The sequence below is a fragment of the Mchenga conophoros genome, linkage group LG6, assembly GCF_057382185.1.
Source record: "Mchenga conophoros isolate Kocher_MC1m ecotype Shallow Benthic linkage group LG6, M_conophoros_male_GT1.1, whole genome shotgun sequence".
Classification (NCBI taxonomy): Eukaryota; Metazoa; Chordata; class Actinopteri; order Cichliformes; family Cichlidae; genus Mchenga; species Mchenga conophoros.
Genome location: NC_140531.1, coordinates 13,383,802 through 13,502,960, shown reverse-complemented (window position 1 = coordinate 13,502,960; position 119,159 = coordinate 13,383,802). Strand labels below are relative to the sequence as shown.

Genomic DNA, 119,159 nt, shown 5'->3' with positions numbered 1-119,159 from the left:
GTCTCTTGTGCTCGACACACTCCTCACCTGCTGCACCGCCAGTGAAGCTGCCCAGGTGAAGCTGATACCCAACAGTCTCAGACTCAATTGAGAAAGAGGAGTACTGTGCGGACCTCCTTTCTCCGTTCCAGTCCTCCATGTCGACCCGCAGCTCGTTCTCCTTCCTCATAGTCAGCAGGAAGATGTTTTCCAGACCTGGAAAGACACACACACACAGCTCTGTTTCACTTTGCATCGTGCACCAGCATCCTATTTCTGACACTGTTTCTTTCCCAGGCTCCATCATTTCATCTCGCCACACCAAGTTTAGATTAAAAGCAGCACAAGCGCCTTGTATTTAATGCACTTCTCCTTCCTGCACTCACCCAGCCAATATTCTCCAGCCACATTCCCAAACCCTGTCTTATAGTGCCTCCAGGGCCTGAAGAAGCTTTCTGTCCCATCGATCCTCCTCTGAAATACCTGAGAGGGAGAATACGAAACAAACTGAGACCTTTAATGTTTACTAACATTAAATGCTATATATTTATCTAACATTATTAGTTGGTCACATCTGCATTCTCCACTGATGCCAAAAACATATATCATAATTAAAGATGTAATTTTTCATTTTTGCCCAGGTGCCACCACTCCAGAGGGTTTCGTGAAATTCAGCTTGGTATTTTTGTGCTGACAAACAGACATGTTTGTCAGCACAAAAATACATGTTTTATTCTGCAGCACGGTGACACCCCCCCACCCCCCAAAAAACTTTGACATTTATTTGAAAATATGATGATAGGATTTGATACTGACAGTCCATCTCCCTCCATCAGTGTCCATGTCGCAGTAGACATGCAGGGGAGTAGTGGGACCTCCTGGGTAGATTTTGTAGACTCCACTGGAGCTTGTGTTGTCATTGCGATATATGTCATCACAGTCAATGGGAAGGTAAAACTGGGAGCTGGAGTGGACTGAGGCCACAAGAACGAGCAGAGCTACGAGGAATGTCTCCTAGAGGAGAGGAAAGAGATTATAGCACCTCCAGTATCTACACTGGTTTCCTGTACCCTAGAAAAATGTTTGTCTTATTTATCACGGAAAATCATGCAGATATTTTGTTCTTTTGATCGCCTCTTAAAAATACTTATATTTCAGAGTCTGTACTTTTTCACTTGTACCTGAGAAAAGAAGATCCTTCAGTACTTACCAGCTTTTACTGGTATATTTTTTAACACATGTTCCTGTACTTCTACTTCAGTAAGCAATGTGTGTAATTTTGCCACCTCTGCTATGATACCACCAGTATCCAGCAGTGATGACATTTGGGGTTTCCCTGCAGGATGACTCTGATGTTTGCCATAAAGTTTTGCAATTATTTGTGTAACTTCTCTGGAGAACAGGGTGTTACACGGGCTCAGTGAAGCAAAATCTGTTTTATTCCCCCACATTTGTTCTGTGCATGCGTCACAGAGAGTGAGGTCACAGGTCAGGCGTCTGTAAACTGATGACACGTTGTCAGCGGAACTGGGAGTGCCTGCTAATGGTTAACTAAAAATATCAGGTAACAGGATAAAGTCAACAGTAGAAAGAGATTACAGGCAGCACACGTAGGTTGTCTGTTAGGACGAGGTAGTCTGGCATTTTTGTTGATGTCTGCAGCCTTCAACCCCAATATTGAAGTATATATGGTATATTCTGTCAGATGCAGAATATACCATACCCTATCATCATATCATTTTAAATTTAACTTTTTTTTTTTGGGGGGGGGGGGGGGGGGTGGTGTCGTTAATGTGTAGCTTGCATTATTCTTACCTGCATCATCGTAATGTGGAGGTGGGTCTCCTGTTCAGGTCAGTCTATGGTAAAGGATCTCAGAGGAGGGACAGTTTTAAATAGTCCAAGCAGGGTCTGTCTGTGGAGTCATGTGACATGGGCGTTTGTCTGTAGACACCCACAGTCTGATAAAATATACTGGTCAATTTTTGTTACATACATATCTAACTCTGATTTATTTTTTTAATGAGACAAACCAAAACATTCTGGGTAGCACTTTTTTTTCAGCACAGCACAATTGTTAAAAAGTGGTAATAGCACGGTAACAAGTTAGAATCAAGAAGGAAATAATGTGGAAATTTCTAAATTATTAATTAATTATCAGTAATAACATGGTAGGAACAGTGATTACAGTTGACTCCACTGAAATGTGGCCAGAAACTGGGGGTGATAATGTCAAAATAAAGATTTGGTAACAAGGCAAAACCAGTTAGTAATAGTAGCAACAATGCTGATGTTTTAGCATACTTGGATAGTATTACTATACTATAGTGCTTAAATTATACCTTTGGCTCCCAGCATTCTGCTTTAGTTTAAAGAAAATATGTAAATATTATGTTTAATACTCTGAATTATTAAACAGATATTTGACATTATCAAATCAATATTCTGAAATGTGTCCCTTATACTATGAAGACGTTACTAAGACCATTTGAAAATGTAGGAAGAAAAAGATCCAAGGATTTTTACTGAATTTTGACTCTTTGCCCTGAAGATGCCCAGAGAGCTTTCTCTTTTACTCGCTGAAGGAAAAAACTCTTTTTATAGTGTAATTTGAAAAACTCGACTCAAACAGGCATCCAATCAGCCTTGTGTGAAGTCTTTTAGCCATCAAAGCTAGAAAGGAAGAAGGTTATTTGTAAGTGAAAAATGACAAACCTTCACTGTGCAGGCAAACAAAGGCAGAGGAATACGTTACAATCCTAGTTTTTCTACAGGCTATACTGCTGACTATAGAAGCTTGCTTCTGCCACTGGAAAAAAATGCTGCCCTTGAAAAATTAGATTTTGCAATTTTCAGTTGCTTTTTCAGAACTGAGAGCTTGTAAGTAAAAGTTTGGGGAAACCTAACTCAAACTTTTAAGACACTAACATGAGCTTTCTTAATTGACTTCTGAATGCAAAGCAAATTTTCACCTCTGTGAAATTAAAAGTTAAGTTTTTACCAAGTGTTAATGTGAAAGTAACTAAGATTAGTGAGAAACAAAAAACAAAGTCACATTAGCTTTGTAGGAAACAGTTCCATCACTTTGGGAAAGTGCCCTGAACCGCTTTTCATTAAATTTCGAAACGGTCTGGCTCCTGCCTACCTGGCACATCTTCTGCACATATCTCTCGGATCCTCTGTCCGGTCATTTCTTGTTGTGAAGACTGAAGCACCCACGGGACGAGCGTTTCCTGTTGTGGTTACAAATAATGGAATGAACTGCCTCTCTATATTAAGCTGGCTCCTACACTTGACATTTTAAAATCCCTTTTGAAAACAAACATGTTCTCCACGGGATTAGAGTTAGCTTCTACTCAGTTATTTGACACTTAATAATCTTTTTTTCAGACTTTTTTAGTTTTATTTATTCTAAATTGCTCTAAAAATGAACTTGAATTGGACTGGATGGTCTGGCTCTTCTGTTGGACTCGTATTTTCTCGGCTGTGATCTGTGCACAGCTTGACATTTGAGTCCATCATTCTCATGTTGATGTTTAGCGATGTTGTTGGATCTTGGGTATTTCATAAACAGTAGAGTGTGTCACATGTGGCTCAGCAGAGCATTGCTCATTAGTTTTATGTTTTAATTGACTAAAGGAAAAGGATCACAGACACAGGGACCTAATTTATTTTCCTTTGCAGAATTTCACGAGTAATTAAACCAATCTCAAACTGTTGAAACTTTTTCCTTCAGTTGTAAATCTGCTCCCTCGGCTTCTGTTCTCTTCGCTGGCAAGGCGTTTCACTTCTGCCAAGCTCATCAGCAGGCTTCCAGGAGGATTGGGATCTACCTGAAGGACCTGGCAGCCGTTGATTTCCTCTGCGTCTGTCTCCTTATGTATAATACCAATTTTGCCAACAGCTCTGTTGCTATCCCCATATTCGACCGTAGCTTTGGTGCCTCGGCCTTCCTCCTCATCACGCTAGCATGGTGTTCCCGGTCTGCATCCTTGCTTACAGGTAGGCAGCAGTGTCACACTGTGTAAGTGTAAATGGTTTGTACTGGTCTGGGATTTTCCCCTAATATAAATAAAAAATAAAAATTAATTAATAAATAAAATCCACATGATGAAAATGATAAAAATAAACACACTTGATCAAATTCCATGTTATTATTAAGGTTTCTCAAGATTGTCAGCCTTTTTGGAATTCACATCCTGCAGACAGTGCAGGGCGCGCACATCATCTGTACAGTAAACTTGTTTTTTCTTTCCTGCTCCAAAGAGGCAAACCTGGCAACCTTTGATCCCCAACGTCATGATCTGAAGTCAGCTCACCCAGTTCTGCAAAATCTTAACATATTACCTTCCAGCATATCCCAGTCTCCCTGATCTGCTCCCTGAAGCAGTGACTGGTCACACAGAAACACCTGGTGCTTTATATGCAAAATATCTACAGAACATCTGTCTCATCTACTTCACTGTCTGCAAGGTTTTCAGGACCCAGTTCAACCTGAGAATAATTTGTGCAAATATATCTTCCAATCATACAATTCAAAATATATAAATCATCCATTCGTTTTCTTCTGCTCGTCTAATTCAAGTTTGCAATGGGGCTGGAGCCTATTCCAGCTGTCATAGGGAGAAAGGCTAGTTACACCATGGTTTTAACAGCTGTTCAGTCTAATGCAAGGCTAACACACAGAGAGAAAGACAATCATTCACTCTCACATTCATACCAGTTAGCTACAAATGCATGTCTGTGGGAATATGGTAAAGAAATGTAATTTTTAAATGTATTATCAAACTTATCAACGTCATACCATACATAAACATTTATACATTATTCTTTCATTTACAATATTGTGGTTTCAAATACAGATAATGTAGTAATGCTAATAAATATCTATTTATTTATAATAGTAAAGTAAAACAAATTAACTGCTTATAAAACAAAACAGCTTAACATTACATTAACAAACATTTCTAAAATATTTGCAGGAAACAGGATGTTAAAATTTCATGTAATATATTTCATGGAATGTACAGTAGTAAATGTGAATATTATTATTCCTCACATAGTCTTGTTATAGTGACAAAAATGTAACTGTAACTGATTATATGTAAAAAATGTTGGGCATGTAATGTACCAGTGTGTCATGTTGTCACGTTTACTGACTGATTTTACAGTCCTGTTTCCCTGGCAACATTCCTAATTTTCTGACCAAAATCAACTGCAGTGGAACTGAAACTGTTACATCACTCGTAGGACGTACAGCAGCAGGTGTGGTGAATAAAGGGATCGATATTGTCTTATACTGTACAAATGCCAGTGCTTTCTGGATGTGGCTCCTTTTTATTTGATTTCCTGCACAGTTCAAACACTGGAGTTGTGATCCAGCTTTTGTGGTGCTTGGGTTACTAGACAGCTAGCTGCTCTCTCTTTTTTCCTTCCTATCTGCCTACCAGAGGAAGTCAGGTCAGCGGTGGCTTGACATTAATGACACAGTTATTGATGGCTAATCTCAAACACAGAGATGCAATCAAACCCAGGGCCTTGTGAATGATGTTCCAAGAAAAGGTCAATGAAAAAGTGGATTCTTTCTGCTGTTCTCACATGTCTCTCTGTCTTTCTTTCATTTTATCTCAGTCTTGCTGCGGGGCTTCTGGTGGTGTATTGGCTCAGAGAAAAGGGGTGGGGATGAGGGGTCGGTAGAGAGGCTGCTATTTTCCTGCCAGGTTTTGTTCGTTTCGACAAATAATCCATGTTAATAAATGGCCCTTGAGGATGTCAAATGTGGCTGGAGGAAAAGGGGAGATAGAAAGGAAGGAAGAAAAGGAGTGTTTGTGTTAAATTAAGAGTGTTCACATATTGTCCAAAATGTTGTATCCAGCTAGAGATATTGGTTGAAAGTGCACCTAAAAGAGCCTTTAAGTTTGAGCTCCACAAGATTTTGAGGGATTCCCATTACCTGGTTGCTCTTTGAGTAACTGTTGTAGTTTATACAGAGGCATGTTTCAGATGGAGCACATACAGTATTTCCTTGTTGCTGTTTAGTAAGCAACTTAAGTAAGCTACTGTGTCAGGGCTCTGTGTGCGGGCAGACGGAAAGGAGGATCCAAACGCAGGACTCAGACACTAACTTGAAACTCAAAAACCTCGGCTTTATTGCTGGTACGAAAACAAAACATGAAGTGAACACGGACTATGGAGAACAGAAACACACAGGCATAATCTGATGGTACGACGCGACACCGAGCATGGGAAAACACAGGGCTTAAATACACAGGGTAGTAATGAGGGAATGGGCAACAGAAGGGAGACACAGTTGGGGGAGATCAGGGCTAACGAGACGGGGGAGCTAAGCTGCACACACTAACATAAGACAAAGACTTTCACAATAAGACAGGAAACAAGAATTACTAAACCAGATGCAGACATGACACTGAGAGACAGACTAGACACTGAACAGAAACTGCAACACACATGAGAACTCAAAACCCAAGAACTGATCCCTCACCAAGAATAACAGAAACAGATCCATAATGATAATAATAAACAAAGCACCAGAACATCAGAAAACAATCCATAATGCAAAAATAAACCAAAACATAATAAACTCAAAATACTGGGTCCAACGGACCCAGAACCGTGACATACTGTGAGCAAACAAGTTCTTTATTTCCATTCTTAGTTGATAACGCAACACTTTTCCAGGTTTAACCCAGTGAGATCCGAGTCATCACCTCTGATGACCCCAACCTGTACTTTCAGAATACATAGAGTGCTTAAAAGAAATTTATCACACCACCACCTAAAGTAAGGTTTAAGCCAGCATTGGTAATTCAGTTTAATTTATGTTTATATAATGGTTAATCATCTAGTTTGTTCAAGCTATTAAATCTAATTGCTAAAACTGTTGTTGTCCAAAAGCAGAAAAAATAGTAAAGTAAATTATTATTATTTTGATTGAGATGAAAAATTATAGTTATTTACTTACTGGAGAGGAAAAATCATTTCAGTGATTGGATGTTATGCTTGATTAGTTTCTGTTAGTCCAGTGTGGCGGCTCAGATTTGAGCATAAAAATGTGAGTTCTGTGAATATTTCATAATTTTTAGTTTTAAACAAGTTTTTGACAGATTTCTAAAATATTTGTGTTTTTCGGTTTTTCAAAGTCTTGAGAGTTACCGGAACATGACCATAGTTCTCAGTTAAACACTTCAGAAAGTTATATCCATAGACAGTATTAGCCAACGCTCAGAAGTTTTGTGATGTATCTGTCCAAAATTACAGATCGTAAATCATTGTGATGGCACAAAAGACCAGTGAAAATATCAGCTTTCATCTTTAATAGTTGTTGACATATTCATGTTCAAACGTTGCCACAGATTTCAAAGTGTAAAAAATAATTTGCAAGTGGGTCAAAGGATCATTTTTCAGAAATATATATTTTGAAAACTATTTGATATATGAAGCTAAAATCTCACAGGACTCTTTGTATATGTTCAGACCTTATACCATATTGCAAATTGAAGATATTTGAGCTGAAAATGTCCTAAAAATTGGCTGCATAACATGGAATTACCCACATATCGAAAACCCTTTAAAAAACTCATCTCAAAATAGTCCAGCTTGTCCAAAAAAACTCAACAAAACAAACAAAAAACACACATGTAAGGGTTGTTATCACTCAGGATGACTTAGCTCTGTGATAAAAAGGTAAAAGGTAGTGCAAATATGGTAAGCAACCTGCCTTTTGTCACTGTTAATGTTTTAAATGTTCTATATCAATGTTAGTTATGTTTTATGTCCTATGATGATTTATGTTGATTTTGCAGACAGTATAATAAAAAAATCCTTATGTTGATCCCTTTTTCTATAACTGGGCCTCTTTTTTAGCATCAGAAAACACACTTGAGGCAGCTGCAATAGTAAAGTGTGGTTGGGGTTAATCAACAGCACACTTCCAGGTATTTCCAGGAGTTCCAGGTACCTCCAGGAAGTACCTGGACCCTGCATGTAGTCTCACCTCCTAAGCAATGCTGATATTCAGGTCTAGGAATTCATTCTCAGAGCGAATGATCTGATGATGGCTGCACTTTACATTTTAACTTTAGTGGCCAAAACCCATTACCTTATAAAACTGTCATGGTGGAATGTCGAGCAAGCAGCTGCTTAATTATGCATTCAGTAGATGTGGAGCAGCATTACAATTCATCTGGAGTTTCAAGCCTGCAGATCAATACAAATTCTCTTTTTACTTCTGTTTTTAAACTCTGTCAACTTTTAATGGTAATATCTGAATATAGACCGACTTAATGCTCCAATAGGTTCACCAGCTAGTCTTTGACTGTGTTAGCTGGGCAGGTAACATACATGTAGCTTACAACTGAAGATGCAAATGAGTGAAACTGGAGGCAGCAATGTGACTGAAATATACCATTCACACAGATAGCTCCACTCTAAGTAAACATATGCAGCACTAAGTGTTGTGTTAACAAATGTGACAAAAATGAGCAAAATTCAAAGTGAAGACACATTTCCTGTATGCTTTTTGAGTTATTTTGACACACAGTGTTGTTTCAGATATATTTTTGTGCAAGTTTTTGTGCCAGCAAACTAAATAGTTTTTTCCACAGTTAATTTCAGAAGTTATTTTAGTGTTATTTAACTGCAGTGACCTTGGTGCTTTTCCAAGTGTACACCACTGTATTGTATTATACAGTACTTTTTTATTCTTTCTAAGTCACACTCGAGTCCTCTTTTGCTTGAGTCCACCCATAACTCATCTGTGTGAAATCACGTTATATCAAGTTCCTTGACCTTGATATAACGTGTGTGATCTTTAAAAAGCTGTAAAATGACAAAGTGAACTGCAGAGGCTGTCCCTCAGGTCTGCAGTGGCAAAAGTAGTGACTGATGCCAGTGTAAATGCTCGGGCTCTAAAGTACTGTATTTGTTATGGGTGCGTAATGTGGTCTCTAATGTTTGTGTGGCAGAGAGTGTGTGGGGACGTGTGTGGATGTGGGGACATCAACACTCTGGCTGAATAACTACATGTAGTCAGCCAGTCAGCGTTCTTTTGCAGAGCGGTCACTTGAACACTAACTAAGCTGCACCCCTGTGGGAAATGTAAACGCACAGGATTTGCCACGGAAGCTGTGATTTTGTCTTCGCTCAAGAAAAAAAATAAGTTAAATAATGTGCAGAAAACCAAGGAAACAAACAAGTGAGAAAGTGCATGAAAACAGTTTAAACACATTAAAACACCTGCGATATATGACAGTATTTTACTGTGTTTAATGGGACAAATTGTGTATCTCAACGTGTATTTGTGTCTACATAATGCCACATATGTCGCCCTACATTTAAAGCATGTTGAACTCTTGTAGCTCCTTCTGTGCTGAGGGGAAAGGAGGTGATATGTTCGAGTGTTCGATCACGGCATTACGAATAGGCACCTCTCAATGTTGACGAAACATTACCACGAGCACTATCACGTGTATGATAATGACATAATAAGAAACCCTGAGTGCAGGGTTTCTCTGAACCACTGGATGGCACTGCTCCTCCTCCCACAGTTTCATTTCACCCACCACTCCCTCCCACCATGTAGTCTGTTTCTCTCTCTCTCCCTCTCTCTCTTGCCCTTTCCTTACGTCTCCTTATCTTGTGTAGGAGGAAGATTAGAATCGCCAGAGAGCACAACGAGGATTACCAGATCAATATCGGGGACAATCTTTCTCTCCCATCTCTTTTACGTGGTCTATCCCTCCGTTTCCTTCTCCTCTCAGGCTCTGTCACTCACTCGCTCTCTGTGGTTAATTCCTATTTTCACCATGCCCTTCAAGTCACTCATTGCTTCTGGGTGAGAGAGAGAGGCAGAGAGAAATAGAAGGAGAGAGGGATAGCAGGGGGTTGGGGGTGAGGATGGGGGGAGCACCGATAATAAAGGAGACAGATAGAGCTGAGTGAGATGGGGACAGAGATGAGAGATTTAGTTTCCTTTCACTCCACGGATGCTATTGATCCACTCTAACCTGCTTGCACACACACTCATAATGGGCAGCACTCTTAATTCATTACACAATGCTAAACAGGCTGAGCTGAGGCTCGGTGAGGCAGCATATAACCCATTTTATACACAGATAGGTGAGTGGCGCTGATGAAAAACACCTAAAGGTATTTTTCTGTCCTCTCAGACCGACTTCGGGCCTGAAGGAGGGGAGAGGAAAACGGAGAGGAGAGACGGAAAAGTCGGAAATAAACGCACAGGTGCACAGATCCATACAGGTTTAAAATAACAAGTGGAACGGAGGAACCTTGTTTGTCCACTTCCAGGGTACACGGAGAGGTGGTAAATGAAATCCCACGAAAAGGAGATTAGTCAATAGACTCAGGTAAACACTTATAGATATAGTGCAGCGCGTGTATGTGTGTATGTCGTGGGGAGGGCGGTGGGGTTGGGGGACTCATCTTTTATGTATGAGTGTTTGTTTAGCTGCACTTGCAGCTGTGCCTGGGTTGCTTCCCATTCTCGGTCAGACACGACTTTCTCTTGCCATAATTAAACACAGTGCTCCATTTAAAACTGTCTGACTGTCAACACGCAATGTTTACATTATAAAATGTTCCAACAACACATTCACAAACAGAGGAACATGACATTTGGTGAAATGACAGTAAAAAAAACCAACAAACAGGAAATTATCTCATTACTTTTGCTGGGGCTCAGAGTTAATCGCATGAATGGACTTGCACACTTGTCTGTTTGCTTGCGTGTTTGCACATGGGTTTGCATGTGTGAACACCATGTGTGTGTGTGTGTGTGTGTGTGTGTGTGTGTGTGTGTGTGTGTGTGTGTGTGTGAGACCAGCTTGCATCTCAGTTGGGCACAGGAAATGGGTGTTTGTTTGGGAACAGTTGATGGTGAACCACTCTGTCCCAGGCAGAACTATATACCAGGAGGTGACCAGCGAGCACACACACACACACACACACACACACACACACACACACACACACACACACACACACACACACACACACACACACACACACTTCCTTTCCTACTTGCATAATGAACCAAAGAAAGGTCTGTCTAAACTAATGGCCATATCAGCAAGTTCAAATAGTCAAAAAGACTGATGTGAGTCACACTCGCAGATCCACACACACAGACACAAATGAAATGTGGCTTTGCAGATGTGCATGTGTCTCTACGTGTGTGAGAAACTCATTGATATGTGTGAGCAAAGGCATGTTATTGGTTCCTACGGGCTCGTTTGGGGCTAATTAGAGAGAGTAATGAGATAAGAGGAGTGGGAGAGGGAGGCGATGCTCTGATGGATGTGGGGAAGGGGACGGCATCTCAATGAAGAGAGACTCTGTGGGAGGGAGAGAGATCAAATTAGAGGATGAAAGGGGAACAAGAGGCAAGGTAGCGAGGATGGAATAATGCAGGGAATCAATAATGTGGGCTGAGCGGGAACCTCGCCTGTAGTGGTTCAGTGAAGGGGAGGTCCCGGACAAAGGACACAGTATATTCCAGGAGCTCAGGGTTAAAGTCCAGTACCAGGTAATAAGTCAGAAAAGCAAACATTTCCTGCATCTGGTGATATACACACTGAAGTACCTCTCTGAAGACCGAGAACTGTGAAAAAATAAAAAATAAAAAAAAAACAAAACAAATACAGCCAAGCGTTGAGTAGCTTATAGAACAGCTTTTAGCGGCAATAATTTAAGTAATTGCTTTCTGTTATCTCTTTATCAGTTTCTGTGGAGGAATTCTGGCCCATCTTCTTTACATAAAGAAAATAAAAGAGACTGCGGTCATTTGTTTATGCACAGCTCTCTTCACATCACAGGGTTTCAGGTTGACGTCTGGACTTTGCCTGGGTCATTGCAACACCTTGATTCTTTTCTTTTTCAGCCATGCTGTTGTAGATTTGCTGCTGTATCTGGGATCGTAAACCTGCTGCATGACCCAGTTATACCCACATCTTACCTATCAGACGGATTTCATGGTCGACTCATTGACTGAAGCTTGTGCCCACGCTACAAAACAAATCACACCTCCACCACCGTGCTCTGCAGTTAGTATGAGGTGTTTGTGTTTATGAGCTGTGTTCGGTTTTCTTCTGTTACTTTCCATCCAAGTATGAACAAAGTGGATAAAATCATCTCTGCTGCAGAAATACTTTGCTTCTTCATTTTAAGTGGCTTAATATGAGGTGAGTCACTAATATGAGTACTGTGAAAAAATAAAAATAAAGAGCTTGAAGACAGCAGAGTTTGTTTATAACAGACCTTCCCAAAGTTTGGGGCCCAGGGCAGGGGGGGCGTGGCATGAAAAGGGGGGAAAAAAAACAAAACACTTGGACACTGCTAGCACGGGCGCCTACAGAAACGCAAAGCAGGAGATGAGGCATCACTGAATATGTTTCCAAACCAACTTCATTCTAAGCCAAAGACTATAAAATATGGTGAAGCATATCTGCCCTTTGGTTTCACCTGCACAAGTGCCGAGGTAGGTCTCCCTGCAGAATTGGTTTTCCCTTCATCAGGAGCAGCGCTGGGCTGTTTAAATCACGGACAAACAGTATCCCACATTCGTGATTTTTAGTTCACAAACACTTCTTGTAATGACTACTCCTGACATTTTGGAGATATACATACTATACTATACTTTGTACAGTAAAGTTACAGCGGGATACAAATGATATCAGGCTGATCCTGCCACGATTTGTTCCCCTGGTTCAAATCACGGACAAACAGTATCCCACAGCTGTTTATGTTTTTAAACCCATTTTGCACAGAGAGGCATTTTTTGAAAAATGTATTGCTAGCAATGTTGAATTTTATTACACAGGGAAAAAAAACTACACGTAAAATAATCACACCGTGACGCCTCTGCCTTTGTAAATAGAGGGACAGTAAATGCGTGTAAAAACTGCAGATAGTCAGATTAACAGTATTTTGTCTCTATCTGCCATTCTGCAATTCATCTCATGTAAACAATAACGTGGCGCACAGCGTGACATGAAAAAAGGCACATACCTTTGACGTTGTGTGACGAACTCTGTATTCCTCGTCCACATGTAAACGCAAAACAGGAGTTTTTAAAAAATCTCAGTTTTGCTGATTCCAAACGCTGTTTACATGTAGACAAAACAGCTGCGTTTTCAAAGATACCCGTGTAGGTGCTGACGTAGCGTAAAAGAGTTAGTAGTTTATTTTATTATTACCTGTAATTTATTGCAGATTACTTGTATTTGCTTAATTGTTTACTAAATGTTTGAGGTGTGAAATAAACTGCAATGAAGCAAAATATGGGGGTGTGTGGTTGGAGGATGTGTGAACCACTGAAGTTTATGATAAGAAAAACTATATTCCTCTCCTTAGACGAGGCTGAAGAGTCAGGAGAATAGAAGAGTGCAGAGGTCCTTCCTTGTTACACTGTGAGGCAGAGCCATAGGTGTGAGGTCAGTGAGACTCTGTAGCTGAGAGACAGAAGTGACAGAGTGACTCATGCATCCAAGCACTGTTTTCCAACTACCCTGATGCATGTAGTAGGCCTGTGTATTATTCCAATAGTACACTTGTTTGGCACAGATAACCTACACCTTCCATGTAGTTCCTTTTTTCCCTTCTGGTATTGTAATACATGTGACCAGTGCTAGCTAGCTAGCTATCTATCTATCTATCTATCTATCTATCTATCTATCTATCTATCTATCTATCTATCTATCTATCTATCTATCTATCTATCTATCTATCTATCGAGATGAGAAAAATTCCATCCATGTTAAACATGGAGCTGGTAGATATTTTTAACCTATACTGCAACCAGCCACCAGGGGACGACTGAACAGGACGTGGTCATGTTATCCATCTTTATATACAGTCTATGGTTTCAGCTTTCAAATTCACTTGAATGAAGCGAGGCGATATTTCGAGCTTAAGAGCTGGGTTCTTGCCAAGACAACAACAGCGATGAACTGTCCTGCTTTATGTGAGCTGATATTTTTAGACTTTTAATGTTACACAGCAAGTGGAACTGTATTACATGCAAATTGGTGGACTCTCTTCGCAGTTCGTGCAGAATACGCATATTGTTACGCAGGACACAATCAAGCTTGAAAACTCTGTCATCATAACTCATACGAAAGGCGACTGCTGCTGTCAGCACGAGGTTTATGTTTCCCCAGTGATTCTACAGTGTTGTCTGTGTGGACTTTATTTCTTGCATGCCTGTCATTTATATTGTCATTCAAGTACAAATAAATTTAAATATAGAGGCTTTGGTGTTCAGTGTAATTTAATTTAACCCTGAACTATTCAAAACCATTAGATTAAATTACACCTAGACCTATTTAATTGTATTTTAAAAAGTTTTCTTTTCTCAGATGTCTGACTTGAATTAAACAAAAAGTTCTCGGGAGCAGGTCCAGATATGTCTGACAACTACAGAGGCGTGACAAACATGAATAACTTGAATAAATGATTTGTGAAGCATAACAAATGCTTCCCTAAAGGGCAAAGAAGCTCACTGAATGGTTTGATGAGTATGAAAGTGATGTGAGTCATGCCTTCGCTGTATATACATTGGTTAGTTCAGACCGAATTATAGGCAGCAAGTGTTCACTTTTCATCTCAGCCTCGAGTCTGTGGAACAAATGAGATGTGCTGGATTCCTGACTACGGTATGAGAGATGATGTCTCCAACTTGGCATGTCAACAAGCTGCATGAAGCACAGCTGCAAAGATCAGAAACGCATAAACCCTACAGTCATTGACCCTTCATCTCAGTAAAGATACAGTATGTGATACCAAAACAAACCAACGCAGTTAAATCATCCAAAGTCAGTTTAACAGAATTAAACAGATCTGCAGCTCTAAAAGGGGACTTTTGCATCCAAATTAGGCTTTTGGATAACTGAGTCAGAAAATTTATAATTAAACTTTTCCAACTTGTCACAAACTAAATGTTTTGCTACTTTCAACTGAAAAGAAAAGCAACATAAAATCATTTGCATTATACAGTGTTCACTTGTATCTAATGCTGTACGGTGTCAAACATAAGGCCTGGTGGCCGTAATCGGCCTGGCAAAGACTCCAAACTGGCCCACTGGATGTCTTTGGAAAATGGTTGGGCCCATGGTAAAGAAACAAAAAAAGAAAGAAAGAAAAAGAAAACTAATGTTCGTTACTGTTGATTAACAGAAACTATCTGTTACAGCACAGTCTGACAGCACTGCAGTTCTACTCATTTATTTCTTACAGCATAAGCCAAAAGAGTCATGCTGACACATTTCTTTCATTTAGTGCGGCAGAATTTCTTTATCATGTAGAGAAACTAAGAAATACAGCTGAAATAACATCTCCGCTAAATGTGCCGTTAAACTTCTTTTCACTGACAGAAAGGACAGTTTCGCTGGTGTGGCCTACTTAAGATCAAAATGAACTGCATGTGGCCCACGATGTAAAATGAGTTTATAGAGAATATGATCAAAGATCACTGGCATATTCTTGAAGTGGACCATTATCTGTAGATAAAACACGGGCATACCTCTGGAGCACAAAACTGAAGCCAACAGCTGAATATATTTAGTAATGGCAGCAGGGGGCGACCTCTGTGGGTGAAAAATAGTCACAAGTTGATCTATAACAATGGAATATGCCCTTTAAATTTCCTGATCAATAATTGTGCTTAATCACTGGCTTCACATCTTGTTGAAGACAACATGATGCTAATTTTGTAAATTGTATCGCTCATAACTGTTTTGAAGAAGGATAAAGAAACATTTGTTTTACCCCATATGGTGAAACTATATTCCTGGTTTCTTTGCTGAATTTTCTTAATACTTCCAAAAGCAAATGAAACATTTACATGAACAAAGATTTATGTAATGTAAAATTATTATAAAATCAGTTTTTCTTCAGGCTTTGTTGATATATTTCAGCAGAGCATCATTGCTGTTGCCTTATTTATGCAGTTTGGTGTAAACGATCATCCTGTAACCTCAACATCATATAATATTCAGTCATTCCTACAACTCTAATATTAACTATGAATTCAAACCTGGGATTGTGGGATTCTTCTGATTTCTCAAAAACAAAGTAGGTAAATTCTCATGTTGTTGCGGCCTATAACAAGGTGGTGGCTTACATCCTGATCCCGAGGAGCTGAACCTTGGCTGCACCTTGCTTCTTATACTTTTGATATATAATATGCAAAGCTGGAGCGTCTCTGCCTGGATCAATGAAGATATATTTCATGCCCATCTTAGTTGCAGTAGTAGTAGCATTTATTATTTAGCAGCATTTCTTATAGTGACACAAGTGACTGCAGACAACACGCCTCCATGTGTCACAATTTGGCAGCTTCTTAGGTTGCAGTTTTGTGAATGAAACTTCCCCCCACTTTTCCTGGAGAGCAAACACACACCTCCTTATGAACGAATTGTTGTAAACAGACCGAAACAATTCGGAAAGCAACGTCCTTGTGTGCGAACCAAGGACATGATTGTGTGATTGGCAGACAGCCTTGTCTGCCTATCAAAAATAATTGCCTTTTTTCATTAGGCTCTCCTCATTGAAAACCTATACGGTTTGAAGTGTAATCTCCAAACACCATTCAGCATCTAGTGTTTACTGGCTAACGGATATAAATAAAGACATTTTTAGACTAATTGAAAATGAGATGTTGCATTTCAAGGGGATGATCTAGATAAAATAAATTTCCTAGTCTATTGCCTCTGTATAGTAATTATGCTTACACAAAACAAATTCATAGCTTGTGTATCAATTGCTGCAACTCCTAATTTAGATCACCATTACTTTCAAAATTCCCCAAAACCAGCACAGCATCACATAATCAGACCTGTGAATTTCAACCATTTCTTGTGATGTTCCTTCTCACAACACAACCAACCAAACATCGGTGAGGGGACATCATTAGTGTTCTTGGTGGAAAGCTTCCCACGGAGGTCCCTGAAGAGAAGATCCAGGTGACAATAAGTGACAAAGACAACGCAGCTGACATCTCTATGAATGTTCGAGAGAGAGACTGAGTAAGGGGTTTACCGCTGGTACTGGAGCTTGATTCTAATTGGCTGGATTTCCCTCCCCAATGTGCAAGGGCTTCTATTAATAGAACAGCAGACGAGCCCGGGTGGAACCTTATGCCTCTCTTTTCTCTCTCAGACCCCAGCATCCTCTTCATTGCTCATTTACACCCAAGCAGGAAAACTTCCCTGACCTCTTCCTCCCACCAGCCCATGCTTTCCTCTCAGGCTAGTCTTTCAGCCTGTGTCCTTGTTAAATAGGCTGATCTCTCCATTATTAATTAAACATGATCATGTCTCTCTGTGTGCTTTGCTTTGCATCGGTGTGCCCCACTATCTCCCAAATCGGGATTGCGTTTCTCTTCCAAAGGTCTCTCTTTTTGTCTTTCCTTCCTCACTTTAACTCTCCTTATTCTGTTTCCTTCTCTCCCCCTTCTGTTCCCCTCAGGTGGTCTCTTTTTAACAGCACTAAATTATTCAACAGGCTGATTTCCGCCCAGGAGACAAAAAGCCAGGGGATACTTGGACAGATAGAGATGAATAAATAAAAAGATAAAAATGATATATCCACCTGTCTATTCCTTGCGGAGCAGCATTTTGTCCAAGTCGTGATTGTGTGTCTAAATGAACAGTGTGTGTGTGTGTGTGTGGGCGTGTGAGACTGCATCGCTGTGTGGAATTCGGGCAGGTCTTCCGGAGAGGTGCTTCCACTATGCAGAAAATCTGAGCCAATGATGGTGATAGATGGGGAGAAGGGAACCTTGCAGCAGGGACCATGCCAGACTGACTGGGGCCCTGCCAAAGACAGCAGGGAGGTGGCCAAACAAAGGAGCAAGAGATAGATGGTAAAAGTGAGACATAAAGGTGGAGGTGCACAAAGCAACTGGAGTAAATTTTCCAGGAGTCTGTCTGCCTGCAGTCTATCACTGAGATGTGCATTCAACAATATGTTCACTTGTCTCAGAAAGCGGAATAAAAATGTGTGCCAAGCTGTTATGTAACGTGTCTGCAAGGATAACATCACAACCTGCAATACCAGACAACGACCGTGGTTTACTGCATGCAATAGGCAGCAGTGACACAATACTGACACAAGAATCCACACATATATATGTGTGTCTGTGTGTGTGTGTGTGTGTGTGTGTGTGTGTGTGTTTGAAAAACCTCCTGCTACCTGTGTTTTTAAAAAGTGCAACCATTATTGGATGTGAAGATGACACTAAATTATGGGTTGGTAATTTCCTGTGTGGCTGCCAGGAAAGAGCTGCGCAATTTGGTACTAATTATAGGGGAAATAAAAGCAGTGTCCATTAGGTACAGTTACTTGCTAATCTAATTTTACTGGATAGATAAAAGCCTGATATTTCCCTGTTATTAGTGCCAAATTAGTTTTACATGGAAATTCTTGAAAATTAGAACCTTAACCAGCTTTTCTTTGGAGGGTAACATAGGAGCACACAAACATTTTCTGTTAAACTATTTGAGATAATAGCGTCTGCAAAGAAGATGACTCACACCTCACTTATGCTGTTCCCTCTTATTTTCTTAGAAACTTGAATGTAAATGATAAATATAAGAAGGATTCTGACCTTCAGGTCTGAGAAAGGTCTGAAGCCTGGTTGTACATAAATCTGTGGAAAAATAACTATAGGACTCACTTTTTGTAAATAGAAACCTTTTTTCGTGAGTTTAGTGTAATATTCACTAAATGCAACTTAATGTTTGCTTTGTTGGTTAAATTTAAGATCAAATAAATGTTTTAGAGTATACTTAATTTGTGCTTGACAAACATCTGAGAGTCCAGTGTTCTTGGTTCCTCACTCAGATTCATCTCTCACTTGCTATGTCCAGTTTCAAAAAACAAGATAGTAATGGGCAAAAAGGTCAACTCAAGATTTCAGAACTGGTTTGAGGCTATTTTTGCACAAATCATGGTGGTGGCATTCATCTTTAGAAAAAAAGGCTAATTTTAATTCAAATATTCTAATTCTCAGTTTAAAATGCGGCGTTCCTCAAGACTCTATCCTTGGCCCACTCTTGTTTTTTAATATATATGTTTCCTGATCAGATCAGTCATAATCATGACATTGCCGTTACAGCTATGCAGATGACACATGTCCCTCTCCAATCCCAGTAGCCTTGACAGTTTATTTACCTGCACTTTTCCCTGACAGTAAATCCAATGTATTAGTTACCTTTCTAAAAGTTCTACTGCCTGAGCCTACAGGAAAATTAACTCACTGACCAAAATGTCAAGCCTTGCACTCATGACAGGGGAGTGATTTTTGATACTGCGCTCACTTTCGATGCACATGTAAAAAAAAAGAAAAAGTTGTCCAGTCATGCAGCTGTTGGCTTAACCAAATTTCCAAAATTAGATCATTCTTGTCTGTCACAATTTCCAAACCTTATGCATGCTGTTATATATTTTTTCCTTTTATTGACTTGGATATTGCAATGCTCGACAAACAGTGTCAGTCAGACGCCATGTGTAGAAATGTGCTATATACATTTATTACAACTATTATTGTTATTGTTGTTGTTCTATGTGAAAACATAAGATTTAATGCTGCATCAACAGACTGAATGATTGTTCTTCTGATTGCTTATATGATAAATCCACACATCAACCTACAGCTTTATACCGGCTTCCAGGATTGTTTGTGTGTGTGCGTGTGTGTGTGTGTGTGTGTGCGTGTGTGTGATTTTGTTTTTTGTTCTTTTTTAGCCACAAATGACCCTTTGGTTCGCTTATTTCAGAGCCAGCTTTTAAAAAGCAAAAACACTCTAAACTACATGCCCATATCCAAGCACCAGACAAAGCTAATTGGCATTCACATCATGACTCAGTAAAAGCAAACAGGACTTAGTTTGGATATGATGGGAATTTGAAAATCCCCCCCCCCCCCCTCAAACAAAAAAAAGAAAAAAAGAAAAAACAGGACTGGAAAGGCTACCACATTGAATATACATCATTCAAAACAATTAAAAGAACCCTGCCTCTTTTGCTTATCCACATCGTTTGATGGAAATGGAAATGATCGGTGTACAGAGGATTGAATTTAAAGACAACCTGGAAAGTCAAATTAAAAAAATGATGATCCAGGCTAGTTTATTTCATTTCAGTCAGCTAAGTCAAAACAGTACTCTATTCCTTAAGTGACCAGATCAGTATTACAAAGTGTAATTGACTTGATACTGTACTCTGTTTGAAAAGTAGGGAGTAAAACTGCTGAATGGCTCAGTATGGAGTGGGAAGCAGGTGAGCAGGCAGGTGTGGAAGGTCAGGTGACTGAGCTAGAAAGCATAAAGCCTACCGCTGCATAGCAGGTTATCTGTACAGACCTTTTTTATTTATTTATTTTTTCAAAACTGGCCAACAGTAAAATAACAGCATGGTGTGAAGACTGCATACAAAGTATGCAGGTTTATTAAGCACAATCTTCACCAGCACACCACCTGCCTTGTTTTCCAGATGGATGGCGTGCCACACACCTACAAATAGAAGTTCCCTATAGTTATTTCAGAGGCAGTTCCTTACTAATAAATAACATGAAATGACTTTGTTGGAAATATAAAAAAAAGGATATTGGCAGTGCTTCGTGTTTGAAGGCAGAATCTGTGGAATAATACATCCATCTGATAGCAGTATAAATCACCACAGATGCTCGAAGCTTCTGTTTCCATCTGAAAAAGGTGAAGGTTTCTTACAGCCTGCCAGTGGCTCATTTCCAATCTCCACCCTAAGGGCCCAATCAGTAAACCCTCACAGACTTAACTGAAGTCACCTGATAAATGATTGAGTGCCACAGGCTGCACGAGCTTGAGAAAGTGTAAACAGAGATCAGGCAGTATTTGTTGACATGTACAGTTTTAAGAAAAATCCCGTTGGCTCATATCTGATTAAACAATATATGACTTTCATCATCTTGCCATCACAAGAAAAGCAACTGCACACAATTAAAGCTATAACATTGCTTCATAGTTCCATCTTCCTTTTCCTTGTAATGCAGTGGAGTGGCTGATTATGCCCTTGTTTGTTTACTGTTTAATTCTCCCAGGCTTTCCCTGGTAAACGTTTAAAGTCACAGCGCTATGAACTGTGGGTAATTCCCTCAGGCAAAGTCTGTAGAAACGCAGACTTGTTGAACAGGAAAGTGTGCATAAAGGGCTTAAAACGTCTGCAATAGAGAGTGCTCATGCATTGCCGATTTAACAGTGGGATAGCCCTGAGCTCTCAAGGACTGAAGGGGAACGTGTCTCAAAGTCTGTGAGTGTGGGCATTGAGATTGAGCCAGCATGCTTGCTCCAAAAGACTTAATTAAGAGACACTTTGCATTTGCAAGTGGAAAGTGAATTGGAATTGAGTCACTATATTAAGTCATAAGAGAAAAAGTGCAGCAGTAAAATCATATTCTCAGACAACAGGACTTGTCTGCACGTGGCCGGAATTATCGTGATGCTGAATATTTCTGATAGTGTCAATAAAAATGAATTTAACTAAGAAATCACAACTGTTAAATGTGATCAAATATATCATGGTCACATTCCCATGTGTAATGTAAGTAAATCTGTTAATGCAGTTAAACCTCTGTGCGCCATCCTGTCCCTAGAGTAGTTCTAGGAGAACTCCTGTTAGAGTTAAATTGTTAAATGTTTGTCATTTTTATGTTTACCATTTGTACAGTGTTTTAACTCTGATGAAAGGAATTCCACTGTCCTTCCCCCCAGATTCTCGAGGTTCTGGTGGGGGGCTGTAATGTCTTATTGCAGATACATCCTATCTGGAAGATCTGCTTCTTTTGATGTAAGCTTCCTGCGTTTACGACCCTTTGGACAGCAGGAGGTCTGACACACACACACACACACACACACACACACACACACACACACACACACACACATTCTCACAGAAGTTCACAAATGTACATAAAATGCTTTGTCTTAGAACCAAGGGGGCGTGGCTTTGTTCTGACGTGTTTTGTGTGAACTGTGTCTCAATAAAAAGGGCAGCAAGGGAGGTCGTCGTCGAGGTCATTTTCGTGGTGGACACAGGCCTCCCTTGCGCAAGTGTTTGATCGATCGACTGTCTTGTTTTCTTCATGATGAATAAGTCTCTAGAATTAGCGGGGCTTGTGGAAACACAGACCCAACAACTCCCACTTAGAGAAAGTCAAACCCCAAACTGCCATGATCCACCAGTGGATGTCCTGGGGTGTGGTGCCTGTTTACCAGTGGTCACCTGATCTTCACACCCACGCACACGCACCTGTGGCTCCTCACGGCTGACAAACACCAACCAAACTTAAGGCCTGGCTGGCGTTCCTCACTGAAGTGTTGTACTTACTAGTGTTAGTGTAGCCCGGTTTAGTCTCTTGTTGTTCTCCCTGTGCTCCTGAGTGTTTCTCTGACGTCTGTCTCCATCTCCCTTGTGTAGACTTTCTGGGATCTGAACCTGTCTTTTCTGGACCCTTCCCAGTTGACCGTGAGTGAGAGTCCACTGTCTGGATTTGGACTGTACATAGTGGAGTGTGAGCGTGTGTTCCCCTTTTCCCAGGTCTGGACCTGCACTTGGAATCCTCTTTTCCCCGCCTCACTTTATATATGTTCAAACCCACTTATTTGATTGCATAGTTCAGAGTTCTGCCTTTTGAGTTCAGCGCCGGAAAACGTGACAAAAACTACAAAGCTTACAATCTGATTGGTCTCCTTTGGGTTTCCTGTATTAGCTGAAAAGAAACCATGATGTCAGAACATCTGGTGAAGCTGATTCATAAAATGTACGCTGCCAACCGTTAACATTTTGGCTGTTTTGCATCTTGGGATTTTTTTCTTATAGTGCAAACATTTGGTATGAAGGGAGAAATTAACAGTTTTTTTTCCAGGCTGTGAACCCCTCTTTTTACCCTCTAAAGAGGAGAATGTTAACATGCGAGTCTGCAAGAATTGACTCACTTCGGTAGCCAGCCTCAAGTGGCCAGCCGAGGAACTGCAGTTTTTCAGCACTCACAGCAGCTTGTTTCTTTTAGTCCTGCTGTTTGCAAATCGAAAGATGGAGCAGTTTTGCTCAACCAAAGACTAATATGATCACATTTTGTTACACATGCTTGTTCAGTTGTTTCAGTTTTGTCACTTGAATTATGCTTCTTGCCATTACAACCTGAATGTAAAAACCTCATTTAGCCCTGTGTATAATTGTTGTAATTAAAAAGCATTGCCTTGGTGATTATAATCAGCTAATTATTGCTGTTGGAAAGGCAGTGAAGGGAGGTGGTAGGATCACACCTGTTCTCTCCAGAGAATGGAAAAAAGCTCAGCCTGTGTAAAAGAAGCCAGTGATGCAGACTCAGTAATGCTGAGTGTTGTCAGCACGGTCTGTAGAATGAATCCACAAATTTTAGATTAGTGTCCATACACAAGAAATTTCATTTGCTTTAATGTCTCTTCATTTTTGTGCTAAAATAAGTGGATGTTTCTGAGCAGTGACCTGAACTCAAAGCAGTTAGACACAATATAATCACAGTCACCATGGCAACAGAATGGCCATTTGTGATGTTTCCACTGTCTTTATTATCCTCCATCGCTTTCTATCAATCCAATATTTTGTTCATCTTGTTATCCATGAGCACGCCACCGCCTGTGACTCCTGCCTCGTCTGTACATCTGCTGTGTTACAGTATGCATTTCGTGTACGTGAGCTCATCTGTGCGAATGCGAGTGTGTGTTTCTGTGAGACTGCCGGTTTTAAGAAGCAGCACTGACTAATTTCTGGCTGTGTAATCTCTTCATTTTCAGCCCATAATAGCCACTTAAATTATAATGAGCAGGTTAACCTTTGCAGCTGTGCTTGTCCCAAGCTCATTCAACTCAAATCCCGTGTAACACAGCTGGGCTCTTTTTGATTTCAAGCTGAGGTCCAACATCGGAAAACAAGTTATCATCAAATCTTTTTTAATTTTTTTTTTTTTATTTGGGGGGGGGGGGGGGGGGGTGCTTTATACAGCACACAGTGCTATTATTTTCTTCAATCTTTGACTCTACTTTGTATTGTGAAGTTTTCTATTATTATTATTATTTTTTTTTTTTTTTAACTGAGCCATCCTGTCATTTCAGATCCTGACATCCTGCCCTTGTGTGTTTTCCTTCTCTGTGATTACCTGCGATACACTAATTTGTATCACATGGATCTTAGTTACAGGTGTACCATCCTATTCCGAGTTGTCCCAGCTGCCTGATTTTTTTTTTGGGATAATAAAAAGCGTGATATTTTTTTGTGTGTTTTTGAGTCGTATTTGAATCTGCCTTCCGCATTAACTTGTTATACTCCCTAAAATAATTTTAAAACTAAGAACATTTGCTAAAAATTAGTAAAATGTGCATCAAGTTTTATCTTATCGTACAGCACCAATGTATCATCTGGGAGACCTCATGATGACAGAAACATTAGTATTTAAAGAGACATCCACATACAGTAAGAAGGAAACTGACGCTTGGTAGCTACCAGCTGAAATTTCAAGGCCCAGCTCCTTACAGTACTGTGAAAAAAGTTTTCTCATGACTCTTTGCAGCAATAATTGAAGTAGTCATTTTCTCTATGACTTTATCAGTACCTTGTGTTGTCATGGAAGAAATTTGACCAACTCTTTTGTATATCATTGCCTTCTTTTATTGAGGTTAGCAGGGATTTGTTTATACACATCCACAGTATTTCGATCAGGTTGAGGTCTGAACTTTCACTAGGCAACTGAAACTCTCTGATTCTTTCCTTTTTCAGCCATTCTGTTCGAGATTGTTGATATGTTTGGGATCGATGTTGAGGCGTTCGCAACTGGCTCAGCAGCTACAAAACAAGCCCAAATCATCACCCCTCCACCTCCATGCTTGACAGTTAGTTGGGGTCTTTGTGCCAATATGCTGTGCTTGTTTATTCCTAAACGTGGCGTTACGGCAGACTACACTTACATTCTTTTCAGAATTTGCTAGCTAGTTATCCTTTTAAATTTCAATGCACAGCATAAGAGTAAACGTGTAGTTTGACCCATCAAATGAAAAAATAAACTGATTTTTATCACCATCATGAGAGAAATAAAGTGCAGACAAACTGTCCCCTGATATGCTCACCTGGTTACTTACAAAGCTAAACCTCAAAATCAGATGTATAATTGCTGTGAGAGAAGATTACCATCAGCTCGATATTCAAATTTGCCCAAATTAAGAAATATGTGTGTCCAACACATAATCACTCTAGTAAGTGTAGAAACTGAGAAGGAAAAATGGAGACACAGTTTACACTAACCACAATTTACCAAGTTTCCTTTGGTACATGGTGGAAATCATTACTAACATGTCGATCACATAATTTTCCCTTAGAAATGCTCATTTGGGGCTTTTTCTTGCAGAAAAATTCAATTTTTTGACCCTCATTGGGAATGCTAGCACATAAACATAAGAGGCATTTTCCATATATTGTTATTAAGATTGGAGGAACCAGTTGTTTATATGTGGAGTTATGGCTTTTTCAGGTGTTTTTGTAAGCAGCATTTGTATTTTCTGTCACAGCAACATGTGGGAGATGGTCTACTGACTCATGGAAGCCAGCTGCCCAACCACACTGCTGCATGCCTGAGGATAGAGCTGGGCGATATGAGATTTTTTCATATCACGATATGTTTTTTTCATTTCAGGCGATAACGATATCTATCACGATATAAGCCAAATAACTATATTTGTAAGATTTAAATGTGCCGTTGCTCACAAGTAAAATGTGAAATAATCAGCAGCTTGTTTTTATTTAAATATTTATTTCCCATAATAAGTTCAACAGGGTAGATGTACTTAAGGAACATGAGACTTTTTCAGATAAATAAAGGCAAATATTGCAAACTACACAAAAGGCAGCCGCTAAAGCGTTTAAGTTTCAAAATAGAACAAATGAAACAGACTAAATTGTCAATTCCACTTAGAAACAAAATATTAATTCTAAAAATAAATCTTAGTTTGTTTTACAGAAGAACAGACAAAACTGACTAACTTTTGTCAATATCAAAGAAACTGAGAACTAAAAGGAAATTCTCAATCTCTCCTTGTTGTATAGCTGAGCTTTTCAAACAGTTTTAACAGTTACTTTAGTCTGACAAAAGCCAAATGACGAATTAGCGCTTCCAGTCAGAGACTGAGGCTACATCCACATGTACACGGGTATTTTTGAAAACGGAGATTTTCCGTTTTCGTTTTAAAAAAATAATCCCGTCCACACATAAAGGCAGAAATGAAGGAAAACGCTGCTATGAACATGCCAAAGCAGCAGGTGGCGCTAGATTCCTAACCGTGCAGAAATGTTGGCCAATCAGAAGTCTAGAAGCCTCGGTGGGAAAAAGTAAACAAAGCTGGGGCATAGAAGCAGAACAGAGTCGTGTGTGTGGAGGGACAGTAACTGTGTGTATATGTAAGCATTTAAACACTGCAGAGAGTAGAATTAACAGTATTGTAGAAATTCATTTCACCGAAACAATAACGTGGCGCACAGTGTGACGCATGCACCAGTTTATTGTATTTCCAGACTTGCTTTCGGCACAATTTACAGTGCACGCTACTCTGTTTTTTTGTCAGACTTGAAATAGCCGAAATACCTTCACACTACGGAACTTCTATGGCTCTTCCGTTCGACAATCTCTCCGGCATTGGAACATCATCTGTTTTCTCTTCGGTCACGCTCGGTTGATTTTTCTAGTCGGCACACTCATTTCCTCCATTACCCGCTGGCTGCTTCCCAAACAAACACACGTGCGGCTTGGCACTTGTGCTGTACGTAACAAGTCACGCGACGTGACGCTGCGGCTGTGATTGGTTCGGCTCTGCGCTACTTAATTTGGATTGGCTGACCTTTTTTTTTTTTTTTTTTTTTTAAGAGGACAAGAGCGGCGAGGTCTATCGCGATAGCTTAATTTCTCTATTGAGTAAAAGTTATATCGCGATACATATCGTTATCGTTCTATCGCCCAGCTCTACTTGAGGAGCTAATTGCAATCAGTGCACTGGTTATAGGAATGGCATTCCAGACACTGTGCGATCGTCACTGCCCTTTAGTATCCATTACACTCTTTATTTTTCACTCTGTATTGAGCTCTTCCAAAGCCATGTTAAAAAGTACCTCACACAACATAGCAAGCAGATCCTGAAAAGCTAACGTTAAGAAGGAAAAATTTAGCAGACTGTCACATGATTGGATGCTGCTTTGTTCTGGAAGATGTGCACTGAAGAGCATCTGTGGCTATTTGAATATACTGCTTACACCTGCCATCCCATGAGGACATCTTTGGTTCCCTGTTTGTGTTTTTTAATCCTCTAAATTCATGAGGCTCCATCCAACCAGATACCCAAGTGGAGAAAGGTAGAAGGAGAGAAAGCACAAAGCCTTTTTTGTTTTGGTGTATTTGTGTATACTATGTTGTGTAGAGATCAGGACAAAGAAGTCTTGGCAAAGTTTGACAGTAAACTTTATTGAATGAACAACCATGCTGACTGAACACGTCCACGATCACATCACAAACCCGGAATATCTCAGTCAGGGCCATCGTCATAGCTCGAGGTTTGAAGCGAGGTGAAATTCAGTTCATGAGCTGTGTGTATATATATATAATTTTTTTTTTCCAACAATGCGACCTCTACTTCCAAAGTCACTTCTTGATATACGAGTGGAATGAAACGTAACAGAATATGGATGAGCTCAAAATGTCTGACTTCCTTCTTTTCTATCAGCGTCCCTGCTGCAGAGGCAGTTAAGCCCATCGTCGCGGTGATGAACACTCTTGTCTGTGACCTTTAGACTGGTGTTTGACAACCATGTACTGTGTCTAGTTATTAGCTCAGCGAGCTCACATCATCTAGAAGTCATTCAAATTCAAACACAGACAGTACTTATTACCTTGTTGAGATGTCAGTCGCTGTTGTGTGCGTGTGTGTGTGCATGCGTGTGTATTTTTGCAAGTTTTGAAGTGTCCTTTAAAAACCTTTCTCCTTCATCTCTACTTTGTTTTTTTCATTTTCATTTTTATTTATATCTTTTAGGTGTAAATCTATCCATCGCTCCTGATAACGTGAAACAGTGTGACATTATAGAGGACCTGGTGACCGTTGTTCCAGGTGTACAGTGCTCTCTCTCTGGGGTTGTAGTCCATCATGCTGATGTGGGAGTACTGGTTGTGGAAGGGGATGTCGGTGTATTCGTACGTGGAGGTGTTGGTGTGGTAGGCAAAGTGGACCTTTGCTCCGGCCAGATGGGAGTTGGTGACGTACAGGGTGCCGCAAATCATGAAAGCCTCCCCAGCACTCCGCTTAGGAAACCCCGTGTCCCAGCTGTGGAGGACTTCAAGCGAATGAGGGTCGAGGCGACTCACCTGGAGGCAGAGAGGACAGGGTTGGCAATGATGCCGTCTCACACGGTTGTGAATAAGCTGAGGTAAATCTGTAGCTGCAGAAATGGTGAAATTTGTTGAAAGCAGCGTGTTTGTCGTAGATTGTACATGAGAGAGGACTTTTATTTTTTGTTTTCTAAAGGGCCTCACAGTATCACAGACCGTCTGCATAAAAGATGGATGCAAACTGTGGGCTTGAAAAGAGAAGCCAAGGAGCCATAAATCGGTCTTCTATCTGATGGAGGTGGATGAGAGAATGACCCTACATTTCAACTGATTCAGAAAACACTCAATCACTAGTTTCTGTCTTCACTGAAAACAGCACAATGTTCATTGGTGCATTATAAAGTAGATGATGGTGAGGATATGATTTAGGGCACAGCTAATTACTAACTGTCTCCCCAAAACACAACTGTTGTGTCTTGTGAAGGGTGTTTTTTGTGAGCGTGTGGCTTTTTTGTCGATCTCTGTCATTTGTTTTCATTGTATTTGCGTTTCATTGTATTTGTATTTGCTTTATTCAAATTCCACTGCATATCGTGTGCTTTTGCTGGATGTTTCTATTTGCTGGTGTTTTCTTAAGATCCAGTACCATACATAAGATCCTGGCTGTCACATGAATTTGATGTACAGCACAGCAGCTTCTTCTCTCTGTTTCAGTGTGCTAGTCATAACACTTAAATCAGTCAAAATTTGCTGTGTGGCAATGTGTCTCATGTGTCTCTGTGAAGGAAAGTTAGAGAAAACGGAGACAGACCATAATGTTTCCAGCGTTTGGGATGGAGGTGTAGACAGCCCAGAGTCCTGTCTCATCTGCCATGAGGTCGATGTCAGAGGATCCTCCCCAGCTGTAGGGGAAGGTGTTGTTGTATCCTGCACCGCTTAGGCTACGCTGGAGTAACACACTGCGAGAGCGGAAATGGTACTGAACCTAGAAAGACACACACACACGCATATGCACGTACATACACGTACAGCATCTCATTTTACTCGACCGTCAATCATCAGCATCAGCTGTTACTGATCGTGACCCAGTCTCGTACCAGGATGTTGCTCTGGTGCTTGTTGTAATAGAGAGACCCGTTGTAGACCACGTGGCCGGTTCCCGCCCAGGGGTGGGGTAAGAGATGCTGCACGAAGTTTTGGCCTTTTGTGAAGTCCCCCATGGTCCTGTACTCTAGCACACGTCTGCCCTTATAGTAGCCATCCATCGACCACACCTGTTGGAGAGAAGGGAAAGGAGCGCAGATGGCTCATCTATAGCCAGCTCGTAAAATGAACTCCTGCTGAGCAATAAATTCTGTTACGCTTTGAGAGTGATCCATCATGCCCCCCCCCTCCTGCTGTCCAAAAAACTGATTAGATCACGACATAATGTACTCAGACTGTCGCAGTTGGATGATGCAAACCTCGAGTCGGTCAAATAAAATAAAAGCAAAGGCAACAGTTTGGTATCACCCAGACCTTCAGGTGGGGAAGATAACAAACGCAGGTTCAGCAGGCCTGCCAAAGCTCTGGATTTGTCAGCATGCTGAAGTTGTGCGCATGAGGCCGCAGCAAGAGAGATGCTCAATATACAAAAGGTTATAGGGCTTTTCTTCAGCTGCTTTTCCTGCATCACAAATAGCAAAAAGTGTATGCAAGTCGGTGTTCGGCGAAGGTTGCTCACCAGAAATAACAAAACTGCTTTTTGTCTGCCTCCATCTAGGGAACGCCTGCTCCCCCCTATCATATTCCTATTTCAGGACTAGACAGTGGAAGCAGTTTTGGCTATGCATTTCCACAGTTTATAACATTCCCGGAGATAATTAGCAGCAATAAATTCTGATCTATCCCAGGTATGGATGTTTGATGTCCACCTTTTTCCCACCTCCTCAATCAAGCTGACCTGAATTTAAATCACCGCCCGATGAGAAGTAAAAACCCAATAATCTTAGTGTAATGAGAAGAGCTGTAAATATAGGACAGTGGAAGAAGTTGTGGGGAGGGAGCAGAAGATGAAAAAGATCAGTGGTGAAACAAACGACCAGAGAAGAAATGGGATGGGTGGAAAATTGCGCGTCGGCAGCGTGGAGGATTAATTACCCGGGGAGGGGACGAGAGGTGAAGCAGATGAAAGAAAAGAGCAGAGAGCACTGGGAAGAGAGAGCATTGTTGGTGAAAAAGATGCTCGTTATCCCCCCCCCCCCCCGCAAAGACTGAAAAGTACTGAGGCCAGATAAAAAAAAGGGGGGTGGGGAGGGGGCAGATGAAAAGGAACCTTTTTGTTAAGGGGAAAAAACCCTCTCCTGCAGTAGAACAGCAATTTTTTAAATTACAGTTCATTTGTAGCAGCAATATTTAAAATTCACATTGAATTAGAGACTTTCAGACAAAGGTAACTGATTGCGGTTATTTTGAGGGCCTTCAATAACAGAGTTTAATTGAGACTCGGCTAGTGGTTTGAAAAGACAATGAAGCAGACTGATTGGCCTTTCCCGCTCCTTCCAGTGCGCTCTCTTCTCTCCTCCAAACACTGATGAAGCTTTCTCAGTTTTAATTCGCTTTTAAATAGGTTTCAAAGGAAGACGAGTCCCTTTGTTTATTGGCAGCTGTAATCTTCTCGTGTCTGAATGCACCATTTACTTTAAATAAACAAGCTCCAGATACTGATTATATAGCAAACGGTGCGCACGGAAAGTGACTTGGGATTTTGTTTTCTTCTTCTGCTTCTAGAGCTTACGTCTAAGTTTTACAAATTAGTGAGCTATTTTCTTTCTGCTCCCCTCCCGGCTGGCCTACTCACATACGCCCTTAAAGGATCAGTTGTATCCTATTACAGTATCCACATGCTATGAAGTGATCCCTCCCCATTGTGACTACACTAAGGGGAAAGAATATCCACAGGTCCTGCAAATATTCATTCGGGAGCACGTCTGACATTTCAAGTGGGTCTCTTCATACTGGCAGTCACATGTTGGTTTACATTAGTGGGTTGGACTGCATTTACAGGGCATTTTTAGCATGTAACTGATGTACTGATACACTATTGCCAGTAAAGGCACCGATCTCAGCATCAGGTGCAATTTAGGGATCAGCATCTCTCACAAGGATACTCAAACATGAGGAGCCAGAGGCCGAATAAACACTGCTGTGATCAGTGGACTGATCCTACTCTGAAACTACTGCCAGTTAGCTTAGCTTAGCGGTTTGTAGCTTCATATAGAGTAGGCTCTTGTATTTATATTTTCTTAAGAGGGAAACATACAGTACTGTGCAAAAGTCACTCTCTTTTTAAAAATATTTTTCTAGAGAAATGGGAAATAGATACAGGGATTTATTGAATCACCTGAAAATATACATGGAAATATATATTTTCCATGTAAATTTGCTAGAGCCACTGCCTGAACTTTCATAGACAAAGTCTCTTCTTTAAGTAGTCTTAAAATATTTCTCCAGGCTTGTTAAAGGACATTCAAAGCTCTTTGGTTTTTTGCTGCCTTTTGTTTTGTTCTGTATCAAGATGATCCCACACTGCTTCAATAATGTTGAGGTCTGAGCTCTGGGGAGGCCAATCCATGACTGATAGTGTTATTGCATGATTTGGCATACCTCAACCTTTTCTCCTGTTCCTTTCTTTAAAAACGGCTTCTTGATACTAAACCTTTCACTGAGACCATTTCTGATGAGGCTTCAGTGAACAGTAGATGGATCAACTGAAGCCCCAGATGCATCTCTCAGGTCCTGTGTCAGGTCACTGCTGGATTATTTCCTGTTTCTTAAGGATGTGAGTTCATCTCAATGGTTTTTAAGCCTGCTGATTATTCATTTGTTGCCTGTTATGTTTGGACAGAACTTCACCCCTTGGGTGAAAAAGCATCCAGTGTCCAAAGGCAACCTTTGAAAGACCTTCAGAAAACCTGGAGAACTATTGCTCAAGACCACTTTAAAAAATTACAAGAATGTTTGGCTCCTTGGAGGGAAAATACAAGGAAACGAGGGGTGGCTTGAGACTTTAGCACAGTACTGGAAATACCAATACATTAGTTACACTACTAATACTGATGCATTACTTAAAGTACTTACGCTATTTAAGTGAAAGGTCATTGATGCATTGTATTTATAGGACAACTAGACACAGGTAATTTGCAGAACTTGCCCATTGTTAGGCTCTTTACATCTTACCCTAACAACAATGAGCATATTTGCCAAAATGTCAGACTACTGCTTCACATTCAGCCCTAACTGTCTGACAAAAACGCAGCTCCTATTTAACCTGATCAACCCTGACAAATCAAAGGCCTGCAAGCAGAGGGCTACAGTAAATACCAGAGGGCTGTGAACCTGGCTCATCTTTAACCATATCTCAGTGTAATGTCATGTTAAGCACGCTTGAGCTTTGATGCAAACATAGTATTATATTCTAACCCTGTAATTTAATTCTGGCTTTAACAGGGAGGCAATGAAGAGAAGATAATCCAGGAGAAATGTGATCTCCTACTCTTGTTCCCTGTTAGCTCTCCTGCCGCTGCATTTTCGATCACCAGGAGGCTTTTCGGGGAGCTTTAAAGATAACTGTATAGCATAGAAATACAAAAACGAAGCCTAGAAGTAACAAATGCATTGAATTTCACCATCGCTTACAGAGCATCTTCCTAAAAACCCTCACCAAAAGAGGATCTACTGCAGCATTCACAGTGTAGTTTTCAGCAGGGTGAACCAGATCAACAACTACAATTCGAAGCTAATCGAAGAATTAACCCTGATTTAACCCACTGCAACTGGGGAATTATGCACTAAAATGCTTGACCTTTTCTTTTTCGCTTCTTCTTCTTCTGCTTTCTTTGGTTTCACATTTTTCACCTTCACCATCAGACGGCTCCCCTATTAGTCTCCCTCTACAGTTGCTCTTTTGATCAGCCTTCACTGCCTCTTCTTCTTCTTCTCTTTGTCTCGTCCCCTCCTTCTGTTCGCCCCTTGTTTCACTTCTTCTTTCCCTGCCTAACACCTCTTCAGCAACCGTCCTCATGCCCCCCTCCCACCCCCAGCCCCCTCCATTTGCTATGTCTCTCTCGCCCTTTCGCTCGTTCTCACACTATCAGCTGAGGCATCTTGACAGATCAGGGGATATCCACACCTCAGCAGCTGTTCTCAAATACAGCGACAGGTGTGTCCATGCGTGCGTGCGCGCACGTGTGAGTGTGTGCCGCGTGCATATGCACACACACATACACATGCACATTTGTGCACTGATGAGCTAATGAAGAATTCATAAATGCCAAAGTGGCACCCTGTAGTCATGGATACCAAAGGATGTATGAGAATGACTTTACTCATTTTGACTCACAGTGTGTGTGTGTGTCTTTTTGTTAAAGAGAACAAACTTTTACAAACAAACTAATTTGGTCTGTGATGTTTGTGATGATTCAATATGTGCACTACTACAAACAAAGCCTGAGAAAATATTATCAACATCATTGTTTGGAATTTTTTGTCTGTTTTTGATGAGATGAGAATAAAAAGACGCCGTTTTGGGGGGAAATCGATTCAATAAGATGATTGTCCGTTAGTTGGCTGGTCTAATCATGAAGAATAACAGCTTTAACAACAAGAACACAATGGCTGTCAAAGTCACATCATCTTCTCCGCTACACCCACACCACTCTTTTGTGCCTCGCTTAGGTTTGATTCTTTTTCTCAGAACACAGCAGATGAAATTAATGCCAAAACTGCTGTGTGCTTGGAAAAACGTTTGGAAGGAAAGTAAAGAAAACAGAATTTGCATCATTAGGGTGTTGAATTTGCATTTAAGAATATTAATAAATCACAAATTTGTCAGAGCGTGATTTTTCCTCCTCTGGAGCTTTGTGTTTCACACCTTGTTTTCACTCCCTGATTAGTTTCATTTTCACTCCTTCATAATTTTGCAGTTAGTTTTAGAAGCCAAAAACTACAGAATCTGGTCACATTTACTAAAATTAAGTGGATAAAATTGTTTCTTAAAGAGTAACCAGACAACTTAACAACACACAATATCTTGTTTCTAACTTTTGTTTAACCGAAGGTCTTTTTTATTACTACTTTAAAATCCAGGTTATTGCACAGAGCTTTTTTTTTTCCTTTTTATAAATAGCTACAAAGTTAACTTTTAACTCTGAGGGGGCCTCACCCACCGCTGTCTATCCAGGGCCTTGAAGTGGAGAGGGTGAGCAGCTGTAGGTACCTGGGCGTCTACATCTCTGAGGACCTCACCTGGTTACTGAACACCACACAGCTGGTCAAGAAGGCTCAGCAGCGGCTGTATTTCCTGAGGAGGCTGAGGAAATTTGGTATGCCGGCCAAGATCCTCAGCAGGTTCTACAGCTGCATTGTGGAGAGCACCCTGACCAGCCGCATCACTGCATGGTACGGCAGCACTACTGCTATGGACCGCAAACCCCTGCAGAGAGTGATAACAACCGCGGAGAAGATCACTAGGACCCCGCTGCCCTCTCTGCAGAGCATCTACCATCACAGAGTCCAGAGGAGAGCTGCCTCCATCCTCAAAGACCCCTCACACCCCAACACGGACTGTTCACACTTCTGCCCTCGAGATGAAGGTTTAGAAGTGTGAAATCCAGAACATCCAGACTCACTAACTCCTTCTTCCTCACTGCCATCAGACTCACTGACACATTTTGAACAGTAATAATATTTTTTTGACCGTCTGGTCATCTTACATATTAAGCTATTGCTCTTTTGCACACATCTGTTTCAAATCTCCATATTTTGTCTCCTTTTCTGTCTTCAGCTATTTATTTATATATTAATCTGTGGGTGGTCAGCAAAGAAAAAATTCCATTGCACAAAGAAATGCCTTTTCTCTTGTGACACATGACAATAAACACTTTGAATCTTGAATTTTGAATCTTTTAACTTTCAATTACCGCAACACAAAAAGAGAGAAGATTAGATCGAGTGGCAGACGAATGGAAACAAGGAAATGGCAGCTGTTCTACTGGCAGATTAATGGCTTCCTTATAAATTACAGTCAGTTATTATGCTAATGTTATTTATCATTACAAGTAAACTAGATTCAGTCACAGCCCATTACGTATTATTATTCTGTTTCATGTGAGAAATGTTTGCCCAAATCAGTATGCTATGTTTACATATTAACCCACTTCCCACTTTATTTGGCACTGCTGTTCAGCTCTTCAGCTTGTTAATTAATCAGCCAATCACATGGCATTCCTTAAGGAATGTCAAAATGGTCAAGACGACCTGCTGAAGTTCAAAGCGAGCTTTAAAATGGACAACAAAGGTGATTTAAGTGGACTGAATGTGGCAAGGCTGGTTTGAATATTTCAAAAGCCGATGAATCGGCTGGGATTTTCACATGTTGGAGGTAGAGTCAGAATTTGTAGTAAACAGCATGAAAGCAGAGAAGGCATGCTTCTAAAGCTGCTTAACATGCACCCATATGTAAAAAGCATCAGTTGGCGTGTCATATAATCAAACTCAGAGGACACTCTGAGGTGCCAGAGACTTCTACAGTACATCAGTATTTGCTGTAGTGGAAATGAGAACAGGCTGAACTTACTCAACAGTTTGAAAGCTCCACTTTTTTGTTCACAACATGGGAGCAAATACTGAAGCTTTTTTGTGCCTGTGAACCAAGTGTGCAATTTTAATCCAAGTGAGTCATCTTGACTCTGGTTTTTAGTTCTCTTTAATGCATCCAAAGAGTGCATATGCAGCGTCACTCAGTAAAATGTATTCACCGTTTTATAGCTGCGCCCTTTCCAGCTGTGTACGGAGCAACTGTTTTGTTTTGTTGTGCCAGTGCAGGAGTGGTTGTAAAATTTTAAATGCATTTTTTAGAGCCTGGCAAACACATGCAGAAATAATTACTTCTGTAAAAGGAAACAGCCCTGCAATAGTCTTGTGAGGGAGGAAATGTAAAGGACTTAATGATAAACATTACTGTCTTTGTTCTACAGGGCTCCATAAGGCTGAGAGGGGGGAATAAGATAAAAGTGATTGAAGCACTTTACAGCATATAATAGCTTTGCTGGCTTATTTAAAAACAATACAAATACAGAAAAAAACCCCAGTGCATTTATAAAAGTGCACTTCTTGTGCTTTCTCCACGCTCCGATTCAGGAACATCACCTACTGTGCAGCATGAAAAGACCAGAAAAAGCTTCCAATTGTTGGGACAAAGGTGCAAATAGACAGAGAGACTGAGAAAGAGCCGCCACCCATAACTACACCAGTCACACCTGGAACTGGAAAACAGAAAGCAATAAATGGGATACTGCTGCTGTGTATAGCGCCTTCTCATCACCAGGGAGACATTCTAATAGAGAACAGGCAAGGGTCACCATGGCGATATAAATCACACCTGGCAACTGGGAGACAGTCGCCTTGACAACTAGCTTAATATGCACTCCCTGAACAGAATGTGTGTGTGTGTGTGTGTGTGTGTGTGTGTGTGTGTGTGTGTGTGTGTGTGTGGAGACAGAGTGCACACAGGAGTCATGTTAGAAATGAGGCTGAAAGAAACTGAAAAATACATCAGCGAAAATATAGAAGCGGGCAACTTTATGACCACTTTCACCTGCCGTACTTGTCATGTGCCCACAAGAGCACACAGTCTTATTTTGATGATTACATCAGTTCCCTTTACTCCATCTAAATCCAAACTTACAGTACATCTAAGCTCACACATGACTTCACACTAAAAATTAATTTCTTATGGGTGCATGTGTATTGAAACTTTAATATGACATTCATGTATCCCCTCACAACACGAATACTAACAAGTACATACACATATATTTGCATGGCTATCTTTGTGGGGACCCTTATGAATGGAACACCTAGCAGAGAAAATTTTTGATTTAAAAAAAAAAAACTGACCTGCTAAGAACTTAACCTAACATGATTTAACATCTAAATATATCTCCAGAACATTAGCGGGTGACCCGATGCCGCTGCGACAACTGCATCGAGCGGATCATGTGTGAGTTGGAGCAAATAAACACCAAAATGCAGGTGGTGTGAAAATGTCTCCTTTTTTGAGGTGCAGTAATTTAAGTTAAATCAATGAAGCTCGTAAATTGTTCAGCGGGGCAGTGAAAAGAAGAAACTGCAAATAGTTACATTTGGGAAATACTGGCCACTATGCTTGCATTGGCAATATGAAGGAGGCGAGATAGAGCCAGAGACTATTACATAAATAAACAAGAAGCACTCCAAGAGCACAAACCTCCATCAAGGCAGCTCGTTCTCTGGGCTGTATTTGCTCTTAAAGAAGTGGTATTTTATTTTGTATATATTCATTATAAAAACAAAATGTGTGGGAGTAGGCGATGGATAACGAGTGTTGATTTGTCAATAACTTGAGCCTATTATATAATATGATACTACACCATATTTCTAACTAGCAGCTTGTCTCTTTCACTTGATAATACTTTTGTTAGAGATATAACACATCTCAGATCTACCAACTGGCATGATATTTGGATGCAAACTATATGACAGAAGAAACCCCAAATAGCCGTATCATTTCCTAACTGTTGCCAATACAAACAAAAGCAAAAGCATTTTACACACAATTTAAAAATAAAAAAAACAATTTTGTGAAAGTTTGACCGTTTGACCTTAAAAAAGAGGTCAGAGGTCCAAAGTAACATGATATCTAGAATCCAGATATATCATTCCCTATATGTCTATATGCTGTCAATACAAACAACAGCAGTAAGGAATATAGTTTTAATAAACACAGCTCTATATAGCATTATTATCACTTTGACCTTCAGATCAATCTTTTGACCTTGAAGAAGAGGTCAGAGGTCAAATTTGAGATGATATTTTATAATGTATATGTTGACAATACATGCTACACTTTGTTTCTAAGTTTCTAAGAATCATAGTTTCTACAGTATTGAGCTTTTTGTCAGTTTTTGACCAATAAATCATTAAGTTGACCTTGCCGACCTTGGTGGATGTAAGTATGTGTGACCTCACTCTGCATTCCTGCAAAGTTTTATGAGAATTCATTCAAAACTTTTCGAGCTATCATGTTTACAGAAAGAACGGCTCCCACACGCACACGCACAGGAGAAGGTAACCAGTCACCAGCCTGAACCTCAGCCAGGAAATTGATTGGTGCATTTCCAACTAAAGAAGAAAGCAGAGGAAGTTTGTACTACCAGAAAAGGTGCTTATATAAACCAGGAAACTATTAGCCAGTCATGTTGCCCACATGTGACAGCAGAGTTTCACTGGTCTTAGTTTGTTCAGCTGCTCTGGTGGGCCGTCAAAGACATCACTCTGGATTGAGTAATAATGACTCTGTAACATCATGAAATTTGCAGAGATTTAAATACCCAGCAGCAAACAAACAAACATTCCTCCAGCTACAACCATAAATAAATAAATGTAATTAATTAAATAATCTCAGAAATAGTGATAAACACTCAATAAAAACAGGATACAACAAGATAAATGACAGAAAGAAGTGAAATGCATGAGATAGAGATGATAATTTAAGGGTTGAGGGCAGTCTGCATGGTGGTCAGAGCAAAACCAAGTTATCAGACTTTTTAAAGCTGCACTTTTTATGTTTCAGTGAAATTAAAGCAACATCTCTGTCCACTTACATGTAAGTACGGGGTTCTGTAAGAGTTACAAATAATTACAAATATATGGCTACTGAGTGGCGAGACTTGCTTCTAGAAGGACTTTCCCCGAGCCAGACCACCAAATGCCTCAATCCCAACCTAAACCTTGTTCTAACCCCGACTGTAAACCTTTTTTTTTTAAATATATAAATGGAACAAACTGAAGAAGAAGAAAAAACAGAAAAAAGACAAATCACACTGTACACCTACCCTGCTGTCAGAGCTGGGAATCATGGCATCAGTCATCCAAGAGCCAAAGCGGGATCCCGAGGCCCTCACAGTGATGGGGTTGCTAACGGCAGTCAGACGACCACATCCTGTTAACAAATGATAAACGGACCATGTAAACGCTGAGGCGGAGATCCTCCGTCCTAGATCTGTTGTTTATGCATAGAGCAGCCACATGGAGAAGATAATGCAGATGGAGCACCAGTTTGTGCTCATGTTATCCGGATTGGTCTGAGTAATGCTCGTCGTCAAGGTGACTTGGCCAGCTGGTTTATGAGCAGCCATCACCTGCCACCAGTCTTAACTCACTTCAGCAATGCTTCATAAAAACTGGAAAATGTGTTGACGCCACAGGCGTGAGCTGTGAAAAAGCAGCTTCTATTTCTCGAAAAGATAACACAGAGGAATACATTTGGGTGTTTTAGTCATTTAAGACATTTTGTTTTTCAGGTAAATGAAACTGCCCACTCACAGTGATACCGCATTTACATTATTCCAACTATAAAACACTGTTTTTAGGTTTGAAAAGTGTAGTTGGTTATTTCACTGAGAGTTTTAATAGAGCCTTTTCAGCCACCTGAATTAACATCAGTTATAATGGCTCTCAACAGAGACAGCTATTTAGATCAAACCCAATGTCAAAATGCATTTCTACATCAACATCCACTTGTATGCTTTCCACAAACAGGCTTATTGTGTCCCGGCTTTTCAATTTTCCTCAAAATGGGCCTAAATAGGTGCACTTCTGTTTCTGTCCTCATGTTAGACTTTGTTGTTAGAGCACTCTCTGCTGCTCTTAAAGCAATACTTTGACATTTTGTGGAAAATATTTATTCACTGCCCGTTGGAGTGTTAGATGAGAAAATCAATACCACTCTTATGTCTGTCCAGTAAAAATGAAGCGACTGCCAGCAGCCTAGCTTAGCACAAAGAGGAAACCGGGAATGTCCATCTGTTTCCCCATAGCTGTCTCCGCATGTTACTACCCGATGGCTATCCGTCTTTTTTTCTTTTTACTGAAGAAACACCCTCAACTCTTACCAAGTAAATAAAATAAGAATCCTTCCTAAAAATCTCTTTAATCCTAAACCATAGTCTTACTTCACTACAGCTATTCCATGTGCTCCTCTGCAAAAGCTGCACATATTCCAACCCGATATCATGACAAAGCTTGCAACAGACACATCGAGCTTTGCCTCTCTAAAACGTGAATTGTACATGCATGCAGAAGTTGCAGTAACAGCAGAGGAAAATATTTTATTTCAAGCCAACATAAAAATTATCACGGGAAAGTGCTTAAACAGACTTTATTAACACCTTTGCATGTATATACACATTAGCCGCCTAGCTTAATCTGTTCTGCCAATTAAGGACCCTGGAATGTACTTAATACATTTGTTGCTCACTACTGACTTCGTGGCTTAAATATTATCTCCCCCTGCTGGTAATGCAACTTCTGCACGCAGTGAAGTCGATTTCATGTTTTGGAGAGACAAATTGTGGAATGGACACAGTGGACCGGCATGTCTATTATACGTTTTGCCACGATACTGGGTTGTATGTCCACTTTGTACTCCTCTGCTTCCCTTTGTTCCTTTGCCAGTTGGTCCTGTTTGCTTCTAAGTCAGCTAGGCCAACTTCTTAATTTGTATTCCCAATGTCATCTTTTTCAAGCTCAGATTTTCCTTATGTATGTATGCATCTTTCCCTAAATATCCTGTTTAGTGAAGTCTTGACCCACTATTGAGCATCATCGCATGAGCCAAGGTGTTAAAAATGACATCACCAGGGGCTTTGGGTGAAACCACTGTGAGACCTTGACCCACCCTATCATGTGAACTACTGAGGTCACCGGATGCAAAGAAACCCTGCTAGAAGTTAAATTCCTCAGAGTCGCTTCATTTTGGTTTTAGAACTGAGGAAGTCTCTTGGATGAGAGGTGAAACATTTTCAACAAATATAAAGAAGTCCAGTCGCTTTCACAGTCGACTGAGAACCTACACAGATTCATTTAGTGTAAGTGAACTAGTTGGGTATATCCTAGTTTGGTAGGCCTGACTTTGCAAATTGTGTACCAACTTGATGAAACTTGGTCCTATTTTCTGTTACACTCCTTCCTCACTCCCTGTGGTAAATTTGCATGTTTTTAAACTTCACTCCCCTCCTTTATTCTTCCTGAACGTTCTTCTTCTCAGTTTGTTATAGAACAATTTTTGCAGACTGATGAATCGTTGTATAAATAAATCTTTGAGTGTGTAAACCTGCGGAGTGCTCCTTTGCGTGCTTCCACCCCCCGCGCGCTCACGTTCTTCGCTTTCATGTTCAAATTGCAAACGCGTGAGTTACTTTCAAAAGCAGCACAAGTCATATTTTGTTATTGCTTTCTTTCCAGCACGTACCCAGTTTATTCATGCAGCTGTGCAGCCTGGTCTCCAGCAACAGGACCCTCTGCTGAAGCTCCTCGTAGTCGTATGCTCCAATCTCTTCCTGGATGGCTGTCAGGACGATCGACAGGTTAAGCAGCTCCATCCGCAAGGTGGCCAGCGTCTGTAGATCCAGTCTGTACTGCTCCACCACTGACAACAGGGGCCGTAGCTGAGACATCTGACCCTTTAACTCCTGCGAATGAGTTAAAGAAAGTGAGAGAGGCCATTTGCAGTCATTATTTTTCTCTTTCAGTTGCTGTAGTTCGGCGTAGTGCCACCCTTTGAGGCACACTTGAGGCAGTTTATGTGTCCGGACTGGTCAGGGTGCCCCGTAAGGGTGACCTCATCCCAGCATGTGTAACAGGGTTGGTGGTTTGTTTCTCATTCGGCTGATTACTCTCCTTGTCATCCTTAATCTCCCGTTGTGCTGCCTTCCACCTGTGAATGTTTCAAATGAATCTGTTCACCTGTCCCTTTTGTTCACTCGTCGATGCTAAAAACTGAGCACATGTTTGAGACAATCCTTGTGTCACAAGGCAGCCCCCCGGTCTACCTGTTGCTGATAAACTTGTTGGTAGGAGACAAATGAAATGAACTGAGACACATAAAGCTCTCATTTCCTTTGGGTTTGGTTCAGAAGAATATTTACTTTGCGTCCTTAATTCTTTCTGTGCATTTGGCAGCTGAGATGCTGCACATCATATTTCATTTCTGCCTCTGTCGCCGCATCTCTTTGCTCTCCCCGAGGAACAGACGTGAGCGAGGGAAGCGGAGAATCACGTTAACCGAATGGAAAGCGCCCCCAGAACATGCTAGAGGGACTGCGCAATCCATCTGGCCTGAGAACGCTTCACAGTCCCACAGGAGGTGATGGAAGATGTGCTGGAAGAGAGTACGTCTGGGCAAGTCTTTTCTGGCAACGTGACCCAAATAAGCAGCATAAAATGGATGGAGGAAAACTCTCATTTTAAAAAAATGCACTCTGGATCATATCGGGCCAGAAAGGCCCCCTTTCCCCCCTCTAATCAGCTTAAATGGAGATCAATAAAAATATGGATAGCATATGAAACAATTGTGCTTGCAGCAAGAGGGACAATAAATTTTTATTTGCTACTTTTATATCTCTACTTTTAGCCTTGATACTTAGATGTATCTTCTCTTTCAGCTTGCTGAACAAAGAGCTGGATTTGATATGGAAAAGAGAGAAGGATAAAGAGAAGTGTCAAAAGCGAAGACAAAAATGTTATCATCTTCTTATAACATCTCTGCACCCCCGCACACAAACACAACAACATATCCAGGAAACAGTCAGCAGTTGGCAGTCAGTCAAACACTTTATGTATCTAATCCCTCCCCTGCTGTCTTGAAATCACGACCTGAATACTTTTCCAACATCGCTACGACGCATTTTTCCAATTTCTACATGTCACAAGAGCACAGCGTGAAAACTCTGTAATTCCAAGCAGCTTCAGCTCACTACATCATCACCGCTCATTGATATTGGCAGTGTTCTTTGCATATAATTGCAAGTTGATTAAATATTCATTAAAACCCCAATTTTGACAAAATGCCAAAGGTGCCACGGTTTGTTAGATAGCGAACCACTTTACCTGGCTAATCCCTCCCCTGCCACGTCTCCGCCTTCATCTCGATTTCTCTAATCTCTCCCTTCCTGATTCACACTTTTATCTCTCCTCCAGTCTCTGCTTAACCTTTACTTTCCCTCTTACTTCTCCTTGCACAGTCCTCTCATGTCCTCCCTCCCACCAAGAAATATTTAGGTGCAATAAGGCTTACTTTCCTGTCTCTTTCCTCCTCTTTCCTCCACCATCTCTCTCTGTTTATGACTCCCATTTGACATCCCATTCTCCACTCCCGCCCTCCACCCTTGTTTCCTTCCTCCATGGGTTAAAAATACTGTTTAGTTATTGATAAACTTACTGAAGTTCCACATAAATATTCAGGAGTCTTTCCTCTCAGTGCAAAGGCAAAAGCTTATGACTGTGAAAACCCCCAGGAGCAACAATCATATGCACACACACACACACACACACACACACACACACACACACACACACACACACACACACACGCGTATGCATAAACCAACTATATAAAAACTTAAAAACAGACCCCCCCCAGCTGTTAAGATATGCTCGGCAAGAGATGAAAGGCAGAATGGATTTATGGGGAGGCGGTAATATGCCCTATTGGGGTAAGTAAGGGTTAGTGTGTGTGTGTGTGTGTACTTCTACTGCTTTTTATGAGCAGGCAAAAAAAAATCTGTGTGTACAGTCACAGTGTGGAGCTTGCGTCCCTTTTGTAGACAAAGTCCGCATGAATTAAATATTTTTAATTCTTAATTATTAATGAATTCTAATATGAAGACTTGGTTTGGGGTTATGGTGAGGATTACAGTCGGACAAGATGGTTTGTGGAGGGTTATTTCTTGTACACACTAAAAACAAAACTATTCGTCCTGGGACCACAGAATATTAAATGTATATTTCATAAATCCATGATAAGACAAACTAACCAATGAAGGACTGTGAAGTACTGGATCTTTTGTCCTATTTCCTCCAATCACCCCCAACCAGTCACGACAGACGGATCCCAAAGCCTATTAAAAGGGAGTTTTTCCTTCCCCCTGTCGCCAAGCACTTGTTCATTGAGGGTCGCCTTAATGTTGAGGTTTGTCTGTACTTTACAATATTAAATGCTTTGAGGCAACTGTTGTTGTGATTTGGCATTATAAAAATAAAATTGAACTGAATTTATTGAAAAGATTCACCTGTAAATTTGGAATTACTGACATTGACAAGATGAGCAAGCAAATATTTCACAAATATAACCCGAGATATCAAGCTTCTGAATGAACTGGGATGGCAGTCTTTCGATCAGCTATCACCTACTGAATTTAGGTTATACTTCCAGAGGCTACACATACACACATGTGTGTGAATATTTGTCTAAGTTCACCTCTCAGTTGGAGAGCACGGTGGAAAAGCAATTACCTTTCCAATAGTAGATTATCAGTTTTAATCCGAATTAGCACAGGCCTTACCTCATTAGCCATTCAAACAGGACAATAGAAGTGTTTTCATTTGAATTAGTCACTGAACACACAATTAGATCAGTGATCCTAAACTTGACTGAATCAAGTTGATACAACAGTTCACCGCTTAGTTGAGTCAAAAAGGCTTCCTTCAAATTTACACAGCTTTTCTTTCCTTTTCCAGTGTAAATATGCTGTATTAAAAAAGTTTTCTTTAAATAAACACGAATAAAAATGGATAATAACGTTAAATTCTGCAAACTTAAGCTGAGTGCACATAAATGCCCTTGCAGCTGCTTGCCTCATTGTTCGTTGTTCTTTATTTACATTTTGTTATAAAATCTAAATTTAATAAAATCCAAAAGGTCTCCAAGATTAGAATGTAGGTTAATGCCATTCCCTGTGTTTATTCTGCATTTATTCATCTATTAAGTATACCTTTAAGGTACTATGACTGTGAAAGGCTGTATTTCAGTAGAGTAAAAGTAGATGGTCTAAAGATGGCAACAACTGAGGCCACGAGGTGTGCTCAGTTTTCTGGAACTCCGTCCATAACAAAACAAAAAAACCTGATTTATATTTGGCTGCTATCCTCCATCGGGTTGTCTTTTTTTGTCAACAGCTGTGAGCCTCAGAGCGCTCCCGGGAAGTCCTGCTCTGACTATTTGCGATGGATTCTTTGTCTCCCCCACTGTGTCAAAAAGGTGACATTTTGTTTCATTTTCAGGAAGAGGATGCAGAAGCAAGCCGAATTTGTGCTGCGTGCCAAAGTCAAGGTGTTTGCACGAATGTTGTTTTGCAGACGTTACAGCAGAGCTTGACAGTTTGGCCCCGTGATCTAATTTACTGTGCATAATGTGTGCTGTGTGTGACCCCTCAAAATGGCTGTCGAATTACAATGTTTACTTTGGATCTGTATCGTTTTTAACTGAGGTTTAAACATTTTCTATTTGACATTTATGTCACCTTTCTTTTAAGCATTTTTTTCCTCCCATGTTGCCTTTTCAAAGCTGGAAGTGAGGTAATTTGATAGAAAGAGCAAATAATTCAAATGTTTGGCTGTAAAAATACTCATTATTTTTAAGTAGAAATCTACTTCTGTGAATAGTAGCACTGACCAACAATTTTTAAGATTGATTGCTATTATATCAGTTTATTACATTTATATACATGGTCCAATTAACTGAAATAGTAATAACTTCCTGTTGAACTTGTTCTCATTGTGTTTTAAGATAAACCTTTAATGTTATTAACTTATGTACATTTGTTAGTTATTGTTGTTTTCATGCTTGTTGTATTAGTTTATCTCTGCTCACTGTAATATAGGGCTGTTATTTGTGTGTGTGAATATGGGGTTGTGCAGTTTTATGACAGCTTTTTCATTATTTTACACTGCATTTGAGAACTGTGTGAATTGAAATTAGCACTGGATCATGTCAGAGCATGGCCGTGTTTGCAAAGCTGCATCTAGACAAGACTTATGGAACAATGTCTATTGGACAGACAAGAACAAAGTCGAGATGTTTGGCCGTATTGCAGTGTGGTATATGAAGAAAACCACAAAAATAATAAATGACAAATGACAATAAATGACACTTGAGGCATCGAGGTGAAAGTTATCTTCAGTTGCAAGTATCTTGGTGTGACCAATAATAAGCTGGACTGGAAGAACCATATGGAGGCGGGGTACAGTAAGAGACAAAGGCTGAGGCCTTTCCACTCCTGCTGTGCAGTGTGGACAATACGATGGTGGCCAGTGCTTTGTTTATGCTTTGGCCTGCTGGGAGGAAGGAGACCGCACAGCAGACAGGAACAGAGAAAACTTATTAAGAAGGCTCTGTGGTCACGTCTGAATTTGAAACAGTTCAGCACTGTTGTGGCAGAGAGAAGAATGCTCTTAAAGCTAACATGACCACGCCATGCCCAGGAGGTTATCACCAGTAGCACCTTCAGTCAGAGCGCTCCAGGAGGTCCTTTAAACCGACCACTTTACAGCAGCTGTTTAATGCACAATAATATGATTTTTGACCACATTTCCATATTTCAAATGTGTTGGCTGTTTTATTTATTACTTTTATCTGTCTATCTAAAGTCACACAAGAAAATAATTACTTTTTCACATCACTTTCCATTCATAAAATCCATTTACATCCGTTTCTGATCAACTTAATATAGATTAAAAAACCTGTAAAAGCAGCAGATTAACAAACCTTAAATGTGGAAAAATGTCAACCATACTTTACCATATAGTTTTTGCCTATCTTTTCCGTGAGATGAAAGTCCCTAAATCACTGCTTAAAGTTACATCCATGTGTAAACAGTGAGCTGGGTTATGCTAGGCTTCCACTTCAGTGTCATTAAGCTGCCAAATGAAGCCGTTTCACAGCTGATTTAACTGTTTAGATCATTCAACTCTCCCTCCTGAGATCCACGGCCTGTCATTCTCTGTAGCTCTTGAAATAATCTTTCACTACCCCTCCCCATGTTTTGTTGTTGGCACAGACGCCTGCCAGTGGCATCATGGCAGAAAGCACCAAGCCTAATGAGATTAGTACTCCTAATTTAGAAAGTGAAATACATTCAGATTTCCCTCAGTAAAACACAATACTTATCCAGGAAGGCAATCTTATCTTCTCTCCTGCAAATTTAAAGTACCAAGGAACAAACTATAAAAGACAAATGCAGAAAAAATGTTCTGTGCTTTTGTGTGTCAATATTATTCTAATCTGGTCATTAATATTAAAATTCAGACTCTTTCCATACAGATTTTTTTTTTATGACAGCTTGAAGCCTTAATGTGTGCAGTGATGCTGCAGTTTTACTGGCACCTTCAGAAAAAAGGCTGTGCGACAGCAAATTGACAGCTTCAAGACAAGTTTTGTCCTCTTGATGAAAGATGCTCGCGTGTCTGAGAGCAGGCAAGAAACTTCAGCTTGGCATGCGTGAAATCAATGTTTTCACACCAAAGGTTATATGTTCCCTGCAGCGACTGTCTGCATTGTATGCGACTTGATGTGTATGTGTGTGTGTGTCTGTTTGTGTGTGTGTTTCTGTGTCTGTGTTTACCTGCAGGCTCCTAGCTGTCAGACTGCGGGGACTGGCCACATAAGTGTGTAACCGTCCATCCACTCCTCTCAGCAGTGGCTCAGAGTCTCGAACATATTGCAGGTCTCTGGATGTCCGCAGGTCAACCACCTCCATGGACTGACTCACGTTCTGGACCTGATGTACACACACACACACACACACACACACACACACACACACACACACGCATATGCATAATGCTGCTGATACCATCAGTGATTACTGTTTGTCCCTTCCATTAATATTTATGATTGGCTTTGGATGCTGTCTGATTACTGGCACCTGTTATTTGTTTCCAAACACCTGTTGTTTGCCTACAAATATGGCTGTGTGGTGATATGATGACAAACAAAGGGCTAGTTCACTGAATTTTTAACCCCCCATGGTAACTAGTATAGCAAAGACAAAAAAAAGTTGTTGCACGCTGGTTTGAGTGTTAATGTTAAACCAACAAAACAAATGCTGTATTTCAATAATCATTTACTTATTATTTTATGTTATTTTTTATATTTTATAATGTATATGTATATAGGGACTTTTATTGTGAAATGAAAGAGCAGGAAGAACCACGTAGTTGCTGTCTGTAGCACAGACAGCAGAAAAGATTCCAGGTCTGAAAAGTGAAACCAATGTGGAATTCGTCTTTTTAATGGCCAACAGAGGGGACACAAAATCCTATGGAAGTCTATGGAAAACATAATGTATAAAAAATTAGATCAATTTTTAAATGTTGATAATTCTATGTTTCAGAAAGAAGTATTATCTGGAGTATGCTCATTAGCTATCGACTTGTAAATGACAATCAATGAGCGTTTGACCCTTCTACCACACAAAATGATCCCTATGAGCAACGCCTGCTTCAGTCAGAGGAGTTATCAGATGATGATGATAAATTGGTCTCTTTAGAGACCCTAAAAACAACAGCAAATAGAATAACAGATCTTTTCTATAGAAGATCATTAACTTGGTTATTTATGTATTTAGCTAATCATTTAAAATAAACATTTTAATGTGCGTTCATAATTTTACAGCTGAGTGTGCTCTCAGTGCTGCTAGTTATCTCTAAAGTGGTTGCTGCATATTAGAGTTCTGAGACTAGCTTACTGTCCCACAGCCTAATACACTGAGTGGAAAGATGTGATAAAGATGTGGAAATTGCTTCAGTTTACTGGCTGATCAAAGTAAAATTATTTTTATTGATTGAATAGATATACTTAAAGTATGCGCTGTGTTCTCATTGCTGCAATTCTACCCGTGTAAAACTAAGTGAATTTAAATCAAGTATAAAACCATTTATACACTTTTTGCATCACAAAATCAATACATGCCCATTTTAATGACAATGCAGCACACAGTCTGAGCTGCTTTAACCTACACCTTGGCTTCTTTCCTGACATTAGTAAGGTTTACAACTACTTATACAAATACTCCATTTTCTACGCAGATAATATATATTGCTCTGAAAACATGCCGTAAGTGAAAGAACCTGCTCCTGACCAGGTTATGTGTTCAATGTAAGTTACCATGGTGAATTAGCTCGGTAAAAAGTGAGCCACTTTCTTGACAGAGTACACTCTGATGTTAAGCCTGCTAGCCCAGTAATCTTACTTTGTAGTACCCACCCCTGGTGATGCAATGCCATCTAGGTCTACACCTTTATGGATCTAGTAGTGACACGGGCCACCAACCAAGACGGAGGAGGCAGCAGGAGGAAGACAAGCTGTCAGAACTGATAGTGATGCCAGTGTTAGCTAACAGCTGCAGATGTTTTCAGACACTGATGTTACAGGTGTTCAGGGATTCATTGGTGATTGTTTTAAATTTTCATTTTCACTGAAGAAGAATATCGTAGCTGCTATTAAGTACTTCACAGCTTGCTGTTTTCAACTTGAGACAACACTACCCTGGCAGAATTCACGCACTATGCTAGAGGTTTCTCGTGTGATGTCATGTGCATATTCCTCAAGAGCCATCCACCATGCTGGACATGATACAACTGCCTGTTGTGAAGTGAAAAAATGTGCATTCACCAACTGGTTGCCAAGTGGTTTCTGGACGTTGCTGACAATCTCTAAGAGAAATCAGTTATAAATAGAGGGTTGCAACACAAACCTCTTTCCGATTGCTCTGGTCGTTAGCAGGCTGCCACAGTCACGTGTTGTTTGCATGGAAGATTGAAATTACTTTCAAGCAGTAGTGAAACTGTGAAAAGTGCAATACAAACTGTAAATGGTCGCTTTAATCTAAAAGTTGTGCCACAGTGCTGTTTCCAACACATTTCAAGGGCAGACTTTTTACTCTGAAGACAACTAGTCTCCATTTACAGTTTGTGTCGCACTTTTCACAGTTTTACTACCTCTCAGAAAGTAGCTAGCAAATGTTTGCTAACATGCCAGCAAGGTCCATACAAACTATTGGTGACCACAGCAATCTGCTGGTGATAAAGGCAATCATTAGAAGGTTTTCACCAACAGACCAGAGTATAAACATTTTGCTAGCAACCGGTGGTTCAAAAAGGGTCACTAACCAGTCTCTGGCACTGTGTGAATGGGGCTTTAGTCACCTGACCCTACCTTTGATATATAAGTGGTTAATAGTGATGGGACTCCAAAACCCCAAAGTATACATAATATACTACATAATGTTTATATGCAACAAAGGGACAGAGTTACAATTAAGCTAGCAACTCTGGATGTAAACTTTGCAGCACTGTACAGTGACACAGTGATCCTTGGAGTTAAATTCTACCAACAAAATTAACAGGCTGGGGTTTTTTTGGCAGATTTAACAGATCTCGAATGTTAAAAGATGAAAACAAAAGGATCACCAAAGTTATCCGAGATAACCTCTGGGGTCCGTGAATATCTGCAGCAAGGGTTACAGCAATTCTTCCAAACTGGTCGAGATATTTGAGTCTAAAGCAGTGACCAACAGGCTGGCAGTGCTAAATACAGTCATTCTGTTCATGTGGTTCAAAATTTAAACTGCAAACAGTATGGTGGGCAGTTTTATTGTTCTGTGGTTTTATGTGTTTATTTTATTTAATTGTTCATTTAAATAATTGATTAATTTTATTTACTAATTTAATTGTGTATATGTTTTTAATTTTCTGTATTAAAGGAAGGTGGTGAGAGTTTTTAAAGTTGTAGTAGTAGTAGAATATATTATTATTAGTAGTATTATTAGTATTATTATTATCATCGTCATCATCATTATCATTATTATTATTATTATTATTGTTGTTTCATAAAAGTTGTAGGCACCACATTAAAAAACATTTTTTACACGTAACACGTAACATTTTTAGCTCCTAACTGAAAATAGAAATAGGTAAATAAATAAAAATGGATAAATAAAAGAGTGTGAGGAAAATATGCTTTGTAAATTAAAAGCAGTTCCCCTCTCTTAGATCTCATTAGGTCCATTTAAACAGAAGTCCCTCTCCTTTCGTGTCCTGCTCTAAAAAACAACCCCCACTCACGCCCCGTCTCATTAACCAGGCAGAGGGTGTACCACACACTTGAAATCTCTTTTAATGTTGAATGAAAAACAAGTGTTTAAAAAAATCTACTATAAAAATGACCCAGATATTTCCAGATATTCAGGAGTGATATGCAAACAAACAAACAAACAAACCCGCCCACACATCTCCTGTACAACACGTTCTGTGGAGGCCAGACAAGCAAAAAAAATAGAAAAATAAAAAATAAGCGCTCATACCACCGCACACAAACTCACAGCGGGATCTAGGTGTCACTTCCACAGACATGCTGAGCTGATTAAGATTCATAAATACAAAAGACTCTCAACAAGAGCAGAGCGAGGAGAGAAGAGGGAGTTATTTCTGATAGTGTTCATCTACCTTTTTCTCATTTCTCTCTCGTTTTGTGTGAAGCGAGAACAGGATGTAACAGCACCAGTGTAGGACAAAAAGAGTAGTAATCTTTGTGATATTGCCATTGGTGTGCTCCGGTTTACTACAGCGTTGGTGAGAAAACGTGCCGTCGTGTGCGAGGCTGAGAATAGCGAATGCATTCAGAAATGTTTGCTTACTTGATGCCGTTCAATAATTCATCAATTTCTGTCACAAATCACTTTTATTACTCTCTCTTAGGACACAGGCATGAACTGAATAGCCCCGTACACATGTACACACACACAAGCAGTTACACGCTTGTATGGTCGTATGCTGAGCTGCACCCACAACACAGAACAAAGTGTTTCTTTCCCACCCATCTGTCAGCGTTTCTTTGAGTTTAAACTCTTTTGGCATGCTGAATGACTGGCAGTCTACAGAGGATTTGGCTACTGATGTATCAGGAATACATCTGTCAGCGAAGCCCGTGTGTGTCTGTTCATGTGTGTTTCTGCAAGTGTCAAAACAAAGAGACAGTCCAGTGAATATTTTCATTCCAGTACACCGCCTCTGCCCCGTGCCGCATGTCAATGCTGACCACTGAAACGTCAAGGCGCGAGACGAACACTCACAAATGCACACGCACCTGCTCGGTCAGCGAGCGTAGCTGTCGACTCCGAGGGTCTCGTTTACAGAGGTTCCGTGCCGGGGCGACCACCGTGCACATGCACCTGCCGTCGGGATCCGAGGCCGTGCTGTAAACCTGCCAGCCTTCCTCTGAGCCCGGGTACAGCCCCTGCACACAAACACGCCCGGTGTTAATGAAGTCACTGCGGGATAACACATTACCAGACGAGAGGGTGAGCAGAGGAAAGCACAGAAAGCAAAACAGAACAACAAACAAATTCATCACCTATTAGCAGAGCAGATGATGTACACAACAAGCTGGAGTACAACTATTTCCATTACCAAATAAACACCTCACCATTGCTCCTTGGCTTAACTACTTTATGCTTCTGTGACACGCAGGCCATGGGACTGTTTTTGTCAGTAAAAAGACTCTAAAACGTCTGGCTCAGATTAGATTAACCACAATGGAAACCAAGTTAAAATGTGTAAAACTGACATTTAACAATGCACAGGTTTGACATTTGAAACCATCAAATCAAACTGGGAGGGATTAAATGATTTATGGTTAAAATGCCTTTTTGGTCTGCATGCTACAGCCAGGTAGCAGGAAACAAATGTGTAAATGCACTAATGCAGGAAACTTATTGGTAAAACAATGAACATCCAGAGATGGATGGAGCAACATTGACATTCATTTGAAGTTGTTGATGAATGTAGGGTGATGATCTTCAACATTCACGGTCTTGTGAATGTCGAATATCTTTGAGAGACACATTTTGTTCTTCAACTGTGAAAACAGCAAGAAACGAAGAAGAAAAAGAGAGAGAAAAAGCAGAGGTTCAGGTATTGGTGGTTATTTATTTCTGCTTTGTCAGTTTGATTTAAATTTAGCTTAAAAAGGGTTTTTAGAGGAATCTGAAAACCGGATGCTACATTTAGAGATTAAAGCGAAAAGCTTCAGTGCTATGAACTCACTCGTATGCTTTGACATTGCATAATAATAATACAACAAAACAGAAAGCAAATATCAGTGATTAAAATTTAAGTTGATGATTGAAGTTTTTAGAGATTAAGTGGTTGCTCATAGATGTTTGGTTGTGCACTGGTGTGGACTGTTTGCAGGGTAGAAATCATCTTTTGTGCAGATTTGTGGGAGCTCTGGGGAGTCGGTGACTTTCTGCCAGAGAGATCAGCAGTTCCGTCCGTGGAGGCAGAGAGTGGAAACTCTCCAGTAATGCTGCTAGCTTTCCTGGACACAGACATGTGGGAGACGTCACAGCTGATTTTAGCAACAAATGAGAAATTCAGAATTGGACATGGATGTCTCTGGTGAAGTCGAGCCCAATGAAAACACAGAAAGCGCACAATCTCCGTTTGACAAACATAAAAAGACGCTGAAATCACGAGATGCATCATGGTGAGATCACGCAGAGATTTACGTGCTGGCTACGACGATAATGACATAAAAGGAAAATATCTGTTCAGCCCTGATGACTGCAGTCTGACCTGAATAAGACTGAGACGCTGAAAAGAAGTGTGTTGGCTGAAAATAAAAAATACATGAAAAACCCTACAAAGGCTACGAAACGGAGATTTAATAGAGACTACATTCCCCTAAAAAATAGAAAAAGAAAAAAGCACAGAGCGGTAACTCCTCTTATCTTTATTTCTACCTTTACACCAAAATATGAGGGGTTTTTTTTCCAAATGATGAATGCACATCTCCCATGATCTGTTTATATGTATGCCTACTTTTATCTTTCAGCACATACTGTAAATGGGAGGTAGGAAATGTATTCATTCTTAAGCGAAGCCGTTATTGAAGCATGTGATTCAAGGTAAAATCATTCATAACACCCTCAACAGTGATCACAGTGACTGAGGGAAAATGTTTTTGATAGATTTGATAAATCCAATTACCGGTAAGCCTGACTTTCTTTTAGATAATATTCTGGACACCTTGGAAACAGTAGCTAGTACAAATGATTTTGATAACACAAATCAGAGCCTGATCAATATATTGGTTGGGAGTCGGGACTGATAATGAAAATTTAAAAGGTAAGAAATTGAGGTGGAAAAAATATTTTAACCATGTTACGAGTGTTGAGGCTGCATAGTGTGTCCACCAGAGGGCACTCTGCAACTTCCTTGTTGGCAACACGTAATTGGAAGGTAACAAACACAAGGAGCTTTGTCTTATTATCTCAGTGAGGACTCATAAACAGCTGAACACGTCTAAGATTAAATACACAATTACTGATTTTAGGAAAAGCCCTCCTAAACACAAAGCTACTTTTATTAAAGGTCAGATTGTGGAGTGTGTTTAATGTTAATGCCTTTGAATAGTTGTTGATCCGAAGCTTGATTTTAAAGCAAACTGTGAAGCTGTGTGCAAGAAGGGGCCCCAGCGACTCCCATGTTTGAGAAGGCTTTCTTGTTTCCGCACTGATAAAACCACGATGATTTCATTTTATCCTGCTTTTATTGAATCTGTTTTATCCTTTTCTTTGTTGTCGTGGTTTGGATTCTTATCTGTAAATAACACAAACTCACTCAATCAAACTGTTAAGTGGTCTAACAGGCTGACTGGTTAACCACAGCATCCCTGCACACCAGACAGTTCCAGTTTCTTCCTTCTGGTCGAACGCTTCTGTTCCCAAAATGTAAAACAACAAAAGTTAAAAATAGCTTTGCTGTAGCAGCCATTACTCAAATGAACAAATGAGAGTTTTTGCAGTTTTTTCCCTTAGCGGGGGCGACATGAAGCCCAAGGTATTTTTAGTCATTGTTTTATAGTAGTATGTACAATTGTTGTCTGTTCTGCCTGTATTGAGAGCGTGAATATGACGATGGATGACCCACTGCTGCAGAGCAACGCAGCAGGAAACGTGGTGTTCCAAGTTATTAAGAATGAATCTCATCATAAAAATGGCTGAACCGCTAAATGACATTAGCTCATCCAAGGAAAAGCACCTGTGTGTTCATTCACATGGACAACAAAATGCTCATTTTTTCATCTAAAGTGGTTATCGGCTTTCATTGCGTTCACAATTCTTATAAAACTATCAGCTGCAAAAATACGTCGACTCCAGTACTGTCCTTAAGTGCCTATTATAGGTCCTCCTGCTGCAATGGAGTGGGCGTTTTTCACTGAGGTTTCAATTTCTACTTAACAGTCAAACGAAAATATTGCTTTTATAGTGCTTTTTTTTTTTACCCCACTACATTTATCTAACTATAGTTACAAGTTATTTCTCCTGTTACAATTTTTCATAACCGTCCTGGTGAGTAAAGACTATGTCAGGTTTGTGATAAACTGCAGGATTGAACTTTCTTTTGTGTATGAGGAAAATTCTCTTTTTTACATTAAGAAAACATAAAAATTGAATTAGCTAAACAACGCTGTCACAAAGCTAACAGCAGGGAAACAGGAAACACTGTAGTAGTGTGTGGTTTGGCTGTTGTAGAGGTGGGGGAGAGATCAATGCCATTTTGTTGATTCAGTAGTTTCAGGTAAGCTGATAAAAAAGGAGAAAAGCTGTGTTAGCAGATTTTCTTCCCTATGGATATGAACAAGTACTTTTATCTGCTCTGTGGATCACTTAATAAAGCAAATCTGACTGAAATCAAGACTGTCTTCAACAACAGTTAGTAGTACGAGTTGGCTATTAATAGATAGCACCTCAGCAAGCTAATGTGTGAAACAAGCCTGGTACAAACACACACACAGATATAAGGTCATGTTCAGCTCTTGTTTAGCCAGTAAGTATAAACGTATTATTTAACCGTACCACGAGATTCCAGCAAGAAATTATAATATGACAGGATTTGTCCTGTTCTTTAATGTTATTAGGACAGGGGTGTCAAACATGAGGCCTGAGGCCTGCTGAAGACTCCAGTCTGGCCCATGGGACAGCACTGTAAAGTGTAAAGGAAAGCATACATTTGGGGATTTTAACGATATTTTTGTAGATTTTAGAGCTTTTCCTACTAATAAAAATGTCCCTCGTGGCCACTGATACACACCAAAGTAAATAAATGACAGAAAGTTATTGGGTTTTTTTTTTAAATCTTTGATAGAAAGACATTCTGTCATTTAACAAAAATGTTCAGTTTTATAATTACAGGAGCTAACAGGACTTTTTCTTTCATTTTACACATGTATGTCTTAAAATCTAAGGCCAAAGATTAGTGACGACAGACTTCAGCATCATTTCTTCATCATGAAGAAAAACTGAGACGCATTGTTTCAACTGCACTTCATTTCCTTATATTAAAGTGTTTCAGGGACTAAATGTGTAATAAAATGTCTTTGCACTGACAGAGAGGAGAGCTTCACGAGTTTGGTCCACTCAAAGTGGGCTGCATGTGGTCCACAGTGTAAAATGAGTTTGACATCTCAGCTTTTAGGATCTGATTTTCATTGATTCCTGAGCTTTCTGAGCATTAAGTACTTGTCATGTTTTACTTCTGGTTAATGTTTCATATTTGCTTCTGTCAAGCTTATACATATCCAGTGTGTTCTTTTGTCTATTCTTCATTTCCTGCTTTACTTTGGTAATCCTTTGCCTCTTGTGTTTTACAGTTGCTTTTACTTCCCATCTGTCCTCATCTAGCTGATTGTACAGCTGATATTACTCCCTGCCTTGATTAGCCTTCTGTGTATAACTTGTCCCGCATCCCCTTGGTCTTTTGTTGAGCTGCCTGTAGTCGTACCTTCTCTCTGTGTTCCCATGTTGTTGCCTTGTTTTTGGAATTCTGCTATTTAGTTTCTTGGCTCTCGCTACAGCCTAAATGAACAGCTCGCCTTTTGTTATTGGAACTCTGCCTCCCTGCATCTTGCATTTGGGTCCTCTCACTACACATCTCACAGTTCTAAACAGTCTATGTTTAACCAGGCCCAAGTTCAATAACTAATCAAATCACTGTGGGTCAGTTTGCATGTTCAACATGAAAGGATTCTGGAGCCTGCATTTATGACATCCTTTAAAAAATCACTTCAAAATCAATATTTATTTTAACATGCACCACTTGAATCTACCCATGAGGATCTAAAATCCAGTTATTAATTGAATATTTGATTAAAGTGAAAAAGAAAAAAAGCACAGGCTCAGAAGATTAGTGTTGATAATCCACAATCAGGTGCTCTTCAAAGACGAGGCCAGCGGTCGAATAGAGATTTTAATGTTCAAAAAGAAAAACAACGTTTGTGCTTATTATTAATGGCAGTCCTTGGTATTGATTTGGGGAGTGGGGGACGAAATCAGAGGGGCTTTGGTTTAAGACAAAAAAGTATTAATTCATGAATCAAACAATGGGTTTCAGATCAGAGAGTCTCCATCGTGATACGAAGAACAAACAAAACAGAGATTTAATTGAAAGGGCTTAAGAGGCACACCGTGTGCGAATTCTAGCATTTAACCCTAGAACACTATCGCTGGGTGATTTACACCCGAGAAAATACATTTACATGATTTCTCCCTCCTGCAGCTGTTTGCGTGTCGAGGAGCCTGTGCCTTCACCAGGGAAGTCTCAAATGTCCCAGGAATGGGTGGACCAAAGACCAGCTTTCCAGAGTCATTATTTTGTTTTAGGAGTTCTATTTTTCATTTTGTTAGACATGGCACAGTTAAAAGTAAAAGAAGACCACTCTAATTTGTCATGTGTTGTCATATTTTGATATATTTGATTACTTTTCATTGGTTATATTATATCGGGTAAAAATCACCCGGCATTAGTGATCGTGTTACTATTTATAGCGATAGTGTTCTAGGGTTAAGAGGCATTTCAAGTGGCTCCTTTACAACTCTGTTTGTACGCTGTACATTTGCAGCTATTTAAATGTCAGCACTCCTGCTGGTGTAATAGTATGTACGTTTTGCTTTTTGTTATTCAGACAGTAGGAAAATAAAAAAAAAAGTTATTATTTGCCTCACCACAGGGGAATCCTATTTTTAACCTTTTGTAGCCTAAAGAATGGCACAAATCCAACCTGCTGAGGTGATTTTAAAAACTGCAGCACAGAGGAGTGGACAGGCAATTATTAGCACTTGAAAAATACAGTCTAAGCTGTTATATAATCAGACCCTTTTTTTATGTTTTGGGTTATTTGGGACTCATTAGGTTGAGGCGACACCGATTGTTCCCAGAGGGCTAACCATTTGGAAGCAAGTAACAGCAGAGGAAGTTAAAAACCATAAAGACAAAAACACAGAAGACGCTAAATCACGAGCTCATTACTGTGAGGTTTATCCAGGTCTGCAGCTTGACCTACTTAGTGATAACACTTTAGAACAATGTAAAGGAACGGCTGAGTTTGATCTGACACTCACAGCCTGTCGCACTGAGCTGCCCTAAAAACCCTGAAAAAGAATAATGGCAGAGGGGGAGGATGAGAGAAGGAGGCTGCCGAGAGGATGAAGGCACGAGAGGGAAATATGGAGGGGGGACCGTGGTGGCCTGGAGGGAAACATCTGATAAATCTATCAGCTGGGTTCAGAGGGGTAACCTTCACAATGTTCACAATGGAGCTGATGACGCGAGCGTTGAGGTTTAAAAAGAGGAAGATGTGAATGAGCTGAATGTATGAGCATCGGCTGTGCCTCCTGCTCGATGTAATTAAACAGAGGACATATGGCACCTCGGGGCTCATTTCACACGAGGGAAAAATGATAAAAATCTACACAGGCAGCTCGACTGATTGTGATCAGAGCAAATACAGAGAGCGCAGAGCAAACAGAGCCGCATTTCTGCAGTTGACAAATTGTTGATAAGAGGCTGAGGAGACAGGAGGACGTACGCAACTCAGAAAAATGTGTGTAACATCCTATATAAGAGAAAAATCGGAAAGTCTTACTGACACCATGTAGCTTAGAGTGTGTTTACCCAGACTAGCACTGCAATGAATAGACTGTATAGAAGCCTTCTTTTTTAAAAGTCATATGCTCTTATGACATAAGAAAAATATGCATAGTGAGTCAGCAGTAACACATAAACACTGAATGCTCTGACTGAGCATGGCAAAACAGGTTAGCAACAGAAACGCTGCAACATTAATCTCAATATAATAATATTATGTAGCAAAAAGTAAAAGGCCAACAACTGAAATGTGTTGTGGCAACAGGCTAAATGGGTAAATAAATGAATAGAACAGTTTAAAAATGACCAATAAAAACTCAATCAAGCTTAAACTAAATGCTAAAGAGTCAGAGGATAGTGAATAGTTACAACAGCTGCTTAAAACAATAAAGAATCCATTGAAATGCTTCTGTTACTCAGTATGTAAGCTGAACAAAGCACCAATTCATTAGCAGCCCTTATCTTAAAAAACAAAAAGAAAAACCTTTTAATACAATTTATGTTTTAATTACCATGCAGTTTAAAATTAATTCAGCAAAGTTGAAGCACATTTGGAACCTGACAAGTAGTGCTGATTAAAGAGCATTTGAGTTCATTTGATAAGACTCCAGGGAAGCACAATTGGCAAAAAATAAATAAATAAATAAACACTTTGGCGAAAGTGATGTAGCTAACAATTAAATTTATGTGCAATTAAGCTGGATTACAGAGACACAACAGCCAGATTTCAGACATTTCCCATTTAGAAACTGTCTGTCAACTATTGCAGTAGCAACACTGCCCATCTAACATCTCCATCTGCTTCAGCCACGGTCTCTGTGTGTGTGTGTGTGTGTGTGTGGGCACCTGCTTGCATGAGACTACATGCACTTTGCTGAACTTGCAAAGTGCCACCACGCAGCAGATGCGAGGTGCCAGAAAGGTAAATCATGCAAACCCTGAGTGTGCGCACAAACGCACACAAACTGCAATGCACGGACAGGATACACATACGGGGTGAAGAAACCAGGGTGCGTGCAGTGATCCCCCATGTCTCGGGTTGCCAGGGGGGTTGCTAGGGCAACAAATCACCGGCTGTCCCATTGGGTGAGTCAGCCTTCCCTAGGAGAAATATCACCCCAGTAAGTCTGAGAAAGAGCAATCCTATTACCGGTCTGTGGGTGTAGCAGTGTGTGTGTGTGCAGCAGTGTGTGCATACTGTACATGTGTTCTCTATGACTCATAAAAGCTTATTTATTTATTTATTCATTAGTGCTATTTATTCTTCAGTTGTGCCACCTGCTGTAGTGTATTTTCTAATTGTGCTCTGACTCTGATCTTGTGAGCGCTTTTTTTTCCTCCTCTACCTTCTTTCATGTCTTTTCTGCACCAGTGAACAGATCAAATATCTGCTGCATGCAGGCTAAAATATCCCCGAAGATCTTGATAATTGAATCTGACTTACTTCCCCCGTCATCGTAGATATCTTAGAAGCTGGGGCTTTTTTTCTTCTACAGTGAATGAGCAGACATTTATCTTGGAATAATTACAGATCATGTCACAAAGGAGAGCTTATGTCATTATATTTACTGAAAGTGGATGTTGCTGTGTAGAAAAGAGAAGTATGTAAAGGTGCTGCTGAAAATCACAACTCAAGTGACAACAAAAACGCGTCTCTATCGTTTGATGAAGACGAAGTTCTGGAAGTGCACAGATGCAGCGTGTATGCGTGCGTGTTTAGTCATATGAATATGAATACGTACGCTGACGATCCGTTCATGCGTGCCCTCTGAGGAGATGATGGTTCCATTGAGTCCAACCAGCGACGGTAAGGTCTGGGACATCCAGTTAGTTACCATAGCCATGGTGCTGAGCACCGCTCCAATTTTCAACATGGGAACACTCATCCTGATGCATACACATTCACACACCGCACACACACACACACACACTAACAGAAACTCTGGCCGGCTCTCACACACAGTCCAAACTGTTCACAGCAGTCATTCTAACAAGAGCAGCTGCACAGCATGGTGTTACAGGTTGTGCAGTCGCTCTGTAGTGTTTGTTTAAAAAGAAAAGAAGAGAAAAAACCACGAATGTTCCCTCTGAAGTCTAAGACACTGCCACAGGTTAGTAGATAAATCCAGATGCATCCATGCAAAGACGCATCAAGTCCAAACATCCAGCTCAGGCTGCAGGAGGTGCTCCTGGAAACAGCTGGTCTGAACTGTGCGCGTATGTGTGTGTGCGTGTGTGTATGTGTGTGTTTCCTGGACTCCTTCCTTCGTCTGGCAGTGAGGCGTTGTGGCTGAGCCAGCGCTGCTCTCTCATTTATTCTCTAACTCTCTGCCTCTCCCTCCCTCCCGCCTTTCCTCCACCCTCTCTCGCAGACACACTCCTCCATCTCTCTCCCAGACTCTCACCTATTCCTTCCACTTCTTTATCCAAGCGCCACAGTCTCCTCTCAAACCATATTTCATTCAATGAAAAAAAGCACGCCGCAAAAAAAGTGCTAACGAGAAAAAAAAGAATATTCATCTGACACTTATCCCATTCTCTTGCTTTTTTCACCCTTTTATCATTTCCATACCCATTTTCTTCTTCTTTTACCTGACCTTTAATTTTCCCTTTTCATCCTGACTGCAGTCAACACCTTTCTTTTTCCTTTCTGTCCAATGTTGATATTGATTAAATGCAGACGCCTACAGGAATGCACAATGATCTGGACTGACCTCTCCCTTAAGTGTGTGCGTGCGTGTGTGCATTTGTGCTTCATGTAAATCACACACTGATGCAACACTGCCACCACGTGGCCCTCGGTGCCTGCCGACAACCAAACTGTGTAAGAGATTTTACACTGGATTTGATCAAAACTTCAGAGAAAGTACAAGATGTACAGATGCTTTATTTGATCTGGCTCTGCAGCATTTCCATGGCAGCAACAAACTCCAAAAATAAAGTTCAGCCTGTGTGCCACTTCTGTCACTGTGTTTACAACGTTTGCATCCACCTGCTGGGGACTGCAGATTAAAAGGAGTTGGTACAGCACTTATGCACAAAGCCTAACTGTGTCCCAGTTAAATAATATACTTACTGTATACACGATACACTATACTACCTAAGTCTAAGTCTCTATGTGCATTTTGAAGGCTTTTATTCCTGGTACCCACTCTGTCTATCAGCAGCATTTGCAACACTGCTACTCTTCAGACTATTGTTCTGTTATTGATTGTTTTTGCAATGAAGATGAGTTTTTCTAGCTTGATATGTTTTATTTTCCCAGTGGTTTAACTTACAACCACAGTTTGTCTTAATTTTTGTGAAGCGGTGAGCTGTGTTTCTTTAAAAAAATGTTTTCTGGCACTTTTTTAAACCAAATGACTAACTGCCCTAATCACTGGCTTATTTATTTATATGAATGAATAAATGAAAGCCTTGCAGGCCGTAAAAAAATTAAGTGCCATTATTATGCTAACTAGCACAATTAGTAGTTCAAAACAATCCCATTTGTTAGTCTTACGCTGAGCCATGACATTTTGTTTCCCTTCTCTTCCCTGTGATTGGCTGTGCTTCACAAACACAAGGTTTGCACAACAGATTGGGGGAGGGGGGTACATTACATATTAGACCATTCATGTATCATCTATTTAATAACATCTAAGCCAGGATGCAGAAGCACTGTAAGATTTAGTAGCTTGTAGAAAAACCTTAAACCTAACCTTAAAAAAAGCTGTGTGACTTTGTCATAGAAAAAATATTGAAGGAATTTTCAGCCCACTCTTCTTGACAGAGTTAATTCAGTTCACTGGTTTTATGCACATCTCTTTTAAAGTCCACAAAAGTATTTCAGTCAGGTTGAGCTCTGGACTTTGACTGGACCATTGCAATGCCTTGATTCTTTTCTTTTTCAGCCATTAATTTGTAGATTGGGATCATTGTCCTGTTGAATTTCCCAATTTGGGCCAAGCTTGAGCTGTCAGACAGACAGCTGACTCCAGAATACTTTGTTAACAGAGGAGTTCATGTTTGAACGAGTGACTTGTCCCGTGGCTTCAAAATAAGCTCAAATAATCAGCCCTCCACCAACAAAGCTGACAGCTGGTATGATGGGCTTGTGCTGATAATCTGTGTTTGGTTTTCTCCAAACAGCTTCTTCTCAGAAAGAAGAGGCTTTCTTCTGGTAACCCGTCCAGCCAGGCAATACTTGTTCAGTCATTTTTAAACTGTATACTGTTGTGAACTTTAATATTTAACATGCCAACTGAGGCCTGGAAATCTCTTGAATTTTTTGCAGTTTCTCTGAGTACTGACCTTGAGGTAAATTTCCTAGAAGCGTCCACTCTTGGGAAAACTGGCAACTGCCTTGAATGTTTTCCACTTATGAATATTCTTTGTCAGTGTTGAACGATGGACTTCAAATTGCTTGGAAATGTCCCTATAACCCTTCTCAGATCGATGGGCAGCAACATTTGCATCTTTGTGTTTCCTCACTGGCAGTGTGTTAACACACACCTGAATGCTCCAGACCAGCAAACTGACGAAACATCTGCTTTTATAGAGGCGCTCGCACCCGCTCATGATCAGTTAATCACGTGTATTTGATCAGCAGCGCCTGGCTACTCTTAATTGTTATGGAAGCAGTAAGTGTTCTGCATTTTGGCTGATGTTTATAATAACCCATATAAAGTCTTTTTTCTTTTATTTAATATAACCTGACATATAAAACCTTAAATGTGAAAGACGCTGTACTTTTTTTTTTTTAAAGCCTGCATATACATCTTTTTTTTTTTCTTGCAACAGTGGCTTGAGTTGAGTGTTGTTGTGAGCTGCTGCTAAATGAATCCTTTACCCATGAGACACATTTCACTGTATTTTTTTCTGACCGTATTTAGGACAGCACTTAAGTGGCAATTTTTGATGAAGTCTACAAAATACGGTAATGAATGTAAAGCTTAAAAAAAGAACTAAACACAAACTAAGTATACTGTACTGTAAATTCATCGTGTGTATGAAAATGTAATGCAAGGATCAAACACAATATTGGAATAGTGTCAAATAGGCCTCACGCTAATCACCAGTCAAGAGGAGGATCAAAATCATTGAATGATATACATTTTTAGCAATGGACATTTGCAGTTTGTAATTAGTTGAGTCTAATGAAAATAGGATAATACTGACACATCAGGCTGGTGTTTTTGAGCTGTAAAAGGCCACCCGTGATGCTAAACAGACTGCAGTGCACAACTAGCAGCCCTGTAACAACTTCAAGAGCTATAGAAGGACATGGCTCTTCCCCGTCTCCTGCCTCGAGCAATTATGTGTCAACAATTTAACTAACCAACACTAAATATTTTATAGCGCCTTTGTTCTCATCAGGAGTAACATACTCGTTGTTTTTTTCTAGATAAAGAGTCTGCAGAATACACATGGATTATACATAAAATCTCCTTCAGCAAATATTCTAAACATGAATATTTCAATCAGCTGCACTTAAGGTTACACAGTCATGAGGAGGAGGAGGGCAACAACAGAGCCAACATGACAAGTGAGTGGTGTAAAACACCTTCAGGGAGTTTCTGGTCACTGACTCAGGTGGCTGCCTCTCTGCATTTTTACAAACTAATCATCGCCATCTTTTCAGTAGAGTGGAACGACAAAGTTTCTCAGAACAATACAGTACAACAGATCAAAACAAGAAGAAAACTCAAAACTATAATATAATAAAAAAATAACTCAAACAATGAATATAGATGATCGTGATTTCTCTGAGCATAAAACTTGGCAAAACAAATCTATAAAAATATAATTTTTGGGAGGTCGATTTTGATCTAAACTCCTTTGTCAGCAATATTTACTTTATCTAATATGTTTTAAGATGTGGATCTATATAAAGCATTTTATTTCTTTCAGTCAATTTATTTCATTTTATTTTAGTCCTGTTTTTGTGACTTATAAATATGTTTCCCTTAAAAAAAAATGCATGCTCTAACTGTTAGCATGTAGGCAATATGGCTAAACTATTTTGGGGATGTCCAGCAAATACCAGGAGATATAAAAGACACAAGGTTGGTTAACAAAATGATAAATCAGAGTACATCAATTCTTTCCAAGAACCACTTTAAAGTTTAGAAACTTTTAAATTTTGACTCATTTGACACAAAGGTTGAATGGATAAGTTGGGGACACGGTGTCTCCTTACCTTACATGAGCTGACAGTGACCAGCAGCAGCAGCAGCAACCACAGGGCTTCAGGTGGACTCATGGCTGTCCTTTTCTCTCCCTCTGGTATTCCTGGTCTTGACCCAGCTTTGGCACGCACCAGACATGAAAGAAAACTTGGTACTGTACACCTTCCTTGCTTAGCCTTGAGGTTATGACTAATTTGACTAGTCTGGAGTGACTGAATCCCCTCAGGCTGTGGAAGAAGAGCACAGTGCTAGTGTTCTTGCTGTGGAGAGCCACTCAGGAGCTGACTGGAGACAGCAACTGTCTTTGAGGAAGATTAGAGAGGAGGCGTAGGGAAGGAGGAGTTGGTGAAAAGGATGATTATTTGGTGCTTAACACAGCCAGTGAATATACAGTTAATTAGTGAGTGGGTGCACTTGTTAGTAACAGATTGCATGTGAGATTGTACTGCTGATTCTGGTATCATAAACTTACTCCCTGGAACTCAGGAAAACTTTTTCTATTAATTTGGAAAAAGGGGCGTAATTGTACGGAATCTTAGTTTTTAAAAACTCTCAAATTCTCCCAAATTTGGGAGTTTTTAAAAACTCCTAAATGTAATAATAAAAACTGTTCACTGGTAAGGTTGTCAAAATAAAAAAAATCATTACTCAGATAATTTAATAATCGATACTAAAAATTGGTATAATACCAACAGTGCTGTCTTGGCTCCTGCAGTTGATACACGACTTCAGCCCCTCATGACACAGGAATAGTGATTCATCTCATATCGCATGACTATATAAGAGTGATATATAAAAGAGTTTTTTACACTCATAGTTCACAACACTGAACATTTTCTAAAGTTAAGCAAAGCCCTCACTTTCACAAAACTGGAACATTAAACAGTTGCTAATGCTAATCTAGCTGCCGCGCACATTAACGTTAGCCTTTTAACTGCTAGCAGTTTAGCCCTGTGTTAAGCTATGATTAAGGTAGCAGCATGTTAACCCTAGAACACTATCGCTGGGTGATTTACACCCGAGAAAATACATTTACATGATTTCTCCCTCCTGCAGCTGTTTGCGTGTCGAGGAGCCTGTGCCATCACCAGGGAAGTCTCAAATGTCCCAGGAATGGGTGGACCAAAGACCAGCTTTCCAGAGTCATTATTTTGTTTTAGGAGTTTTATTTTTCATTTTGTTAGACATGGCACAGTTAAAAGTAAAAGAAGACCACTCTAATTTGTCATGTGTTGTCATATTTTGATATATTTGATTACTTTTCATTGGTTATATTATATCGGGTAAAAATCACCCGGCATTAGTGATCGTGTTACTATTTATAGCGATAGTGTTCTAGGGTTAAATCAATATTAGATGTGACTGAACAGCATTTTACAGCATAGTATAAAAGATGGACGTTGTACTGTAACTGTCACGTATGCTGGTGTGGTACAGTAACGTCACCCATTGTTTTCTAATAATAAGTCTAATGACTTGTGATTGACAAGTGTTTACCCAATTAGGGTTTGGGTACATACCACAATTTTAAGAAAACAGACTCAATGTTTTATTCAATAAGAACAAAACGGAGTGACTAAACATATAAACCTAGCAGGAAAGTGTTTACAGAGGCCATGACAGAAAGCCTTTTTCCCATAAACATCTATGGGACCCCAGGTCTTTTTCAACCACAGCTATCGCCATCTGGTGGCCTTTAGGCAGAATGCAGCCTTTTAGGCACTGATGTATTGGGTTAATTTTTTCCACCTATAAGTTATGTCCATGTGTTATAATGTCTATGGTTTTGAGCATTAGGTTAAAGGCTAGGCTAGCCCCAGTTAACGAACATGATACAAGTCAAGGCAAGCTTTGTCATGTTGGTAAGTAAAATGTTAGCATATATTCTGGTAATTATTCCCAGTACACACCTCAGATGGCTTAAAACAAATAAGATAAAGAGAAAAAAACTTCCTTTCCTCTGCATTGTTCTCTCTCTGGACACTGACATCTATCTTCAGTACACAAACCGAACAGGAATAAATTACTAACTTGTGCTGGCTGTCTTCCATGTGAACCTGCCACTCTGGCTTTAAACACAATGTAGGTGACTTTCATGTCACACAATCCATATTTCATTGCTGGAAATTAGCTGTTAAATACTCTTGGATGAGCTCGCTGTGTTCACTCGCTTCCCCTCATTAAAGTTTCAGCGTGATTGTAATGCAGATTTCAAGACGGCACAGCAGGCAGAGAGAGAGAGTAACAGGAAAGGCCAACTGAAGAAGACATGGGTGGCGAGAGAGAAATATAGTGCACGCATGCTCGGCCTGTAGTATAAACCCAATAACAAATAGTCATACACCTTACGCACAACCTCATTACTCCAGCTGTGTCTGAAATTAAAGACAAACTTGACTTCATGCCAACCAAACAACAGGGCCCAGCCAGAAATTCATGAATCACTTTTCACTCAAATGTTCTGGTTAAAGAAATTATTATTATTATTACTTATTTTTGTATTTTTATTATTTTCAGTGAAAGCTTTTGAATGCTGCTGATGTAAACCCAGCAGTGGCTTTATTTACACCTTCGATATTCTGCACTTTGGAAATGATTCAAAATTTAATTGGGTTTTAAATTCATGTTTAGAGATGACATTTCAAGCATGTTAAGGTCACTGCAATCAAGTTAACGATAGGTTTAACATTTTACACATCAGCCTACACAGTGACCTTTCAAAATAAGGGAGTTCAAACATGTGCTCGTTACACTCACAAAATGTAGTTTTACTATACGTCATGAAGAGCTCCATAAGTATCTCAAGTATTTGGAAAATCGGCTCATTTTTCAGGTCTTTTTTTTCCTGCACTTGTGTTACAATCTTCACTCCTCAGAAGCTGTGTGCAGTGAAGATATGAGCAATGTTGTTTTTGTTTTGTTTTGTGAAAGAACAAGAACGTGATGAAAATGCAAACAGCCACAAATGCAGCAGCTAACAGGACATCAACTCTTTGTAAAGACAGCATGCTTATATAAAGCAAATTGTGAGAAACTGACCCATGTGAAAGAGCAAAAGCAGTGATGAGCAGTCAGGCTTGTAGGATTAATCTCCATTTCTAGCACTACTTTTTTCTCCAGCAGAGTCAGCCTGGCCACATTTTCCTTCCCAGCTTTGCTCTTGGCTTCGTGGTAGTAATTAATCACTATAAGAAAGTGTGTCTTCTGTGGAGCTGTAGCCTTTGGTTTATGTTAATCCGATGCATTGCTTATTCAGTACATCTCAGGCCATGTTGAAGATTAACTAGAAAGTAATATAACGAATACTGTAACAAATAATTATCTGCTGAGAGAAAGTAACTTAATGTATTTTGTAATTTATTATGTGATTCATTCAATTTTCAGAACAAGTACCCCCACACTACCCCAAAATATGGACACTTCCAGAGACATAACTACCTCAGTGTGATCCTCTGTTTCTTCAAATCCCATTTCAAAGTCTTGAGATGATCGTAATTTACTTTTGCCGTCTTGGCCTCTTGGCAGAGCAAAGGGACTGATCTGAAATGGTAATGATCGGATCACAGATAATCCTCCTTTATGAAACTTGGAATAACCCAAATTTTAAAAATGGAAATAGTATGAACAGAAATGGTAAATGGGCTGATTCCTCTATAGCGCTTTTCTACTTTTCCGCTCTATACAACATGCCACATTCACATTCACCAGACACATGCACTGTCTTCTATGCTTTTAAGTGCTTACTTACCATTCACACTCCAATGGATGCATCAGAAAGCATCCATTGGAGTTGGTTAATATTTTGCCCAAGGATATTTGGCATACAGACTAGGGGAGCCAGGGATTGAACCACCAAACTTCCAATCAGCAGATCACCTGCTCTACCTCCTGAGCTACCCCATGAATGAATGGCTGAGCCCATAAACTCACCAGGAAAATGTCAAGTCCAATGGCTGTCTATGATAATAATAATAATAATGGATTGCATTTATATAGCGCTTTTCTGGGCCCTCAAAGTGCTTTACAGTTCTGCTATTCATTCACTCTCACATTCACACACTGGTGGAGGCAAGCTATAGTTGTAGCCACAGCTGCCCTGGGGCAGACTGACAGATGATGACTTCTATCAGACCACACATCTTTTTGTGACAACTGTAGCCTCACCGGTGGCCATTAAAAAGAATGCTCGTTTAAGACACTTCTGCTTTCACCTGAAACAAGGTTCCCCCTTTTTATACTTTTACTTAGAACATGAAGAGTGAATGTTGCAGAAGCAGGTTTCTGTGCAGCTGTGTATGAATGGCATTTTAGTGCATAAATCAATTTTTGTAACATTTTATACTTTCTACCCTTATGGTCAAGATACTTTATTATAGGTGGATTTCATACCAAGAAACTAAGAATGCGCACAACTAGACGTTTAAAGATTGCTGCTCTTGCTAGTCATCACGAGAAATACTAGCCAATTAAGAATTATTCTCATTTTAGTATCACGCAGCAGTTACCTGTTGTGTCAAAGATAGATTATGACGTCCCACCGACCACCAACTGGAGCTCCAGCCCTGACAGCGGCAGCACCTCTCTTTGTGACAGGAAATTGGAAACAATGAAGTGACTGTAAACAATTGTCAGATATGCTAACTACCATAGCTCTGCAGTACTTGAAGATACAAAATAAATAAATAAATAAATAAATTAGATTTTAAAAACTAAAAATAAAGGTTGAATGTTGGTAAAAGAAGGAATTGGTAATCACTTGTAACGTAACACAACCTAGCAGACCACACACAACTAATCTGATATAGTGTGTTCAACATTGTACATGACAGTGTGCATAATTCAGCTAAATTTCAAATGCAATTTGATTATTAAGGAATGTGATTAGCAATTTTATGCAGCTTTTATGTAGCTAATCTTGTTCATTAGTTTTTATTTATTTATTTATTTTCATGTTCTATCTTTTAAATGTGTCCACGAGTGCGATTTAGTTTAAAGGAAATAAAAAATAAGTTACCAATAAGAAACCATCAACATTTGCTGAGACCGACACACCTGCAGGCTCTAAGAACAGTTTCAAACTGACATGTATTATGAAATTGCAGAACTAAAGCTGCTCCTGGAGTTGTCTTTGTTAAGCAAATGTATTCACTAAAAAAAAAAAAAACAAATTTCATCATATTAACTTAAATGTACATTGTGTACTTTTATTAAAATATGTTAATCAGTCACTTCCCCACACATATATGCATAGAAAGATCTCGAGGCAATCACACACCACAGTTTGTTAAGCAGAAAAAAATATTAAACATGGCTTCGCAATGTTGAAAAAAAAGAAAAAAAATGCACTGCCCAGTACCCATTTTTTAAAAATATTTACTCCAGAAGGAGCTCCATTATAGCACCATGATGAATTAAACTCCAATATACATGACATAACAGATTGGCATAATTGAAAAATTACAACAACAACAGATAAAAACAACACAACAAATTGAGGTTTGATGACAATGCTGAAGAACATGGAGAATGAATGTTGCAGAAACATGCTTCTGTGTGACTACATATGGATGAGATTTGAGTGCACAGCTCATTATTTGTAAGAACAGAAGGACACGAATGAAACTGTGAGAGCACCACTTACTCCTTCAAAAAGAAAAGAGGACAAAATGAGTGTCGCTGAGGGGTTTTTAACAATCATTACATGTATGCAGTTCTCTTAATCACAGCATGTAAGCCCACAGTGAGAATGCATGACAGGGCTGTGTGAATGAAGGACAGAGTATGCAAACGAGTGTGTGTACAGAAGAAGGAACACTGTTGTAGGTATATCAACTTATAAATATGTGGTTTTGAATCATTTTTTTTTTTCTTTTTATCCCTGCATGTAAAAAATGTCCATGGCTCGTTTTCCCTGTAAATTACTCCCTGACTCTGTTAACCGTTGAAACAAACCGGGCCAACTTCGAAACCAAATTTCTGGTTCTTATTTCCAAAATCGGACACAGCTACATCGATGATGGGAAGCGTGTTGGACAGCGGAGAGTCAAATTCCAAAACTGTCCTCTCCTGCCCTGAGCGTGTCTAGAGCAGACAAAGACAATTGAATAAAGTAAATAAATAATAAAATCATTAATTAATAAGTTATCCTCAAAAGCGTGTCTGAGTTCCTCACCCGACACCCGTCGTATAGTGCAGTGATGTAATGTGTGTTCTCGTATGTCAGCTCCTCGCCGTCGCTGCTTCTAAAGCGCAGTGCGTATTCGTGGTTGTACGTGGCGGTGTGCAGCCAAGCAGCAGAGTTAAGGCAGTGGTAGGTGAATATCTGCTTGGCTGTGGCACTTAGCAGCTTCAGGAAGGTCATCTGGACAATGTGGACTGAAACGCCATCTGACCCGGAGTAGGAAAACTGGAGCACCAAGATCACACTGACTCATTAACAACACCATACAAAGTCAAAACAGTGCAGACAAAGCAAATATAACTGCAAACAGTTTTGGGTGTAACACATTACAAAGTAACACATTACTGCAATCACATTACATTTTTCAGTAGCACGGTATGTAAAGCATTGCTATGTTAAATTCGGTAATCACCTTACGGTTGCAAGTATCTTGTTACTTGCGTTACAAAGGTTCTTCGCTTATCTGAATGCTGGGCAAATAGAGAGAAAAAAAATCAAACAAACATGTTGTTTTCCCTAAGGGAGAGACCAGCAAAGACAAAGCTCAATTCCACCCCTAGTATTTGCGATCTTATTCTTTCGGTCACTATCCAAAGCTCATGACCATAGATGAGAGTAGGGTGGCTTCATAAGGCCACCACCTGATGAAGCCAACAGAACCACATCATGTATGAAAAGCAGACAAGATTCTCAGACCACCCGAATAAATGCCTTCTCCCACTTGGCTACACCTAGAAATTCTGTCCATAAAAATTATGAACAGGATCGATGACAAAGGCAAAGAGCAGCCTTGCCGGGAACAAGTCCGATTTACTGCCACCGGCCCTCTCATCCCCAGACTGCTTCCTCTACGGAAGACATGTCAGAGGGATTAAGGAGGTCCTCGAAGTATTCCTTCCACCGCCCGACTATATCCTCAGTCGAAGTCAACAGCGCTCCACCAACGATACACAGTGCAGGTAAAGCACATCTTTCCCCTCCCAAGTTGCCTCACAGTTTGCCAGAATCTCTCCGAGGCAGTCCAAAAGCCTTTTTCCATGGTCTTGCAGAACTCCTCCCAGTTTTTGCTTCAGCCGCTGCCCACTGGCCTGTCAGTAGCTATCGGCTGCCTCCAAAGTCCCACAGGCTAACCAAGCCTGATAGGACTCCTTCAGCCTGATTATTCCCTTTACCTCCAGTGTCCACCATCTAGTTTGGGAGTCACCACCACAACGGGCACCAAACACCCTGAAGCCGCAGCTCAGAGTAGCAGCTTCACCAGTGGAGATGCTAAACATGATCTATTTGGACTCAGTGTCCCCAGTCTCCCTTGGAATGCTGCCATAGCTCTGCTAGAGGTTGGAGATGAAGATCTTGCAGACTAGGTCATTATACAGGGTGGGCCATTCATATGGATACACTGTAATAAAATGGGAATGGACAAAGAAGCCATCTATGTCCACTGTGAGCGACCATCTTTGAACAGAGGCGGGGGTTTACGACACCAACTCTCTGCCATCTATAATCCAGTTTTGAGATCCCTTCCCAGACGCCTTAACGCCCACTCACATCCTGGGCCATCTGACCTCAGGAATTCGCATGATAAGGTGGGGCCAGGTTTCACAATGAACACACCCGAAACTCTGGCTGATTGGGACCCACGCCCAGTTTCCCACCTTGGCTCAGGCGATTAGAGGATCATCAGGGGGTCCTTTTGTCCCTCTGTGGGGGGTCACTCCCACTAGGTTTATATCTGGGACTCTCCACCATTTGACCTTAGAACTGAAGAAGCTTCTCGGATGAGAGGTGAAACGTCTTCAAGCAACTTAAAGAAGTCCAGACGCTTTTCTTTGCAATCTCCTTTGACCGCTGGGCATTTAAGTAGGTTACATTGTTGGTTCTACAAATGTTTGCCCTAGAAGTGTAAATCAGAATATGCACACAAAAACTTGTTAACCAAGCTTCCTAGCCTTAAGGCCCTTTCACATCGGACGCAGCACACGCAGCGCTGTGTTCTGAAACCCATTCGTGTCTATAATGGTTTCCTGCTGCGCCGAGCAAAGTGCAGCACAAGTCAGAGAGACACATGTTTTGAAATGACAAGAAACGGGCACATCTAGTACACGTAGAGTACTAGTTTTACAAACCAACTTTCATACCTCTTAGCTTTTTTAAACTGTTATATTATTTTTAAATTTAAATTTACCACACAACTGTTGTTTAACATTAATCTGAAGTTTTCTTTGAGCTTGTTTTTCCAAGTCTACTACCCTTTGCAGAATTCTGAACTCGTAAAGACAAGAATGGAGCAGCACCTGCGTCCCTCCAGGCCACAGCAGTTCATTTGACGGAGCAGCACACATTCAGATTTTTGCCCTCACCTGAATCCTCCCTCACTAAAACTTAAAAAAACCAAAAAGCATTTTAATTTCTCCTCTTTAACAGTCTTAGCTGGGCAGCTTTGGCTGCACAATTATTCTCTGTCTTCACCTGCAGACTTCTTCTTCCTCTTGTTGGAGTTAGCAAGTTTTGCAGAACATGCTGCCTATTCCGCTATTAACCGCTGGACTTTCCTTTTACTTGACATGATAAGTACGAAAGTACCATAATTAGCATAAAAATGTATGTTTATTTTGCAGTTGAACATCAAGGACACAAACCTATTCAAGCTTTATTATTATTATTGTTGTTGTTATTATTATTGTTATTATGATATTATTATTATTATTATTAGCTTTTAATGCAGCCAATTTTCCCATGAGAATAGCCAGCTAAGGTAAACACATGCAGATGTGAATATGGTTGCTATTACAAATACTATGCACCTGTCTGCAATACAGACAGATAAATATTTTATTATTGACAGGGTTGCTGCCCCTTACATCAAACCAGAAAAAACACATGGTCCCCATGGATGTTCATGAGAGGTTAGCTTTGACTTTTAAATAATTTTAAGTTTCAGGATCTTTGCAGTAGAATGCAGCAGCTATAGTCACAAATTGGCTTGCTGCAACACACCAATGATTCTTTAGGTGAGCCAAGCGATTTTAAAGCCAGAGTGTGTTTCCATCCCATCTCTACAGTACCACAGTAGGCGGACAGGATTTCTGGAGAAGTTGGAACTATTTCTTAGCAGGAGTTTAAAGCCATCTGTGTCTTTGTATTCATTTAAAGCTGAAATCTAAAATTGTGGATAACAAAAAACCTCGTCACATATCCCACAGTATTTATTATTTCCCCACTGGCCCATGCAGTCTGCGCAGTCCACTCAGTCAAATATTTTGGGCTGCACGTCTGCAGAGGAGTATTCATCCACCCACACAGATTTATGTACATGATGAAATGTGCGTCACTCTGACGTTTGCATGCAAAAAGCATGAACTGGCCTTTAGTGAGGGAGACAGTTCCTGGTGTACCCATCACTGATACGATTGCTGCCAAAGTCTAAGTCTAAATCAGATGGTTTGGAATTACTCATGAAATCTGTAAGATGCTTAGACCAGATTTACTTGGTTCGACAAATTAACACGATGTTACAATAGCAAAAAAGCAAAGACAAAGATGCAAAATATTACAAACCTTTCTAAACTTTAAATCTGTGGGTAACAGGTGACCTGTACCACTTGTAAAAGTGTTTACAGTCAGATCCAGAGCCTTGATGAAGATACTGTTAATGTGTGTAAATTCACCCCAGATGTTTTTGTGTGTGTCTTTTTCACTCTGTGGCTGCTGGATCAATGTTTTAATACTACATACAGAACATTCAGACATGAATCTAACAGATATTTCAATATGTTAAAAACAACTAAGAAAAAAGAAATGACATGAAAGTCACTCTTTGTGCAAGTGCTTCTGAGTAAAGGCGTCAAAGACTTTTTCACTGTGTACTGATTTCTGTGTAGAAATGTGACTATAAGTGTGATTTACTATAAGTACCTCTGCTCACTGTAAAAAGTAACTTGACTCTCTGTAAAAGAGGTTGCATTATTGAGGCATCATCCACCGACACTCCGCGTTAACTACAGTTCAATTAAGTTCAGCTCTGTTTGATAAAAACAGTGTTACTGAGAGCCAGAAATATGTGGGGCTTGGGTCTAAACATGCAGGGTGAGGACTCTGAGTTAGACAGCCAAAGCTTTGGCACAGGACTCACAGCTTTGAGCCATCTGCCTTACTCATTCTTATAACTAACTTGTTCTCTTTGTTATTTAAAATTAATGTTATTTTAAGTAAATTTACTGGTCCTTACATAGGCATTTTGTACCCTACTTTCTAGCTAACATTCAACAATCCAATCAGTGCATCAAGGTTCAATAATTTGCCCAAGAAAACTTTGGCATGAAGACTGGAGGAGCCAGAGATCGAATCACCAACCTTCTAATGAGTAGATAATCTGGTCTAACTCCTAAGCCGGATGAGGTGAAAAAAATAAGACATGCCTTATTTCACTATTAATTTAACTCAATGTGAGGCTACAAACTTTAATAAATCACGTTTAATCATTTAAATCCTATCCTCTCAAAATGTTAAGCTCTGGAAGAGAATCCCAGACAAATATTTATGTGGAGAGGCCAGCTACAAAAACATCCTTCAGTTGCAAACTGACACTGTGTGTCTTTAGTAAATACCAGCAGCAGCTTTTCTTATGCCAAAAGAGGATTTTGTGCTGGCACAGTCTGTTAGTAAATCTGCCCCAAGTGTCTCTAAAATTCAGAGTTTCTTTTAAAGCTTTGCAACTGGCACTCATCCAGATGTGTTAAGCCCAACAAATATGTGCAATAATCATCAAACTATACCTTTTTTCCTTTCCTGAATTGACTGTACCATCTGCCAGGCTTTTCCTCTTTCCAGGATGCTAATTTTACCTAAAAACAGACAAACAAAAGAATCACCTCCAAATTCACACAGTCAGCAAACTGGTGATGACTAAATAGTGTTTACATCATGCAGCTTTTGATACAGCCTCCTGCTTATTTTTAATGTTAATCGTATTGCTCCAAAAAAATAGCACACTGTGTTATTTATGTAAACGAACCGACTGGAACTTCTTGTCGGGGTACAGACACGTCTCTCCCTGTGCGGTGAAGTTACAAAACACCTTGAAGGAGTCTCTATGGCAACCCTGGTTGGGATCTATCCAGTATTCGCCTGGATAGAGAGACAAAGAGAGGACCTCAGGGGGGCCAAGGCCACAGCAGACAGAAGCAGCAGAAAAAATCTACAGATTATCTTGAAATGAGACAGCTGTGCTCAACAGATGGCCAAGAACATAAACTGATGAAGTACCGTTGGGGAGATCTGGGTGGAGAAGCCAAAGCTCTTTGCAGGTGCGGGCGGGGCTGTGGTATGTCCCTTGCGGGGTGCGCAGACCTTCTACTTCGACTTTCATCGAGGATAGAGAGGCAAACACTTCCTCCATGCCTTGGCCCTTCTTTTCGTTTAGCTGGCTGTCCTGCTCCGCCTGATCCCCTTGCATCATTTCCTCCTCTCCCCCACCTATGGCCTCCTCCTCCCCATCCTCTTCATCTTCAAGTGCAGCACCATCCACCCAGGAGTGATTTCTCCTCCTTCTGCCTCGTTGTGGCAGAGGGACCACACCAGCTGCTGGTAGTCCCTGAGACGGAAGTAGATGAAAAGACAGAAAGAAGAATGGATTGAAGTAGACAAAAAAAGAAGAGAAGAGTCCAGATGCACATGGATCAATGGCAAAGTAAACAAAGGTCATACGATTCTTGAATGAACTAAATATTACTCACTGGGAGTCCTGGAGGTCCTGCGGGCCCAGTGTCTCCTCTAGGACCAATTGGACCCTAAATGAGCCACAAAATGATCAGTCTTTCAGTTTCAGTTATGAGTAGTTATGGTGTAATATAACAGCACTGAATAATTCAGTTGTGTGAAATGATGAATCTCAGAGTTACCTGATTTCCTTTAGAGCCCTTCTGACCAATCACACCCTATGAGAGAAATGAGAGAGCAAAAAAGAGGAAACACGGATGCACTGTTTCAGAAATCTCCATGCTTATGTGTTTATAAGTCATGTAGGAAAATAATCGTGCAAACTCACAGACAGACCCGTAGGACCAGGTGGACCGTGAGGACCTGATGAACCAACTGGACCCTAATATTACACAGTGGGGTGAACATAGTCAGCAGATTCCTTTTACGTGCAGTTAATTATCAGAATAATACTGGAAAGCTTGGGATTAATGCCAAATGATATTTGTTTAAACCGATTAAAAGTATATAGACATTAAAAATAATGATCATGTTGTAGTTAATAAACAGATCAGTGTCCGCAATCATCAGTCATACCAACAATTTATCAAGTGATAAAAAGTGACAGAAATATGTTCTTATGATATTTATGAATTGTTCTTATTGTTAAAGCAAGTTGTTTCTTTGGTTTAGCGCTACACACTTCAAAAGGTGCAGCTTTTACTTTGAAGGTGAACTGTCTCTGTTCACCTTCAACAGGCCGATCCGCGCTAACTCGCTAACGGAGATTTTGCCGCGTTAACGCGGTTGTGGCATTAACGTCATTTTAATGAGATTAACACTGACAGCACTAAATAAAACACTTGTATCTAAGATTTTGTTCAAGGTTGAAAAAGTATACCAAGACACTCTGCCTTAAAATCCTGTCGCTTTAACTACATTTACATAATTATTATGTGGCATTAAACCTTTCATATAGTGTCTAAGTACAGTAAACTTGACTTCATAAGTTAATGTGCCAAACATGTAATTTAATATTTGCTAAATTAGATATTACTGCCATTAAATTAAAATGATGTGATACTTTTATAAGTGGTTATAGTAATTATTATCACTATTATCATAAATAATAACATTTTGTAATTTTATCCCATTGGAAGGTGGTTGCTAGGTAACATCATGACATTATAATATCTGAAATAGATAAGAACCTTCAGGGACTAAATATGCATTTTCTTTACATTTATATAACTGGACAAATTTCAGTTCTTTACTCACTCTATCAAAAACAGATACTAAACCATTGTTTATAGCAAACTTTATACTTTGCATATCATCATAAAGCTAAAACTGTGACAGCAGCATCTAGATGTCTCCATGATTTGATACTGGACTTTCATGATACACCTCTACACATCTTGTGTTATTTGCTTGCTTGGAGAGTGTGTTCAAGCATTTTTTAAGCACCTCATCTCCCTTTGGACCCAGTAATCCCTGGTTTCCTGGTAGTCCTCTGTCACCCTTCTCTCCAATGTCTCCTGGTGGCCCTATCAGACCTATTACACCACCATGACCCTACAAAGATATCAGAGATGAGGTCAAAGAAAAGTCCCAGTAAAGGATAACTTGAATATTTGTGAGTACAGTATGAACACACCTTGTCTCCCTTCTTGCCGGGGTCTCCCTTCAGTCCTGTTATACCCGGTGGACCCTGAGGAGATGAAATGATGAGTCAATTCAATCCACTTCAATTTTATTTATATAGCGCAAATCACAACAACAGTTGCCTCTAGGTGTTTTATATTGCAATGTAATGTTAACCTTTATAGTTCGGTTTTATGTACTACACACACGTATTTTTTCTTTTAAATTATCTTTAGAATAATATGCAAAAACATCAAACTGTGGTTTTAATGCAAGATGGAAGCGTGATTTTGTTGAAAACTTCTCAGATTTGCTATTTGATGGGTTATCTTACCATGGGACCTGGTGGTCCTGTCTGGCCTGGTGGTCCATTTAAACCCTGCTCACCCTGAAAGAAGACAAAGAAATGATTGAAACATCATGTATTCCGTGCTTTACTCACTCCTTCTGTGCTTTTCCTAAATTAACTCACTGCAGGCCCGGGGATCCCTCTCAGACCCTGGGGACCAGGCTTGCCAGGATGCCCCTGGGCTCCCACAGGGCCTGTCTTCCCAATGGGACCTTCCAATCCCAGAGCACCCTGCAGTGACAGAGAGCAAGTCAGCTTTCAGGCACTGCCAGTATTTAGAAGTTATTATTGAAAGACTTGTTTCAAACTCTCACCTTCGCTCCTTTCAGGCCTGCTTTTCCTTCCTTTCCTGGTTTCCCCATGTGGCCCTGAAGAACAACATTTTAAAACATTTTAACCTGAATCTGTCATAAGGGTGCAGTCATGCACAAACACACACACACATACGCACAGTGAGAATGCATTAAGCAAAAATACTCCCAACCTCTGCCCAACAGCAGAAGTTTTAATCTTCAGATTTAACAGTAAATAGAAAATGAGGTTTCTGCATGCAGACAAAAGAACATCATAAGAAAAACAGACAGACCCTTCGCCCTGGAGGCCCAGGTGGTCCAGGTTCCCCGGGTGCCCCTGGGGGTCCCTGGTACATTTAAAGAAAAAGGTTAGCTGGTCGGTCATTATGTTGCGTTTTCTTTTGTGTTCATACAGCAGTCTACAGCTTACAAGGTTTCCAGGGTCTCCTGTGTCTCCTTTAGATCCAGAGAGGCCATCAACACCCTGATGGGGGAACAAAGATTGTGAGCAGAGGAACACATAACAGCTTTAAAAGCAATAAAATGGGAAAAAAATAAGAAAAAAACTAGCCTGGTAGATGTCTGACTGAGAAAACAACAACTACAAAGATGTTACATAATGAGGATTTTATGTACTTTAGTTTCCAGTGGAAATATAAGAGCTCACGAGGAGCTTTGTTTCTCCACAGATCATCTAAAATATATGTTTGCCTGGTGTTTTCAAATTTAGCTCGGATGTAATTTCAAAGTTTGGTTTATTCCACATCTCCCTCTCTATGGGTCCTCATATATTTTTAACATTTTAGTTTGAATTCATTCAAATTCCAGGAAACTGCAAGTGCAATGCAACCGACAAAGATGAAACATTGAAGTCCTTTAAAAAAATAATGACTTTTTATCCTAGAAAGCTCTTTTTTGGTGAGTCTTTGTTCTGTAAAGTGGATGCATCAAACAGAATGAGGATGATAGATCAAACAGAAGAGAAGGAAGAAGAAGAAAACAAAGAGCAGACACTCACGTTGGGTCCAGCTTCTCCCTGCTGTCCAAGGTCCCCAGTCAGACCTATAGGACCCTGCGGAGAGTGAAGGAGAAGCGCTACTACACCAACATGTTGTACATCATAGAGTGTATTTCATAAATGATTGAAACAGTGCATTCGCTACAAAGTATACAACACTTTTAAGTTTTAAAGTGAGATTATTTCTCTTTCTAATCATGTTCTTTATGAAATACTCCTTGAAATGTTCCGTAACATAATTTTTCTTGCTTAATTGGACTTTACTTTGATTTTCTGACTGTTTATATATTATGGAAATTAAATACAGCACTGCGTTGTGAAGCTTCTGTCTCTAAAGTCTTAAGCTAGTAGTAAAGTCTTTAGCTAATTGCTAAATGCTTTTTTTGCTAGCCTTATTTTTATAGTTCTTTCTGAGGCCCATATTCATCAAGGTTTGATCTGCTGTGCATTAAGAGATGCTCTACTGAATACCTTGATTGTAACAAGTAGTTTTTTGAGTTATTGTTGTCTTCATATGAGCTCTGATTATTCTCTCTTTTTGGCATCAACAAGGCGTTTTCAGAAAACTGCTGCTCACTGGATATTTTCTCTTTTTCAGACCATTCTTTGTCTGGAGATGACTGTGTGTGTAAATCCCAGTAGACTGGCAGTTTCTGAAATGCTCCAGCCTAATACCAGCCTATCTGGAACCATCAACAAATCTACATTCGAAGTCACTTAGATCACTTTTGCTATCCATTCTGATGCTCAGTTCTACATGCCTAAATGCACTTCCCAACAGTTCCCGACATGTGACTGGAGCATTGAATATGTGAAAAGATTGTGTTAATAAGCAATTGAACAGGTTTCCAACAAGTGGTTGGAGTAGGAGTAGGATTTCCTGCTTGTCTAGTACATTAAACAGTATAGGAAGGGAAGAATGTTAGGGTACCACAAACTATATTAAACGTAATCAGGCAATCAAAGATTTTCATAGTGTATTACAGTGGTTTGGGTTGACTAGTATTATAATACTGATAAACACTTAAATAGTATGTTTTTTTTGTCATGAATGTCGCTTACAGCATTGCCTTTGGCTCCATCCTCCCCTGGGGTGCCTCTAGCTCCTGGAGGACCAGACATTCCTGGAGGACCCGTATCTCCCTTCTCCCCTTGTTCTCCTTTTGCTCCCTAAAACAACAAAAGAACAGAGTAAGTGATCATCTTGGGTATGTCAAAGGAAAAGAGAAAAAAATTGAGTATTATAAATGGATTAAAGGATGTCCGTGCCTTCCAAATAAGCAAACAAACTCACTGGCTTTCCTGAAACACCAACTGCTCCAGGATCACCTGCCTCACCATCCTCACCCTAAGAGGGAAGGCAAATTAGGTGTAAGATCATCTGGAAAGAGCATCAATATCTAAAAGCTGTTTTATTTGTTATTTTCTTTACCTTCTCTCCAACAACACCTGGCTGCCCAATCATCCCGGGACGACCAGGTGGCCCCTGTTCACCACAGAGACTTTTTAATTTCATCAAAACGTAAATCAAGCGCTTGACTAAATGCAGATCCACAAATATGCCTGTGAGACTTACCTGCCCCCCAATAGGTCCTTGAGATCCAGAAGGTCCTTGTTGTCCAGGTGGACCCTAAATTATGTGATGAGACAGAAACAAGTTTACTGATTATAGAAAATGGAGTGGAAAAAATGTGGCAAATAATAAAACAGATTAAGAGCTCACCATCAGTCCCACATGGCCACTCTCGCCTTTTTCTCCTGGTAGGCCAGGCATGCCCTTGGAGAACACATACAGCATTATATGACGAGAGTGCAGACTTTATTGTTTGCCTTCATAAAATAAGAGTCTCACCTGTAATCCTATTGGTCCTGTAGAGCCCTTGAAGCCTCTGGGACCTTCATCTCCTTTGGGGCCATACATGCCCTGTTGGCCCCGAGGACCTGGCAAACCATCTAGACCCTGTTATGCAGGGGAGAGTGAGAAATGTCTTTATGACTGAAATTGTTTATTTAACTTTCTGAAATGATGTAATTCCCACTAAACCTGTTTGACTGAGAGAGACAACAAACTGTGAAGTATCAGTACAAAGTACCAAATGGAAATAATTTATGAAGGGATTGATCTGATGGGTAAATTATTTATACGTCAGCTGTTTGGTACCCATACTACTGGTAAGAATACAATACAGTTTCATCATGAAATACACACCACGGTAAATAAAAAACTACAAAGTGAAAAGCTAGCTGAAGAATTGACACTGACAGTGTAAATTGAGACATTTCAATTTTCAAAACCCTCAAAATGAAAAAATGAGAGAAGCAAACTCACCGGAAGTCCAGGCTGACCTATCGGCCCCTGGGGGCCAGTAGGCCCTGGAGGCCCCTGTGAGGAGAGAGGGAAGATGAAACAAACATGTATGATCATGTTTTTGTGCACTATTGAGTATGTACGTCTGCGGCTCCAGACTCACTCCTTCTCCTTTGTCTCCTTTGCTGCCTTTCTGTCCAGGTTTTCCCTGCTCTCCCTGTGGACACATACAGAGGACACAGCTTATAACAACAGTACAGACACATACTCACCCATCCCCTCCGGCTCATACAGGTGCATTTGGTTTTACCTTATCCCCGTCCTCTCCTGCAGGTCCCGCAGTGCCCATTGCCCCAAGCATCCCTACAGGTCCCTGGTCCCCATCCTGACCTGCCGGTCCTATTGGACCCTTCTCTCCCTGGGACACAAATACACACATTTAATTCCTGTTATTCTGTACAAAAACATATCAATAGTAAAAACTAACAATCCAACCAAAGACAGACTACTTTGATGGATCTTTGTTTTTCATCCATGCTGCTTATGAAAATGGACCAAATGGGCAAATATAATTTAAGAACATAGAAGATTAGATGTAATTACAGGCTCCCCCTTCTCTCCCATTGGTCCAGGTCCTCCAATTGCTCCGGCCCTACCAGGCTGTCCAATGGCACCAGCTGGTCCTGGAGGGCCCCTCTCACCCGTTGGCCCCTGGAAACAATCAGTACACCATGTTGACACTTGAATGCTTAAAAAACAGGGGTTTTTTTTAGTCATTGTAGGAAAATAATAGCACTTGACATAAATAACATATATGCCAAATACTATTTGAAAAGTGCTTTTGGCTTTTTCTTTTTAGGTTTTACTTCAACCACACATGCACATTGGAGCTACAAACTGTGTTTGCTAAGGCAGCAACATGAATGACTTGATGTTTTCTGGTTTGGCTGTTTTAAAGAAAATGATTAGCTTTTTATTGGGGCAGGAGAGTATTTGTCATACAGTCACCATTTCTCTCAGGACCATTTTAGTTGAGATCGGACTGTTTTATCCATCTGCAGCAAATTATGTTTGTCAGTATATTCTGCCAAAAAGCAGGAAAGCAACAGCAAGAATCCCTGACAGAACAATGGACATTATTACTTTGATTGTCAGCAAGGGTTGAGCCACAAAGTGGCTTGCACAGGCAGTAGCGACTGTATCTATCAGTGTGCCATGAGTGTGATTTACCAAGAGGAAGCAAAAAAAGGGTAACAGCTGTGCCATTAGCTAATGTAGGACTGCATTAAGATCTGCTGGGATTACTAACCACGCTTGACTCTGATACTTGGGTTTGTATTCAAGATCTCTCAAGTGGTTTCTCTCCATTGTGTCATTTCTGTCTTTGTTTAATTTTTTATAGTGAATATGTGAATCGGAAATCACCTGATCACAGTCTAGCAAAAATGGTTAAAATGTTTGAAATATTCTACTTTATAACTATGCAACAAACAGAAACCCAGAAGACATGCTGTAGACTCACTATGGCTCCTGGTGACCCACGAGGTCCCGATCCACCTTTCAGACCAGGAGGTCCCTGGAAATATCACACATCATTTTGAATTTATATCTTATATTATTCCTAATCTTAAGAAAGTAAGAACTAAATATTAATGTGTGTGTGTGTGTGTTACCATAATGCCCGGGGCTCCTCTGCTCCCTCTGAACCCTTTCATGCCTGGAGGTCCATTTTTCCCAGATGTCCCATGTAAACCGGGGTCCCCCTGAGAGGAAATGAAAAGCATAGTGAAATTGAAGCATGCGTTGTGTTTCTATCATACACTGTGGACCTGCGAATGTGGACTGACCTTTCCACCTTCCTTCCCAGCAGTCCCAGGTAAACCATGCTCTCCAGGTACACCTGGTGCTCCTGGGTGACCTCGGTCCCCTGGTGGGCCGGGCTCTCCTGATTTGCCCTGAAAAAAATATAACAATGTGACTGGCTCAGTAATACCAATGAAAACATTCAGCACATGAAGGATTCACACTTTCGTGCTTACCTGAGGCCCCACCACACCTGAAGGTCCTGGGGGTCCAGTCTTTCCTTGGAATCCCTGCAGCATAGAAAATATGGAAATAAAGCATGTTCAGATGAGTTTTTGTGTGTGGGGAGACAAAAAGAACATCTTTAACCAACGACCCATGACCTCACTCACCGGCTCTCCTCTTTGGCCTGGGTGACCTGGAAGCCCATCTTTCCCAGCTGGACCCTATACACAGAGACACTTGATGAGAAATGAAGCTCAGGAAGTTAAATATGAGGTGGTAAAATACCCTTCACCTTCAACCTTTTAAACAAGTCATGAACCTGGTAATAGTTTAGAGTGTAGAATATCAAATAATCACTTAGAGGTCAAATTCATCTTTGTTTTGTTTACTGTACAGAATTTCAGCTTGATCTACAAACTCGGTTTCCTCCTAACTTGGTCTATTTTCTTCTTGCAAGAAGAAGTTGTAAACAGCAATGAATCAGTTCTAAATGTACATCTATGTCAAAAAAAGTCTCCACAGCACCATTTGCAGTCCTGTGAAAAACTAAATGCACTCTTAATGCGTCCACAGGATTTAAGAGGATAAAGAGCAATCAGGAGCAGGTAATCAAATGCACTTGATTAAATGATCATCAACAAGCACAAGCACCTCTATAAAAGCAGATGTTTTGGTAGTTTAATGGTCTGGTGCATTTGGATATGCGTTAACATAATACCACAATCTTCCTGGGAGTGGATGTCCTAGCAGATTCACCCCAAGATTAGACTCTGCAGGCCTCAGTTAACAGGTTACATCTTAACATTCATGACTTTCTAAAAGAACGTTTGCAAAGTTCATCCATCCATCCTCATCCGCTTTGTCCGGGGCCGGGTCGCGGGGGCAGCAGCCTAAGCAAAGAGGCCCAGACCTCCCTCTCCCCAGCCACCTCCTCCAGCTTATCCGGGGGAATACCAAGGCGTTCCCAGGCCAGCCGAGAGATATAATCTCTCCAGCGTGTCCTGGGTCTGCCCCAGGGCCTCCTCCCGGTGCAAAGTTTTATCAGAATAAACCAGAAGACTTCTGGAACCATGTTGAGAACAAAGGGGAGATGTTTGGCTATGACACATGCGCACAGCGCCATGTTTGGGGAAAAACATCTCATACCACCTGTCAAACGCAGTGATGGAGGGCTGGGGATTTGGACTCATTTTGCAGTCACAGGACCTGGGCATCTTGCAGTCAGTGAGTTAAACATGAATGCCTCTGTTTATCAAACTATTCCAGAATTAAATCTGAGAAAATCTGTGACAACTGAAGTTTGGCTGAAACTGGGTCATGTAACATGACCACGATCTAAAGCACAGCAGTAAATCTACAACAGAACGGCTGGAAAACAAAAGAATCAAGGTGTTACAAAGGCCTGGTCAAACAACACGTCTGAATCTAGTTCAAATACTAAATTGGGACCTTAAATAGAGCTGTTCATAAATGAATGCTCGTAAACCTCAATGAGCTAAAGCAAAACTGTAAAGAAAAGTGGACCAAAATTCCTCCACAATCCTATGAGAGACTAATGAAGACATGCAGAAAAGGATTATTTCAAGTTATTGCTGCTGAAAGCGGTTCTGAATCATGTACTTAATTTTTCACAGGACTGCATACACTCCTGAGAAAAAAACTTTTTTTCACATCACTGTATGTGTGAAATTTTGTGAATGTGTCTACATATCTCTGTACTGCACTCACAACTGCTCCTTTAGGTCCCGGCTCTCCATTCCTTCCTTGTAGCCCTTGAGGTCCCTAAAAAACAGAAAATAGCCTATAAACAGCAAAATCTAAAGATAAGATAATATAGGTTAAAAGTATTTTTCTTACCCTTTCTCCAGATGGCCCTGGTGGGCCATCATGTCCTGAAGCACCCTATGAAAATATAAGAGAGAAGAAGAACAAGGAGGCGGTAATGGGTAAAAATATTAAACCATAGCTAATGGTGACAGGATTTTGCCATTGGCTAACAATACAGTCATCAAACCTTTTCTCCTGATTTACCAGTAGGCCCTCTCGCTCCCCTGGCACCTCGTGCACCCTGCCAAAGAAGAAACTTCAAAGTTAGGGCAAACAAACCTGTACAGATCTGAGAAGGAAGATAGTCAGTGCGTCTGCAGAGGCATGTACATTACTGCTGGGCAAGTGGCAACCTGTGAGGCTCAAAAACAAAAAAGTCAATGGGGAAGTGCCAAAATGTAATTTTTTGAACAGCCACTAGAGGCTTCCTGTTAAAGTGGGCCGGTGAATAAATTTAGAGCAGATGTAACCATATTTAAAGCTTCAATTACAGTTTTTTATAGCTAATTTAGTCCTTCGTGACAACAGTAAAGGCCTGGAGTTTTTGATAACTCACCTGTTTAATTCATTTTGAAGGCTTAAAGTTAGAGTCACAGCCTTTCTGCACACTTTTGACAGATGTGCAAATGCAGGGAGCTGTAGCAGCGAGCTTTCTGCCAGCCTTAAACTCCTCTAATCTGAGTCACCAAACTGTCTCTCTCGCCTGTGTTTGTTGTGTCTGATGCTTGTTTGTTACTTTGGCCTAATTAGCAGATACGTGTGGCTATGCTCTTCACCCATAAATTCAGAATTTTGCTAACCAGGCTTGATCGCTGATGAATCGACACTCTTTACACTCTGGAGCATGGGAGTGACAAAACACTGATGTTTTAAAACAGGGCTTCACAAACCGATTGGTGACATCATCACGGCGATGACCATATTTTCTACACAGTATGGCTCAATTTCTTTCAAGAGAGGAGAGGACAGGAGAAGAAACCATTTTGGGAAAGATGTGAAGATGTGCAGATGTGATGGTAAAATTCTTCATGCATCGGATTTTATCTGAATGGAGATGTGCTCCATCTTTCTGAACAGTGTGTCCATAAATGTGGCAACGGCAATGTGCCAGTTTTACTACACAGGTAGTACTTTCAGATGTTTATATGTCGATCTTTCTGTGGAGAGATTTTGTCACTGCCATAATATCTGTGCAACATACAGCCACAGAAATTTGCAAATGAGGTCAAAATGAGTTCAAAATGAGGGCTGATTCTGATGATTGCTGCTTTGTGAAAACTCAGCCATGTTGCAGCTGATGTGACATGTTGATAAGAGGGTCTCTTCAATGCAGGCTGTAGCTGAAGACGTACAAAAAAAAGGTTACAAAAAAGAACAAAATTATACAGACTATGATCAAATCAGCCAATGTTCTTGTCCCTCTTCAATTTATATTAAAAACATCATAGTATTTTTTTCATTTGTGACTAAGAATTTTGTATAAAGTATTTACATCTTTTACTTTACGGTACTGTGAAATTCAAATACATGCTATTCAGAAATCGCCACTAATTGTCTTTTGCAATATTAAACCTTTTTATTAGTCTATGTTCCAATATAGGACTTTGCAAGAGTGCAGGATTTCTTTTTTGTTTCACTTTTTAACTAGCCAAAACTTTTATGTTTGTTTCAAATCACAGAGTCTGATTCATCTTGATGGTAAGAAAGGCCACTGAAATTTCCAGGCTTTTATCTTTAATAGTTTTTGAGATACTCATGTTCAGACATTGCTGCAGATTTCAATGAGAGAAGAAAAGGCCTGAAAATGGGTCAATTTTTTTTCAAAAAAGCATGCCTTGAAAACTATTTGATATATGACGCAAAAATTTCACCAAAATCATCATATTTATTTTTGCACCATAAAACTTTTATGGAAATGAACGATTCAAGCAGAAAGCCCGTGCTGATTTGAGCCAGAATGACCCCGACATAAAGTGAGACAATGGCATCCTTGACCGTGTCCTTTCTGCCATTACTCAAATATCTGTTTTGAGACGATACTCACATTTGGTCCCCTCTGGCCTGCACTTCCTGGTTGTCCTGCAGGGCCCTGATTTAGAGGACAAAAGAAGAATATTGAAGGAAATAGCATCATCATTTTTCAGAGAAAATATCATCACGATGTCAAACCCTCCACTTACTTTTTTCCCTTTTTCTCCCAAAGCTCCCACTGAACCAGGAAACCCATCAGATCCCTGGGAGGAAAAAGACGCATAGATTTGCTTTGCGTACATTATATCTTCAACATCTGGTTTACTTTCATTCAGTTTAGTTCACCTTTGGCCCCTGTCGCCCTGGAAATCCTGGCAGTCCCGGTACTCCCAGTTTACCCTAAAAAGAGAGGCAGCATGACTCCTAATACATGTTGTGCAATATGAGTTAGGATTATTCACTGATACTTTTACTGATCAGCTATGATTTGCTCTGTACCTTCTCTCCGGGAATACCAATAAGTCCAGCCTCCCCCTGGGGACCCAACTGGCCTTTGGGACCTTCAGGTCCATCTTCGCCTCGAGACCCTGGTGCTCCATTGTCCCCAACATCCCCCTTTGCCCCCATCTCCCCCTTGGCCCCTGGAAAACCATCCTCTCCCTGCAGGCACAGCAAAGGAGAGGAGACAGGAAGACAAAGGAATGTCCAGATAATTTAACAGACAGCCTAAACAGATGGTTCTGGAACAAATACCTTGTATACTGTATTTTAGAACAAATTGCGCTGTTTCTCTGTCTTTGTTACCTTCTCTCCTTTGCTGCCCTTTAAACCTCTGAGCCCATCTGCTCCCTGTCAAACAGGAAGATAGACAACAAAGCTGGAAGTCAACAAGTAAAGAGAGAACACATGATACAATGTCACAGTTGGCTGTTCCTGACTTTAGCTTATGGTGAAATCCAATGTGGAAGAATAATACATTTTGAGTACGCTGACAAATCCTGATCAGTCACAATAGTAAAAACTGATTCCTCTCGCAGCACATGTACAATCTGTTTTTAAAGCTGGTGTGCTGGAAGCAAAAATAGGAGAAAATGGTGAGGACCTGAGTCACTCATAGGGTGAAACTGAGATGACTGGGTCAGAGCATCTCTGTAGCAGCAGGTCTTGTGGCGTGTTCCCAGCATGCACTCCTTTATACCTTCCAAATGTGTTCCAGGAAGGGACAAACTGGGAACCGGCGATTGAGTCATCAGCGCCCATGGCACATAAATGCACACGTAGAGCTACAGTAGTACAAACTGCAACAAAAACACGTTGCTGGCTCTGACAGAAAGGTGACAGAACATGCAGTGCATCACAGCTTACAGAGCTGCATAAACCTTTCAGAGAACCCGTGCTGACCCCTCTCCACTGCTACAATGGGCACTTGAGCGTTGTTCACCTGGGGCAGCGATGGCAGCAGGAAGCAATGTTCTGCTCGGAAACCTTGGCGTTCATGTGGATATTACTTTGGCGAGTACCACTTCCCTGTACATGGTTAGAGACCACATACACACTTTCATGGCAGATGTATTCCCTAATAACAATGGCCTCTTTAAACAGGGTAATGCTTCCTGCTACAGATTATTCAGGAATAGACTGAGGAACATCACAAAGTGTTCACTCTGTGTTTATCATTAGTTATTATTAATCTCTGGCTCTCTTCCACAGAGTGTCTTTTGTCCTGTCTGCCTCCCCATCTGTTGTTACATAGGGCCTGCTCCTGCTGGAGGTTTCTCCCTGTTAAAAGGAAGTTTTTCCTTCCCACTGTCGTTAACCACGTGCTCGTATCTGATTGGGGTTTTCTGTCATTGTAGGGTCTTTACCTTAAAACAGTGGTTCTTAACCTTGTTGGAGGTACCGAACCCCACCAGATTCATATGCGCATTCACTGAACCCCTCTTTACTGAAAAATAAAATATGATTTTTTTTTTTCAAATTGAAGACATAGATCTGTTTTTTACTGGTGCACAAAATGAGCCGTGCATGTCACGGCGGAAGCTCTGCCGAACCCCTGAGACCGACTCACCGATCCCCTAAGGTTAGATCGAACCCAGGTTAAGAACCTCTGCCTTAAAATATATAACGTGCCTTGACACAACAGTTGGGATCAAGTTGAATTGATTTCAAATTCTTTAGACCTCAGTGGGATTTTTCTCTCTGACAACCCACTCGCAAGTTACAAGACTTAGTGGTCAGAGAAGTCCATGCTTTGGTGAGTCTGATTTGGACCTGCACTATATCAGGCGTGCAGTTTTGATATTGTGGATATTGTATGCTATAAATTCACTGAATTGTAAAAATGTTTTCTTTTTAGAACTTCATATATCTTCACAGAGAAGTTTCCTCTGTCAGTGCTGCTGTAGTGTCAGTTGATACTGGTATCATGTGGTTACATACACATAAGATTAACCCTACTAACTGGAAACCTCACTCTGCCTTTTAACATATCCAGAAATATACAAATTAATGGATTCATATATCCATATATCTCCAAACCAGGTTGCATTTTCTACCTTAACTCCTCGTTGCCCAGGGTATCCAACAGGCCCTTGGACACCTGGAGGACCCTAGAAATGAGCATATTCACATATTATAGTCAGTTGTAATACCATGAAAACAATATAAATCCTCAGAGACAACAAACTTACTGGCAGTCCTTTTTCCCCCGGGGTACCTTCTCGTCCAGGGTGACCCTGTAGACAAGACGATGTGTGAAGTTGAGGGAGTGCATCATGTCACAAGCGATCACAAAAGTAAAGAAATACAAGTGTGCATTTACTGACTGGGGGCCCGTCATTTCCTGGCAAGCCTCTCATCCCCTTCTTCCCTTGAGGACCCTGTGAGACAAAGATGAGTCAGTCAACTGAGATTCTCTTTGCTCTGAGGAAAGAATCCAAGTAAAAGACTCTCACTTTTTCTCCTGGCAGCCCTACTAACCCCTGAGGACCAGGAAAACCCTGGAGCAGAGACAGAGGATTAGTATTTCCTTAGATACATGTATGCAGCTGAGTTACATTTGTGAGTGTATGTTCACTGCTTTTACAATGATTCCAGGGTTGCCCTGCTGTCCGGGTGCTCCTACTTCTCCTGGCGGTCCCTGTCACAGAGGAGACATGATGTCATCAGAACAGATCAACATAGATCTGGGGTCTTCAGCGTTTATATTACTTACTATATTTCCCTTTGAACCCTGAGCCCCATCAATTCCTCGAATGCCCTGTGAGAAGAAAAAGGATGGCGGTTAAAGAAGGAGACTACATTTTTTTTATATCCTCAAATCTACTTATGTGGCCTCTAACCAAAATATTTAAAGCACATGAGGTTTTTGTTCAGAATAATAGGACTCTGGTTAAAGACGTGCATTGTTTTGTGGGCCGACTGTGAGCTGCTACTTCCTGTGTAAGATAATTCCTTTGCATGAGGTGTACTTTCTGCCACCAACTTTCTCTGTCGTATGAACTCTTTACTCCTACAAAAAAAATAATGTCTGAGTAAACAAAGAAGCCATGCAGCTGCCATTGTTTAGATTTCTCTGGAACTATAAGCTGAAACATTATCAGATTAAGTCCTAAGTGAAAAAGAGAACTGAAAAAATGAAACAAACATTTTACATATTTAAATATTTTGATAAATATTTGCTGATTTGTTTCTATTCTTTTTTTCTAATTCATTTGTTGAGGAAAATGAGCAAAAATCACATGTTTGTGTGAGGAAAACATACAATACAGTCCATAAGTATTCGAACAATCGCTTAAAAAAATCAAAAAATCGAGATGGGATTGAAGGTCGGACTTTTAGCTTTAAGCTTTAAAGTATAGCATTAACTGTTCAGGAATAAGGCTTTTTCTTTTTCATAAAATCCCATTTTCAGAGGCTATTTCAGCAAAATTTTGTGTTTCCTCCCTTGAGATGCCCTCAGAGCTGTGCAGACTCTTTTAGATGTTGTGTGTCTCTTACCTGGCTTTCCTCTTCTTGAGTATAACCCCTGGTTTTCACCTTGTAAAGGTGTCTCTGGACTGTAGGCCTTGACAATGATTCATTTACATCCTTGATAATGTTCCTAGTTGGCTTTCTTTACCAAGGAAAGAATTTAGCAATCCACTTCAGTTGTCTTCCATGGTCTCAGGTTTCAAGTCTTTTGATGTCGATGAGGTGGTCAGTGCATTCCTACATTTTAAGAATCTACCAGATTGTTGGTTTGGTTATCTCTGATAGGCTTATTTTGATTTTTCATCCTTCTTGACTTGCATCAACATTTCTTTGGGCCTTATATCGAGAATTCCAGTGAACGACTACCAAGAAAAGATGAACAACGCTGGGAACCCACTCCTGTCATGAGCTTAACTTGTCATGGCTAACTGAGGGAACAGGACTCACGGCCATAAGGCTGCTTGTCACTCACCTGTCCAGTAACTTTTGAGCATGTGAAAATGGTGGACTGTGTATAAAAATAGCTGTTATTCATAAACAGTTGTAACCCCTGAATTAAAGACAAAAGGCTGCACTTCAATCAGATCTCGATTGTTTTTAACATCCACTGTGGTGGTGTGCAGAGGTAAAACTATTGCTTGTGAAGCAATAAGCTACAATTAAACACTTCAGGTAACTTTTGATCAGTCCTGCACATTGTTTTAGAGGCATTTTTGTCCTTTTCTTTGTACAAAACAGCTTCAGACTGGATTTACTCACATAAACTGTGCACGTCAGGTCTGTCGACAGCATTTCTAACACTTTTGCTCTTGCACTGAACTCTGTCGATAGCTGTTCTTAAATTTTGTCCATCTGTATACAGTCTGTTCTTTAGAGATGGTTCTATAACCAATTCCAGCTTGATCAGCATCAACACCTTTCTGTCTGGAGTCCTCCTGCTCACACCTGGTTGTCATCCCATGTGAATCTAATTTCAACTTCCAGTGTACTCGTAATAGTAGAAGTGTCCCTTTCACTGATATGTAATATTCGATGGCGTTATAATCTAATGATATTTCAGGTCATTATTAGAATTTTTAAGTGTCCTTCAGCTGTAAGGAGGAGGGTGTATTTCCCCTACATTTGTTTTTCTAAAGCTTGTTACATAAAACCCCTGGGACTGGAAACAATTTAAAAATGATCAACTGCACCACTGGTTTAGGTATACCACCTTTCCTGCTTGAGGCTTTTAAAGCGTAATGAACCAACATCAATGAATATATTTAAACAAAGCAAAGAGCATTGTCGGATGCCGACAAGCGTGAACGTGTGTTGCTACAAGTGCAAACAGACGTTACACAAAATGAAACAGCTTCAGGCCAGCAAACAGTCTCTTTCTCAGATAAGAATTACATAACACAATGTTAACAAATGGAGAAGGGGTGCAACTTTGTGATTAGGTATTATCTCCTGCAATTATCTGATAGTTACACCACAGCTGGATTCATGCAGCTGATGTAAAAGAGGGTTTTTTTCATGGCTAAACACAGAGTTGGCACAGAGCTGTAATCACTCTTATCTTACATTGTCTGTTGTTGTTAGCTGTAGATCTTAATGTGTGAAAAGGTGGTGCATTAAAAAGGATAAGGTTCACACTCACTTGCATGCCTGGGGGACCGGGCCGACCTCTGGGGCCAGTCATACCTCTGGGTCCCTGAAACACAGATCAGTTAATATAAATAAGATAATGTAGCATGCAGTAGAGATTGTGCACCATCCTGCAGCCACATTTTAGCACCGCTTTCTGTTGCAAACTTAAGTCTCAAACTGACTGGTTCTTACATAGCACTCAAAGTGCTTACGTCATTCGTACGAGCCCTTTTTTTTTTTATCTAACGTTAATACACACTCACAACCTAAGGTTAATTTTATTTTAATCACACAAATCGACAAGAGCTGCAATGGTAAAGAGCAAACTGCCTCCCGGACATAAACAATTGCATCATACTACTAACACTATGTCAGTTCTTTGCAAGTATCTGCACAAACAGCATGTTAACACAAAGCTATCCCAGAACCCAAAGTGAAGCTGAGTGTGTGTTCATTTCAGTCCAGCCTAAAGTTCAACAAGTAACAAAGGCAGTGATGAGCAGTCAGGCCTATAGCCTGTGTTTCTACCTGTTCATGAATCACTGTGGAGATCGCTTTAAAGTGACTTTGGGCTAGTTTTCATCTTTGTTTTCAGTTTTCAGCTTTGTGTTTGTACGTGAACACTAACAGAAAGATCACGTGTGTCTTCATTAGGACGGCGATTTGTGTCGGTGTTGATAATTATGTGACGGTGTGTTCCAGGTCATGTTACCGAGAAAGTAATCTACTTTCTCCAGTGAGTAATTAAGTAGCATACTTTATTACATTTAAGAAAAGTTTAAAAAAATGTGTAATACATCACTCACTGACTCCAAAACTGGCAAATGGTCTAACTGAATATGCTGAATGGCACTAAGGTGTGTTTTTGTAAACACTCACAGCATCACCTGGTTGTCCTCTCGGCCCAAGTGGCCCCTGAGAACCCTGTTTTTAAAAAAAAAGCAAACATGAATAACCATAAATAGAAGCACCTGCACACATAAAATACACCTACAACTGCCACGACCTCTCACCTTTTCTCCCAGCTCTCCAGGAGGACCTACAGGGCCTGGCTTCCCTCTGTCGCCCTGAGAAATTACACACATGGGAGCTGACAAGTGCTATTCAGAGTTATCTACTTAACAGGAACTTTTTCAGCCACATAACTTACGTTATGCCCTTTGTCTCCAGGGAGACCAGGCAAGCCATCAAATCCCCTGTCTCCCTTAAAGAAAGATGAAAAGGAGAAAGTTAATGTCTCAGTTTAAGGAGACGCAAAAGTGAGGTGTGACTGGGACTTTAGCTCACCTTTGCTCCAGTCTCCCCTATTTCACCACGACCCCCGTCTGCACCTGCTCGACCCTAAAAAACACACACAGACCCAGACATGGTAATAGTTTAGTCACAGAAATAACTACTTTAAATCCATGCTTATAACAGTTTCAACAATAAAAACTGTAGTAAGTATTCACACCCGTTTCCCAAGTCGCCCATTCTGACCGGAGATACCTGGCTGTCCTGGAGGGCCCTACAGGAAAAATAAAATCATCAAAGGAACGAGATCCAGGTGATATGTTGCCAGTGGTGAATTGTGTTAACAAACACAGTTTAACTGGTGCTCCAGTGTGTTTAAACTAACTTACTGGTGGTCCCATCTCACCAGTGGCTCCCTTCAGCCCAGAGGGGCCTGGTACACCCTGAGAAAAGAACATATTGATATTATTGACGTATTTATTTAATAGTAAGAATTTTTTTAAAAATTGCAAATTGCAAATATATATTTAAAAAAACAAAAAAAATGGAAATTGGAAGTGTTTTTTTTAGGAAGAATACACACAGACAAATGAATGTTTCAGTTACATAAGCAACCACTCAACCTTTTAAATGCACATATGCACATACTACATGAATCAAATCTATGTTTATGCACTCTCGTATACCAGGTTACAGGCGAAAAATGTGAACGATAGGTGCTATCGTATGCTGCAGATATTCACATAAATATATTTAATACATATTACAAGGTCACACAATCGTCACTGCATAGGTCTTAATGGTTAAATATAAGAGATGCACTCAGATTCTAGCCCTAAGGGCCTAAACCTGCATTCTTTTTGATGTCCAGCAGAGGGCGACTCAACTGGTTGTAAAGACTTCCAGTTGTATAGACATCTATGGAAAAAACGGCCCCTGATTCTGCTCTAGGTGACTTCAGTAAATGTTTTTCTTGCTTAGTTTATGAGCTCAGTTTCATGATTTTGGTCATAGGGAAGACAACATGGAGTAGATTTTGTGAATTAAGGTCATCTTTAGATTATCCAGGATATGCTCACTGCCCAACGACTTGTCAATCACAAGTCTGCAAACTTTCGTAAATTACTCCCTATGTCCTGCAAATGCTTCATCTGCCAAGTACTGTGTGAGAAATAACTTTTAAAATCCTCTGGGCTGCCAGAGTTTACATGAAAAAAATGAGGGATGCACTCACCAGTGGCCCAGGTCTTCCCCTGAGGCCGAGTGGCCCTGGAGGTCCCTTCATAGCCAGCTAGGAGACAAAGAAGAACCAGTATAGAAGAGATAGTCTGGTTTTAATAATCTTCAGAGCTATATATAAGCTACACTTCTGAGTAAGCTGTATGTGCAGCATGCAACCGGTTGTATACCTTGGTCTGCTGAAGGATGGCCTGAGCTTGTGCTTCTTGTGCAGAAACCACAGAACCGGTCTTTGGATCGCCACCTGAGTGGAACTGCACACAGAGGCAAAGACACACACACAGTTGAGCGGACATGATACTCACAAGTTAAACTAAATACTCCTCCCAGTGGCCACTGCATTGCACTGCTGCTCTGGTCTTGCATAAGAAGGTGCAGATGCAAGGCATTTTGAAGCCAGAATAAATAAGCTGTAAAACGTTTCATTGTTTTATGATTCTGACAGCAACATGAATGCTATGCTGTGGACCTCGCAGCCACCAGATCTCAGCGCAAGTGATTAATTTTTAAAGAGATCAGTAAAATAAATGATCACCCTCAATCACCTGATTTGACACAGAAACTGCACCAAATATATTTTGCTGTAAACAAAAACATGCACTATAAAGCTTTCAGAGGCAAACAGATCGATCATTTCTGTAACTACCTCCAAACAACCCATTCCTCTGGCATTACTGGCATTCAAACATTCCCATTTGCCCTAAGGCTTTGTTGAAGGTTAACAGGACCAAATAACTGCTGCAGCAACATTAATGCAGCTTGTTAGCCTCGGGCAACGCTGTGCTATCTTTGTCTTACCGGTATAAGCATGATGTTTCCTGGGGGACCTGGTATCCCATCAACACCATTAAGGCCTGGCCGCCCCGAAGGACCCTGACAGGAGAGATATGAGAACGTTTATGGAGACTTGTCGATGTGTGGAGCACTCAGCCATTCACTCAGCATACAGAGGGCAGTCCTCACCGGCTCTCCAGCGTCTCCTCGACGTCCCACCGGTCCCGTGACTCCAGGTGGCCCCGGCTCTCCCTGCAAACACACAGATAAGCAGTCAGCAAGTCACTATGACTGAATCTATTTAATTCAAATAATTAAAACTTTTGTTCTTTTTCTTAAATAGTGAATGAAATTGTGTTTCATGTTATATCTCATGCAGTGAGCATTGCTAACCTCGGGCCCTGGAGGTCCATAGGGTCCTGTGATTTGTGTTCCCTAAAATTTCACATGAAAAAAAGTTTTTACATTCAGGTTATTTTGGTAAAATACAACCACTCAAACCAGTTAAAACAGGATTTGTATGCACGCTATACCTGATACCTGAGCAGATATTAGTTAACAACAGCAAATATATATATATATATATATATATATATATATATATATATATATATATATATATATAAAAACACCCAGCACGCCCCTGCGGGCGGTTTATCCTTCAAGCTCGGGTCCTCTACCAGAGGCCTGGGAGCTTGAGGGTCCTGCGCAGTATCTTAGCTGTTCCCAGGACTGCGCTCTTCTGGACAGAGATCTCCGATGTTATTCCCGGGATCTGCTGGAGCCACTCGCCTAGCTTGGGAGTCACCGCACCTAGTGCTCCGATTACCACGGGGACCACCGTTACCTTCACCCTCCACATCCTCTCGAGCTCTTCTCTGAGCCCTTGGTATTTCTCCAGCTTCTCGTGTTCCTTCTTCCTGATATTGCTGTCATTCGGAACCGCTACATCGATCACTACGGCCGTCTTCTTCTGTTTGTCTACCACCACTATGTCCGGTTGGTTAGCCACCACCATTTTGTCCGTCTGTATCTGGAAGTCCCACAGGATCTTAGCTCGGTCATTCTCCACCACCCTTGGGGGCATCTCCCATTTTGACCTCGGGACTTCCAGGTTATACTCGGCACAGATGTTCCTGTACACTATGCCGGCCACTTGGTTATGGCGTTCCATGTATGCCTTGCCTGCTAGCATCTTGCACCCTGCTGTTATGTGCTGGATTGTCTCTGGGGCATCTTTACACAGCCTGCACCTGGGGTCTTGCCTGGTGTGATAGACCCCAGCCTCTATGGATCTTGTACTCAGAGCTTGTTCTTGTGCTGCCATGATTAGTGCCTCTGTGCTGTCTTTCAGTCCAGCTTTGTCCAGCCACTGGTAGGATTTCTGGATATCACCCACCTCCTCTATCTGCCGGTGGTACATACCGTGCAGGGGCCTGTCCTTCCATGATGGTTCCTCGTCTCCCTCCTCTTTCTTGGGTTTCTGCTGCCTGAGGTATTCACTGAGCACTCGGTCAGTTGGGGCCATCTTCCCAATGTATTCTTGGATGTTCGTTGTCTCATCCTGGACTGTGGTGCTGACACTCACCAGTCCCCGGCCCCCTTCCTTCCGCTTAGCGTACAGCCTCAGGGTGCTGGACTTGGGGTGAAACCCTCCATACATGGTAAGGAGCTTTCTTGTCTTTATGTCAGTGGCTTCTATCTCCTCCTTTGGCCAGCCTATTACCCCAGCAGGGTACCTGATCACGGGCAGGGCGTACGTGTTGATGGCCCGGATCTTGTTTGGGCCATCAACACATATATATATATATATCAACAAGGTCCGCGTCAGGTGCTGAGGAACCAGGGTACCCTGACGAAAAGTGGGCTACTGGAACATATATGCTTATTTATATATATATATATATATATATATATATATATATATATATATATATATATATATATAAGCATATATGTATATATATATCAACAAGGTCCGCGTCAGGTGCTGAGGAACCAGGGTACCCTGACGAAAAGTGGGCTACTGGAACAAGAAGGCATCGGTGGGCAAGAGACGAAAAACCAAGGGCTCAGGGAAGAGCTCATGAGGATGTGGAGGGTGAAGGTATCGGTGGTCCCCGTGGTAATTATAAATCTTGCAACGAGCTTAGCTTCTGTCTTGCTAGCTTGCGCTGCGCTCACTGGATCTGCACTCGACAGTGCAGCCTAGGCGGAGTAGTCGAACGCAGATCCACTGAGCTCTCAACACAGACAGCATGTCAGAAGAAAAATTGATAAAAATAAATTAAAAATTTTGTATCATTCGATACATATGCATACCGAACCGAAGGCACTGTACCAAACGGTTCAATACCAATACGAGTATTGTTGCACCCCTAATATATATATATATGTATATATACATATATATATATATATATATATATATATATATATATATGGCCAAGCGGCTCCTATAGGTGTGCAGGACTCGACTACGGACTTTATTCAGATGCCAGTCTGTCACTGCTCACACACCTGCATCTGATCCAAAACTCTACAGCTCAGCTGTTAAAAGGCACACATGAGACCACATATCACCCACTGACTTTCTTGCATTTGCTCCCAGTTAGTTTTAGAATAGATTTTAAGATTTTGTTGTTTAGTTTAAAGAGTTTTCTGTCTCATTCTCTTGTGTCAGTTTCCCCCAGCTTTCCCTGGGTATTGTATCGTATTTGCTGTTTACTTTCTAGTCTCACATCCTGTTTTATCTTGGTAGTTATTTGTCTCTGGTGTCTGATGTCTAATTTTGCTTTCCCCCGCGTATTGTCCTCTGTGACTATTTGTACCTGTGCCTTGTTGCCCTCCTGTGTCCAGTCGTCTACAGTCAGTCTTTGTCTGACCATCTGTTAATCCTTCCAGCATTTTTTAACTTGCCACCGGTCATTTATCTCACCTATTCTTGCATCCCTTCAATGACTTTTAGCGAAATTCAGAATCGACTTTAAAATTCTGCCGTTTCATATAAAGCTCTACATGGACAGGTCGCTGCTTATATAGCAGAGCTTCTGAAACCTTATCACAGCAGCTGGCCTCTCATCTCCTAGCCAGGTCTAAAACATGTAATAGACACGCCAGTCCACTGAGTCGGTTTTACGTTGTGGAGAGGCAAACTGTGAAATGGACACGAATGCAGAAGTTGCAGTACCAGCAAGGGGAGATAATATCTTTAAGGCAAAGAATTCAGTAGTGAACAAAACAAGGTGATTAACAGGGCCGTTAATCACCAGAAATTATCAAGTGCTTTAGAGACAGGTGCATTTGCATTTACAACAAAAAACTGTTTAAAAGTATATGAAATACATGAAAAACTGAGAGGTGTGTTTTATGTTGTTAACTCGTTATTGTGGAAAGTAAAAGTCACAGTGTTTTAATGGTCATTAAAAAGTGTTCAGAATGTGTAAACTGATGAAGTATCATCTCTTATCTTACCGCTCCCAAATACCCTGGCTCTCCTTTCTGTCCTTTCTCTGGTATATCCTGACAAGAAGAGTGAGCATGATTATTGCAGATGACTGCAAGGCAAGTTTTCTGTATGTTTCCATGTAAAATTGGATAAATGTGTTGATGGTACCTGTCCGTTAATGGAGAATTCCCGCTCTCTCTCCGCAGGTCCATAGCGGTCATCATATTCTTCCTCATACTCATACTCGTTCACGTGGTGGTAGTTTGTCGTGTTGTCGTAGTCTTCGTACTCTATGATCTATCCGACAGACACGCGCAGATACAAACGGTGAAGGACAGAAAAAAGCAGATGGAGCACAAAGAGACACAGCAGGTCTGAGCTTGTGATGCTGTTCATGCTGCACAATCTCACCTCGTACTCTGTGACGTTTGGACTGGCAGTCACCGTGGAAACATAGGAGTCATCATAGAGGTCGCTGAAGTCAAACTCTTCGTACTCTTCGACCACGTGTTTCTTTGGCGGTCTCTCCACCTAAAGCGTACAATAGAATCAAAATAGATAAAACATTTGAGGCCTTTTAGGACATAACGGATGTTTAAACTTCCTCTCCCAGCCTGTCACGACAACTCTAAAAAAGGTGCAGCGTACTCCAGTTTTTTAGTGGTGCCCTAATTCCATGTGTTCTATTGGCTTCCTGGTTGCATTTCTAGTGGTGCTACATTAAAAACAAACTGAACCCAGTAAAACAGGATTCTTTCCGTGTGTTTTGAACTTGAAGCCAATGGGAAGAGGAAGAGGATTTGAAGCCTTTCCCAGAAGTGTGGTCCGTTGGCAGACGGACCCTGGCGAGCTACTCTGAACCACAAGAGCCATGTAATGTGCTTCACTACAAGCACAGGAAGAAACAGAGAAGGAGATAAAATGTAAGAGTGGGAGAACTGGTAGCATTTATGACTTTATTTTAAGATACAAGGGAAATAAACAGCCCTGTGGTGCTTCTCAAAATGCAGCTACAATAAGAGGCATGAGTGCGTGTGTGGGAGAAAAAAATTTATTACAGACTGGCAACTAAAACAGTGTGAGCTAATGATCTTTCCCTCCACACAGTGAACATATTTTCATAGCTTTTAATTTATGACACCTAGAGGATTTCAGAGACGAGAAATATGACCAGCATAGTGTAATTAAACCATTCGTCTTTTTCGTCTAAAATGCCCATAAATACTGGTAAAAGTTTCCCTGCCGCTTGTAACCTTGGGGGGACACCTTTAATTTTAAAATGACAGAGCAGATTTACAGCATTCAACACCTGAGATGCCTCACGGTTGTGTGTGCCTGTGAAACTCGCCGCTCATTTCCCTTCCTTCTCTCTGACTCACCGTTAAGGAGGACTTACCTCTTCGGCCTTTGTTAATATGCTGTTGTAGGGTAAAGGTTTGTCACAGTCTGGGATGTAGTCCTGACAGTACGTCTCCGCTGCTCTGGGGTCGTCGATGATCAGTAGCTGCTGGATGTCTCCCTGTGTCCCAGAAACACACACCAAGCTGAACTCGGAAAAGTCTGTGACTCCACTTTAGCTGTCAGGAATGCACGTTAAGGATGCCATTACTTGTAATCACTGAAAAATATCAGTGGCCCATCCACGTGTCTGTAACATCTCTATCTTCTGTGTTCATTTAGACGGATCAAAGTGACTTAACGGGCTGTTTTTATCGCCGCTCCGCACGTAATCGTCTCCAGAGCTTCAGTCTCAAATGGAGCCAGTTAAGACAGACACAAGCTCTTTCTTCTTCTCTCTGTTTTACACATGTACACACACATTAACGGATGGCGAGTCCAAGCCAAACACGCCTGGGAGTTGTTCACTTAAGCAGCTGGACCACCTGACAAAGCAAAGGTTACAGTTTGCACATTATGCATCTATGTCAAAACGACCGCGGATGCTTTTAAAGTGTGCACAGATTTGTTTATTTTAATGGCTTATTCGTCTTTTGCAATATCCACAAATATTAATAAATACACCAGTAAATAATATTAAGAAAATACGCTGTTCAAGAACTTAAACTGCACTGCATCCACCCACACAACCACTGGAGGGCGATGCAACTGGGAAAAGGCTCGATTCATTTCTCACTATTTGACTGACAAATCAAACAAGCGGCAACAAGCAGAGACACCTCCTCACCGCACACAAAGACCTTATTGTGGGTCCTAATCGTTTGTTTGGTTTTTTTTGCATGTTTTTGTAGTTTTTATCAAAGACAAATGAGCTTCTGGCTTTACTAAATACACTGGAAAAAAACCCAAAAAGACATTTCCATGGTGACCCTGAGAGCTCAAATGCACTGCAACTTGAGAAAAGAAAAATGCTGCAAAAGCACGCAAAACATATCTGAAGATGAATAAAACATAATGGAAGTAGGAAATCTCACTAAACGCAACTGAGTAAGGAATTGATTCAACCTCCACTGTTTCTTGTGCTTTTGCAACATTTTCCTATTTGTTGGTGGGGGTTTTTAAGTTGCGGTGAGTTTGGCCTCTATGGGCCACCGTACATCACAATTAGCAATGACCTTCGCCACGGCTCACTTGACATGTCACTTGTAACCCCCTCCGTGTCACCGATCTACCTCAAACACATCTTCATCCAGCAGCCGTGTTCCAAACACGGTAACACCCTCAGTGCTGACGTGGGGGTCGTGACCTCTGAGCAGGTCAAGGGTGTTCAGCTTCTCACAGTCCAGGTAGAGAGTCACTGACTGCCCATCCACACTGTAGGCTATTCTGTGCCAACTAGTAACAAAGAGAGAAGAAAGTTACTCTATCCAAAGCTCCTGCTGGTTGAGAAGGTGTGCCTGTAAGCACAGAGAAAGATCTGAGCATATTTTCAATTCAATTCAATTCAATTTTATTTATATAGCACAAAATCACAACAACAGTCACCTCAAGGCGCTTTATATTGTAAGGTAGACCCTGCAATACAGACAAAAAACCCAACAATCATACGACCCCCTATGAGCAAGCACTTTGGCGACAGTGGGAAGGAAAAACTCCCTTTTAACAGGAAGAAACTTCGAGCAGAACCAGGCTCAGGGAGGGGCGGCATCTGCTGTGACCAGTTTGGGTGAGAGAAGGAAGAATGAAGCCTAAACAGTAACAGATTCACATATGATGTTTTTACTAACATTAATAGTCTCTTTTTCCCCCTCATATTAATACTACTAAATGCTTCTTAAAAATTCTACTCCTCTGTTCATTGTTAGGTTCTTCTCTCCTGGGACTAAAGACGAAAAGCACATGCACATGCATGTATTACCACACGTTATCTGCATTAAACAAATGAATAAAGAAAGAAATAAGAACACAGAATCGTCATCATGGGTGGCTGTGTATGTGTGTAGTTACCCACTTGCCATCAGCCAGGTTGACCTTCCTAAAAGTGGGGTAAAGGTCTGGAGGGGGTTGGCCCTCATGGTCCTCATACAGGAATACAGGAGAACGGCCGATCTCTATGCCCAGCTGCTGTGTGCCCTGACAGATGCAGACACAGAGACCAGAAGGAAAACATGTCATGTTCATGAAATGATCATAAGAAAGAAAGACCTCCAAGATTTCCTTATATTTGATATGCACACAGGAATGCATGGATTTGTTTCCTGCAGCCATCATAGGATGCAACCAACCAGAAAAAAGCAGGTTTTAGGTTTGGGGCCTTTTTATTTTTGTAACTGCAGCATAAAAATCTGCTGGAGAGAGCTAATGTGCTCACATTCTTCCAGCTAGCATAAACTCACTTAAATTAGATTAGTCCAAAATTATAATTTTGACAAAAATGATCTTTATCAGAGATGACCAAACTCCCATTCTGATGACAAGCTGTGTTTCAGGTGCAGGTTGCAGTGCCAGTGCAGATCCAGTGTTTCATATATTAGTATGGTGACATAACTTCATTATAAAATGTATCGTGGACACAGTCAAAAATGCAGACAGATGAGGTTCAGTGGTGCATGTGTGATGCATACCTGTGAGTCATACAGGGAAAGGAGAAAGACCTGTGAGCTTTTCAGAGCTCTAACTGTTGTCACCACTGAGAAATTCACAGGGAATGGAGAATCTGGGAAGAAAGCACGAAAAAGAAAATATATATATATAAAAAAAAACCAGATTCATTTTCATTTCTTCTGCCAAGCAAGTCTACAGACTCGTACCAAAACTCACCAGGGAAAAATTGCATGGTGGGAGCACTCAGCTGAATCTTCTTATTGATTTTAAAGGAGAGGTCTGGCTCCTCTCTCCCCTCTCTGCTGATGCACAGCCCTGCCTCTAACGACACGCCCTCCATGTCCTCCGATACCTCCAGGACCTTCAGGACATCGACAGGAGCGACTGCCAAAAGACAAGAGCGCTGAGTGGGTTTGATTATGGCCTGAATTTTCAGGTATTTGTCAAGTCAGCCTAGCCAGCATCTAAATTACAGCTCTTTCAGACTCAAAAGTGACACTCTTATGATGCATGCTTTTTACCATAATCGCACACCGGCATGCACAGCAGTGTGCTCTGCTGCCAGCGTTGAGTGGCAGACGTTTGACACGGTCAAAAGTCATGTGGGAAAACGGGAAAATGTATGCATAGCAACTCCCTCTTTCATTTTCTAAGACTGCAGTTGCTGCCATGCTCATGCAATACATGCTCATCATTGGTGTTCCTTCTCTCATTAACCCCACTGAGCAGACAGACAGTAACCAACCAATTAAAAACAAAGAAGTTCCTCAGCAGTTAATTGAAAATCAAACTGAAAACCTTGTGTTCAATGTGTTCAATTGCTGTTATGTGTGCTGTCTCCTCTAAAGTTTGTGGGGTGATGTTGGCACAACATATAAGCAACCCGATCGAGACGGAGAGAGCACATCCCCCCGTCATCGTTAAACTCTCTCTTGTTTGTTGCAGAGGCTCTGTGCACAAAAAAGTTATACCAGACTGCAACAATGAATACACACGTTTTGATAGTGACCTACTCTGCTGTTGTGCAAAAAAAAAACAACCAAACACTCCATGTAAGAGACAACTGGAATATGCCCAGAGTTGAGGTTTAAGTAAAAATGCGTAACATATGCACTCACAGACATTCAGATTCTTTTGCGTGATGTGCACACAATAGCTGCAGAGCTCTGGGAGGACACTAAGCCAAGAAAGATGTGATATAAAAGACGAGGCTGGGCGGATTGGGCGGGTTGGAGGGAAGGGGGGGTCGGCGGAGAAATGTGCAACATATTGGAAGTAGGGAGATGAGAGGGGAAAATAGGAGAAATAATAGATGGTAGGGGAGAGGAGGGCATGCCTCTACTGGTGTGGCTCCTTTTCACACGTATTCTGAGGCTTACGTAAACCCTCCATCTGCCACGCACCTTAACCCAATCACCCTCCCAACACACACACACACAGGCATGTGCATGCACACAAGAGGTTGGCATAATGTCTGAGTCTGAGTGCCAGATGTATTTGTTGCCTCTCTCTTCTTTTTTCTTTTTTTCTCGGTTTGTCCGTCTGCTTTGTCTGCCAGGCTGCCTGCTAGCACTCTGTCAGCTTGTAATTCAGTCTTCCTGCCTGGCATTGTATTATTTACAGATACAAGTCCATGCTATTAAAACATGCCAGTGATTTTTTTTTGTCCCTTTAACTGGCTGAGGAAATGACATCTTGATTACTTGTTCTGTGTTTAGTCCTCTGACTGGTAACCGAAGCGTCAGAGCTGGTGATATCATGCCTTTTGTTTAAAGTGAGCAGAAAACAAAAACAAACAAGAAAACTACAAAAAAAAACTTCCATGTAAGGGAGTTTACAGTCAGTGTGAGTACTTTGTCACTGTCTTGGTATTTTGTTTTGTTCTGCAACTCTGTGTTTTTAGTTCCCTTATTTCCCCTGTGCTGTGTGTCCCCCTGTGCCCCCTCTTTATGTCAGTCCTCATGCTTTAGTATCTTCATGTTTCAGCATCATATATCTTTTCATTTCTTCCTGTTTTACTATGTTTGTCTTTCCTCACGTCTTGATTTGCTTTTACTTCCTGTTCCAGTTTCCCTCTTGTGTGACTGTCTGCTTTGCCATCCTCGTTTTCACCTGTTGCTGATTACCTTCTCCTGTGCCTTATTCCCCCTCCTGTCACTGCATAGACCGCCTGTTTATGACCCTCAGCTTGACATTGGTTTTTGTTCTTCCTTTGTGACTTTGTTTATCTATGAGATCTTTTTGCCACTATCCATCCATCCATCCATCCATCCATCCATCTTCATCCGTTTTATCCGAGGCCGGGTCGCGGGGGTAGCAGCCTAAGCAAAGAGGCCCAGACCTCCCTCTCCCCAGCCACCTCCTCCAGCTTATCCGGGGGAACTCCAAGGCGTTCCCAGGCCAGCTGAGAGATATAATCTCTCCAGCGTGTCCTGGGTCTGCCCTGGGGCCTCCTCCCGGTGGGACATGCCCGGAACACCTCACCTAGGAGGCACCCAGGAGGCATCCAGGAGGCATCCTTGTCAGATGCCCGAACCACCTCAGCTGGCTCCTTTCAATGTGGAGCAGCAGCAGCTCTACTCTGAGCCCCTCCCGGATGGCCGAACTTCTCACCCTATCTCTAAGGGAGAGGCCAGCCACCCTTCGGAGGAAGATCATTTCTGCCGCTTGTATCCGCGATCTCGTTCTTTCGGTCACTACCCACAGCTCGTGGCCATAGGTGAGGGTAGGGATGTAGATCGACCGGTAAATTGAGAGCTTCGCTTTTACACTCAGCTCCCTCTTCACCACGATGGACCAGTGCAGCGTCCGCATCACTGCGGCCGCAGCACCAATCCGTCTGTCGATCTCCGGCTCCCTTCTCCCATCACTCGCGAACAAGACCCCGAGATACTTGAACTCCTCCACTTGGGGCAGGAACTCATCCCCGACCCGGAGTGGACACTCCACCCATGGAGAACCATGGCCTCAGATTTGGAGGTGCTGATCCTCATTCCCGCTGCTTCACACTCGGCTGCGAACCGTTCCAGTGCGAGCTGGAGGCCCTCACCCGATGAAGCCAACAGAACCACATCATCCGCAAAAAGCAGAGATGAGATTCTGAGGCCACCAAAGTGAAAGCCCTCTGCCACTTGGCTGCACCTAGAAATCCTGTCCATAAAAATTATGAACAGAATCGGTGACAAAGGGCAGCCCTGACGGAGCCCATCACCCACCTGGAACGAGTCCGACTTATTGCCGGCAATGCGAACCAAGCTCTTGCAACGGTTGTATAGGGATCGAATGGCCTGTAGCAATGGGCCAGACACCCCATACTCCCGCAACACCTCCCACAGGACACCCCGAGGGACACGGTCGAATGCCTTCTCCAAGTCCACAAAACACATGGTTGGGCAAACTCCTATGCACCCTCAAGTATCCTGGAGAGGATAAAGAGCTGGTCCAGTGTTCCGCGACCAGGACGAAAACCGCATTGTTCCTCCTGTATCCGAGGTTCGACTACCGGACGAACTCTCCTTTCCAGCACCCTGGCATAGACTTTCCCTGGGAGGCTGAGTGTGATCTCCCTGTAGTTGGAACACACCCTCCGGTCCCCCTTCTTAAAGATGGGGACCACCACCCTGGTCTGCCAGTCCAAGGGTACTGCCCCAGATCTCCATGCAACATTGTAGAGGCGTGTCAACCAGGACAGCCCTACAACGTCCAGAGCCTTCAGGAACTCGGGGCGGACCTCATCAACACCAGGGGCTCTGCCACCAAGGAGTTGTTTAACTGCCTCAGTGACCTCGCCCGCGGAAATTGGCGGGTCATTCCCCTCATCCCCAGACTCTTCTTCCTCCTCGGAAGATGTGTCAGTGGGATTAAGGAGGTCCTCGAAGTATTCCTTCCACCGCCTGACAATTTTCTCAGTCGACATCAGCAGCGCTCCGCCAGCACTATACACAGTGCAGGTAGAGCACCGCTTTCCCCTCCTGAGACGCCTGACGGTTTGCCAGAATCTCTTCGAGGCAGTCCGAAAGTCTTTTTCCATGGCCTCTCCAAACTCCTCCCACACCCGAGTTTTTGCTTCAGCCACTGCCCGAGCCGCATTCCGCTTGGCCTGTCGATACCTGTCGGCTGCCTCGGGAGTCCCACAGGCTAACCAAGCCTGATAGGACTCCTTCTTCAGCCTGGTGGCTCCGTTCTCCTCTGGTGTCCACCATTTGGTTTGGGGATTACCACCACGACAGGCACCAACCACCTTATGGCCACAGCTCAATGCAGCAGCTTTGGAAATGCTGAACATGATCCATTCGGACTCAATGTCCCCAGTCTCCCTCGGAATGCTGTTGAAGTTCTGCCGGAGGTGTGCGTTGAAGATCTCGTGGACTGGGGCCTCTGCTAGACGTTCCCAGCACACCCTCACTACGCGTTTAGGTGCACCGGGTCTGTCCAGCGTCCTCCCCCGCCACCTGATCCAACTCACCACCAGGTGGTGATCAGTTGACAGCTCAGGCCCTCTCTTTACCCGAGTGTCCAGAACACGTGCACTTATGGACACTCTTATGTTCGAACAAGGTGTTCGTTATGGCCTAACTGTGATTTGCACAGAAGTCCAATAACAAAACACCGCTCGGGTTCAGATCAGGGAGGCCGTTCCTCCCAATCACGCCCCTCCAGGTCGTTACTCACGTGAACCCATTGAAGTCTCCCAGCAGGACAACAGAGTCTCCAGTCTCCTGCGGGAGGATGGGCCCATGTCTCCTCTTTGGGCTGTGCCCGGCCAAGCCCCATGGACTAAGGCCCGGCCACCAGATGCTCGCCCTCGGGCACCCTCCCCAGGCCTGGCTCCAGGGAGGGGCCCCGGTAACCCTATCCCGGCAGGGTAAACTGTTCCCTCGATGTTCTCTTCATAAGGGTCTTCTGAATCGCTCTTTGTCTTTTTGCCACTAATCGAATAAATTGAATGTTATTGTTATTTAATTCCTTGTGTCCTATTTTTGGGTCCTCGCGTCTTCAACATACCTTGCCAATACTAAAATGTTGAGTTTTTGGTTGAGACTACTCATTTGGTTCACTGGTACAATTTGAATTTGAACTGGAAATCTGGTGGTTCCAGATGTGTGCAGATGTGTTGCTCGTTTGCAAACTGAGGTGAGCTGAAATTGCGATCCTTTACTGTTTCTGCCCTCATCTAACCACACGTTGAATCCTAGCATTTACCATTTATGGAAACATCTGTAAAAACTGATAATGCACTGACAGTACAATGACAGTAAATTACATTTTCTGCTTTTTACTGGAATATTTCCATTAAAATGTTTCCAGCATCCAACCAGAAGACTCCACGGCAGATCTTGGATATGCTGAAGAGATTATTTCTGAAGAGATTATCAGCAGAGGGAGGTCTGGATTGCCTTGCTCATGCTGTTGTCCCAGTGGCCAAATGTTAATGTTAGAAAATGGATGGATGATTGCATTTGAAATAAAAACTTATAAACCATCTGCAAAATAAAAATATACCTATAAAACTATCCTCTACCTGTATAGCAGTGGTGTTAAGCTTAGTTTGAATAAAGGTCACCCCATCATATGAGACATACTGTATGAATGTTATTGTCATGCTTTATTGCATAGGCTTGTACACTTGCATGAAAAGCCCTCAACCTGTCAACAAAAAGGTGCTGTGCCATTATACCATTTATCCATAAAGATAATGCATTCTGATTACAGCTCTAAAATGAAACTTCTCCACAGCCAACTCACAAGTCTGTTAGATCATCAAGTTTGAATATGACAGCTGGTAGTTGCATGCTAACAAAACCAAACAAATCCTGATGCAAAAGCAAAGTGATGAATATTTAATCGTGTTTCTGCACACTCTTTTTTTATTCAAATTTTTCAAATTAATTTTACAGATTCTAACAGCCACTTAGCCTTTTCCTCTGTTTTGATGAAAATTGCTCTTACAGCTCCATCATTTTGGGATCTGGCTTGAAGAAGCGCACTCTGCTGTAGTCGACTGGCACTTTGTGATGCCTTTGTGTGCAGCTTTCAAGTGACGGTGCAAATTATCCTTGAAAACAGTGATTGTCTTGTGGCAAATGAATGCACAGGCCTCTGAAATTGTTCACCTTCAGGATCAACTTCCCTTTGCAGTGTGGATGCGCTTTCTTTTATGTCTGGTGTGTGCACGTGATGCAAAACCATACACACAACACCTAATTTGCAGAGGGCCAGATTTGGCCCACAGGCCCTTAGACTCACATATGTACTAAAAAGGTCAACACTATATAAAACTGTTTTATTACTCTGCTCCAATGTTAGCATGCTTTACTTACAGATAAAGATTGGTTGCAAGGTAGTTCTTGTTGTGCACACAGGCTAGAATGATAGACTTAAGGGATGACACTGACACCTATAAGCAGGCAGAGGGGTTTCAGTCATACATCAGCAGCACTGACATCTGAATGCAGCTGAGGACAAGACACGACATGGAGAGTTTGGTTTTACTCTATATGCACTTAGCTAATGTCAGCTAATGTTTCCATATGCTCTTGATGTGTGAGTGTGTATGGGTTCAAAGCAACATCTGCAGATACACACACACACACACACACACACACACACACACACAGACAAACAGTCACATCGTACCTATACTGTGCTGTACATACAAAAGGAGATGTTCTGCTCTCCATCGGGTTCTGCTGTTATCCTCAGGCGCTAAGCTGTGGTGTGAGGGGCACCGTGAGCAACAAGCACATACATGCAGAGTATGTCAAGTGTAAGCCTCCACAAAAAGCAAAAAGATTGTGGTTTGAACAGAAAGACAAAACAGCAGAATGCTCTTTACTGTATAAAAATGTTCTTTACTGTACTCAAACTAATCAGGGGATTCAGGTGCCGGAAGTCAAAAACCTTCCAACACAGCTTAGAAATGAAAATCAGTGCTGTGGAGGAGTCAAAGGGTCATATTAATGCTAAATACAGTTAATATTCACTTAAATGTATCTAATTTAATTTATCCAGTTACTTTAAATAAAACAAAAAAGGTCAAAAGGTCAGTGCTAGAAAGCGGCACTTTTGAGTGTACCTCCAACAGGTGCACACGTATATATGCTTTCTGATTCGCTGCCGCTCACAAACAAAAGGTTTAACCAGCTTCTTTGCAAACAGCCAGACCCAGAGATCCCATTTTAATGATGTCACACACGGCCAAGAGTGGAAGTAACAGTCTGAAGTCTGATCTTCTGTCTCACACTGATTCCTTGAACATACAGTAGACCAGCGATGTCAGACTCATTTTATATCACGGAGCAAACACAGCTCACTTTAATCTCAAGAGGGCCAGACCAGTGAAACTCCAACACGCCTACTACACATGTCATTCCTGAGATATCTTGACTATAAGAAGAGGGTACGGTTTCAGCATCATATCTCAGATAAAGAAATCTTTCAGCATGGCTTTTTGAGCTTAAACTGTAAGAAATGAAAAACTTTATCTACACGGGTGGATGACTGGATGAACACAAGTTAGACTGCAGCACTAAAGCCAGACGCAAACAACACACCAACAACTAAATTGGCACCATGTTGGAAAGACTATGGATTTTCTGGTAACCAGATGTTTGAAGACTGGCAACTTTTTTTTTTGCTATCTGTGTGTGTTTCTGATTAGCGTACCATTATCTCAATAATAGCAAAGAATGCAATAGCACACACTTTGCAGTTAAGGTTTCCTACACTGCACCAAAACACACACACACACACATAAAAAGAGGGCACTCAAGGGCACAAACCCCCCACAGAGCATGTGCCCTAGGAGCCTGTCATTACTATCCTTTTATTTTTTTGTAGACTCAAACGTCTCATAGCTCCAACGTCCCTCTAAAAGGTTCGTCTCCACAGAGACAAAACCAGGAAATAATAAGAACAGGGAGGATGGAAGCCAGGGGGAAGAGAAAGGGGCAGACTGTAGAAAATAGGATAGGGAGACCATATGTTTTCTTTCCGCCCAGTTCAGCTGGCTTTGATCAAGAAAACACACTGGATTGTCTCTCCTGCTGTCAGACACACACACACACACAAGTCTGTGCATAAATTTACACAAGCGCTTCGATGAATCCGTAATATCAGCGTCAGAGAGAGGGAAGCCTACAAACAGACCTGCGACAAGTGCTTCCGATCTCCTTCGAGGAATCTGCGTCTTATTTGTGATCTTCTCCCTTCTCTTTACCTAAATGAGAGTTTCACTCTCACTGTATGTACAGTGTATGTACAGTGTATGTACAGTGCATACAGTCTGACTCTCATGCAGGCTTCCTCTCAAACGCCGATCAAAGACTGCATCAATATTTGTCAGTCGCAGGGCTCCGGCTCTTCTCGGGTCGATACTTGTTGCTTTATGTGGCTCTGGCCCCTATTATTGTTGGCTGTTGCATCATATGGTAGCTTTGATTTTGGAGAACAAAGGGTGAGCATATTTTTAAACATGGAAAAAATTAAAGCTGTGCCAGAGTCATAAAAAAAATATACAAATGGTGAAAAATCTATCAGCACCTTAACATCAAAGCATGATTTTATTAAAAAACAAAACAAAAACAGATAATAGAGAAATAAATATGATTCCTCGTGTCAGATTATAAGTTGAATGCATTCACTGGAGAGCTGATGTCCCAGAAAAAAGAAGGAACGCAACGCCGATCTCATGATTTTTCTGTATTTTATCACTTGACCACGGCTCGCAGCTGGCTCAAAGGTTAATCCTGTACATGCATCCTTCATTTCAAAGTGCTTTGTCTGATATTTCAAAATAAAAGCCTGAAATCACCAGTGGTTCAACACGTGTTTCTTGGGGTCCTTTTAGAAACTTTTTATACGTACCCAGACGGTTTACACAGCCGGGCAGTAAAATACCCAGGCATCAGCTGATTTGAACTAAACGAGTTTAACTAAAAGCTTTTTTTTTTCTTGTATTAATGTAGGGCCTTTAAAGTCTTCATATTTTGAGTGCAATTCCTGTGTTTCCTTAGCATTGTGTTGTTTGGGACAGTGGTTGCTGCTGTCACCTCACAGAAAGAAAGTCCTGAGTTAGAAAACACAAGCCAGCTGTGGGCTTTCTGTGTGATGTTTGCATGTTCTCCCTGTGCCTGTGTGGGCACCCTCTGGCATCCTCCCACAGTCCAAAGACATGCATGTTAGGTTAACTGGTGGTTCAAAACCTTCCCTCTCTCTCTGTATTGGCGATTCAGTGCACTGATAGGAGTGAGCCGAACCTTTTGTTTTATGACAGCTGGGACAAGCTTTAATTGTATAAGTAGATGAAAATGGTTGAGAATGACTTTTCCATCTGAGTAATTTTTCTGTTTTGACATATCAAGCATATGTGGATTCTTTTGTTTTGCTTTTTGGGGACTGGTTCCCCTTCATGCACTAATTGTAATTACCTTAGTCATGCTAACATTTAGCTAAAGACAAAGCACAGCAGAGACCGATGAAAATGTCTTAGTTTTGTTATTATTAAAGTCATACACATATACATATATCCTTCTTGTTTTGGAGGAAATACTTTTCCTCCAAAACAACTTTTTTCTGTGTAAAACAAGTATTAAAAGTCATTAACCTTTTAAATTAGGGTCTTAATGTGTCTTTCTGTTTGCGTAATACCAGTTTCAACTTTCCACATCAGACGTTGCACACTGGACCAAAATTCAGTTCCAGACTATCTTTGCTGTCACACATCATCCTGAAATCAGCAGTGTTCATTGAATAGAAAATGTCTGTACAGATTTCATGGCAATCCATCCAGACATTTTGCTTTGATCTTAAACAAAGTGAACATAATTTTCTCCTGAGGATATATACGGCATTAACTGAGTACAGATGGGGGAAAACTCTGCATTTAGTTATTGAGAGATTGAGTGAATGTTTTCAGGGATTTCTTCGTGGAGTCTTGCATGGCAGATTCTCTTTAAGGTAAGGCAGAACGATACAGTCAATCCTCATTGTCTTATCCCGATATTTGCCTGTGAGCGCTAAACAACAAGGCATTTAAAAAAACAAAGTTGGATAAATATAAACTCACATCTAGTGCCAGATAAGAAGTTCAGGTATTACCAGTTAGTACAAAGATAATACTCTAACTCTAATTCATCCACTAGTTGCCAAAGTGTTTCAGTCTAACAGGGCAGGCTGACCCCCACACTGACACTCCCAGCCCTTATAAGTACAACATCTTTCACCAGCAGTCATTTTAACATGAAACAGAAGGTAAACCCAGGTGTTGCTCAGTTTATCCAAGGTTTACTTCTGAAAGCAGAGCCTTTACTAAGGTGCTCAGTACCACCTGTGTCTGCCTACTCCTTAATAACTGATGCTGAGAAAAGGGTGAATCTGTTGCATTCCCATAGGTTATGTCAGTGGTGTAAGTCAGTCAGACTGTAACAGCAAAACCTCAAACTGAAAAAATGGCTAAACAGACTGTGTCAGGAAGGGTAGGCGTCAGAAACACCTCAGGCCACGCTGCTCTGAGGTCTGAGCTCATAATTTAAACAAAACCTGTTGGACAGCCAGGTGCGTGACCTTTTCCTACCATGAGAAAAATATCAAGAGTGACCAAAGGCTGTTAAAAAATACAAGAGTTTGTTCGTTAATTGGAAAAGAGCTGATGAGGTAAACAAAAGAGTGTTTGTTCATGTGTTTTCACTCTTTGTGAATCTGTGTTTCTCTTCGCTTCAGTGGGATATTTTCTAATAAACTCTTATTTACAAGAACATCTTGAGACACGCTCAAGATGCCTCCAGGTCAGGTTTATAACCTGAGTTTGACCTGAGATGACCTTCTGGTCCAGAGGTTACATTAGTCAGCTTAGAAATGACCTTCACAGATAAGGTATGTGAGTATGTGTGTGTTACTACTTTACACTGCGATGGAGGATAATGAACCTTGAAATATGGCATCGTAAGTTTTTTCTTAATCTCCAACACAAAGGCAGATGCTATTAAAGGTTACTGAGACATAACACAAATAGTTTTATGCTTTCTCAGCATCTTCTCAGACGGAGCACGTGAAGACAACATGGTGGAGTGTTTGCCAAGTCACCTGCTCGCTACTCCTGGGGGGATTTCAAATGAAACCATCATTAAATGAGGAAAACAAGAACAGTTAGAAGATGAAGAACACAGTTCAGCCTGGACTTTTTTAAGCCTATCCTTCATTTTCTGAAGCATTTTATGTCCCTGAGAAGCACTTTAAAGTGTGACTGACTAAATTAGCTCATCTTCAGCTGTTCCCTTAGTTTACATGATCTTTATCCAATATCCAACACTGGACTTGTTTTGTTATAAGTGCCATTTCCAGATTTAAGAATGAAGCTCAAACACAGGTGATGATGTCCTCATGTCTTTAAGCTAAAGTGAACAAAAAGCCGTTCAAGCGCTCAAAGAAAAATGTTCCAAAACACCTAAAGACACACTGAGGTGAATTGTTGGCTAATGACTTAAAGGTCAAAAATTCATTTTGAAGCAGGACTGTGTTACTGAGCAAAAAAACTTGTTTTCACAAGTTTTAAGAAGCCACGGGAAAGTATGTGGCCTCACTTGACTAAGGTTCAGTCAGTCTTGGCTTAGCAGGTTAAAACAAACTATTTCTTTGCACTTCACTGAGTTCCTCAGAGGAGCTGTATGATGTCAGTAACCATAAAATGGACTGTTGGAGGCTTTTCTCATTCTGTAAAATAAAAAGAAGCTCACTTGAGCTTGTGCTGGTGATGAACATCGTCCACCCTGGGCTCTAAAAGCCCTGGACAGTTAAAGTCCTCCACATATGGTTCTGGTGCAGCTCCAGGAGCTGCTGCAAGGATCTCCAGTTTAAGTTCAGTACAGCTCACTTTAATTTGCCTCAGTCTGTTCCTCATTACCCAGCTGTATGGGCTAAACACCCCGTAAGCTGTGCTATGAGAGAACAGACAGATGCAGCAGGTATGGACTAACAAGTCTGGACATATAGGCCGACATCTTACCAATGTCTAGCAAATGTGCAGTGGGCTCGAGAAAGGTGATTCAGTTCAATAAGCCTTAGGTCTGCATAACACAGAGGAATGACATTATACCTCAAAAGGAGGCCAAAGAAAATGACTAGAAGACGTATTTATGGATAAGAGTTTTAGGAAGTTTTGAACCAAACAAGTGGCTGACGGTGCATTTTCTGTAAATGCATGAAAACAGGATCGAGGATGGGCTAAAAAGGACACTCAGACTTGGCTCATGAGACTTGGAGGGCAGGCGGTGACAAGTTATGTGACAAGGTTAGAGGAGGAGAGATAAGGAGGGAGGATCCAATTCAACTTTTTTATACATCGTTTAATTGGGTAACTGAAGTTAGAGGATCAGTTATTAACACAAGATAAACTAATAAACAAGCGTGGATGCTTCATCCTACCTGCTCCTGAGGTGTGCAGCGAGGCGACGAGCAGCAACAGCAGCCACGTCAGGCGCACTTGGCTCCATCGATCCATCATGAATTTATTAATGAAACACTTCCGTCGCGGCTGCTCTTCGCTCCTCTGGACACGGCTCTGACTCTGCACCAGAGAGCTTCAACAGTCTGGCAGCGCCCGTGCGTCTTAATGCGCAGCTGTAATTAAGAGCGCGCATGCATAAAAGCGGACTCAGCTGATTACAGGTGATACCCAGGAGCCCGCACACCGCTCTCTTTGCTCTTTGACTTCTGGGTGGACGGATGAAAACGGCAGACCGGTGATGAAGAGCCCCTTGATCTGGGGGAAGGTGTTTCTAACTTCACCCGCAGAGAACTTTCCTCACTTTCTCTCCCCTCCCTCCCCTCTCCTCCTCTGCAGGGCGACCCCTCCCTCCCTGCCTCCCCGGAGACTCCATCTAGGCTCGTGGGGCTGTGCTCAAACCATAATTACTGCGCGTGTCACTCTTAGCATCAATACTGGATGAGTGATTTAGGGATTATGTGATGTCTCTGTGATTTGGCGCGCCTGTGTGCCCTGCGTGCACGAGCACAGATTGCAATACAGCGATGGCACGCACGAGCACATGCACACTTTTTTGTTATTAGACTTTAATATTAATAATAACCTACCGGGGGGGGGGAACTGCTCTCTTTTACAAACACGAGTGTGCCACTTTGCACTGACTGCTCCCCCCCTCTGAAGGCACACATACACAGCATGCTAGGACAGGACAGCGGTGCTGCCCAACTAATAAAAATATGCCGCTGCAGATTCCAAATTCCAGTGCCTGTCTGTCTTTGCCCACCCCACGCTCTCTTCAGACGCACACCATAGCCTTCTCACATGTGCACGATAAAAGAAAAATAGGCTCCCTGATTTCTGCAGAAACTTATCAAAAGTTAAAGCAGCTCACTGGGAGTACAAGAAGTTTATGAATGAAGAAGTCTAACAGACTGCGAACTCCGCACATGCGCACACACATGCTTCATTTGCATTTGTTATGTCTAAAAGATGTGTATTTTTCTTTCCTTTTTTTGTGTGTATGTGCATGCAAATTTTTGACCAAATTTCAACGGATATTGTCATAAAAAGTGCACAAGGGTGATTTTCTACTATAATTAGTATTATTGTTATTATTGTTATTATTTATGGAGTGATCTGGCTGCAGGTTTTCCACAAATCTGGAATCCCATTACAGTTTTTGTGATTGGGCTTAAAATAAATTCAGTTTTATTCTATTTTATTTCTACAGAAACACTTTTGGCAACATACTGTAAGTTATCTCAGAGAATTACAAAGTAACTCTAGGCGCAATCTTTGAAAAATACAATATCGCCTTCCACTGTTATGCCGATGACATACAGATCTATTTTGAACTTACTGACGACCTTGCTGTGTCCCTGCACTACTTTCAAGAATGCATGCGGGAGGTCAAAGAATGGTTCCTGAGTAATTCCCTCGTTTTAAATGATAAGAAGACTGAGATTGTGGTGTTCAACAGTAAAATCCCTCGTGCCCAACTCTGTGCTGCCCTGGGTTCCTTTGCTAGTTTTTCTTGTGACTATGTCAGTAACTTGGGTGTACTGCTGGATAGCTCGCTCAAACTCGATAAGCAAGTGTCTGCTGTAGTGAGATCTAGCTTCCACCAACTGCGCCTTATCTCTAAGGCTAGGCATTATA

The 119,159-nt window shown here is 41.1% G+C and overlaps 2 protein-coding genes and 1 pseudogene across 5 annotated transcripts in view; all 3 read right to left on the bottom strand.

Moving 5' to 3' along the window:
• The window catches only part of LOC146572254 (microfibril-associated glycoprotein 4-like), a 3,281-nt pseudogene extending 1,389 nt beyond the window's left edge, over nucleotides 1–1,892 (bottom strand). The window contains exons 1-4 of the transcript XR_014892909.1: nucleotides 1,795–1,892; nucleotides 796–993; nucleotides 366–462; nucleotides 28–195 (exon numbers count right to left, since the gene is read on the bottom strand). The product of XR_014892909.1 is annotated as a microfibril-associated glycoprotein 4-like (transcript). The remainder of the gene's footprint in view (nucleotides 1–27; nucleotides 196–365; nucleotides 463–795; nucleotides 994–1,794) is intronic.
• A 25,620-nt stretch (nucleotides 1,893–27,512) lies between these two features.
• LOC146572253 (noelin-2-like) lies at nucleotides 27,513–66,345 on the bottom strand. 3 transcript variants are annotated; one of them, XM_085276290.1, is made up of 9 exons: nucleotides 66,096–66,345; nucleotides 65,418–65,708; nucleotides 52,395–52,544; nucleotides 47,872–48,027; nucleotides 41,724–41,943; nucleotides 39,307–39,413; nucleotides 29,491–29,667; nucleotides 29,205–29,378; nucleotides 27,513–28,429 (listed from the first exon to the last, which is right to left on the bottom strand). In XM_085276290.1, the coding sequence occupies exons 2-9, from the start codon at nucleotides 65,478–65,480 to the stop codon at nucleotides 28,109–28,111; spliced, it is 1,368 nt and encodes a 455-aa protein (XP_085132416.1). In that variant the 5' UTR covers nucleotides 65,481–65,708; nucleotides 66,096–66,345; the 3' UTR covers nucleotides 27,513–28,108. The 3 variants fall into 3 exon arrangements, with proteins under 3 accessions (XP_085132416.1, XP_085132417.1, XP_085132414.1); XM_085276291.1 differs by having other exon boundaries at nucleotides 65,418–65,704; nucleotides 66,100–66,154; XM_085276288.1 differs by lacking the exons at nucleotides 65,418–65,708; nucleotides 66,096–66,345 and adding an exon at nucleotides 60,979–61,542.
• Nucleotides 66,346–70,265: 3,920 nt separating this feature from the next.
• Nucleotides 70,266–117,775, bottom strand: LOC146572252 (uncharacterized). The gene is made up of 66 exons (XM_085276287.1): nucleotides 117,440–117,775; nucleotides 105,236–105,403; nucleotides 105,040–105,131; nucleotides 104,427–104,548; nucleotides 103,648–103,810; nucleotides 102,414–102,536; nucleotides 101,429–101,548; nucleotides 101,186–101,314; nucleotides 101,044–101,091; nucleotides 97,963–98,004; nucleotides 97,759–97,821; nucleotides 97,594–97,668; nucleotides 96,966–97,049; nucleotides 96,791–96,847; nucleotides 95,946–95,999; nucleotides 95,777–95,830; nucleotides 95,611–95,664; nucleotides 95,474–95,527; nucleotides 95,337–95,390; nucleotides 95,203–95,247; nucleotides 94,334–94,387; nucleotides 91,937–91,981; nucleotides 91,808–91,861; nucleotides 91,677–91,721; nucleotides 91,548–91,601; nucleotides 91,413–91,457; nucleotides 91,278–91,331; nucleotides 89,527–89,571; nucleotides 89,221–89,382; nucleotides 89,068–89,121; nucleotides 88,932–88,985; nucleotides 88,796–88,840; nucleotides 86,939–86,992; nucleotides 86,782–86,826; nucleotides 86,653–86,706; nucleotides 85,092–85,145; nucleotides 84,936–84,989; nucleotides 84,744–84,851; nucleotides 84,570–84,659; nucleotides 84,419–84,472; nucleotides 83,500–83,607; nucleotides 83,207–83,314; nucleotides 83,060–83,113; nucleotides 82,918–82,971; nucleotides 82,441–82,548; nucleotides 82,312–82,365; nucleotides 82,165–82,218; nucleotides 82,021–82,074; nucleotides 81,883–81,936; nucleotides 81,651–81,758; nucleotides 80,589–80,642; nucleotides 80,001–80,054; nucleotides 79,864–79,917; nucleotides 79,592–79,645; nucleotides 79,401–79,508; nucleotides 79,263–79,316; nucleotides 78,942–78,995; nucleotides 78,752–78,859; nucleotides 77,634–77,687; nucleotides 77,488–77,523; nucleotides 77,323–77,376; nucleotides 76,853–77,180; nucleotides 76,602–76,714; nucleotides 76,363–76,431; nucleotides 71,579–71,812; nucleotides 70,266–71,487 (listed from the first exon to the last, which is right to left on the bottom strand). The coding sequence occupies exons 1-66, from the start codon at nucleotides 117,516–117,518 to the stop codon at nucleotides 71,341–71,343; spliced, it is 5,235 nt and encodes a 1,744-aa protein (XP_085132413.1). The 5' UTR covers nucleotides 117,519–117,775; the 3' UTR covers nucleotides 70,266–71,340.
• Nucleotides 117,776–119,159: the final 1,384 nt, after the last annotated feature.

Bases quoted from the DNA above. Each gene is read 5' to 3' on its own strand.
- LOC146572253 (XM_085276288.1), bottom strand. From the start codon at position 61,122: ATGAGTGTTCCCATGTTGAAAATTGGAGCGGTGCTCAGCACCATGGCT. The intron at 29,379-29,490 runs GTACGAGACTGG...GTGTCTTTCTAG, and splicing joins AGCACCAGAGCAACATCCTG to GTTCAGTACCATTTCCGCTC. The intron at 28,430-29,204 runs GTCTGTCTCCGT...CTCTGCCTCCAG, and splicing joins CAAACGCTGGAAACATTATG to GTGAGTCGCCTCGACCCTCA.
- LOC146572252 (XM_085276287.1), bottom strand. From the start codon at position 117,518: ATGATGGATCGATGGAGCCAAGTGCGCCTGACGTGGCTGCTGTTGCTG. The intron at 82,972-83,059 runs GTGAGTCTGGAG...CTCTCCTCACAG, and splicing joins AAGGAGACAAAGGAGAAGGA to GGGCCTCCAGGGCCTACTGG. The intron at 77,181-77,322 runs GTGAGTAATATT...CTTCCGTCTCAG, and splicing joins CAGGACCTCCAGGACTCCCA to GGACTACCAGCAGCTGGTGT.